General features: G+C 35.4%; 3 protein-coding genes, 2 long non-coding RNA genes and 1 pseudogene across 6 annotated transcripts; 5 read left to right on the top strand and 1 right to left on the bottom strand.

The window, feature by feature from the left end:
• Positions 1–30,352: 30,352 nt before the first annotated feature.
• Positions 30,353–49,154, bottom strand: LOC138330697 (protein downstream neighbor of son homolog). Its single transcript, XM_069278239.1, is given in 11 exon segments — positions 30,353–32,154; positions 32,671–32,866; positions 34,267–34,413; positions 34,631–34,715; positions 34,986–35,164; positions 35,575–35,628; positions 38,470–38,588; positions 39,226–39,414; positions 39,731–39,889; positions 48,854–48,886; positions 48,888–49,154. Coding segments are annotated over 11 exon segments (1,782 nt in total). The 3' UTR covers positions 30,353–31,800.
• Positions 44,403–45,529, top strand: LOC138330704 (uncharacterized). The gene is made up of 2 exons (XR_011209591.1): positions 44,403–44,514; positions 45,068–45,529. It is a non-coding gene; the product is annotated as an uncharacterized lncRNA (long non-coding RNA).
• A 691-nt stretch (positions 49,155–49,845) lies between the features above and the next one.
• LOC138330687 (glutathione S-transferase 3, mitochondrial-like) lies at positions 49,846–53,482 on the top strand (annotated as a pseudogene).
• An 8,515-nt stretch (positions 53,483–61,997) lies between these two features.
• On the top strand, positions 61,998–64,016 carry LOC138330682 (uncharacterized). Its single transcript, XR_011209590.1, has 2 exons — positions 61,998–62,935; positions 63,772–64,016. It is a non-coding gene; the product is annotated as an uncharacterized lncRNA (long non-coding RNA).
• Positions 64,017–72,678: 8,662 nt separating this feature from the next.
• On the top strand, positions 72,679–83,283 carry LOC138330673 (lipoyl synthase, mitochondrial-like). Its single transcript, XM_069278219.1, has 5 exons — positions 72,679–72,796; positions 74,369–74,544; positions 75,663–75,756; positions 77,455–77,535; positions 83,089–83,283. The coding sequence occupies exons 1-5, from the start codon at positions 72,731–72,733 to the stop codon at positions 83,266–83,268; spliced, it is 597 nt and encodes a 198-aa protein (XP_069134320.1). The 5' UTR covers positions 72,679–72,730; the 3' UTR covers positions 83,269–83,283.
• A 10,144-nt stretch (positions 83,284–93,427) lies between these two features.
• Positions 93,428–101,239, top strand: LOC138330661 (carbohydrate sulfotransferase 8-like). 2 transcript variants are annotated; one of them, XM_069278212.1, is made up of 2 exons: positions 93,428–93,811; positions 96,923–101,239. In XM_069278212.1, exons 1-2 carry the CDS (start codon positions 93,431–93,433, stop codon positions 97,856–97,858), a joined length of 1,317 nt encoding a protein of 438 aa, XP_069134313.1. In that variant the 5' UTR covers positions 93,428–93,430; the 3' UTR covers positions 97,859–101,239. The 2 variants fall into 2 exon arrangements, 1 of the variants encoding a protein (XP_069134313.1); XR_011209589.1 differs by lacking the exon at positions 93,428–93,811 and adding an exon at positions 96,080–96,186 and having other exon boundaries at positions 96,923–97,039.
• Positions 101,240–105,338: the final 4,099 nt, after the last annotated feature.

Genomic DNA, 105,338 nt, shown 5'->3' with positions numbered 1-105,338 from the left:
ATGTTTTATCTTTATATCTTACTTTTATATTTTATCTTTGTATATTTCTATCTGTGGTAGAGTACATCAGATGTGTTGATAAGTGTAGGTTTTTTTCTTCGCTACCAATTGCTTTCTGCAACTTTAATCAATGACTACTAAATAATTAGTTACACCTGTTTTCTTATGATATCAATTTCTTAAGCAATAAGTCCTCGTGATGTTCGGTATGTTTCTCTAGAGAAATCCTCTAAAAAGAGGTCAGCGACCAACGAAATTTCAAAAGAAAAAACATCACCTCGCAAAAATTATCTTTATTACAGTACATAGTTAATATTAAATAAGTGTCAATCTAGAAAGGAATCGAATTTTTATTAAATTAAAATTAAATTTAATTGAAGAATACGGAGTTGGTTTGTTATACTTTGATTTAGGTATATTGTTTTACTTGAAATCATTGATAATTACCAAATAATCTGCATTTAGACTGAGCGTACAGAGTATTATTTCTATTTTGTGAACGTCGTTAATGCACAGGATGAGAACACGAGAAAAGTATATAATTGACATCGGATAGAGAATCTGAAAACTCGTTTATTGTATGTTCTATCGTACTTTTTTTAAATTGCACCTTAAAAACGTAACTTAATTGCTTGTTTGATTATTTTAACGTCCTATTAATAGATAGGTCATATAAGGACGGCCTCCCATAAATGCAGTGTGTAGCGCGTGTGAAGTGCGAGTTTTGGGAGATTGCGGTATGTTCGTGTTGTGTCTTCTTATATAGTGGAACTGTTGCCCTTTTGATAGTGCTATATCACTCAAGCATGCCGTCGAAGACACCAAGCAACACACGCCACCCGGTCACATTATACTGACAATGGGCGAACCAGTCGTCCCACTTCCTGTTTGCTGAGCGGTAAGCAGGAGCAGAAATTACCGCTATTATAGACTTTGGTGTGTCTCGGCCAGGGGACAGAACCCAGAACATTCCTCACAGGAGCGAACGCTCAACTCAAGGCCAAAAGTGAGGCGGTGTCAAGAGAGGCATTAGGAAACATAAAGTCAGTTAGGAAGAAGAGAAAATATGAGATCCTAAATTTAGTCGCCTTTTACGATCATGCAATAGTGGCAGCAGGTACAATTCTAACGCCCTACCTGCAGGGCCTTAAAAACCATCTTAATTAAAAACAGAAAAACAGAAATAGGTAACTACATTCTGTTAATTATCATTATATGATACATGTTTTTGTTTTCTGTCAAATACATGTGCAAAGCTTTCACGTGATGATTTATCTTATATTCCATTATACATTTAGATAACGTTCAATATCTATGTATTGTGACGTTTTATGGAAAGAGGTGGATAATGCTACATATCGATTGTGTTTCTATCTAAAACAATAGGAATAATGTATAAGTTTCTTAACCCCTTACTGCACAGATACGCATTTCTACGTGGTTTAAAATGCATTTTATACATTTCCTTTATTATTTAATTTTTTTTGTAAAAATCCTGTGCAGTAAGGGGTTAAAGGATAAGTAAATAAAGGGCTATATAATCGTTCTCGATACGAAAAATTATGTTATTTTCTGTTGGTAGTACGACTTAAATAGCATCGTTCACATATTTCGTTTGCGCACAAAATGATACTAGTATGGAAAAGAAATAAAAAGATAATCAAAGAGAATAATGCATACCTATGGGAGAGAGACGAGTTAGATATATACAGAGAACGTAAAAGAACACTTGCTCGCCGCTTTCACACGAGGCTAACCCTTGTTCTGGTGGGTGGGCAGTGGGTTAATTGATTTGACTCAATGTCCTCTTTCCAGTCAGGGTCATTTAAGGCCTTATTACGATCTATGTAATGTGTTGTGTCTAAATGTCTCCTTATTTTTGTTATATATATATATATATGTTGTGCCTTCTTGCAATAGTGGAATTCTTGGCCCTTTCATACTGCATCCTGCAAAGACATTGAACAGCACACCTCAACCAGTCATATTATATTGACTACGGGCAAGCCAGTCGTTCCACTCCCTTCACCATCGGTGCTAAGCAGGACAGAATATATCTTCTACTTTTATAGACTATGGTACATCTCGACTATGTCACAGGTCCCATGCTTTTCATCACAGGGGCGAAAAACTACAGTATAATGGGTTATTTTCACGGATCATGTTTCAGGCTATAAGGATGGTATTGTCCTATTATTAACTTCATGTATTTCACAAATAACATTTTCACGACAACGCCAATATCTAGTTAAAACGTAAAATTTTCTTTCAAAAAGTGTCAGTATAAGGTATTACACAGTTTGTGCGAACACCTCATTCCATACATTTACCTAGAAGAATATATAAGATAGCTCTTTGATTAAAAAGTTATTACATCAAGAGCACTACGTAGGCCGAGAGCCAGTAAAAACTTTAAAATATGTAATAGTAAGTGTTACACATGTTATAACAGAGTGAAAAAATACCAGCTGTTTCAACCGATCAAATTTCAAATGCAATGATAAAACATACTAGAATAAAGCCACTTTAAACTTGAGTATCCTAAAATAGAGTATACATGATATTATAGAGAGTTCATCCTACTAGTACTCGCGAGTATTATACTTATTGTTATATGAAATTTATCATGCTTTACGGGGTCCAGAGATTAAGAAACATTTTTAATCAATAGAAACATCATTTTGTCATTCAAAAACTAAAACAAATGTCCACAACATTCAGCAAAGACAATTAAACAAGTCCAATGCAACAAAGAATTTTGTTATTGATCTTAAAATTATATATTAAAATTCAAATACATTTTATAAAGACTATATTTATAGGATTATTGCGCAATAAGCATAACACTTTGAGAGTTAAAACACAGTTAAACCCATTCTGTTGTATCAATATTCTTTATTTATATAACGTATTTTGACTGTTTTCATCAAGAAAATCACAATGTTTCCTCAGTACCGATAAAATAATTGTAAACTATAAAATGAAAGAGAATCAATGTCCACATGTCTCCATTGCCTGTATTCTATTGTTTCCCTCAGCTAATACCAAGTATATTTTACCCCAAGGACATCAATATATAGATAAAGATCATTTGTATAGATGTCTGGCTTATAACTCCATATATCAATCTTTGATTTAGTTATTTCAATGTTGAATTTAGATATATTGAGAAATGTATGTATTTATACTGAATGTTGAATGACTGAAGCGTCACAAGCCAGTTATGGCAAATGGGGACTTAACATTCCATTCGTAAGCTTTGTCTATCACTTTCTGACTCAGCGTAAAGTACAAACACACACAAAACTCTTAAACTAATAGTGTAAATAATATAACTTAGGTCAAATTTAACCATTTCATATAACAAAATCTATCAATTCTTCGTTATCGTGGAAACCGGAACTAAAGTTCAGAGGAAATAAATGTTATTTATTATTTTGTTAATTGTTTCTAAACATTGACAAAATGTTTGTAAATGATGTCCTATAGAAGTCCAAACAGAATGATATACCAGTTGTAGTTCGATTGTGTTCGGTAGACATACCTGCTGTTGCGTTTACCTGTCTCATCTTGTATAGAAATTGCTTTACAAGCAATGTTTTACAAATAAGATAATATTGAACACCTTCACAATTGCTCCTAACACGATCAATGGGTTACGCCACATTTTGTTTCCTGTTTCATCAACAAAATATATCGATTCCCAGTGTCTGTCTCGTGAAAGCTTGATTGAAATGTCACGCGAGTTTCGTAAAGTCACCGATCCCTTAAATCAAACTGGAAATAGATAGATTAATCAGTATCTTTAAGAAGGCTTGCTCAGAGGATATAACCAAAATTAGATAGGTTTAATTTGATAAGTAAATAGATAAGTCATCATAATCAATCTGATGATGATGTACTTATCGTACATCTCAACACCGCTTTCATTTTTCATTTAATATTTTCGCGACTCATTTGACCTGCTAAATAATGCAAAATATATATTCTTACTTCCGCATAAAAAGACCCAATTCGTTTTAATTTTAAAATTTGAAAATGAAAATCATGAAATTTTGATTTTGGTTTGATGGTTGTTAAGGTAGACTTAACATCCTATTAACAGCTAAGGTCACTTAATAACAGCCTTACCTGTATCTAAGGTCACTTAAGGACAGTCTTACCTGTATCTAAGGTCACTTAAAGACAGCCTTACCTGTATCTAAGGTCACTTAAGGACAGCCTTACCTGTATCTAAGGTCACTTAAGGACAGCCTTACCTGTATCTAAGGTCACTTAAAGACAGCCTAATCTGTATCTAAGGTCACTTAAAGACAGCCTTACCTGTATCTAAGGTCACTTAAGGACAGCCTTACCTGTATCTAAGGTCACTTAAGGACAGCCTTACCTGTATCTAAGGTCACTTAAGGACAGCCTTACCTGTATCTAAGGTCACTTAAGGACAGTCTTACCTGTATCTAAGGTCACTTAAGGACAGCCTTACCTGTATCTAAGGTCACTTAAGGACAGTCTTACCTGTATCTAAGGTCACTTAAGGACAGTCTTACCTGTATCTATAGGTCACTTAAGGACAGCCTTACTGTACAGGTCACTTAAGGACGCCTTACCTGTATATCTAAGGTCACTTAAGGACAGCCTTACCTGTATCTAAGGTCACTTAAGGACAGCTTACCTGTATCTAAGGTCACTTAAGGACACCTTACTGTATCTAAGGTCACTTAAGGACAGCCTTACCTGTATCTAAGGTCACTTAAGGACAGCCTTACCTGTATCTAAGGTCACTTAAGGACAGCCTTACCTGTATCTAAGGTCACTTAAGGACAGCCTTACCTGTATCTAAGGTCACTTAAGGACAGCCTTACCTGTATCTAAGGTCACTTAAGGACAGCCTTACCTGTATCTAAGGTCACTTAAGGACAGCCTTACCTGTATCTAAGGTCACTTAAGGACAGTCCTTACCTGTATCTAAGGTCACTTAAGGACAGCCTTACCTGTATCTAAGGTCACTTAAGGACAGCCTTACCTGTATCTAAGGTCACTTAAGGACAGTCTTACCTGTATCTAAGGTCACTTAAGGACAACCTTACCTGTATCTAAGGTCACTTAAGGACAGCCTTACCTGTATCTAAGGTCACTTAAGGACAGCCTTACCTGTATCTAAGGTCACTTAAGGACACCTTACCTGTATCTAAGGTCACTTAAGGACAGCCTTACCTGTATCTAAGGTCACTTAAGGACAGCCTTACCTGTATCTAAGGTCACTTAAGGACAGCTTACCTGTATCTAAGGTCACTTAAGGACAGCCTTACCTGTATCTAAGGTCACTTAAGGACAGCCTTACCTGTATCTAAGGTCACTTAAGGACAGCCTTACCTGTATCTAAGGTCACTTAAGGACAGCCTTACCTGTATCTAAGGTCACTTAAGGACAGTCTTACCTGTATCTAAGGTCACTTAAGGACAGCCTTACCTGTATCTAAGGTCACTTAAGGACAGCCTTACCTGTATCTAAGGTCACTTAAGGACAGCCTTACCTGTATCTAAGGTCACTTAAGGACAGCCTTACCTGTATCTAAGGTCACTTAAGGACAGTCTTACCTGTATCTAAGGTCACTTAAGGACAGTCTTACCTGTATCTAAGGTCACTTAAGGACACCTTACCTGTATCTAAGGTCACTTAAGACAGCCTTACCTGTATCTAAGGTCACTTAAGGACAGTCTTACCTGTATCTAAGGTCACTTAAGGACAGCTTACTGTATCTAAGGTCACTAGACACTTACCTGTATCTAAGGTCACTTAAGGACAGCCTTACCTGTATCTAAGGTCACTTAAGGACAGCTTACCTGTATCTAAGGTCACTTAAGGACAGCCTTACCTGTATCTAAGGTCACTTAAGGACAGCCTTACCTGTATCTAAGGTCACTTAAGGACAGCCTTACCTGTATCTAAGGTCACTTAAGGACAGCCTTACCTGTATCTAAGGTCACTTAAGGACAGTCTTACCTGTATCTAAGGTCACTTAAGGACAGCCTTACCTGTATCTAAGGTCACTTAAGGACAGCCTTACCTGTATCTAAGGTCACTTAAGGACAGCTCATCTTAGGACAGCCTTACCTGTATCTAAGGTCACTATTAAGGTCACTTAGGACAGCTTACCTGTATCTAAGGTCACTTAAGGACAGTCTTACCTGTATCTAAGGTCACTTAAGGACACCTTACCTGTATCTAAGGTCACTTAAGGACAGCCTTACCTGTATCTAAGGTCACTTAAGGACAGCCTTACCTGTATCTAAGGTCACTTAAGGACAGTCTTACCTGTATCTAAGGTCACTTAAGGACAGCCTTACCTGTATCTAAGGTCACTTAAGGACAGCCTTACCTGTATCTAAGGTCACTTAAGGACAGCCTTACCTGTATCTAAGGTCACTTAAGGACAGTCTTACCTGTATCTAAGGTCACTTAAGGACAGCATTACCTGTATCTAAGGTCACTTAAGGACAGCCTTACCTGTATCTAATGTCACTTAAGGACAGCCTTACCTGTATCTAAGGTCACTTAAGGACAGCCTTACCTGTATCTAATGTCACTTAAGGACAGGCTTACCTGTATCTAAGGTCACTTAAGGACAGCCTTACCTGTATCTAAGGTCACTTAAGGATAGCCTTACCAGAATGCATTCTGTTGTGTGTGTTAATGTTTTGCAAGGCTGCGGCATGTTCGTTTCTCTTTCAATTTCTGGAAACACTTTCTATAGTAGTGTTTCACTGAAGCATACCAGCCGGTCACAGTATAATGACACTGATACTAAACAGTCGTCCTTCTCTCTTTATGTTAAACAACAGAAACTACCGCTTTTATAGAATATGGTGAGTCTCTTCCAGGGGACAAAATCCAAAGCCTACCTCACAGGGGCTGTGTCAACGGAGACGTTCGGAAGGACAAAGACAGTTGATAAGAAGACACAAGATAAGATACTAAGTGTGATGCTATGTTAGAATTGTGATGTGTGGCGTTTGTCAAGTGAGTGTGTATTTTGGGAGACTGCAGTATGCTCGTGTTGTGTCCATTTTAATAGTGAAACATTATCGTTTTACAATTCTAACGCCCTACCTGAAGGGCGCAACAGTTAAAATAACCTACTTAAACGATACAGATTTATGACAAAAATGTCTCTGCTATGTAATATGAGTGTATGTCATAGACAGCCAGTGGGATTGTGTATTTTCTGTTGTATTGACTTACGTTCCATACTAAGAAAACGCGACGGCGAGATCACATAAACTCGAAAACAAGAGAACATAGTAAATCGTAAGGTTCAGCCGTCACGAACGAAAGATAATTTTCAAATATCCAATCTGACGACCAACGCATGTATGTAAGATGATTGTTTTCTGTTTAACCATGCGAAACATCAATCAGATTAATTAGTTCACTGTGGAACTGTGAACGTTATTACAGAAGAATTTACTTGGTCATAAAACTATTGTATGATGTACAGGCTACAAGACCCGGTGATGTTAATGACATAAATCTTCTGGGGATTACACCTTACGGAAGGGATAGATTTTCAGAGAGTCCATCGCGTAGAGTTTAGGGTGAATATCGTTTACGCTGGCCTAGTCAACGGTTTGCGCTGAAGGCTAAGTCTCAATGGTGGTTATTGTCTGCTAATAGAAAAATCGTTAATTTCTAGGATTTTTTAGGTTGTCACATGCGGGCACAAGCAATCCACACTTGAACATGCGGGCACAAGCAATCCACACTTGAACATAACGGTAAAGAACGTCACCTTTTATAAGCGGTTCCATACAGGAGGATGTAGTGGTCGTGCGATAATTCAAAAAACTGTATTACCATTGCAAATATATTCTTAAAATATTTGAATTAAGCAAACACATGTGTTGATGATATGGAAAATATTCGGTTTGTATATAGATATCAACTTACAAGTATAACCAGTTTACAAAATACATTCAGTCCTTTGGCTTGGCGAAAGAAGAAGGACGGGATTGCAAAATCAATAATTTCTTCAAAACAACAATTTACATTTCAGTGGGCAAAACCATTAAGCTTTCAGGTGATGCTTTGGGATTTCAATTGTTTAAAACAACGTTGTCAGTGATATCCAGTTTTAATGCACTAGAAATACATTTCAGCAATAATGTGTACGTATAAACATCACTGGTAGTGTTTAATGTATCATCAATGTATTTTCTTCTGTCTTATGACAAAGCATGCAGTAACCGAAATTTAAAACTGAATTTTCGATATGTTTGTTTTAATGACGACTTCATCCTTAAAAATGACAAAGATAACACCGTATGGTATTGGCTTCTGCTTTAGTTCCTGTTACGCAAGATATTCCATAGTGTATAAAGTAATTTTGATTCTCATTAACGTTCATCAAATATATATTATTATCTAGCTATTCAATATCCCGTTTTCACTTTAATTCTACACTGTTTGTATTTAGTTGTTTCCGCTTAAACGTCCTACCTTCTGATGAGGCTATTGTCATTATCTGTACCTATCACACGATGTATTGTGGAAACTATGGTATACCTGATATATAGCAGCTACATATAGGAATGTTGCTAATTTCGTCATTGGTATGTGCCACATGCAGTATAGCCGTCCTGCATATTGCTGAACACGAAGGTAAAACATTTAAAACTTAAACCGATAAGTATGAGACTTACAGGGAGACCAATATAGCAATAATATAAACATCCCAAGAGTTGTTCTTTCAAATTATTTGGATAGGATTTATGAATTCAATCTTCATGTTCATCATTTTACATCTACATAGGGATTGGATTTCGCTTTTATGTTAACCATGCTTGTATGGAGCGATTCCTCTAAGAATATTTTCGAAGGGGCGTGTAAGCGCCCCATATTGAATATATTCTTAGAGGAATTGCTCCATACAAGCATGGTTAACATAAAAGCGAAATCCAATCCCTATATTAACACCCAACCGACTTTTTATTTATGTTTTATGCAATAAAATCGTCATTTGAATGTGACGTAATTATTCAATAAAAGTCGGTTAAAAGTGGGAGGAGCTTACTCAATGGAACAGCGAATGATGACTTTTCACGTAAGATAGAATTATTCATTCATGACGACAAAAAAGTTCAATATTTTATAGTAAAATAAACATGACAAACAAAGTAAATTTCAGAGACAATTTTATTTAATCAGATCAGAACTTTAACCGTATATTCAATTTTGCTAAAAGTTAATATATAGCGTAATAACATAAAGAATTTGTACTCGGCCACATGTGTGAACTCGGTGACCGTTATTGTGCAGCGAGGCGAAGCTGACGCACGCTTACACACAGTTTGCCGAAATTGTCAAAACACCGGTGTTCAAGGAGCTCAATGTGTTTGAGATTGTCGTCTGACTTGACGATATTATATCCTTGGGAGCCATGTGATAATATAATCTACGCTTAGATCCATCGCCATCAATAGATGGAACAATTTCACTTGCGTTCGATGGAAACAATGTATTTGTGGTGACGCGTAACGTGGATTACTAGCGGGCCATGTTTTATAATACACTGTAACACATGATTAAAAAAACAAAAAGCACTGCACGTCGCCCCGGTCGGGATAATTTTTCCCGTTTCGTTATACAATTGTCAATTCAAAAAAACGTTTGTATCATATATAAATCTAGAAAATATATGTATTGTTTACATTTTTCTCAAATTCTATGAAAAACAGCAATATACACGTAATGTTGGGTCAAAATGTAAATAAAGCCATGTGTTTTCTTTTTAAAAAAGTAGCCGCTTTACGTTGCATAGGACATTTTCATACGCAAGTTCAAAGTTCAATGTTACCATTCAGTTATGGTAAACAAAATCGGCTAGTATTTACGAAATTTTGCGTACTAGTGAACAAGCCTAGTAAGTGTAAATATATGCGCGTAATAGCAAATTTGACATCATAATTAAAGTGTCAACTCAAAGATTCCCAATATGACGGGTTCATAATACCTGGTTACCATTGTCACTTTCACGTCATCAGTAAGGATATTGCGAATGATGGTCCTTTTCAGACGGACAAAAATATCAACCATGTCGCACTGTTGCAATGGCCAGCAACCCCGACAAAGCGACGGTGCGCCAAGCGACAGTGCCCGATGCGACAGTGCGACAATGATCCAATCGAAGAGCGATAATGTGACAACGCACCATGCGACCGTGCAACAATACGCCATGCGACAATGCGCCAAGCGAAGAGCGACCATGCAACATCGCACAATGCGACAATTTGTTTCTGTCCGTTGTTTCTGTTGCGCGTTGGACACCAAAGCGACAGTGCGACATGGCCTATATCTGCCACTATGAAAGCCTCTTCAAAACAAACGCGTAGAATAGAGAAAGATGTTCCACAAGGATAAGCGGTGTTTGCTTCACCAATTGTAATACTGTAATGGCACCATTTTATATAAAATATGAGTATAATCATAATCTTTTATGAACTACACCACTCACGATCACAACATTTTTAATATTTTATCAGAAGTCGATATCTGTCAGGAAAACCCTGATAAGAGAAACAATGCCTTGATTGTCGGATCACTGAGATAGGCCAACTTCCACTTTATCAGTGGGACGACGAAATTACAATTTCCATTCCACCCTGGGAATACATGCAATTATATGTCTGCATTTAATATGGAAATAAACTAAAAACGTAGGAGTTTAAGTAATTAAGTAAATTTCCACGTCATTCAAGTACTTTCCGATATGCAAGAATAAATATGTTAGCCTACGGAGACCTTAAATGAAATATATACCCCGTGTTGTGGAACATTCATCCAACGGAACGACGGCTTATACTGTTTGACGGGTTATCAATAATGCATATGTAATAGCGGGTGAGCAGGGTACACTCAAACTAATGTGGGAAAACGTAGAAGAACAATGGGTTAAAAACTTAATGCTTTTCTGATTAAATTTTGTATTAATTGACTGGTTTGTTTCAATAAGAAAAGCTGGCGTTTTGTTCAAAGGCACGTAGGCATGACAAACTGTACCAAATCGGGCGTGACGGCGTTCATCGTCTTCTCTGACATCAGCCGAGAACATTTCTATATATACTTCATTACGTCAACAAAGGTTAGGCAAGCTTATCATGTATTATTCATGTAGCAAAACACAAAACTGATTTCTTATTTAGGTAACATTATCATCAACAAAACAATAAAACATTGTCTGCCTCTTTCTACACAATCAATATTTTCGATGATTATAGTTTAAAAGCTCTACTGAATTACAGGGAGTATTATGTGTTTGCATGTAACTCAGAAATGACAAGCTTATTTTTGAAGTAAGTACCAAACATTGTCCAGTGGTTGTTCATTTCAAAAAAGTTAGGTTATGAGTTTTGGCCCCAACATCTGCGATTTGCAACGCTATCCATAGTACGCTTTAAAGATGTATTTATATCCGTAACTTTTTGTCCCGCCAAAAAATCCGCCGCCTTTAATTCATTTCCATCACATCCTCTCGGATTGGTACACAAAACGCAGGATAGCACCGCTTGCTCTGTCATCAGACACCGGTAACAAATATTGAATAGTCTTGACGCAACTTCTAAGGACCGACCTAAAATTGTCTTAGTTGTTCCCTTTCACTTAATGGGTATAGTAAAAGTTCTAAAATGTTTTAATTAAAGAACAATTTAAAGAAAAGAAAGCGACTTAATAAAATGTCAAGCATGATAACTGACAAAAATCGTTTGAATGTGTGACGTAACCCTGACTTGACCAAGATGGTTATGTACGGTGCCGGTGGTAAAGCCGCCAACGCTGCTTATTCTTTTGAAGTCCCTGGTTGGTTCTAATATAATATTTATAAATTCAAAACTCTCGTTGATAAAATTATTCATTCACACGTAACGCCATATATATATATATTGGTATGCGTTAATTTTTTTTCTATTTTCGAAAAAAACAACAGGTCATTTAATATTTTATCCATTTAATGAAGACTGACTTCAGCCACTTCACTGGTTAATCGATGTGTCCCGTAGTAAATGATACTGAAGCTGGACATCGACAGAGTTATCGTTAGCGGGGCTAACAATCAATTGTACAAACTAAGCACCCTATACATCAGTATCCCCCTGGGCCCTTTATTGGCTAGTTTGGCCGATTGTTTGGACGTGCCATACATCATTATGTTACCCCGGCTTGTTTACCTAAATTTTGAGATGATTTATTGGATTTATATTCCCCACGCCATGGTTAGATGATGGATTGCTGGGCACTTTATATAGGTCTTAAACCGCTGGTTAGTGATACTGCTATCATTAATTAGTGATATCAAGTGATTTCTACTTGTGTGTATCATTATATTATATGACCAAATATGGATATGTTGAAGATTGCAAGGTATTGATAGAATAGATAAAAAAAACTAGGTCACGGTCACCCATGTTGACCCGAATAAATATTTTTTTCTTGTAGAAAATATGCATTCATATCAACAGGGCAAAATATTTTAATTTCCACTTTTCAATTATTAAATTCGTTGTTGTGCATTTTGTTCTCAGGGAAATTATTATGCGATCAACATGTCTTATGTAAGGTATCGATATCCTTTACAAAAATTAGCTGCTGACATTATGAAAAATGAATGACACAGTTTTGTCTAAGCTTCATGGTAAATAATAAATACGGCTGGTGTCACAGTGACAATCAAAATCTGATATGAAAACACCCACTGACAGTCGCATCAGCATTCCGTTAATAGAAAGCAATTAGAAATTGTGTCGTCCCAGAAATATCTTCACCACACGGGTACACAAATACAAAAGTACAATCTAAAACAAGTACAGAGATACACCGGAACTGTGAGCTATTGTCGTAGAACCAAATGAAAATGGGCCAAGAGTATTTCTCAGAAACGGAAAGGATTGTATTAAGGAAACTGATCGTCAATTATATTAAATTAGGCTATCTACCGAAGAACGGCGACCTAACATAGCATACACACAACGAAGTTCCTCCGGTCAATAAGGCTATCATCAGCGTACCACAAGGGGACAGATAGGCAGGAGTACATTCAGCTCTTAAATACCTTATCTCCCCAAAGGCAGGGAAGTATTACTCTCCCTAAATCCAAATAGATGACGATGTTAATGAACACTTCATACAATGTCGCAAGTCATTGCACAGGTTACCTACAAAGATTTTTGTTTAAATTTACAATACATATAAAATTGTTCTTAAAACGACATACAAGAGATTTTGGTACTTTTTGGTGCCTCATTATCAGTGATAAGCAATTTGTTTTTGCATAAAGAATAAAAATACCTTAGGCTCAGCTGCATATGATATACTGATCAGCACATCTGTTTTTCTGGGTTCATGGTATTAATCAAAGGTCGAAATGTGAACATTGTAATTTCCATTGTTTAAGTCGTAACAAAATTAAGTATTTAAGTTAATTTAGTACAAAAAATTATTATATACAGTTTCTGCAATCGAATCATGATTAGATGAACTTCAGTTTTGAAAACAGCACAAAAAACGATAAGCAGATCAAAGTGACCTAATTAGGCAATAGTTAATTTTGACATTACAGTTTTACTGAAAACAGTGAGAAAGATTAACACTGTTCTAGAGCTTTCCTCCAAAGGTCTCAACTACATGTCAGAAGTGAGGGTGTCAAAGGTTTACCACGTAAGGAAGAAGAGAGAAGTCAAAATCCTAAAAGTAAACTTTTACGATCATGCAATTGGGGCAGTAGGTACAATTCAAATCCCATACATGCACGGCAGCCGAGTTTGTTGAAGACGTGATGCCTTGTAGGAAGATCTTTGCATCTCCTGCCCCTATGTCAGAAAATTCCTGTCATCTTCCTACGCCACTGTAGTTTGTACTCCTGCATCGATATATGACAGCAAAGGTCCTCAACATTTCGTAACACCACCTCCCCTCCCTTTGCGCGCCCCGCCCCCACAGGAGATACTTGATATACTTTTTTTCATATATCATTACATATAATCCTTGTACACATCTATAGACTAGTTTTACGTGAGCATGTAAACGTTTTACGTGCTCACGTAAAAGAAAAAAATATTTTTCACCCTACATAAAATCTTTTTTTTTGTCCTACATTAAAAAAAAAAAATTTTCGTGTCACTTCTGTGCCGCCGTAATAGACAGTGGCGTCGTTAACAGGAAATTAATGAATACGCAAATTAGCGTGTGAGTTTTTTTTTTTTTTTTTTTTTTTTTTTTTTTTTAAGGCGGGGGGCGTTCAGGGGTATCCCCTGGAAAAATTACGATTTAGAATGATTGAGACGAGTATTACGATGTATTTTGATGATTTTGTGAGCGCCGAAGGCGCGAATTTTTAGTGTTTGGGGAATCCGGGGATCTCCCCGGGAAAAAATTGTATGATTTAGAATGGCAGAGATGAGTTTTAAGATGCATTTTGTTAAAATTGGCGAGCGTCGAAGGCGCTAGCTTTTGGTGTTTGGGAGGTTCGGGGGTCCCCCGGGAAAATCTTTTATCATTTAGAATGGCTGAGATGAGTTTTACGAAGTATTTGATGAATTTGTGAGCACCGAAGGCGTGAGATTTTGTTGTTCATGGGGTCCTGGGTTCTCCCGCTAGAAAGAATTTAGGATTTAGAATGGCTGAGATGAGTTTTACGATGTATTTTGATGAATTTACGTGCGCCGAAGGCGCTAGATTTTGTTGTTTGGAGAGCCCTGGGGGTCTCCCCCGAGAAAAAATATTACGATTTGGAATGGCTGAGATGAGTTTTACAATGAATTTTGATGATTTTAAAGTGTTTTTAACACGATATTTTTTTTTTTCGTTTTAAAGTTACCTCTATTGAGAAATGATAATTGATGAGAGTCGTCATACCATTATGCAACCCAGCTCGATCTGAACATACCGGATTCACACCATCGACACTTTGTTATGTAACTCAAGATAATAATAAATTGATTGTCTTGCTAAGACATATAAACAAATTAATCTTTTAAGAAGCATTTTTTGAAATAATATAATCCCTTAATGGACATTTTTAGTTTAGTTCGTGTGTATTGAATTTTCATTATTAAAGGTTCGAACATTAAGTGCTTGAACGTTTTAGGGAACGCGTCGCGCAGCGGAAAATTTTCTAAAACGAAGAACAAAATTGTGCAGGAGGACCCTTTTTTCTTTCAAATGTGCATTTTTAGAACATTTCACTCGACGAAAATGTGGGGGCAAAAAAGACATGTTGGCCCCCGTCCCGTGGAGTTACAAGACGAATTTACCATATTCTCCCAAAACATAGACATTAACACACGGTATATTCCTAATGTTATTCCCTGACCTTGAAAACCTTCTGTGTAGTACACTCTCACTGAAGACAAACTTACGACGGGAAAATCAGTCTCCCCACTCAATTTAAACAAACTAAGCGGTAAGTTAACATTTTTATACATTGTTGTATGTTTCGGCCTGAGAAAAAACCCACAGAGCTCTCTTAACGAGCGAACGTGCAAAGCCAACAGTGAGGAAGTTCTGAAGAAAAAAAATAAAATCCTAAAGTAGCCTTTTTATGTAAGAGGGGCTGGAAATTCTAACGCCCTACATACAGGATACCATTAGCTATTATATATGCATTAATATGAAGTTAAGAACTTAAGACCAAGCAACTAACAAATATTCTTATCTGATTTTTACTCCAAATGCCTCCCATTCCACCGCCTCACTTTTGGCCTTAATTAAACTTTCGCCCATGTGAGGAATGTTCATTTATCCCATAACTATGCATGTTTCACAATGGAAAAACCTTGTGATAAATTCCATAGCAGTTGGGTATCATTTATGTTTACACACTCCAGTGTGTAAACACCTACGGCACCTCTGATTGGTCAATTCCAAGATCTCTTGATTCCGATTGGCTCTCAGCTTCGGGCTTCTTTTCATAGCGCATTTTTTTAAAGGTAGCATTGCATTCCCTGTTTAGCAGGTAGTTGCTTATTCAAAGTATCAAACAATAGAAAATTGGCTCTCTATTTAGGAACTATATTTTATGGCGGAAAGATATCACTACACAATGTATGGTGGTTAGTTTCCCTGAATGAAGACGAGAAAATAGTCACCAAGGTATAAATAGAGCTAAAGTTATGGGATAAATAAGTTCCCCAACGCGTGACTGTTGTTTATTATGTTTATCTAAGCTCTCGTTATATTTTTGAAAAGATATTCGCTAAAGCTCGTGTCTTTTCAAAATTTGAAAATTAACTAACTCGAGTTTGATAAACATGATAAACAACAGTCAGGCGTTGGGGAACCTCTATTTCCATAGATTAGGCACCATATAGACTATAAAACTGGTAGTTTCTACTCCTGCTTTACATTCAGCATAATGCAATGCAAGTGGGGCGTCTGACTGGCCTTCGTCAATACAATGTTAGCAAAGGTGGTTTGCTTTTGGGTATATTTGACATTACGTTAAGTGTATAATTTTATATATTTCCATTCTACTTTCAGTTTCCCGTTTGATCTATGTTAAACCAGATGGGCAATATCACGCTATGAACTCCAATCTGGTCAAGCGTATGAATATTTAACGTTTCCGCCGCGTCACGGATAGTGTATACAATATATACTTACGCCTATACATAACGGTCAAATAATTTAAAAAGTGATTTTAAAGTTGTGTGGTCTATGAAATCTAATAGTATTATCTTGTTTACAAAATAGCATGTTTTTAAAAATATCATCGCATAATTTTCATTTGTTCGCTTGTTTCAAACCGTTTTGTGTTGAACTATATTCAGAAGCTGATGATATGGCTGTTCCGTTTATTAAACTTAGTGACGTCAACACTAGCGCAAGCGGGAAAATTCAAAGGATATACATGTATAGTGTTGGATTTTAATAATCGTAATGGAAATATAAGTAATAAACTGTTACCAGATTGGACATACAGTTGATATGAAGCCCATCCGTCCGAAAGATAAATATTCATGGCGCCCTAACGGGCGCCATTCTATTTATCTTCCTTCCGGATGGGCTTCATATCAACTGTATGTCCAATCTGGTAACAGTTTATTGCTTAAGTATTGGCAGATTTGAGTTATTACCAATAGCAACAAGTTGCATACGAACGGTCGTTCCTAGATGACCTTATCTACAAATAGGACGTTTAGACAAATCAACCAGCCAACCAACCTAGAAGCGATCGGCGGTTTAGCGGCGTTCATCTTCTGAATCAGTATTCAGGACGATGACGGTGAGCCGCACACTTTGATACACTCCACAGAATACCCGCCGTCCGCCTTCATTAGGATTCTAAACGTCAACTGACAATTAACAGCGCCATCTGGTATTGTAACCTGATGGTCCACGCTCATTAGAGTTGGAGGGACCTGATGGTATCGTAATCGAACAGTCGATAGGTATATATTTACAGACAATCCAGTCATGCATGGTCATTAGTCGGAATTTATAGATTTTTCTGTTACGTTTATGTGATAAGTTAAATGGTATGGTCTGTTTTTATTTAAAACAAACCCTATTTGTTCTTTAAAAAGTTCTTTCACCTTTTTAATTGTGGTGAAATGCAGGTGTGTGTTTTGGGAGAATGCAGCATGTTCGTTTAGTGTCTCTGTACTTTTGTCCTATTATGGTACAGAACTTGATGACAACGAGCGAACCATTCGTTCCACTCCCTTTATGCTGAGCGTTAGACACGAGCAGAAACTGCCACATTTATAGACTATGGTGTTACTCGGCCAGAGGGAAGAACTTCCTCACAAGGCCAAGCTCTCAACACATGGACATTAGTGAATCAAGGTGGACGTTAGCAAAAAGATAACATCAACAATTTAGTCGCCTTTTACGACAATGGGGGTCGCAAGTACGATTCTGATGCCACTGTCAGTTTGTTTTATTAAATTATGTAACGACGGCGTCCTATGTATGCGATGTGTAGCGTGTATGAATTAAGTGTGTGGTGCGTGTTTTGGGAGACTGCAGTATGTTCGTGTTGTGTCTTCTTGTATATTGTAATTCTTGCCCTTTATAGTGTAATATTTACAGTTTGCACTGACGTGAACTCAATAAAAATGCTTTCTAGTATTATCATTATCAGTGTATAATGTTAGCACAACACGCGTGGTGATTCTATTGTTACGTGAATAGTCGATGGCGTAGCAACGTGAGGTCATGACCCCACTTTTGGCGGAAACATATGAATGACTCGATTCCAATTAGCTGTTCAATCGAATTCGTTGACGATGACGGGAGAGAAAAATATATGGGTATTTTAATACCAAAAATATGCAACTACCGCGGGAAAAATAATATTCATTTCTTTGAAAAACTGTAAATATAAGGAATAGATGTTTATTTTGTTGAGGTTACGAGGGTATAGAGATAATGGAGAACGTGTAAATTAGGTAACCCCGGCGGCGTCATCTATTCCTTAAATATAAGCATGCAGCCGAAGACACAAATGAACACACCCAACCCAATCACATTAATCTGACATTGGGCAAACCAGACGTCCCACTGTTTCGGCCAGGGGACAGAACCCAGACCCTACCTTACAGTGACGAGCGCTCAACCGAATGCCAAAAGCGAGGTGGTATCAAGAGAGACACCTGGAAGAAGAAAGTTAGTTGGAAAGAAGAGAAAAGGTAGGGTCCTAAATTTAGTCGCCTTTTACGATCATGCATTAGGGGCAGAAGGTGCAGGACAGCTGTAATATATGAATATGGCATGTGGAAGTTACTAGTATTTATGCAAGTATTATTATACCTACATAATCAATATCAAACGAAATTTCATATTTTCGTCGCGCCATGTTTATTGTACACTTTGTTTAAATGTACATAGTGCTATCTCAGAGATACTTTCTAAATAAGCTTTCATCTCTTTGTCTTTGTGTTGAGTGCTTAACGCTCAGCATGAAATGCGTGGAACGACTGGTTTGTTTGTTATCAGTATATTGTGACTGCTTAGTATGGTTCGGTGAGACAACACTATAATAAGAACAAGAGTCTTGCTATTTTAAGGACACACAACATGAATCTCAGCCTTCCAAAACACATAGATATTTTACACATATGGGAGGCAGTCCATTAATGGGCATGCATATTAAGTGTGATATTATGCATAATTAATTGTCTTTCAATATCTAAAGATGCCGCGATCACAAAATACTTTATTATCTTATAGCATTTCTCGCCGGACCGAACGCTCAATTCATGGTCAAAAATAATGCAATGCCAATTAGACAGAAAGTAGCAGGTAGCCATTTTGGAACAGGACATTCCAAATGTAAACGCTTTTAATGGCCATGTATTGGGCAGAAGGTACAATACTACCGTTCTACCTGCAGTTCAGTATTACAATCATGCCAGCTGTCTACATGGCATGATCGTTATCATATGTTCTCATATCATCTATAAACGAAGGTGATCACATGGATCTGTAGTTTAATTTGATGAATTCCATGTAATGATATGGATTTCTAATGTCATCTTTGTAGATAATTATGGTTATTTTGATAAATCAGTTTATAATAACTCATCAACTCCAAATTAGTTTTTACCATAAACTGATCATATTCGACATGTTTGAAGAATATTTTTATTTCTAGAAATTATTTTCTCATCAAATCTTTAAAATCCTATTTCAGCAAGTCGGTGGATATATTTCACCAAATAACTCCGATAAGGGCTGAGTGACCACAAAACTGGTGTCTTTATTGTATCATACACATTGGATTTAAGATATCCAAGACGCCTTATATCGAATTCCCTCGTAATCCGGGCGTTATAGGCTCCAATTATCGAATATCCAGGAAGTGGTGAGTGGCGTACAGAAATACAGCCCTCGAGGACAGTCGTCTGTTGGAGAAAAGCCAGCACACGTGCTTAGGTCTAGGGCCAAACTCAATCAAAAAGCGAATTATTGATAAGTATATTGTTATAAATCGGAGACCTTTAGCGTTGGCCGGTATCATTATTTTTCGGACCCCCCGGGAGAATTGAAGGAATATGACCATCTCAAAACATACAGGCTAGTTTGTTCCAAGGTGCGCCGATACACTTTAAGTATAATATTGTATAGATCTGTTTGGTTTTTAAGAGATTATCGTTGATATTGTTTCTTGCGCTTCTTAAATTTGCTTATCGAATGATATTCAAATACATTTGCTTTGATTGGCCACCATGGTACATTTCGGTTTATTTTGTAATTTTTCCCTTGGGTAATTTTGGCGAAAATATTAAAAAAGATATGTGTTCATACAAGTTAAGGCAATAGACGATAGATGAATGCTAATCAAATATATTTGTTTCCTGTGAGATTCATTTAGCATCGTCATCAATTTAATTTGATGTACGCCAAAGGTTTAATTTGATTTTGCTGCTTAATGCAGGGACGCCATACATTGGAAATTTCCTTTTTTGCATCTAGAATAAATCTTTGAGCGACGTTGCCAAATTCGGAAAGTAACAAACGCGCCGAAATCAACCTCTATGACAGCTTATTTAATTAGATATTAGAGTGGCATCATTCAATTTAATACTGCAGCCTTGACAACCCAGACATAAAAATATATCATCTACTGATATTAACGTTAGTGTATATATCGTCTGAGTTGCCTAGGATACGACTCGTCAGCGAAGCTTAAATACAAAATTTTGGGGGAAATCCAGACATTAATATTCGTCGACGATTTTTCGAAACGTAGCTCATAGCTAAGTGTTTACGAGTACATATGCCTAAACATAGAGTGACAAAATGTGGGAGTGGAATGTTGACGTTCGCTTTCTGTCATGTCTTCAGTTAGATTGATTAACACTGTCGAGGCGACTCTAATGAGACACACTGTCTCTTAACATCACACTGTGTCTTCATTTTGTCACTTTAGCCCGAACACGTTAGAGTTTATCGAATAATGTTCATTACTTACTAACATATCTACGGGAAAACTAGGTTTTTGGTTGATCTAATGCGTTGTGGTTTCTTTTGTCAAACTGTATTCATAATTCTGTTTACAATGTAACCCATCGTGTGAATATAATGACTTGTGTCTTTACATATGTAATATATATCCTGTTTATCAAAACACGAAACAAGATTTGTTTGATAAAAAAATAAAATTTAGAGCAACTGAGAAAGTTAAAAAAACGATTTTACCTTTACACCAATGGATGGTAGCTTGTTATCATTTTGGAATCAGCACCAAACCTATTTTCTCAATGATTTAGTGCTGGGAAATAGATTATACGATTTCACTTGTATTTTTTGGGCATCGTTGGTATATCTATTTATGTGAATGCGAGAGTTTATTATTTCGCTCATTGTTCAAAGACGATTTTGCGCTTATATTTGTTTGTGCCAAAATGAATAATTGGCTCCCATGTATGCGGTGTGTAGCGTGTATGAAATGCAAGGTGCATGCTTTGGGAGACTGCGGTATGTTCGTGTTGTGTCTTCTTGTATAGTGGAACTGTTTCCTTTTTATAGTGATATATCACTGAAGCATGCCGTCGAAGACACCAAGCAACACACCCCATCCGGTCACATTAAACTGACAATGACCCAACCAGTCGTCCCACTCCCTCTATGTTGAGCGCTAAGCAGGAGCAAGAACTACCACTTTTATAGACTATTGTGTGTCTCGGTCAGGGGACAGCGCCTTCCCCTTCCTCACAGGGGCGAACGCTCAACTGAAGACCAAAGTGAGGCGGTGTCAAGAGAGGCGTTAGGAAGACTAAAGTCAGTTAGGAAGAAGAGCAAAGATAAGATACTAAATTTAGTCGCCTTTTATTATCATGCAACAGGGCAGCAGGTAAGAATTTCGGTATACAGTTGAACATTGTAATAATTTGCGGTATACAGCTGAACATTGTCCTTCTATTCACAATTGATCTTCGTCCTGTCTAACTGACTGCAGAATGGGACCGGACATCTATCGGTATCAATTACGATATGTCCATCTTAATATCATCTGTTTCTCGTATCGTTAGGAACAGTGTATAACGTGTAGGTCGTACAATAGGCATAACGAATACTGTGCTGGCAGAGAGCATTTTCTTAAAGACTGAAAACTGCCTCCACTCAGATTCAAAGTAATTGAGATATCGGTGTTATCTCTAATAGAAAGGATAATTACAAACAATGAATTATTGAAGATAGAGAGAGAGAGAGCGAGTGCCAGAAAACCGCTACAGCTAGAACGTATGTACAGTCACAGCAATCAAGGAAGAAATCCGTCTCTAAAGGGAACTAATTATTCATAAATTAGAACTAATTCAGACATTAATTGTCTGCTTTCGGTGTTTTGTTTTAAGTTTCATCAAATTATTTGAAACGAAACTTATATATTTTAATAAAAAAATGACAGAATTCTAATGGTTTATTTGTCACTGTCCTTTTTTTTATCTGCTACGAATAACTGCGATATAATTACGTTCTACATTTCTATAAAACTGATAAGTCATATGTCTGTGATACACGACATTATAGTAGCAAAATACTTTAGTCTCAATAACTGGGTTAATGGATAATTAAATTTCGCTGATAGTGTGATAAAAAAGGTTATTTATAATTTTCTCAAAGTAGGATCATTATAAACGTAGGTGGAATAAGTATATTATGTCCAATTTGATGTTTATTCGTTTGTCGCTGCGAGTCTCAGACGCCACTATCACAAAGAGACAGTTTCCAGGAATTAGAGGCTTCGCCGCTTTGACCGCGCTTTTGACCTGGATCAACTGGCTGCCTTGAGCGACCCTAGATATCTTCATCGACTCCCTCTTACAGAAGATCGTGACTTGAACTAGCATTACAAAAGAGCGAAACTCAAACTGTTATCTCGAAACTCGACAAAAAGAATGCCTCCATTACCAATGTGACACTGTGTCACCCTCGAGCAAGAGCACGTAATATTAGAACGATTAAATACATTTCTGTATTTTATTTATTTTTCATTCTACTTTTGATATTGAATTGTGGTTTTATTCCTTCTTTATTGTGAAATACAAAAACAGATTCAATATTTTTTTTCTTGACAGTCTAATGGTGACAGATGAAACGCTTCAAGGTCGTGTTTAAAGTCAAATAAACCAGGTAAATTCTTCTCTTGTCAAGTAAATGTATTTACTACCGCAACAGTCAATGAAGTGCCGACATTATCTTTCCTATCATACAGGTTTTTTTTATCCAGGCTATAGGCTTTGCTTCCCTGTGGATGGAGAACCAAACTGATCGCTATGTCCTTGTATCTGTGGAGCCGGAAATGACACGTCGCGTATCACCATAGCAACTGTCCACTGGGTATTGATACAGTCACCGATAAAATGGCCCTAAAGTGTTCCCTACTCTTCTCAGTAGACCTATCCTCCTATTATTCCTTAACAATACCATATTGACATATCTACAACAGGGGATGACAAGAAGATATGTTACCATGGAAATTATTCTAGACACGATTTTGAAAATATCTCTTGACTTTTTAAAGAGGAAAAATGAAATGAAATTGTTCTGATTGTTTATTTTTTATTTACAGCTTTTGGTCTAATGTACTTGCCAATAATAAAATGTTCAATCATATTTGGATACCCAGTTTTGTCTCTATCAATATGCACCAATATTGAAATGAAAACGGGTCTATGATTAAAACTGAAAACACAAGTAAAAATGTAAGTATAGCCTCGGGGGAGTAACAGAATAAAGCATGGCGGTATAGGTATTGTTTGACTTCTGAGGCAGTATCAGGACACTATAACCAATGGACACGTGAGAGAAAGCGTTCACTACTATATCGACGACACCTGTAGGACGTATATAAATGTATCCTGGCGGTGGCGGAAAGCAAATTTAAAAGTTCCCAGAAAAAAAAATCCCCCAAGGCCCAGTTTTATGAACATTCCTTAACTTTATGGAATTCCTTAACTTAAAATTCTCCAAAGGAAAGCATATCAAGGAAAATCACTTAAGGAGCCTTCCTACATGTAAATAAACTTTAAGTGAAGAAATTCCTTAAAATTAAAGGATGTTCGTGAAAATGGGCCCAGTACCTGGCAACTCCTCATACTCGCGACCCAAAGGTAAGGTAGGATGCAGTATGCGAGTGAAAATTTTGCTGTATATATTGACATTTTTTAAATTGTTATTCCTTACCTCATTTTGTATTCAATTGTAACAAGATTTTGTATACTAAAAACGTTTTATGAGAAGCAATTGGAGATTGCCAGTGCGAGGACAACGGGAACCATTATATATGGAGATTATTGGTTAGAAAACTTAAACAGGGGGTAGGTGTGGTCCTGGGTCACACTAAAATGGTCGTAAGAGCCCTTCCCGCGTATGATACGTCCTACATATCATTGACCTAAGACCACGCCTAACCCCTGTGGATACTTAGTGTCATGATCGTGCATCCTCAATACTCCAAGGGTTATTATCACTGACGTTGTAACCTCCACTAGACTTTATTATAGTAAAACTGGAGGAACAAAGACACAGGTAAGTTGATCCATTTATAATCATCAAAGCAATTTATACAACGGTCATACTATGGTTGATTGTGTCTCTGTAATCTTCAAGAGTAGCCACTGCAGGCCTGTGATAAGTCATTTATTTCTCCTGAACGTCAGTGATAGTAACCCCTGGAGTATCAATGATGTAATTATAGCGTACACGAGGCTAAATCTGCACCACCAAAATGTAACCAATCAAGCTCCAACTCGATATATGTAGTCGTCGTAGTTCAGGGTGAGACAACAGGCGTTTACGAATTCACAGCTGGCGTAACGTGTGTGTACAGACTTGTAAAGGATACAATATGAAAATGATAGTATGGAGCCCGTTTGGCTTTTAAAAGGCATAAATAATTCAAGCCTTGCGTGTGGGCGTTGTAGTGTAGATTTACAGAAATGAAATTGTATTGGTATCGACTAACGAAAATGTCACGACAAATAAAAAAATCATTTGATCTTTGTGGTCAACTTAACTTTAGCAAAACATCTGACCACTACAGTTGCTGTGGGACCGAAAATTTTTATATACGAAATCATAAACAATGTATACTGCTATAATTATAAGACAACTGGAAGGTTGTGGTTAATGTGACAAACATTCTAACGCTACCATAACGGGTACTGACTGTTGGTCGGCGTTTTTTCTCTCCGAGAATTCTAGATTTTACAGCTATTATTGCGCGTGAAATATGGAAGATGATAACAGTATGCATAATAAGGTTGTGTTTGATATTTCTCCTTCGTACAACATTAATGACTTCCATCTTGTGGGTATCAACTATTTTACAAATACATATATATCATTACGGATATCAAGAAAGGTGATACTCTCTGGAAATACCAAATATTAACATTAAATATATTTAAACACATTGATCAAAGACAAATGTATACTAATATAGATTAGTACATCGACTACAAGAGTAGTGCAAGGAGATATGAACCAAATTAAGCGTCTTCTATTTTATTTCGACAGTTCAAAAATCAAATTCAGGTCAAGTTGACATCTTAAGTGAGAATGTACAAGCCATGACAAGCCCTGAGCAAGGCTTGTGATAAGAGTCAGTGTATAGACCATTTGTAAGCCCTGAACAAGCCTTTTGTGATGAGAGCTATGGTATAGATCATTTGTAAGCTCTAAACAAGCCTTTCGTGATGAGAGCTAGGGTATAGATCATTTGTAAGCTCTGAACAAGCCTTTCGTGATGAGCGCTAGAGTGTAGATCAAAAGGTAAACAATAGCAGTGGCACCGTTTTGTTATTCAATTGACTGATCGTTGATTGTTGTGGGTATCATTGTTATCGGTTGGGTAACTTGTTGAGTGTCATTAGCAGTATATGGTTCAGGAAGCCATCTCAAGGCTATCTCGTGTACCACATGCATACATAAAGACGAAGTCGTTAAATAATTCACAAGAATTCATAAGCCACGATCTTCAAAACTACAGATGTTCAAGCTTTGCAATGACGATAAATAGCTAAACATTATCTATTTCTGATGAACAAATACGTTTATCCACCAAGCATTACTTTGGTTCGTAGACTACCAACAGATAAACGCCTCTACTTGCTGTTATTCAATTTCTACACTATTGTATGATCTATAGGCCTTGAAGACTGAGGACACAATTATGACACGTAAACAAAAAGATAATTGAATTGAACATTGAATCAATTTCATCAACATTTTTTTAAAATTTCTTTTAAAATGATTTATTTCGATATCCTAGTTACTTCGTAATAGTGCATTAAGTGTCTCGAGCTTTAATATGTCTTATAGATATTCCTTACATTGGGTGTGTACACAGTGATGCCTTTTATACATCGTATAAAACGAACATGATTAATCACCAACATTCTTAAATGCTGACAAAATGCAACAATTATATGATTAGTGGTGTATTCTTCCTTATTTCTTTGTTTACCAAAACCAAACGTGCACTTGAAGGAAATTGTGATAAGTTATCGAAAAAAAGGAGTTTTACTTCGGAAATCATATTACTCACTAATAGATTTTTATCAAATGATTTTTTTCATTTAATATTACATTGTATATTCTTATAATCACTCTTAGCCACGTGGGTAAGGCGTTAAAATTGTTAAAGTTTGGTGGTAAAAAGTTAGTAAATTTAGGATATTATCTTTTCTCTTCTTCCTAACTTCTCCATTGGAACCGCCTCACTCAGTGTTGGCCTTCGGTTGAGCGCTCACTCCTGTGAGAAAGACTCGAGCTCTTGGTCCCCTGGCCGAGACACACCATAGTCTATAAAAGTGTTAGTTTCTGATCCTGCATACCGCTCAGAATACATGGAGTAGAACGACTGGTTCACCCATTGTCAGTAAATGTCCCCGTGTGGGTGTGCTTGTTCTTGGTCGTCGGAGGCATGTTTCAGTGAGATAGCACTATAAAAAGGGAAATAGTTCCACTATCACAGGGAGACACAACACGATAATACACCAGCCTCCCAAAACATATAGACATCCACACACCGCAACACAATTCACAAATGGGAGGACGTCCTTAAATCAACCTGACTGGTAATAGGACGTTTAATCTAATACACCAATGAATTACTCTCTCACTTTCAAGTGCGGCCGTGAACTGTTTTAGACATTTATTTGCACATGTGGCTAGTGCTACTGGTTTTAAATTATTAAAATGACACAATAATAAGCTTTCTTTGTGGCTTTAATGGAGCGCCAATTGTTTTTTTGTTAATTGGAATTTTTATCAGTGTCTTGGGAAAACTTCAATTATTCATCAGAACCACAATAAAACCCGTGAAATAGAAACACGGGCTTCCACCATAGATTCACACAAACAACTTGTTTAATATTGAAACAAAACAATCAAGGTAAATTCTGAAATTAACCAAGTGATAGCAACCAGTTTTCTATGGTTATTAATCTTTAAAAAATACTATTCTTTAAATGTTATTTAAATACCAGTTGATGGTTTTGAGATTACACAAGTAACACCTTGTGTTCACTAAGGCTATTGCTATCTACTGACATGACGGCTTTGTTGAAGGCAGGGATCAGGAGCTCCTAAAGAAGAACCGCTACGTAAAACACCAAAGACTAGAAATGTCTACAAATTCCATCACCTCCAAATGAAAAGAGACCGGGACGTGACGGAACACAGTGGCACCAGATTGGCCGGACATACGTTACTACTTTTGGTCATACTTTTAATTAACGAATGCTCATTAAATTTAAATGTAATTGCTATGCCTACAACGTATATTTTTGTTCAGTGTAAAAACCTTCTACGTGTTTAGTAAACTATTTTGATTTACGGCTAGTACAAATTCTGAAATGACTCCAATGACAATTTAAACCCGTTCGTCAGTCACTGTACACAGGAAAACCTGGGAAGTAAATGCTTTTGGTGCAAGCTTTTAATTCTTGTACGAATGTTTCCCCCTGTTGTTCCATAACACCGTACTTCTGAGTATTACTTTACTTAATAAATTTCTTCGATCATGTACACCAATGATTGACCTTAAATTGCATGTTACTGACAACGAACAGCAAGTTTGATTATTCGGAATACGCAGTCCTATATTTGTACTTTTCAATAGCTACTACAAGATTTATATAGTTCACTCTGAATTTTTAAAGATGCTCCACCGCCAACAGAGCATAAATGACATTCATCATTTGAACAATAATTGGTATTTAATCATTTATATACATCTGTCTAATTAACACAAAAAATATAATATTTTGCCTTTGGTGCAGTACTTCATTCCATAGAGGATATAGTGCCACGGATTTTTTTGGGATGCAATTAATTGATTTTTATATTTTTAATTTGAAGTAAAATTTGGAGCTCAAACTTTTCAATGGTGGTAATGGTGTAAAGTAAGTAACTTTTGTAACTGAAGAAAAATACTAAATCATCTGCTCCTGTTTTTGATAGCGAAAAAATACCATTTGTCAGCGGTGGAGCATCTACCTGGGTGTTTACGGTAAATATTTTAATGACATTACATTTTTGAGTACTGTGTTGGATTTTTTTTTATCTATCAGAGTTACTTCCTTAATAAATTAGTACTGACGGGTGAACGAACGGGATTGCATATACTACATGTAGATGCAAGTAGTACATGGATATGATGATTTGTTACAGTTTATATAGAGATTTGTACCTACCAGTGTCCAGAGACCATTTTTAGACGCTTTATATGTCTAGATAAAACATCGTGTTACTGTAAAACTAATTTTCTACATGTTAGTAATTCTCAGATCTGTGTGGGATGTTACATTCTATGTGTACATGTGTATCCTCGCGTATCAGTACTCACAAAAAATGTCATGTACCCTGCCTATATTCCACTATAGCCATAATTAATATGCTTCTATATGCGGTAGTCATCGACTTAGTCGTTTTTGTTTGAAAATCTAGGTATCTAAAACGTTAACTCAGTGGAACCACAAGAGCACAATGGCTCATTCTTGTGAAGGACAACGATCAGCCAGACTTGTATTCAACCAGGAATACCAAGGGAATTCTAATGAATTTTCACAAAAGACAGGATTCCACATCAATGCTCCGGGGTTTAACAGAAGCAGTCCGGCGATTCTGCCATGATATAAAATATACAGGTTTTCCTTTGAAATATAGGACGCAGTGCATTATATTTCCTCTTACGACTACAATCCTTTGTTATTCTGTGTGATGGCCTCTTACAATAAAACCTAATGTTAAACAAAGCGACGGTTTCATCTAGCCTATAGAACTTATATGGGATTGTGATCTGTTCGGGTCAAAGCTGAATTATTGATACATTGCTTTATATTTAGTATTCGTATCTATCTCTTCATTTTGTTTTTCGATGAACTTGACCATAATGGTGAAAATGCACTTCTTCAATTAAATAAAAGATCACCAATGTCGGACAATAGCGACAAAACATACTAACATATTTATGTCAGTTTTCAAGGGAGATGTATCGTCGTGTGGCTATACCCTACACAATATATTTCCCAAGGGTTTTTGAGTTTTAGTCAACTAATCTAATACATGTAAAGCGACCATAGAAATGGGTAACCAATGAAAAAAACTACAAATAAAAAAACAAAACAAAAAACCAACTAGATATCAGAATTCAAGAAGTCAATGACCAATGAGTCATAATTCCTAATCAAGTTGGCAAGAATACCAAAATTTTTGATAAATCTTTATTACCCTCTCCCACTTTCTGGTTCCATGAAAGAATGTCTTTCCAAATATCTGGTTGAATTTTCAACGTTTGTAATCTAGTTATAAACTTCATTTTAAGAAAATCATATGAAATATCACACTAGTCTCCTGAATGCTAAACAAGTTTGAGGTCATGGGTTGCAAGTTCAAAATGTAATTACAATTATTTGAAAAAAATGTGGTCAGCATTCTGCAAACTTCACTGCTTTATTAAGGAGATATGCACTTTTAAAGAAGATTGGCATCTTTGGATGAGTACATATTTGTTAAGTAGATATAGGCAACGTTAAATCACTAAGTGTTTATTTCTTAATAGATTTTAAAAAAACACATACTTCAATAAAATCAAAATATTTTGCAATATCAGAAGGTCAGGATAATTTAAGCTTGTTATTTTAGAAAGCAGTCTGGTTTATCAAATATTATTACATTACATTAATTCAAAAGTTAAAGAATATCATGGACTTGGATTTAGGGAATATAATTGACCTTGGAAAAACATTGTTATAAAAATAGTTTGTGGCAGGACTTTGATTGGAACTAATTATGTCAACATGACCTTAATACCAAATGAAATATCAAATAAACAAGTAACACATCAACATCATCGCTAATAAAAATGTATTTGATATTATTACATACTATTTACCGGTAATTACTCACAGTAGTCTTACATTAAAATCTGTTATAAATACATAATTAAATAATAAACTTGTATTGTTCTGATTTATTTAATAAATCATTTCATTTTATACATTGTAGCATTAATACACATTATCCATTTGCTTAAAGTTACAGCTCCGTAACTGGGGAAAAAATGACATGTTCTTTTTCTTCAGTAATCCATTAAAAACCATCTGGTTTCATCAATGAAGCTGTGAAAATCATTCAATGGACAGAAAAAACATATATGTTGCCCCATAGACGTTAGGAATCACTTAACAATTACTAGAAATACTGTAAAAATGTGAAATGAAATTGCAGACAACAATTTGGCTTCATGGTCTGACTGTATACTAAGTTCACTGCACTATAGACTTAATGTAATGATTTTTGGCAGTGCTGCCTAAAACTGTTTTCAGCTCTTATTTGCACTTACATGTATTAACAATGAAATTCTCTGTATTCTTGCTCTTTCTAAATTTGAATATCACCCCTTACAAAATATTTTAACAATCAAACATTTTGGATGGTAATAATATACAACCAACATAATTATGTATCAACAAATCAATCACATGAAAAACAACTTCCTTAAAATTCATGAAACAGATGTAATATGGGGAATTAAAAAGCTTTCAAACAGAATTGTTGTCGGCACATTTGTCAACCTATAACAGTAATAAACTTTACAAGTAATATTTACCTATCATTCCCTCCATTTATTCCATAGGTTTTAAGTACAGGAAATTACCTGTAACTTGACACTAGGTGGCAAATACCTCAGCAAATCAAAGCAACAATACAGTCTGTATTTGACCGAGAAGCCATGTTGTTACATCAAATAGCATTTACAGATCTGATCCTCACATCAGTTTCAGTACCTACAAATAGTTTATATAAATAGATATGTAACTACTCTCCTTCAGAATAACATACTGTGGAAAATAGGTTTAAAGAAAGGTTATTTTAAATAAAAATTATTTTTATCCAGACATATATATGACACAGTACAACTTGTATAAATTAACCAGCCCTTGTCTAAACCAGATACCTGTCTATTCCAGCATCCACAGGCATATAACATTTTCCTTCTTATTCTATAGTAATTAAAACTTGTGTAATCCAGAAACCTGGCTATACCAGCCAAATATGCTGGTCCTAGTAAAATCTGGTTTAGACAAGTTTCACTGTATGGTACAGTATTTACCATATATGTTTCTACTTTCATCTGCAGATCAAATATACGAGACACCAAAATGCTAATTGGTTGTGATACTGAATGTTTGTGACATACATATCTTTAGTTATAAGATTACAACACTAATCAAATAATCATCACCTCATTTTCTGTCACATTTAGCACACTTAATGGGGTCAAATCGAAATAAATCACACAAGGAAGGAAGAGTTGCCTGCCTTGCAGTGAATCTCTCTGATGCAAGTCAACCGTGTATCCAATTGTTTGTTGGAGAAGAATGCATCATATTTGTGATGTCCCATCAAATACTGTTCCCGGATAGTCCTATTATCTGATTGGTCATCTTCGCTGCCAATAACAGCATTGAATGAGACAGTGGGTTCGTGTGTGTTAAACGTGAGTGAGAAAGATCCGTCCTGAGTATCACTGAACAGTGATTTATAGCTAGCTACATGGTGGGGCAACACAGGGCCCAATATCTCCAGGATGTGGACCGACTTTATCTGTTTATTGTTGTCCATCTGTTTCACCAACGAATGCTTCACCTGTGAATGGAAGGAAAACTTAAATAATAAGTTTTAATAATAAACTTAGATAATTTAATGAAAGATTTCGACCACAATAGATATACATATATATTTACACAAGTCTATCAGAATGTTAATATCACAGTGCATGTGTTTCTCACATTTTTTTTTCATCTACAAATTTAATTATCATCCAAGATATTGATACCAACAATTATGTGAGTTTGAGTTTGATGTATGAACGGTGGCTTGAATGGTTTTTTATAGTGAAGTTTTTAGGACACCGCAATTTGTTCACACATTTTAGGCAATTATTTGGTGACTTATTCACACATGTTGCACTTTCAGTTCACAGATATAAATATTCAATGAGCAGATGAACTAAATTTCTTTTGAATAATTTAATACAGATATGATATAAATCAATATTTGTTATCTACAAAAAGAAAGTATACATTGTATATCTACATTTGTATATTTCAGGTACAAAGACACATAAGACATCTACAAATATAGATACCGGTATATACTGACCTTGTGAGATTTGAGATTGGCTCCTTTGAATGCTGTAGGGGCGAGGATGGTAGGGGGCAGACCAGCCTGGGGTCCCGAGGTAGCTACACAGCTACGACAGTTGAGAAGGTAATTGTAGAGCCCCTGAACGTCGGGACCAGACACACACACCGTAGACTCGGGCCTATTATCTATTACCTTGAATCCTTCTCTCTGACTTCATGGTGTTAAGGTATTTATTCTTTATTTACCAGCAGTGAAATCTGTTGGCTTTCTTATTTTTTCCATGCTTTTTAGTATAAGAGGACAGAACACATTAATATTATTTCAATGACTCCGCTAGAGATCAAACCTGGAACTTCTGGCTTTCTAATCTATTGTTCAACTGGTCAATTAAGTCATAATTTCCTGAACATCTTGAACTTCTAACTTCCATCGTTCTCTTTAGCTACATGTATTTACTTACTAATATATTTCTATCTACTCTGCAAAGCATAAAATAATCCCTTTTATTATCTCCAAAACTACTACGTCATAATACATTTGTACAGATTCTATTCATTAACAAATCCGGATTAAAAAAGATGTTACATGTATTAGTTAAGATTCTAGCATTCTTACAAGTGTTTCTTCTTCCTCCTACCACTAAATAGATGAGCTTTGGTTTGGTTGTTAAGTTTTTTGTCCTATTAGCAGCTAGGATCATTTAAGGTTATGCCAGGTTTGACGGTAGAGGAAAACCGGAGAGCCCAGAGAAAAACCACTGACTAGCGGTAAGTACCTAGTGTAAAGTTACAAACAGTAACAACTGTCAATAAACAATAATATTTACAATTGCCACTGTTTCTGTAATGATAACCTATGTTGAGGCAGATCTGTTTATTTCCCAATAACTTTAGTGCAGAATGTGACACGATTCGGTGCGTATGCAATTGTGCTCTGTCATAATCGTACAATAGGTGTTATTATTACATGTAGTTGATACCAAAACATGGCGGATGTTTTCAGTTGCCTTCAATTCAAGTGATGAATCGATTATGAAGCGATAACAAGAGACCAAATAATCGGATACAAAAATTACTAATCGTTTCAGCCCTTGTATGAATACCTGTAAATTTTTTGCGGACTTCCATTGACATTCCACAAAATCACGTGTCAATGTTTACAAATAACTTATGTATGAGACAATCGAAGACAGAATAAAACACATTTATTTTTTGAATGTATTATTGCTATTTGACACGAATAACTGAAATATGAGAATTTTTTTTTGTGACGTCATGGAAAAAAAGGGCGGGATTAAGTCAATGGCGCGCTTTTTTGAACGGCTATTCTGCATAGATAAACATGATGGCAGTATAATTTTAACAGCGAATATCACACGGTAAATGATTGTATGTGACGTTTTGGTTGATTTTATTGTTTAAAGAAAATATTGTAAATATAAGGATTAACCCCTTAATTTGTTTAGTTTATGAGATGATAAACCCAATGGAGCAGTCAGTAAATTTTATGTTTACACAATTTACCTCGTAATCGTAATTTACCTTATAATCCAATAAAAGTAATTATAACATCCAATAGGTACCTGTATACTTAGATGACTATAAAGGATACATTTTGACCTTGTTAGGATCAAGTGATGGGAACTGCTTTTTGTCCAGACCTATACTCTCTAGCCAGACAGAGGCTCCTTCATCTGTATCTATCATGTCATCTTCATCATCGTCCACATTTTGACAGGGTTGGGGTGGCCTCTGATCTCTGTGTATGTAAAATCTATTGCGAAATGCTGTGTATTTATTTCTGCTAATGACGGAGCACAAAACTAATGTACTAAACTTCTCCCCACATTACAATAACGAAAAAAAAATGAGGAGTATAGAGCAAAAAACACAAACAGAAAAACATAAGAATAAAGAACAGGGAGAAAATTTGAACAGAAAGTTTATATTATTGACAATACAATATGAACATGTACCCATTGTCCTCCGGTTTCTCTGATTCCATATCCTGGTGGACACTGCTCTTTCTTCGATCTAGCTGGGGCATTGTAAAAGATATGCCTATAAAAAAAGGAAATATCAGTAGTAATTGAAGAAGCTCATACGCAAAATGCATTATAAGCATTAAAGCAAAGGGCAATAGACTAAAAATTTATATAATAGCAACACTAATAATTCTATCCTTCAAATTAACTCAACAAGTTTAATTTTTCTGTTATGAAAGGTTTTGTCCCTGCATATTCATCCTCGATTGAGCATTTTTATGTTATCCGGTATATTTTCTTAATTGCTTTAAAGCTAACTAAAACATCAATATGTTTTATAACTTACCTTCCCCCTTCAGTGACTCTCTCATGCCCCTTGTTGTAGGGCTGAGTAGTGCGTTAAGAGTTGTCTGCCCTGATATCGTTGATGCTCGGAAAAGCACCGAGAACTGATGAGTACACACATAAAAGTATGGACAGTGCTGTGCCCGTAGCTGATGGAAAGCAGAGGTGAAACTCTCCGTCCTATAACACAAGTCATTTCTGATCATGTTCTCTTCCAAACATACTGGTGAAATTTATAATTGTGGGACCTGTTTTAACTTCATTACAATTAATTATTCCTAACCCTAGCTAATCCTATTAAACAAAAATGGAGTCTACGACGAGTCGAAGCTCTTTAACATTAGGATTCTCGGACACAACTGTGCACATTCAGTCATAACTTCTATAACATGTATATTCTTATTCTAAACTTATTTTCCCATTTTGAAAATACATTTATGTGCATTTGTATATTTATCTTTGATAAATTATTTTTGTATACATATATTCATAATTCACTTTCAATGAGTGAAACTTGAATCATTTTGTATACCAACATGTAATTACATTTTCAGAATAAGTTCTTACCAACAAGAGATGTGTCAACTTACCAGTCCGAGTGTAGGGCTGTTTGTACCACATTATCTAAGCCTATACTCGCAGTCCTGTGTCAGGTAGTGTATAAATTGGAGATAAATGAATTAAGATAAATACAATGACTTTTATAATTATCTTACCCATCTACAAAAAAGCTTGATATTATTTAACTTTTAACTCCAAATGAGGTTCAAATGTAGAGGAAAACTAGAAATGCTGGAGAATGATAAATAGCTGAAACATATATACATGTATATATATATATATATCTAGTACAACTCACCAGCTTTGTCATAAATAAATGAACAATTTACTGAGAATTTAGTGGATATGTGTATGAGTTTAAAGTGTACACGGAACGGAAAATAATATTTAGATACGATATTCTGTTTGATCTCCTGACAAGAATGTTGAAAACCGCATCAAAATCGGCCACTTCAGTACAGAGATACAGCCCTCCGAAGTGCTCGATTTTTACCTGTATATCGACTACTAATCAGGGAATCGGCCGCTCACGCTTATTTAGGGAATAACCGGATGTGACGTCACGAGGACAACGACAGTGAGGTGTTTGGTAGTGGGGTTATAGCACAAAGGTGGACATATATGTATTCCTGAAATGGGGTTACGAAAATTTTACAAATATATATACAGTATACAGTTATGTTGACGATTTAATTATATATATAATAGGAAATATTACAACTGAAATCAAGCTAAATACATATGTAGATTAGCGGAAACATGTATACGTTATTTATGTTTCTGGTACAATTAACTAGAGATCTTATCTCTGTTTTAACAACTTTCTAAATTATCAAACCTTGGGAATATTCCATTTTCATAATGTGATCTAAAAAGAGACGAATTAGGAAAATGATGGTTTTATAATTATTCATTTGAATATGTTTCTGTATGAATAAAAATTCTCTTTAGGCCTATGGATTTCAACAGAAATATATATGTATATATGTTTCTGATTTCATGAACCAACATAACGAAAAGAAAATGTTTTAAATGTAGGCCTATACACGTAGACATAAATTAGGAGGGGAGTAAAAAAAATGGATATCCGAAATCTAGCAACTATCAGAAATATCAAAATTCTGACATTGAGCATTATATTTGCATTGTTCTTTCTCGACATGCCATTTGTAAATAATTTTGTAGTTTTTGTTATAAAAATACATTTACGTGTAACCAGAACATATAAACAAGACAAATGTATAATGAGTCTTTCTGAAATATATACTGTACATCTAGTAATTGATACACTTGTTATATGTTATGTTGGAATGGTATATTTTACTGTAAACCAGGAATTTTTAAGTGTAAACAAATATTACATTATACAACAATTACATGATGGTCCATCGCTAACTTACCTGTGATCTTACTTTTGACACCTGATGCGAGCTTATCAACAAAGTGTGACAGCTAGGTCACTAAACACCTTTCTTACGTAATCTGGTTAGCCCCCTCATTAGTCTCGGTTGACCACGCGGTTTAGTTACTGCAGTATACAGGTATAGAGATTAACGCAGCACGACATTGGCTATTCGGAATGACAGTTCTGTTTTTATTCTGTACTTGATATCTGCTACTTGGATTAGACTTGTCACATAGACATCTTCAGTCTCATTGTTTTCGTCTGCATGATTTATTTTTCAATTAAAGACACTAATGAATGAACTTGAGCGAAATATCAACAAGTCGTCGAGTGTACTGTACTATATGTAAGCTGAATGTATTTTGTCAAAAAGCAAATAGATCGATTTCAGATGTAGAGGCATTTACATATGTGCAAAAAATTCTGTTTGGAATCATAACTTAATCGTATGGGCAGGTTTTATATAAAAAAAAAAAGTCAGAAATTTGTTCGGGTTTGACCAGTAGACATTCAAAGAATCAAGAATCCTTGATATAATATTCACATATATGTGGTTCCAACTACCGCAGATATACAACGTACGTGGATTATTATGAACATTTTATTGTGTATAATTATGCAGTAATTGCGTAGAGATCTTTCATTTATCTAAGACAGGTACATCAATATACATGTATGCATGGTATAAATCCCTGTTTTCTAGCATTTTTCAAACTCATATCTGTGATTAAGGATAATATTAAATAGGTATCGGACATGAACACAGGTATTTGTGTCTTCAAAATCGATATTTACAAACAGATAGTTTATATTAGATGGCAGACACCAAAAATCGCCTCTCTACCTTATGCGAGTAGAGTAGGTCCCGTTGTCCTCGTGACATCACAGGTCAGGGGTCCCGAATCGGGGTCAATGGCTTGATGCTTCAGGTGTGTTCTAAAGAATAGTCGCATTATCTCTAATACAATAATCGCTATGAAACTTGTACTTTCTCCATTCTAAATTTTATCCAAAGACGCATTTATCAAGCCTTATATACCAAACCATTCCGTGTACACTTTAATTTAGTGTTACATAAAGGTCATGATCAATTACCTTACCAGGTAGTTTAGCCTCTGGTACAATTCTCTTAGAGTTTTATCTGACAATTAAAATCAGTTACCTTAATTTAGCCTCTGGTACAATTCTCTTAGAGTTTTATCTGACAATTAAAATCAGTTACCTAATTCAGCCTCTGGTACAATGCTCTTAGTTTTATCTGACAATTAAAATCAGTTACCTTAATTTAGCCTCTGGTACAATTCTCTTAGAGTTTTATCTGACAATTAAAATCAGTTACCTTAATTTAGCCTCTGGTACAATTCTCTTAGAGTTTTATCTGACAATCAAAATCAGTTACCTTAATTTAGCCTCTGGTACAATTCTCTTAGAGTTTTATCTGACAATTAAAATCAGTTACCTTAATTTAGCCTCTGGTACAATTCTCTTAGAGTTTCATCTGACTATCAAAATCAGTTACCTCAATTTAGCATCTGGTACAATTCTCGGAAAGACTTTCATCCAAGGAAGGCTAGGATAAATCCAGTATAAACCAGCTTCCTGGAAATAGGCCTTTCTCTCGGATTCCTTCAGGGTGTCCTACATACGTATATATACAGTGTTAATGAATAAAATAATTGATCACTCAAAATGTTTACTACGTATATAAATACAAACTAAACTATACTAGAATTATCAACATTTCAATATTGGAAATTATGTTCTTCAGAAAATTAATTTACATTAAAGTTAATTTGAAATTTAAGAAATACCGCCCAATATCTACATTAAATAATTCACAGAATGTAGCCTAATACTTGATTTCAGACATCAAAGAAAGGTTAAGAGGTTTGTATCAGGGCGTGTTTTGATAAATATATGTCTTGTTTGATTACAGAGAGAAACAATGGTATCTTACCATGCATATTTTCTGATTCTATTCATTTTACTAACACCAATTGAAGAATCCTGGCAAAACTAATTTACTAACAATAGATGCCTGTTGGCTGGATATTCATCACAATGATATAGTAATAATAAATCCATTTTTAATACACAACATAATACTATATATATCACTGAATTTTAGAGATTGATTGCTAGACATTTATTTTTCATTACACCCAAACCTTTTTGAAAGGAAACCAAAAGGAATGCAAGTAATATTATCATTTGATAAACCTAAAAAATGAGACCAATTATACTGATTTGACCTGGAGGCGAACTGTAGTAATACCTGCGTAGTTGGTGTTCCTGTGAGAAACTGACTGATGCCCCTAGCTTCGTCTACAGTACGGAGCTGTGTACACCATAATAAAGGCTTTTCTGATATAACCCGGAGTTTCACTTTCAGACTCCAGTCGACAGGAACATTCACATCTTTTATATGATCCTCTTTAACTTCCTCTTTAACTTCAACATTTTTCTGAAAAACATCAACAACAAAATAACATAAACTATAAATAAGTTAAAGTTATACATAAGTTAACAATAAGTTTGTGGAGGAATCTCAGTGTTTTTCCTTGGTATTTTGGGAATATTTCAATATATTGATTGCAGAGTAATCAATGCATACACATGTATACATGTCATTAATTGTATCAATGACTGACAAATATGATAAATATAAACATATTTCTTAATTGTAATGACATATCTCTTTTATTTTGCACAAAGTAAGGTATGGGTAATAATACCTAGGCTCCACCGATATTATATGCAATAAATATATTCACACTCACCTGTACAGTCTGTGCTTTCTGTTTTTCTTTGAAAAATTTCTCTATAAAATCAAACTGGGACTTGCTGTCATCATCCTCTAGGGAGAAAGATTCTGTCTGTCTTGGATTAGGTGTGGATCTTTCTATTTCTAATGAACACCTTTCTTCATTTTCCTGTTCCTGTGAATAATAATTACACATTGTAAAGACCAAACATTTTGAGGTAGATGAGATACCAAAGGGAAGTGATTAAGAAAAACATGAGGTATATTATAATATACAATATTTTAAAGGCTAATTATCATGCGCAAGTTACTAGTTAGAGTAAATCTAGACATACCAGATATACATAACTATATATAATTGGCACAAAGTATTCAGAGTGTGATTTTGTAAACACGCGAAAGTGTGACTTTGGATACTGTCTTGCGCGATGCTTGATCTTAGGTTGACTTCCTGTTTCCGGTTTTTGAGAAAGTTCCCAACTCAACATATTTTGGATGATTTACATAGAATAACGTTACTGAGACACATATATCACAAGGGTTCACTACGCTCTCTAAAATTCAGGACAAAATGTAATTGTTAGATTAAGGTAAGAATAAATTGGAAGGTTTATCTTTCACTAATGTTTTCATCTTGAATTTTTCCAAGCGTTACTTGTTTGTAATCACGCCAGAGCGTGATTTTGTAATCACGCGAGAGTGTGACTTTGGATACTGTCTTGCGCGATGCTGGATCTTGTGTTGACTTCCTGTTTCTGGTTTTTGAGAAAGTTTTCCAACTCTACATATATTGGATGATTTACATAGAATAACGTTACCGAGACACCTCTATCACAAGAGTTTGCTTCGCGAACGGGCCTTCGGCTAATATTTTCATTTTGAAATTTTTCAAAGTATAATTTGTGTGTATAAATGTAATCATGTGAGATTGTGATTTTGCATACTGTCTTGCGCAACACTGGATCTTTTTGTGATTTCTGTTTCCTGTTTACGAGCAAGTTTTCCCACTCTACATATATATGGATAATTTACACAATTTAACGTTACCGAGAGGTTATCACAAGACTTTCCATTCGCTGCGCTCTCTGTAAAGAGCCATCAATCATAATCATGATGACAGAGCAGAAGCACTAGCAAGAAATTTTGTTATCCCCGCGAAATGTGTTTGCGGGGGATATTGTTTGGGCTCCGTCTGTCCGTCCGTCCAAGATTCTTTTCCAGGCTATAACTCAAAACCTGTTCATTGCAGCTCCTTGAAACTTTTTGCATACATCAGACAAGTGCCCTCATTGTGTCTTTTGCTATTGCGGACCTTCCATATGTTAGGTGTTTTCTGTTAACATGCAAACTTATAAAACAATACCAAATTATTGTTTCTTTTTGTTTCCGGGCTATAACTCCAAATCCGTTCAATGCAGCTCCATGAAACTTTCAGTCTATATCAGACAAGTGCCCTAGTTGTGCCATTTGCTATTGCGGACCTTCCAGGGATCAATAAAAATCTTACTTAACTAAATCTAAAAATAAAATTTGTTGTTTTACGGTACTTTTTGGTCAAAATGAATATAATTTTGAACCAAAATAAGAAGATTCAAATTCCCCTATATTTCTCCAAACTTTTCCCCTATTTTGAAAAAAGATATATAGTTTCCCCCAAAATCTAGATTGATCGATATCCCTGCCTTCAATTTTTAGGAAAAGCCTATCTGAGATCGCAGCGGTTATAATCCATTCTTTGGTTTGTTGGTTTTTGTAACTGTTACTAAATAGAAATATATAATTGTTATGAATGCAGTTTAGATGTTCTGTAAACAAATAAACGATTTATAAGTGTGAAAAAGTTATCTCCCCTGACCTATCTTATCAGTGTCATGCCGGGACTCATGTGTTTTGTTCAATTCTTATTGTATGCATTGACATATATACTGTATTGCTAGAGATCAATTACAGGCATTGAGTTTATAACAAGAAAATCAATATTAAGCATAAAATACTTCAACTTTCACTTTGTGCAAAAATATGTGACATGCGGATACAAAATACATCTCAATGTTATTCTCCTTTGCCAGGCAGAAAATTCCGAAGCAAATGTAAATGTTGGATTCAGTGATGGAATCAAATTGGAAGGTTTAATTTATCTTTCACTGATGTTTTATTTTGATTTTTTTAAAAAGTATATTGTTTGAAAGCACGCAAAATTGTGACTTTGAATACTGTCTTGCCCAACACTGGACTCTTGTTTTGACTTCGGGATTTAGGTTTACGAGAAAGTTTTCCAACTCAACATGAATGGATGATTTAAAGTGATTGATTGACGTTACCGAGACACCTCTAGCTATATATCACAAGATTTCGCCTCGCGAATTGACCAAATATTCGCTGCGCTATATACTACCAAATAGTTGTGTTATAAATGCAATTTATATGACAGATAAATATATGTAAGAGTTATAATTATCTCCCCTGTTCCGGCAACAATCATTTTCGTTGTTTCTTTTTGTAAATTGCTAATTGTTTGCATTGAATAACTGCTAGAAACCATTTTTATATTAAAATTCTAGTTTTGCTGAATTACTGACATTACTGACTGAATTATAAACACATAACCAGGAAAACTATTTATAGTGTGTAGAATACATGTATATATATTTCTACTTTCACTTTAAGCAAAAATATGTGACCAGGCGGAAATTTCCGAAACGATAGAGTCATATATGATATGAATATTTATACGTTAAGATTTAAAACAATATACAAAATTGTAAATGTAAGTTTATGTTTACAATCCCTTAATTAGGGTTTTAAAATTACCTTTTATGAATTTTTTCATTATAAATTTTTAAAATGATGGAGATTCAATACTGCCTGAACAATTGTACTTAAAATTTTGTCTTAGAGTTTTTTTGACAATGTTGTGTCTCTGAATACTTAATCTTAATCTAACTTAATCTAACAATTACATTTTGTCCTGAATTTTAACTTAAAAGCCGTTTTACGTGAGCAATTGTTTCGGAATTTTCCAATTTTCCGCCTGGCAACGGAGAATGAAGTTGAGATATAATTTGTAGCCGCAGTCACGTATTTTTGTAAAAAGTGAAAGTAGAAGACTATCCCATGTTCGATATTGTTTTTCTTGATATAAACTCAATGCCATTAATTCAGCAAAACTATGATTCTAATAATTGATAATTATAAAATGGTTTATATCCGTAGAGTTAGTCAGCGTAGACAATAAGCAATTAGAATAAAACACATGTCAATATCGATAAGACTGATCGGTCAGGGGATATAACTCTTTCGCCGTTAGAAATCCTTTATTTTCCTGGCATATGTCTATTTAGTTACACATTTAAAAAAACAAACAAAGGAAAGAATGGATTTACTGCTGCGCTCTCAAATAGACCTGCGCTCTCAAATAGACTTTGCCTAAAATTATATTAATGAATTTAGATAAGCCTTCGAATTTATTCTTACCTGAATCTAACTTTTGTCCTAAATCTTAACTTAAAAGCCATTTTACAGTTGGTAGTAGACTAAAGGTTACACATTGTGCACACTGTGTGAACTACCAGTGGACACGGAGTGCACGAGGTTTAGACTACAGGTAGACACAGAGTGCACGAGGTTTAGACTACAGGTAGACACGGAGTGTACAAGATTTAGACTACAGGTAGACACGGAGTGCACTACGTGTGAACACGGTGTCCACTACAGGTGGACATCGTGTCCAGGTAATATGTCCACTACATTATATTCAGACAACAGACAAAGTAGATGATGCGTTCCAGAGATATGAGAAAATATCTATTTATTCTGCAGTCTATATGGACTTTGACAGATAGAAATATTTATTGCGATTAGAAACATACATGTAATATTTATTGCAACATAAAACCGCCCTTAATTACTAGAAACCATTTGCACGGTAATGTTTATTTGAATTGATACATATAAAATAAAATGTATCAATACATCATCATACAATTTAATTTATAAATCAGGACGTTTAGTAGAAGTTATAAAAGCCAATTAACTGCGTAGCAAATAAAATGCGTACAGGTTGTTATGGTAAACCACATACTGGTTATGTCTCATCAATGGATCGTTCAAGTCCGCATTTTCCCAGTAAAAACTTTTTTTCTTGTTAGTGATCATGATATATAGTTTAAACATTGACTTTTTACCTTATAAATCTTATTTTGGATAGTTCGAACCAAGGACGTAGATGAAATTATTGTAAGAACACATAAAGTGATGGCATCTTATATTACGTGAAGTAAGATTTTCAGTGTTCCAAGAGATATTTTGATCAGAATTTTTTTTTTATTAAAATGGATATATTGATGGGCATAATAATAGCAAGGACATATATAATAAACATAAACAGATTAAGTCCTTCATAAAATGTTTAACTTTGTATGCATCGAATATTGTTTTCAAAACGGCAAGGTGTGCGAAATAGTTTTAAGCCCTGTCAAATGTGTATACGTGTCAGTGTTCCAGCTAGGTCGGGTTAGCAGGGCGCGGCGCCCTGCCCTTAATTCCCAGCGCCCTGCCCTTTTTCCTAACGCCCTGCCCCTTTTCCCATCGCCCTGTCCCTTTTTCGATTTCCCCATATACTGTCCCGATATCGTCGGCTCAAATTCGGGACAAGTCTAGCTAACACAACTTCCTGCTTCCTGTTTGCTCGCGCATATCATTGATGTCTTCAACTTCCGACTCCAAATATACAATGTTTTTATCTTGCCAAGAACTCAACAAATCGGCAAAGAAATGTCACGATCTTTTGTGGATATTCAGGTATGTAGTTATATGCAATTTTCGTAATGTATTTTGATGCATTTTTGCCTCGATTGCTTCAAAATCGGCGTCGCATTTTCGCGTGTCGGCTTTTCTTTGATGTGCAAAAAGTAAATAAATTCACAAAATAAGAAGCTTTATCGATCAAGAAGCGAGATCGTGAATTGGCAATTATTATTCTATGCCACCGATAACACTTTGGAATTGATATCTTGTGTAATTTGTTGTTTAATTATACATTTTCTGATAGTGAGAGCCGTGAGGCATGGCTTCGTTAAGTCCAGGCACAAATCATAAAAATAAACGGAGTTATTTCAGTCATCGAATTCCTCATTTAATCCTATACATCTATTCAAACTTATTTTGAACAAAAAGTATTACTATAAGTCGTATTTTTCGTTCACTGCGTATAAAATACTTATTTATTTCATGACCAGTAGGCCTATCTTAAACGTTAATTCAGAGACATACAATTTCAAATAATTAACATTGAGAATAAAACTTGAATAATGGTCCAATTGTTTAATATTTTTGTTTTCTTTTTAATTTGTAGAGTTTCCTTCTACTTCATAGATGACAAAGCTGATGCTGAGGACTAGTACTCCTGATGTCCAGCGCTAGCTTCACTTATGAACACCTCACAACCAGCCTTATTTTATTGTGTGTCATTGATTTAGTATATGTGTGACAAATTTCCTAGGTTATATATACACATACTTTTATCAAAGAACTCTTTTTGAAGTCAATTACAATTGTTGTCAACTACTTAATTTGGACATGCAACTTTGATACAATTTATATATATATATATATATTTTTTTTTTTAATTTCAATTTATTAACTTCTTGATTTCATGGATGAAAGTGTGTATTTTTTTTAATATTGATAACTTGTAATGTCTGAGAGATGTGTAGGTATGTCTACTGAGTGCATGGTGAGATTACAGGGAGCTGTATATGTGGATACATTGTTTTCAACATTTACTTGTTAAATAAATTTAATTTAATTGAAAGAATTTTGTTTCTTCTCTTTTCATTCTGTAAATCCATTCAAGCTCATGGATAGAACTAAATTCTGAAACAAAATGGTAAACACATGATCACTTAAAGACAAATTGTGGCAATTTATAATACTTATTTGGTAAATGTTACTTGATGCGAGACTGAATGGACTTTGTAAATGACAACACACATTGCAAAGACAAATATATGGAAGATGTTTCTTGAAGTAAGACTTAAGGAATCAGCAGAGAGTACAGAGACAAATACAGAACTGAAACAAAGCAGATATTGTGGCATCCTGTACATGTTAATCCAAATAAAAATTAAACGAATCATTATCAAAACAGTCAACATTTTCTTTCTATGTCTCAGACATTTTGGAGAATTCACAAAACACTCCCAAAGTCTACTTGATGCCATAATATAGGTAATGATATTAGAATCATTGATGATTATGATGCAATGATATACATATTATACAGTTGTTTCTGATATAAGCTGTATGTCGTTTATAAAATGCCCTAAAAAAATTATGTCGCGAAAAAAAATGCCCTTTTTTTTGCCCAGCGCCCTGCCCTTTTCAAATCCTAGCTGGAACACTGCGTGTGCATTTGCTTCATGGAACCTGGTGCGTTGCAAAGCATTGGAAATATGGAAAATCATCCATAGATGTTAAAAGACGACATTAAAAATTGCATTCTATTGTGTCAACCGACTGAGGAACCTGTAAGCACTGGCTTAAGAAAGTAATAATTTAGTATCGGGCATGTGCATGGCTGCTTGCTAGCATCAATACTGATCAAAGGACCGATCATTAAAATGTAGGTCACATGCCTGATGATAAATTAAACAGACAGAGTCAAAATAAAGTCAACTTCTGTCCATTTAAACTGTAAATACATATAGTTGTTGATTAGATTATGAATTTGGCACAATTGTTTTAATTTTGGAAACTGATAATTTGACAATATCCTATTATAACCTTCTTTTACAATTCACATGAGTTACGGTGTAACAAAATGTGTGATTCATACATGTACAGTATTTATTGTACACTGAAAATATGCCTGCTCGAAAGGTAGACCGCTAGTCTAGGACAGCAGTTGCCATGGTCACTTGGACTTCATACTGTTCCATCAACCACACGGGTATGATAATTTAAATTACCTAACATTGGTCAGACAGGGGCCTGGGGCCTTCATTGGCACCCTTCAATATGTTCAGTCAGGTGTATCACAGCTAACAACACCTGTATGTACCTTATCCCAACCCCAGAAGGTCCATTTATAGTATGCTGTACTTAGGTGGCATCCTCTTTACATATATACATTGTACTCATCATACAAATACGTAGTTTTACAAAGATGCTCGTCAATAGGGATATGTATTTTAACTGGTTGTTGCACTTTAATTAATTTTATAATGAAGCTTAATTTATATATTAAATTTAAAAAAAAAAAAAAAATCAAAATCATGTATTATTGGGAAATGCATGGTTGTGACTGACATGCTTGATTAACGCGTTGTACAGCTCCCGTCATCTCCACTACACGGCTGCCTGTCATGACAATAATTGAGGTGTATTCAGCATCACTTACTGTGTTTTCCCAACTAGTCTTTACCTCATCCCAATCTACCCCCCAGAATACGGTGTACCCAGGCTCTCCAACATGTATGTACATGTATCTAATAAGAATGGTATTTATGTGTTTCAGATTCATAAACCTATATGATTTTTAAACGATAAAGTATATTTGTTTGTCTTAGCAAACTTCCATTGTAACAATTTCTAAAAATTACATGTACAAAGATAATACTGCGCCATTCTCATGAAGCCGTGCAAACACAGAAGGCAACGATTCTGCCCTCTGGCTATATCTATCGATGGTCACCGTGAGGTACCTATATAGCTGGATACTGGCTTACCTGTATGTTTGACAAGTTATAATTATTGGACCATGACGCAATATACAGTCAAGATAACTTGCGGAGTTGGGCATGTTGGGTTTACCGGTAATTAAGAATCAAAATAAGCTGAATTGGGTACTTGTAGGTAGACTAGCCACCAATTAGTGGAGGACGTCACATAGTTTGAAGTGGATTTAATTCTGCATGGTCTTTTATAGACGTTCAGTTTTTAAAAAAGGATACATAATTAAACTATTTTTACGTACACTACGCTTAGAACTTAAATTTGCAAAGAAAAATAATATACAAGTGTATATATATTTTAATGAAAGACGATCTAGAAGGGTATCGCTAGATAACTGATTGATATGCATTAAATCTTTTTTATTTAAAAGCTATGTATTACCCGGTATATGATTGTATTACTTATAGTTTATTATAAAATAAAAAGTGTCTCAAAATCACAATAAGACTGGTTTATGCTGCAATTCACAGTTGTTTTTGACTTGTGAAAATGCTTGTATTTCATGTAAATGATATATATATATATATATATACTTAATGCAATCTACCTATAATACATTGACTTTTGAAAATGTGTATTTTAGATATGAAATGGAAACTACAGATATAAAATCAAATAGACATATACTTAATGAACATAAATTAATCTTTTTTACTTTTGCAGTGAAAAGGTTTTATTAATGTAGCAGAGATGTATTTATTTAAAAAAAAAATAAAGTATAGTTATATATACTGTACACTTCATTGTAGATGTTGTAATTAAAAAAATAAACTCTAAAACATTATAATTATGTATTCTTTTAAATATTGAAGAATGTATTCCCCGATCCCTAGCTATAACACATCAACTTGTCTGTCTAGGTCTGAATGTACCTGGACACCATGTCCACCCGTAGTGGACACTGTGTTCACATGTAGTGCACTCCGTGTCTACCTGTAGTCTAAATCTTGTGCACACTCCGTGTCTACCTGTAGTCTAAACCTCATGCACTCTGTGTCTACCTGTAGCCTATAAATGTAGTGCACTCCGTGTGCACAAGGGTGTAACCTTTAGTCTACTACCAACTGTATGTGACGAAATTGATACAATAGCAATCAAAAGTCCTTGTGTAAAGATCAGATTAAAGCATCTTCTTTCATACAGCTTTTCAACCATTATCATGTGTTTATTTTTCACATGTAATCTTACATGTACATGTGGGTAACTAAATGATTACTCAAAGTGGTAACCAGTAACTGTTCTAATGCATGAAGTACATGTTTATTACCCACATGCAGGATTCCAACTACATTTTTTGTATCTACTGTTGTAATAGAAAAATCAACACCTGCAGTCAGATGGTGATATCTTTTCCGTAGCGCTACAACAGTACGTTTAGCTAGATTCCAACCTGCTGATTTTTTACCTTTCTTTCTATTCCTCCAAGGAATGTAAACAACAACATTTTCGTTAAAACTTGACGACACTTCTGTATTCTCAGACTTTCGTCGCTTTGACGGAGAGTCAACAGGATTTTCTTGTGACTGTGAAAAAGGATTTCTTCTCTTAGAGTTTGTTTGCATAAACACATTTTTTGGACTAAGAATGTCATTTAAACTCGTTGTTTTTTCGTTAGTCTTTTGCAGAGAAATTCGTTTCTTCTTTCGATGTTTCTTCATGATATCTGAAGGCCTTTTCCATGTTGGTGAGCTTTTAGGATCATCCATTGCTAAATCATACTAGTAAACAGCTGATCATGATAAACGTTCCATAATCAGATTCACTTTTCCCGCTATGTTTTCCAAGCTCTTAATAAACGTCGATCGAATTGGATACAACGATCAAGGAACACCGATACAAACGTTTTTTAGATAAGGATGAGGATATTCTAAATCTAACTTCCGGGATACAGTCTTAAAATTCACGTTCCGGAGGAAGTACAACGAACACCATATGATGCAGATTGAGATTAACCCTAATTACGGTTATGTTGTCTTAATTTTGGCTTCAACATGGGTCCTTTTAAACTGGATGGCAATGAAGGTCTACGAGGCAGCACGGAGAATGTATTCGATACCGGTGAGAAGTCCATGCATGCTGAACATAACTTTGAGCGCTTTCACTTTTGCAGTCTAATCATTTTACTTATCTAATTGAGGTTTTCGTGGTCTAATTAGACTAGTTAGTGTAAATTAAAACATACATTATGTAAATATGTCTTTTCTCTATGCAACATATGTATACTCTTTGTCAAAATGTCAAAGGAGGAAATCTATGTCACAATAAACCTATGTGTGTGTACGTGTGTATAAGTACATGTAACTAGCAGGTCAAGCAACATAAAAGCAAACAACGCGTACTTTGTAATCTAATTTAGAAGCGACGCTATCCGTTCTATTTAATCACACCGCCAACACTCACACCTACAAGAAAATGGAAGCGTTTACGCTATCTCCCGATTTTGGATATGTTGTCCTAGTTGTCTTTGCAACAGTTATTTTGCTGCAATGGATTGGGTATTCAAGTTGTCATGGCAAGGAAGAAATATGAAGTTTCTGTAAGTTTTGACTTTTGTGAAGCTGACAGTAACAATATTTAGGTCAGTTCAGACACAGGGGCCCGTTACTACTGTTTATATTATAATATATATTTTCAGTCACTGGGTACGTTATATCCATAACGTACCCAGTGACTGAAAATATATATAATATAATATAAACAGTAGTAACGGGCCCCTGTGGTTCAGACATTGACCTATAGCTACACTGTTGTAATTTTGTTTACTAATAGATTTTTTTAATCTTGCATGACTCTTTACACATACATGTGTATGTTTCTGATATCTATGGTAAATAATATACATGTATGTCTCATAAACACATGTGTTAATTTTTATGCTTAGGTGAGATCAAGGATTTATAAATCCTTGGTTTTATTGTTAGAAATTTTTTTCTCTTTTGTAGTATATTATTTTTTATCGACAAAATATAGAATCCAACTTTTTTTCTGCATCAATGCCATCCAGATACATGTATATAGTTATTTAGTAGTACATTGTAACAGTTGACTTCACATGTGGTATTCTATGTGATTGTGCAATAACTGTTTTTAAAATATTTTGAGAAATGTGTATATACAATTTAAATTTCTACACTTACATGTACATGTATATATGCACATGAACTGTACTATCATCAATTACAATCATGTACTTTTTCAATTTTGATGTCAAATATGAGTTTATATTTTATTTAAAAATACCTGCGAATTGCAAATATATAGTGTAGGAATCTCAACCCTTATTACAGGTAAAACTTAATTACTTACCTGTTAGTGGTAAGTTAAAATGCTTATGGCCACATTATACTGGGATTGATCGAGCTACAAATGAAGATTGTATGAACATGCAGTTATAGATATCATTGATCTGTATACTGTATAATATTAATGACAGTTTTATAAACACTACTTCAGCAATGTATATACACAGAGTTTTACAACATATCATCTATTATTGGTAATTTAAAACCCTAGTATTTTTTATCATCTCTGTGATATTTCTGTTTGATATTTTTCAGTACCCGAGGATGTACAGTGATAATGATGACCGCTTCAACTGTGTACAAAGAGCACACAGAATACGTAAGTTTATGACAAATTTATGTCAAAAAAATTTCGTGCTTGAATTGGCATTATTTAAAAAGACTATTTCTACTTATTTTTATGTAAGAACAGCTTTGAATAAAAATTAATGTTCTGATAGTGGTGTGTTGAATTATGTTGAATATAATAACAAAGTTAATTATTTCCCCTTGATCATGATTACACATAGAATCATAAAAATACACAATAGGATCAACACATAGATACACAGAATTAATTAATTTTGTTAAAAGAGTTAGAATATAAAACTATAATTAATATAAATAGGGAAGAGAAATCTATATTTTACAAGAACCCCTACATGGGGACAGTATGTTTATAATACCAACATCTATAACACGCATTCTATTAAGCTTATAAAATATATAGTTTCAATACTTGTTTGATTTTCTTCAGACTTGAAGTCTATCCTACATACCTTGTACTGCAAAATTTCGGAGGCCTTTATGCACCAGTAAGTATACATTTGTACATATGCATTTGTGATATTTTTTTTTAAAGATTCTACAATGAATTGTAAATATCTGGCAGAAAAAAATCCAGAATTAATTAACAACAAAATGTTTAGTAAACTTGAGTGTCTATCATTACAGAATATTTATTTTTTACTGTTATAGAAACTAGGAGCACTTTGTGGACTGATTTGGATAGCTGGACGAGTGGCCTATGCATACGGATATTATACTGGTGGTATGTGTTTCTAGATCTGTATACCACATACAATGTACATTTACCACAAGTTACGTCTGTGATACTGTCACTACATATGTATTACAAGTGTTTCCCAAATCAGTTTGTATTATTATAAAGCTCTTCAGAGGTCAAGGGGAGCAAATAATTGAAGTGTCTGACAATTCTTCAAGCCTATCACAATCATAACCTACATAGTTGTTCCTTATTTAAAGTTATATGTGCCGTATTTTCCATACTCATGAATCAAGATGAGCTTTTAATATGTTATTCATCACCAAAAACTACCAACTTTTTGAAAATTACGGTACTTTCAATGCTTAGGTTTTAATTCTACATGTACAAATAAGAGCTGGAAATGATTTTTGGCAGTACTGCCAAAAATCATTTATTTACATCAATAGTGAAGTGAAATGAGTACATACGGTCAGACCATGAATTCAAATTGTGGTCTACAATTTCATTACACATTTTTACAATGTTATTAGTAATTGTAAAGTGATTCTGCAGGTTTGTTTCCATGTAAGCATATTTAAGGCATAAAAACAACAATTTTACAGTACAAAATTTCTGTGTTATAACTAACGTTTATAAGTCATCTGAAGCCATTTGAATGATTTTTTACAGATTTATTCATCAAACCTTATGGTTTTTAATAGATTAACGATGAAAAAATAGGATGTCAAAATTTTCGCCAAGTTACAGCACATATAACTTTAAAGTTTAAGTTGTCATTTCATTTTGATCAGATTTCAATACTAAGGGTTATCTCCCTTCCATGAAGATAAACTTTACTGGTCTGATACAGTTGTTTGCTTGGGATTCTTGGAGCAATTTAAAATTATTTTGTATACTAGTCAAATAATTATTGAATTGAATTCAGATATCAGATCTGTTAAAAAATGATGCTTAATTTGTACCATGGAACAAGCTGGTGCTTAGCTGGTGCTTGGAATCATTATTAAATATAAAAAATAATTTGTAGCAGTTCATAGTAAAATAATATTATAAATGATATGAAATATTTCTACAGGTTTGTAATGACACATGCTTTTGTTTTTGTAGACCCAGAGAAGAGAAACCGTGGAGCGTTTGGATACCTGGGTCTGTTGACTCTTCTGATATGTACTGTGATGTTCGGTCTGTCACTCATCGGCTTCATCTAAACAGCCATGGAACCAATTTAATTCTTCTCAAAATTTTATTTCAAGGTTATTGAGATCAAAGATATTATATGACGATTTCTGAAAACTTAAATATGTACATGTAACCGAGAGATATTTGTAATCCATGGGAATGTTATACACTACAATCTATCTACCTTAGTCGTCAATACTCTGTTTTGTTATATCACAAGTTAATGAATGAATGAAGTACATGTATGTGTGAATTTTAATGTCTAGATCAACATGTGTTTGTTAAGATTCTGCACATTTACATCATAAATTTATATTTTTTTCGAGAATGTTTTCATGCAGATAAAACAGCTGATGCCATAGACAGAATTCCTTTGTTCTTGTTTTGTAAAGTGATTTCATATTTTAATAACAAAGATTGTTTTATAAACCGTTTCATTACTACACAATATTATGTACATCATTATATTTATAGAACGTTTTCAGGGGATCTGCTAGAATGATATTCTGTATTCTAACAGATTTTCATTTTGTAGAATAATAAAATATGATATTTAATTCCCATGTTTTTGGCTTAATGGTGCAATTTTTTCTATCCTTTGCTGCAAATTGACCACTAAAAGTAAAGTCTGTTGACACTGATAGTGATATTAATGTTACAGAGATTTTATGGTCGATACAAATTGCCTTTCGTCTGTGTTCATCCCTCTGCCGCCCATCTGTATCTTAGCAATCAGCAATTCTTGATATGTTAATTCTCAGAAATCATACGTATTGAAAATGTAGGTTCCCTTTGATCTCTAGTTGTATGTACTTTGGGTACATTAACCATTTAAATTGGAGTCCCTTATAGTAAAACCCTTTTCACCATCCGGCTTTAGATAATGTGTAGTGAACATGCACCTGGAAATCCACATATTTGACTTAATTAGCCCAAATTTCTCAATAATTTGTTTTCAATACAACATGAAAATGAAAATAACTTTAAATCCTGATAGATGCTTTACAAATGAATCTTTAATGTCATTTATGAAGTAGAGGACGTTAACTCTTCATGATCACCTGGCTTTATTGTATTCAACAATTCTTACACTATTCAATATTTTATGTCTTTATTATCATGTCGGATTTTGTTGTGCCCAGTCAAACAACAAAATATATAAATATGTTGTACTATAGATAGTTAATACATAAATGTATGTCGATGTAAGTAACAAATACAAAAAAAAAAAATGAATCATTTGAAAAACAAATTTTATTATCATTTTGGTGTCAACATTGATAACTTTTTATATAATTTAAAATTATACGGGATTACTTGACAAATACACTACAGTGAGCTACTCTACTACCAATTCAACGAAGTAAAACTTATAACATTTTAGGTTGTTTTTCGTTTTTTCGAATTGGTGATAAAGAAACACGATCTTTTCCCAGGACGTTCAAAACCAAACAACTGGTTCTCGAAAATAATTTCTAACTCAAAGCAAAGACATTTGATCTACTTTGCGCTGATGAGAATGGTATTTTATCTGAAAAAAAACATGGTTCTAAACTATGCCATATGTAATTTTTAGCTGAAAAGCATTTGCGGAATCATACATGTTACTGGCATTTGGCACTTTAAACTGTTTGTTGAATTCTTGACGGGGCTTTCATTTCCCCAATACAATGAAAAAGGGTGAGTATTCAGTGGAACCGTAAAGATGTGGTCTTTACTTGTCTTAAACATACTGAACTAATTTACACACTTCATGAATAGTGATATATAATGATGTTCTTGCATGACGTCTGGTCACTAAGACTGGTACATCAGGTACAATGGATCTGACCACAGGCGTTCTCTGAAGACATTTCTCTTTATAATATATTTGTAGTACTACTGCTGTGACACAGTAATTACATATACACAGAGAGCGAAATGTCTACATAGCCTGTGATCTGATTGGGGAATCTCAAGAACGGCGGAGGATGTCTCTGAAAAAGATAAAAAAAGATAATTTGCTGAAGTACTACATATATAACGAGGCTCATTTATGTTGAAACACTTCCACAAACAGTTACTGTAAACGTGAATAGATTCGCGGAAATTTGAAAAGTTTAAACATTTTGTGGTATTTTCGCGGTAAATACAACCAAATTTGGTAATAACTCAAAAGGGGACATTGCAGAACTTATACTTTACTTAACTTTCCTTTATGTCAGGGTTCTGTGTACCAAATTTTATCAAATATTGTCAAGTAGTTTAGGAGGAGTTTGCTGGACAAAGTTGTGTCTACAGACAGACAGACGGACAACCCGATTTCAGTATGACCCCCTCACCCCTTAACTTTGTTGAAGGGGGTATAAAAATCATATAAATGTAAAACATGACCACTGACACAATTCCAAATTTAAATTCATATGACTGATGTAAATATAATGCAAACATGCATGTATACACGTAATTCTATATGGATCCAATGTGGGGGTGCGGTGAGGCAGTGAATATCAACCGAACATATACTGCTAATCGCCCGATTATCATACGATGTCCAGGTGATAACCAGCCTATTCGCCAGACATCGTACGAATATCGCCATAACAATAAAGGACAAGTGTACCAGGCCTGGCCAATGTCGGGTGATGTGATTGCCGCTCGATTCCCGTCCGGGTACGGACGATGCTTTAACAATATGTGAAGGATATGTTGCTGGTTATGAAAATCTATGGGACACTGGATAAATTTTAATTCAAAACATTTCAAGCACATCCTCGATGCTGTCTGAGAACCCTGGCCATCAGCTGGTCATGTCTGGTGTCTGGTCCGGAGACCAGGCAAAATGGCTGAAACTCATGCCTAGATTACCTCAAAAAAATAATCGGAAAGGGTTGTGACCAAATCATAAGTACAGATCTATACGGACTCCAATTATGAATACCGCATTCCTTGTTATCATCGTTGCATAGTTCTACAAGAAAATAGTCATCTTCTGCACTGACCAGAAACTTATATTATTCTCGTACAAAATTTAAGGACATTTCTCTCTCTCTCTACTAAAATTACATATATATACATGTAAAGAGAAAAAAAAATATGTACATGTATAGAGCTAAACACCTGTGAAATGAAATCTGCATCCTTGTCCTTTTAAAATTCTGAAGGAATATTTTGTCTTTAAAACAACGTAGCGTTGTTTGCATTTTAAGTTTCCGTACTCGTGGTATTTTTGCTACATGTATGTCAATGTATATAGGTATAATTTCAAATAATTTCAATGACTTTTTACGGCTTTGTTTTTTTATATTTCATTCTATATATGTTACGACATATTGTAAAATATTATTAACTTGTAAAAGAGCAAAGCCTGTGAAATTTCCAGAATATCCGTGGAGAAACAATATTCCTATATAAGATCAAAAACTGTTAAACTGTATCAAATCTATTTATAAATATTTTTGTCTGACCCATGACATGTGGCATATTGGAAGTTTAGTCGAATAACTGCATTAGCTTCTGATTGAGATAAATCAGGATTTGTTTCACTCTTACCTTTGATTGATTTCCATGAATATATTAATTGTCATCTCTACTAACGAAGAGAAAAACAATCTCAATATTTTTTCTAATGTGCTGTTTATAGCTATCTTTATTAATTTAATTATATTTCTGTTAGAAAGTACCTACATGTATATAATGACCAACCGATACTCACCAGTCTACTCTTCATATTATGTATTGATACTGTACAGGTAGTTTAATTTATACATAAAATGAACTGTAGTTTATTAAAAGTTTCCGCAAATACATGTGATGACGTTGGCTAAAAATGTGCGTTACTTTATAACGTCATTATTTCTGACATCATAATTGACGCATCTGGGCCCATTTTGTCAGTCATCGTCACATATTAGCACTTAGTTGTTAAAATTTGTGAGGAAAAAAATTACATCCTCATGGATATTAATTAGTGTGGAAATTTGCTTACAAATTGTCAATCCCTATACAAGTAACAATAGAATACAGGTCATCTGACTTCATAATTCCTTTATTGTTTCTCAGGAATTATGTTTGTGGAAATTACCTAGACCAAATCATAGAGAATTTTAAAGATGCTCCACCGCTTACAAATGGTAATTTTTTCACTATCAAAAACAGGAACAGACGATTTAGTATTTTTCTTCAGCTACAAAAGTTACTTACTTAATACCATTACCAACACTAAAAAGTTTGAGCTTCTAATTTTACTTCAAGTTAAAAATATTAAAAAATAATTAATTGCATCCCGAAAAAATTCTGAGTCACTATATCCTATATGGAATGAAGTACTGATTGCACATGCACCAAAGTCGAAATAAATTATTTTATATTATTTTTTGTGTTAATTTAAGACATATATACACGATTAACAAGAGGCCCATGGGCCTTAACGGTCATCTGACTATTAGTACAATACAACATAGTTGTTTAAAGATTTTAGCCTATTTGACCTCTGTGACCTTGATTGAAGGTCAAGGTAATTCATTTGAACAAACTTGGTAGCCCTTCATCCCAGCATGCTACCAGCATGCCACATGCTCAATATCAGTACCCTGGGCCTTCTGGTTCGTGAGAAGAAGTCATTTAAAAGATTTTAGCCTATTTGACCCCTGTGACCTTGAATGAAGGTCAAGGTCATTTATTTGAACAAACTTGGTAGCCCTTCATCCTAGCATGCTACATGCCCAATATCAGTACCCTGGGCCTTCTGGTTCTTAAGAAGAAGTCATTTAAAGATTTTAGCCTATTTGACCCCTGTGACCTTGAATGAAGATCAAGGTCATTCATTTGAACAAACTTGGTAGCCCTTTATCCCAGCATGCCACAGGCCTAATATCAGGTCTCTAGGCCGCTTAGTTATTCACAAGAATTTGTTTAAATGATTTTAGCCTATTTGACCCCTGTGACCTTGAATGAAGGTCAAGGTCATTTATTTGAACAAACTTGGTAGCCCTTCATCCCAGCATCCTACAGGCCAAATATCAGTACCCTGGGCATTCTGGTTCTTGAGAAGAAGTCATTTAAATATTTTAGCCTTTTTGACCCCCGTGACCTTGAATGAAGGTTAAGGTCATTCATTTGAACAAACTTGGTAGCCCTCATCCAAGCATGTCACAGGCCCAATATCAGTACCCTGGGCCTTCTGGTTTTTGAGAAGAAGTTGTTTAAAGATTTTAGCCTATTTGACCCTCGTGACCTTGAATGAAGGTCAAGGTCATTTATTTGAACAAACTTGGTAGCCCTTCATCCCAGCATTCTACAGGCCAAATATCAGTACCCTGGGCCTTCTGGTTCTTGAGAAGAAGTTGTTTAAAGATTTTAGCCCTTTTGACCCTCGTGACCTTGAATGAAGGTCAAGGTCATTTATTTGCACAAACTTGGTAGCCCTTCATCCCAGCATGCCACAGGCCTAATATCAGGTCTCTAGGCCTCTTAGTTATTCACAAGAAGTTGTTTAAAGGATTTTAGCCTATTTGACCCCTGTGACCTTGAATGAAGGTCAAGGTCATTTATTTGAACAAACTTGGTAGCCCTTCATCCCAGCATCCTACAGGGCAAATATCAGTACCCTGGGCCTTCTGGTTCTTGAGAAGAAGTTGTTTAAAGATTTTAGCCTTTTTGACCCCTGTGACCTTGAATGAAGGTCAAGGTCATTCATTTGAACAAACTTGGTAGCCCTCCATCCCATCAACCTACAGGCCAAATATGAGTACCCTGGGCCTTCCGGTTATTGAGAAGAAGTCGTTTGAATAAAAAGTTTACGCACGGCGCACGGCGCACGGCGCACGACGACGGACGGTGCATGATGACAATAGGTCATCCTGACCCTTCGGGTCAGATGACCTAAAAACCAGTTATTGTTCAAATGATGAACATCATTTATCCTCTGTCGGCAGTGGAGCATCTTTAATGTCCCAAAAAAATAAGCGTGCAGCTTATACTAATACTGTATGGAATTGCAGGTCACCAACCTAGTCTGCTAAACCTAAAAAAATGTCTAAGAATATACTGTATTCGCTGTAATGAGCGCCCCTCCCGTTTTTTGGAGAAGAGTTGAAGTTGCATAAACACCCCCATCCCATGGATTTAATAATGTTTTATAACATGTGTTGCCTCTGACATCAGCATTGTCTCCCATATAACATGAACTTGTGAGTCTTTTACATGAGAATCAGGACATAATAATTTGTCTCAAAGGCTAAAAGGCATATACATGTTAACTGTAACAGATAATATGTTATATTTACATTCTAAGTGTTTCGTCACTATATGAATCAACCAACTGACGAAAACAAACATTGCCTATAGCCATATGAAAACACTATGAATACAACGATTCTCGTGCATCGATCAGCTGATTTCAAACATCACGCCAGTTTCATATCAATAAAAAAAAAGGTCCCTCACAATATTTTAATGTATAATCTTTAATATGTTGTTTTTGATATAGAATCAACTAAGGTTACTGTAGTAAGTCAATCAAATCTTATTTTAACTATATTTCTTGTTTATAGTTTGTCAGTTGCAAAAATGGTCAACCTGAAGGCGGAAGCTTGAAAACGAGACGCTCTACGGGATAAGTAGATTCTGCTTCTGCTATACATACTAAGCCGCTATGAAAATTAGAAAAATACCTTCAATCCCTATATGAATACAGAAAGAGTTGAAATATGGTTGACATTTTTCATCCACAATCTACATTTTGGTTCACTAATAAGCATCCCACTTCTTACAATTCTTAAGTGCCCTGGGTGCTAATTTCTGCAAATATGGTAGGCGTTTTTGGCGTACTAGGCAATAATATATTGCATGTACAACCCTGACCCGATAATGAGTACTGGCCGTTTTTTTCAAAAACAGAATAATTAAGATCATAATCTCCTAATGACATAAATATCAATCAAGATGGTAACAGCTTTAACTTCTATTGATGACTCTTTGTCTGGACAATCTTATATATACCGTATTTGACCCAATACGTGCCCATGTCCCTAAAAGCACCCTTCCCCCTTTTTTAGGCCTCTATTTCAATTGCCCAGGCATAAATAAAGACCAAAACTACACAAAACTGTATAGATTTGCAATTAAAATTCGTCTTATTGGCACCTTTTCATTTTTTTCCATTTTTTTTTAATGCCCTGGGCGCTTATTGGGTCGAATACGGTAGGTGACCCCGGAAAAAATTGCATGGTCGTTATGTTATTCCGTCCTGCGAACACTTACTAGAAACAGCTGTGTGGTCAGATATAGGAGCAAGGGTCACATGACATGTTCACGGATTATCCGAATAAATGACCGCTCATCCAGCACATAATGGACACATCAATGTTATGCCCTTCTAATCCTTAGTTATTGGCTTGTCGTTTTAATTATGATGCACGTCAATGATGTCCTTGTCGTTTATAGATAATCAATGTCGCCTTCTGACACGACTTCACTTCAGTATAAATGGACGTACATAAATAGATCAAACGCCACATACACAAAATCCCCACACCTAAACACCATTATTCCTCCCGGTGGCGTACCATCTGGCCCTTTCACAGAAAGATAGTCTTTGTTCACCAAATCAAGTAAATGAAGATCAGTTATAGTTCTCAAGGACTAAGTTATAGGTACTGCTTTATAATACTTTTTTATACTAAGGTTAAACTTCTTATATATTTTATTTACCGTGTTGAACCAAATAACCCCTAACCAACCTATACCTTACTTGTTGTAATTAGCACCCAGGGTGCTTAATTAAATATTATACAAAAGGGGGAGAGGTTGGTGCCTTTTATTAGTGAACCAAAATATAAGTTGGCAGAAAAAAGCCTAACATATTTTAACTATTTTTGTACTCATGGCACTTTAATCTGTTACAGTAAACATGATGCATATTCTTTTCACCATTGCGACACATTATATGTATAATCATTATGTCGTGATTCACACTTAAAAGAAAAAAAAGGGCCACGGTGGCCGAGTGGTTAAGATGTCTCGACATATTACCACAAGCACTCCACCTCTGGGTCGCGAGTTTGAATCCCATGTGGGCAATTGCCAGGTAGTGACCACTAGTCGGTGGTTTTTCTCTGGGTACTCCGGCTTTCCTCAACCAACAAACCTGGCACGTCGTTACATGACCCTGGCCGTTAAAAGGAAATTAAGCTAATAAACCTCATATGTAGAAAATTTGCAAATTCATGTAATATGGGATACAATTCTGATATGAGAGGCATCACATGTTGTAAAACGTTATTAAATCCATGAGATTGGGGTTTTCATACATTTTCAAATCCTTTTCCAGAAAAAGAGAAGGGTGCTTATAGCAGGATGGGTGCTAATTACGGTGAATATGGTATGCATTATTGGAAAAATGGTCTTGATTGATGTAGTTGTCAAATTATGTTGGATTAGCAATTTGGGACCTCAAGGAATCTATAAAGGTCTTAGAACAGGTTGTCTTTATAAAGAGGTGACTGATAAGGCAGGTTTTTTTTTTATGTCCTCATCGACAAGATTTCTAGCATCAGTATACCCACAGGGATTTGACTGTATCCTATGACCCAAAATTAAACAAACAAACAAATAAACTGGCCTAATTAGCTATATAATAACCTTATAATATTACTGGTAATTTAAGCTACAATGTAGATGTATGAGGGTCAGACCGATATTATAAGTATTTTATAAGGTGTTCAAATGTCAGGCTAATTGCAATTTTTCTTTTTTTCAATTCTGAGTCGTATGAACTGGCAAGTCCATGTGAACCTTCCATATGGAAAAAAACATTGTTAAACCTGAGGCTTTTTATCTGTGATATCATCTTCAACATCATCCTTTTGATGTTTAATAACCGACCCTGTAGCAAAATGCTTTCTATCACACAATTAACATCATCACAATATCAGCCAGTGATTATAAGCTGTTTCTCACCTTAATATTGATACCAACATAACATATCCCAAGATTTAATCTCCGCAAGCCCTGTCGGACATATTGACCAGTAATGCGTGCTGAAAACACCATTCACAATACCGAACTCTGATCTTAATTAACACCCATTGGCAAAAACAATCTCGAATCTCCCAAATATCGGTTTGTATGACTCCATACACTGATAGAAGTGTATTTATTGACTTGGTTATGGAATATATCAATAATCGCATGCTGGGGATTGTGATAGACGTCATTACTGACATTTAGTTCACGGTATGTTGTTATATTGATGAAACTAAATCAGGTATATGTAGGTGTAGGTTGGATCAAATTTGTTTGAATTTAGACAGACCTCCGAACAGGATTAAAGATAGCATCGATTTGTTTTTAATCTTATAATTCACCCCTAAAGACACATTTGAACTCTTCTGATTCTATAGCTAGAACAGTTCATTATGAAATTTCAGGGATGACTGGATAATAGAGAGATAACCTTTACCATTTTTTTTTTTACTTTTTTTTTTATTTATGGATAACTCCTTACAGAAAATGGGCTTATATGTGACAGAATCACTCACTAGACCTGCTAGTAATTAGTTTAAAGCGAATAGTCGGGCAAGTGACTGTAAAATCGGTAAAAATGGTATTAATATATCCGGTATAATTTCTTATGAATTAGAAAAATAAAACTTTCCGTCAAAATCGCTGTACATGCGAAGAAAATAATAATATCTATGGGAATCCTAAAAGTCCTCCCGACCGGCTATGAGTGCAGGTCAATCTTAACGCATGCGCAACATCCACCACTCTCCGTAGTAAACAAAACATGGCTACCGTAGTTTTGAACCAAAAGGTTTCCGCCAAAACAACCAACTGACTCACCTAAAATGCGAAAGGAAAGGCAATGGAGCAGCGACAATCCCAACAACTGACTCGGTAAACATTACGACGCATGGAGAGTGTTAATACAACTTGTTATAGCGAAGAGAACAGTTCAAAACGAGCACGCGGCTCCGGACCGCTACTGTACGTACCTAGGCCTACTACCCGGTACTCCCTGCTCAGCTGATAGTGAGCGAGTCTTCGTATTTTGATCATTATGTAAATAGTCCCTAGCAGTATTTTTTCATAAATGAGTGGTCACATACGGTCACATGTTTCATACCTGTTCCCCAATCGCGTAAAACGTAACACTGGGGTAAATAGCGGTTCTTTCGTGGGGCCTCTTTAGGGGTAATGAATGCCCTGTATGTTTATAAAATGTACCGTTGTAATGCATGTACAGTTAGAATGTAACCGCTAGTGCATTATCAAGCTAAGATTTGTTTCAATTAATCTATAATATTATGCTACCGGTCAATTCATACAGTTCTGATGTATATATTTATAGATTTTTAATTTGTAAATTTTTGTTCTGTACATGTTCTGGTAGTGTTATACACATACATTGTATATAGGATTTACATTGTAGGTTAATTGGTAAAATTGTATTGTATATGTTCTGATATACACATATACATATGTACATGTAGGTTTTAGCTTGTTCTTTAGATATATTTGGAGGACACATACAGTATTATTTCTGGTCATAATATAATAATAAATAGTGTTTGTATATTTATTACAACTGTACCTGGTTCATGTGTATGTACTGCAGCCATGTATCATTTATAATTATTCTGAGTTTTTGTTGGACTATAGATAATGAATTTTGTATCTTTTTTGAAACAATATTTGATTCTATCAAATGCATCAGTGACACATTCACAACTTATAAAATGTTTTCTCTAAAATAAAAAAAACACCTGTAGAATGAACCTACATTTATTCATTTATATATATTTGAAATTGATCATTTCAATTTTTGTCATATTCAACAGATATAAAAAATTGTTGGTTCTTTTTTTTCAGGCACCATGCATGCATAGTGACATGAATACAGAAAGTTCATCCCTTGGACCTGTATACAAGTGTATGTATACATATACATACAATTAGCATCATATGAAGACTGAAGAATGTTGATATGAGTGCTCTTGAAAGTAAACTTTTCCAATATGGACCTAGAAGATCATGAACAGAACATTTAAACAGTATTAATTTATTAAATGTTCCTTTCAACTGTAATCATTAAATAAAATTATGATGCAATACTTTTTCATTGTTTAACTTTGTAGAAATATTTGTTTATATTAGTCCTCTAGATCCAGTGATTATAATTCTTGCATCCATATGCCGGCCCATTTGTTTGTCAGGGCTTGTGAGATAGCTTTTCAATTACTTTTAAAATATAAGGATTTTTTTTACATATAGCAATATAGATACCATCGTCTTAGCATTTCTAAATTCTACTTTACAAGAGAGTAGACTCAACATATAAATAAAACCATAAAACTAGCAAGTTATCTGAAATGTTAAAAATCTTTTTGTCTGAACCAAATTTCACATTTATTGTCTATGTGTAACTTGTACATAGACCATTTATGTATTAATACTGTAGTAACAGTGATTACAAACACATAGACTAAAATGTAGTATGTAGTACTATGTACATCTGTCTTTGATTTGAGTTCTAAACAAAAAAGTGGTACCTATTGGGAAGTTGTTACTTGGGCGGAGGGTGAAATACAGAAGAAATAGCTACACATGGAAAAAAGAAAGATATACAGTACCATATGGATTCAAAGTTGCTCCAAAATCAATGAGACTAAATAACCAAAAAAAAGCCATGTAAACCCCAAATATGCAATGACCAGATCAATGATAAAGCACCCTTCCACTTCCAGTTATCTGTAGCTATTTCTTCTATATTTTCAACCCCCCACTCAAGTTACAACTTCCCAACCTCATGATTCTTCTGTCTTTTAGGCCCCCTCCCCCACCCCCAACCCCCAACACACACATACCTGATTGATTGTCATGTTATTTCAGGTTCCTATTCAGGTATTATTCCTAAAAACCAAAAAGGTATACACACTGTGTACTCTCAAAGGAGGGGGAACCACTCCATTCAAAAATGGAATTTACAATTTCATCTTAATTTTGAAATTTTCAATTTAATTATTAATTACTGGACTATTAAAACAGTATAGAACCCCTCGGCTACAGACAAAGTACTGTGGTACACATTTCTCTTAATTAATTACTTTTCTTCAACTCAGTCATCTTTTTCTCCAGAGCACAAAAAAGAACAGGAAACAACAGAAAGGAAAGTAACATACATGTAGGCCTATATGTTTTCTGGAAATATATATGATGTGTTAATTCTCACAGCATAGGCCTACATGAATGTGAAGAATTAAATATTATCAATGTTTGAGAGAATTTCCCAGTTGTAATTCTATAGCAGCTACATGGAATGTACGTTTACATATATACATTGTACGATACATATACATCATAAAAGTTTCTTTCCTTCCAGCTGGACATTCATGTCATCTCTCTCCAGAACTCAAATATTGTTTACAAAAAAAAAAAAAAAAAAAAAAAAACAGAGACATAGATAATTTAATTAAATCTCTGCAAAAAACTACATGAATAATTGAACACATATATTGTACTTGTAAAATATCTATGTATGAGCTAATCTATTTTCACATCTTTGACAGCTACATGCATGGACGTTCTATGGAACGTTTTCGTGTGGTTTTAAATGGGAAATTATGTTACGATTATTTGTACTTAACCTTCATGATTCGGTTGATGTAAAATACGACGAATGCGATGCTGCAAATAATTGCCCCTTGCCGGGGCCCCATCTCTGCATCGGCCGAATATTTGTGTCGATTTCCATGTACAAGATGCTTTTATCGAAAAATTATTACAGAGCATTGTCATTAATGTAAGAATACTTCATTTGCATCAAATGTATCATCTCAAAACAACAATTTGCATACCGCATTAGTGGTTTATCACACGAAATGAAACCGACACGACTGAGAAACACATGTCCATGTTGACATTTCCACGCAGCCTCGTTTTCAAAGAGTTTGGCGAATTTATATTTAGAACTGTGCTAAATTTACACGGGGCTTCCCCAAAATTTCAATGGTCAAAACTGGACACCGTAAGCAGAACTTGACCATCATTATGGTATACAATGACTTTTGGAAGGCCAAAGAACGCATTTAGACTGGTTTCCTTTGCCCGACTATTCACTTTAATATACTATTGACTATATATATAACTCCTGTGACCTCTAATGAAGGTCATGCAAGGTCATTTATTTGAACAAACTTTGCAACTCTAGCTGTTTATTTATCCATGCACGTAACGTTGTAGGCCCAATTTTTAGTTACTCTTTAGTGCTATACATTGCATTAAGAAGACTTATTATCAGATGCTAGATCAGCAAACGTATAAATTTATGTGAATGTTTACAATTTTATTACCATTTTTTAGGTGTATACAGGATGCACAGCTCAGTAAGGTATCATATATGCTATGTCTAAGAAGTAAATACGTAAACTGCTTAGTTTGATTAGTTCAATGTTTTATCAAAAGTCATTGCAGGGTCATTTAAGGATATGTAAGGTTTAGGAGGTGGAGAAAAACCAGAGTATCCAGAGTAAAAAAATATGCACCAGCAGTCAGTACCTGGCAATTTCCCAACACATGGGAGTCAAACATGCAATCCAGAAATGGACGGCCTGTGGTAATGTGTCGATACATCTTAAGCTGTGTACAACATGAATACATATATATATATATAGTGCACATTTAGCTTAAGCAAACGTTCTGAAGTGCTGTCTTTATACAACAAAAGTCCCTTGTAAAATTCTTTTATTTACATAATGTATTCACCAGTATTTTATAGACATTGATATCAATTCTGATGCACGACTTCTCCGGAAAGGTAAACATTCTCCAGTAATTATTTTATCAAACTTAAATCATATCATTAATGTACTTATAATATATAAATGTATTAATTGCTTTGGTATCCATAATTTACACTTATAAGTACATTTTCTATATTAAATATGCTTTTCACGAATTCAAATCAATTTGTATGTTATCAACAAAAACATCTATCATATGAAATTAAATAATGGTTTCAAGCTAGAAAATAAATATTTACAAGCAATTAAAACGTCATAATTCACCACAAATGGCCATAATTTTCATACTGAACTGATATTGATCAATAACGACTTCGTTATGTATGGCAAGCACAAGAGTTTTGTGTAAAGACAGCAATTAGCTATCATGTGGTGGAAAACACATTTGTCACAGACTTGAAAACACAAGTCTTGACATGTAATAAGCCTGGATCTTCATCGTGATAATTTGTCTGCGTTCTGTTCCAGAAGCTGTCATAGGAATATATTTTTGCAGCTACAATTTCAGTTCATCTCTGAGTGACTATATCTATCGAGATTACCCCTCCCATGTATCCTGTTAAACTGAGTGTCTGAGTGACTAGATCTCCCCTCCCATGAAACTGAGTGTTTGAGTGACTAGATCTCCCCTCCCATGTAAATGAGTGTCTGAGTGACTAGATCTCCCCTCCCATGTATCCTGTTAAACTGAGTGTCTGAGTGACTAGATCTCCCCTCCCATGTAACTGAGTGTCTGAGTGACTAGATCTCCCCCCATCCCATGTAACTGAGTGTCTGAGTGACTGTATCTCCCCTCCCATGTAACTGAGTGTCTGAGTGACTAGATCTCCCCTCCCATGTAACTGAGTGTCTGAGTGACTAGATCTCCCCTCCCATGTAACTGAGTGTCTGAGTGACTAGATCTCCCCTCCCATGTAACTGAGTGTCTGAGTGACTAGATCTCCCCTCCCATGTAACTGAGTGTCTGAGTGACTAGATCTCCCCTCCCATGTAACTGAGTGTCTGAGTGACTAGATCTCCCCTCCCATGTAACTGAGTGTCTGAGTGACTAGATCTCCCCTCCCATGTAACTGAGTGTCTGAGTGACTAGATCTCCCCTCCCATGTAACTGAGTGTCTGAGTGACTAGATCTCCCCTCCCATGTAACTGAGTGTCTGAGTGACTAGATCTCCCCTCCCATGTAACTGAGTGTCTGAGTGACTAGATCTCCCCTCCCATGTAACTGAGTGTCTGAGTGACTAGATCTCCACTCCCATGTAACTGAGTGTCTGAGTGACTAGATCTCCCTCCCATGTAACTGAGTGTTTGAGTGACTAGATCTCCTCGCATGTGACTGAGTGTCTGAGTAACTAGATCTCCCCTCCCATGTATCCTGTTAAACTGAGTGACCAGATCTCCCCTCCCATGTATCCTGTTAAACTGAGTGACTAGATCTCCCCTCCCATGTAACTGAGTGTCTGAGTGACTAGATCTCCCCTCCCATGTAACTGAGTGTCTGAGTGACTAGATCTCCCCTCCCATGTAACTGAGTGTCTAACTTACTAGATCTCCCCCTCCCATGTAAACTGAGTGTCTGAGTGACTAGATCTCCCCTCCCATGTAACTGAGTGTCTGAGTGACTAGATCTCCCCTCCCATGTAACTGAGTGTCTGAGTGACTAGATCTCCCTCCCATGTAACTGAGTGTCTGAGTGACTAGATCTCCCCTCCCATGTAACTGAGTGTCTGAGTGACTAGATCTCCCCTCCCATGTAACTGAGTGTCTGAGTGACTAGATCTCCCTCCCATGTAACTGAGTGTCTGAGTGACTAGATCTCCCCTCCCATGTAACTGAGTGTCTGAGTGACTAAATCTCCCCTCCCATGTATCCTGTTAAACAGAGTGACTGAGTGACTAGATCTTTGCTCCCATGTAACTGAGTGCCTGAGTGACTAGATCTCCCCTCCCATGTAACTGAGTGTCTGACTGACTAGATCTCCCTTCCCATGTATCCTGTTAAACTGAGTGTCTGAGTGACTAGATTTCCCCTCCCATGTATCCTGTTAACTGAATGTCTGAGTGACTTTACCTCCACCTTCCATGTAACTGAGTGTCTGAGTGACTAGATCTCCCCTCCCATGTATCCTGTTAAACCGAGTGTCTGGGTGACTGTATCTCCCCTCCCATGTATCCTGTTAAACTGAGTGACTGAGTGACAAGATCTCCTCGCATGTGACTGAGTGTTTGAGTGACTAGATCTCCCCTCCCATGTAAATGAGTGTCTGAGTGACTAGATCTCCCCTCCCATGTATCCTGTTAAACTGAGTGACTAGATCTCCCTCCAATGTAACTGAGTGAATAGATCTCCCCTCCAATGTAACTGAGTGTCTGCGTGACTAGATCTCCCCTCCAATTTAACTGAGTGTCTGAGTGACTAGATCTCCCCTCCCATATAACTGAGTGTCTGAGTGACTAGATCTCCCCTCCCATGTAACGGAGCGTCTGAGTGACTAGATCTCCCCTCACATGTAACTGAGTGTCTGAGTGACTAGATCTCCCTCTCATGTAAATGAGTGTCTGAGTGACTAGATCTCCCTCTCATGTAACTGAGTGTCTGAGTGACTAGATCTCGCCTCCCATGTATCCTGTTAAACTGAGTGTCTGAGTGACTAGATCTCCCCTCCTATGTAACTGAGTGTCTGAGTGACTAGATCTCCCCTCCCATGTAACTGAGTGTCTGAGTGACTAGATCTCCCCTCCCATGTAACTGAGTGTCTGAGTGACTAGATCTCCCTCCCATGTAACTGAGTGTCTGAGTGACTAGATCTCCCCTCCCATGTAAATGAGCATCTGAGTGACTAGATCTCCCCTCCCATATAACTGGTGTCTGAGTGACTAGATCACCCCTCCAATGTAAATGAGCGTCTGAGTGACTAGATCTCCCTCTCATGTAACTGAGTGTCTGAGTGACTAGATCTCCCTCTCATGTAACTGAGTGTCTGAGTGACTAGATCTCCCTCTCATGTAACTGAGTGTCTGAGTGTCTGAGTGATTAGATCTCCCTCTCATGTAACTGAATGACTGAGTGACTAGATCTCCCTCTCATGTAACTGAGTGCCTGGGTGACTAGATCTCCCCTCCCATGTAACTGAGTGTCTGAGTGACTAGATCCCCCCTCCCATATAACTGAGCGTCTGAGTGACTTTATCTCCCCTCCAATGTAACTGAGTGTCTGAGTGACGAGATCTCCACTCCCATGTAACTGAGTGTCTGACTTACTAGATCTCCCTCCCATGTAACTGAGTGTCTGAGTGACTAGATCTCCCCTCCCATGTAACTGAGTGTCTGAGTGACTAGATCTCCACTCCCAAGTAACTGAGTGTCTGAGTGAATAGATCTCCCCTCCCATGTAACTGAGTGACTAGATCTCCCCTCCCATGTAACTGAGTGTCTGAGTGACTAGATCTCCCCTCCTATGTAACTGAGTGTCTGAGTGACTAGATCTCCCCTCCCATATAACTGAGTGTCTGAGTGACTAGATCTCCCTCTCATGTAACTGCATGAGTGTCTGAGTGAATAAATCTCCCCTCCTATGTGACTGAGTGACAATATCTCCCCTCCCATGAATCCTGTTAAAGTGAGTGTCTGAGTGACTAGATCTCCCCTCCCATATAACTGAGTGTCTGAGTGACTAGATCTCCCTCTCATGTAACTGCATGAGTGTCTGAGTGAATAGATCTCCCCTCCTATGTGACTGAGTGTCTAAGTGACAATATCTCCCCTCCCATGTATCCTGTTAAACTGAGTGTCTGAGTGACTAGATCTCCCCTCCCATATAACTGAGTGTCTGAGTGACTAGATCTCCCTCTCATGTAACTGAGTGTCTGAGTGACAATATCTCCCCTCCCATGTATCCTGTTAAACTGAGTGTCTGAGTGACTAGATCTCCCCTCCTATGTGACTGAGTGTCTGAGTGACAATATCTCCCCTCCCATGTATCCTGTTAAACTGAGTGTCTGAGTGACTAGATCTCCCCTCCCATGTATCCTGTTAAACTGAGTGTCTGAGTGACTAGATCTCCCCTCCTATGTGACTGAGTGTCTGAGTGACAATATCTCCCCTCCCATGTATCCTGTTAAACTGAGTGTCTGAGTGACTAGATCTCCCCTCCTATGTGACTGAGTGTCTGAGTGACAATATCTCCCCTCCCATGTATCCTGTTAAACTGAGTGTCTGAGTGACTAGATCTCCCCTCTCATGTATCCTGTTAAACTGAGTGTCTGAGTGACTAGATCTCCCCTCCTATGTGACTGAGTGTCTGAGTGACAATATCTCCCCTCCCATGTATCCTGTTAAACTGAGTGTCTGAGTGACAATATCTCCCCTCCCATGTATCCTGTTAAACTGAGTGTCTGAGTGACAATATCTCCCCTCCCATGTATCCTGTTAAACTGAGTGTCTGAGTGACTAGATCTCCCCTCTCATGTATCCTGTTAAACTGAGTGTCTGAGTGACAATATCTCCCCTCCCATGAATCCTGTTAAAGTGAGTGTCTGAGTGACAATATCTCCCCTCCCATGTATCCTGTTAAACTGAGTGTCTGAGTGACTAGATCTCATTCCCTTGTATTCAGTTAAATTGAATGTCAGTGACTTAATCCTTTCAATCTGATTTTGCCTTCATTTTACGAACATCTGTGAAATTTTCTACATGTTTATTGTTTTAGATAAATCTAAGTTATCATCATACCATCTGGTCTGAAGCCAAGATATCTGTTTTGAATGTTTAAAAAGTTATCAACATATGTTACCTTGTTATGTAATCTTGGAGAATATTGATTTAAATTTAAATTATCAGCAAAGGTAATAGACTATACATTCGATCTTTCTTGAATATGAGATTTTATTTATATAATTAGGTCACAGCTAGCATATGCAGGCATCATTGACCCACATTTGAATTGAGATGGTGAATATATTCATGCACATAAAACTTTGTCAGTGAATGCAATATACTCACTCACAGCACAGCCATTAGCCAGTAACACATGTATAAATGGTCTGATATGGTATAACTGCAAGTATTTCCATAATATTGCAGTGTTCAATTGCATGAAGTTAAATTTCAATGCATAGCCAAGTTACTATTATTAGTTTACCTGTTGTTTAATGTAGTGCACTAGGATCAGTAAGATGTCAAAATTTAAAGCTTGCATAAACCATGCAATTTTCAAAATGATCGAGCAGACAGCTTTTTCTAACATGCTTCAAATGCTGGTTTATCTTGTCTAAGAAATTACATTATGTAAATTTGTATAAGCACGCAGGACTGTTGCATAAATTGCAAAAAAAAACACTTTTCTCTTTTCCTTTTTACAAATATACATATAATTATTTTTATTGAGTAAAAATTAATTAGGCCAAAGAAAACTGACAACTCTTAAATTCTTGCAATTGTCTGCACCAGTCGAATATTATTTGTAATTGAAACTTACGGTGTTTGCCGTCATCGGCAAAATTTATCGATGCACAGATATTGAGATAACAAAGAAGAGACAAATTGAATATGATTCACACGCATTGCAGCAGAGAAAACAATGAAAATCGATTTTAAAACAAACGAAAAAAAGCAAATTATTTGCGTGTATAAAGCATTACCTTACGGAATCAGTCTTCGTCAGTCAGGGGACAAAATAGAAACATGCACATCTAAATAGACCGTGATTACGGCAGATCCTTTCAACAAAGCCGCCGGCTACTTTGACATAACGTAAACACAGCTGTGTGACCTCTTATACATGTAACCCGGAAGCAAACCGAAATATATCATTTTTCCGGAAGTGCAACAGACAAAAAATAGTTCATGACTAAAATGTAATATAAAGGTAAATTATGTCCAAAGCGGTACCCATCAATGAATAAATCATATAAAAAGTTTTATTTCTATTGTCAATTAGGTTCTAAAATAAATGTTATTCGAAAAATATATTCCATGGGTATATTCATACACGATATTCGGGACTAGCTTTCGTGTGACCTGTGACCGAAGAAAATGGCTTCCAAGAGTCTCCTATCGCAATTACGTTCTAGTTCGGTTCGTAGTGTCAAGGATTACACAGTGAGTATAAAGAGTTTATAGCGGTGACTTTGAATAAAAACAATTTATTGACTTTTTCAGAATGATTGAAGAAACCAAGTTTATTCGATAAAGTCGATAAAATACGTTATTTTTGTCAAGGACGTCCATATTTCATCACCATTTTAAGCTAACAATGCTTACATTAGCCTACATAAAAAAAATTTTATTTTCATTTTTTTTTTCAATTTACATTTACGAACAATAAACAGGGCCAGTCACACTTAATTTTAACAACACAAAAAACGACAACAAGTGATAAGAAACGATAACAAACGACAGCACGTTAATACGCAGAAAAGTTTAGTGACAACTCGGGAAATGTTGTTTCAGTATATCCAAATAAATATGTCTACCAAGTTTTATGAAGATTGGTGCAAAAATAAAGTAAATAGAGCAATTTAAATATTCCGAAATTAGCTGCTGGCCAACAATAGTTCAGGTGTGCCATGATGGTATACCGACAACACATGGTAACATTGTAAACAGATTTTAAAATCCTAATGACAACAGAAGATATGGTATTTGTCATATTGTAATGCATATATGAACCAAATTTTATTAAGATTGGAGTAACAATGAAGACAGGGCCACGGAAAAACTTTGAAATTTATATACTCTTCTGTTGGAATGCTTCATCAAAATATACTCATCCGAATGATGTACATTTTCATTTGGCAGCACTATTCAGATATACAATGTAAATAAGTACATGTATATGCATGTGACTTTATATTAGCATACAGTTGTTTTAGACATATCCAGTTTATCGTCAGAATTGTATAGATACTGTTTTCGGATAACATGACTAACCAAATGTTTTACAAAAAGACCGACATAAAATTAATTAGACCATACAAAAATATGTTTCTGGTAATCCTACCGACCCTATAAAATCAGTGCCTACTCCAAAACTTTAAATCAGTTTTGTCCTCAAGCAAACAAATAACAACCTTATCTCCTGGGAATCAAATCCATGGTTTAAATATAAGGTTAAAGTCTACTTCAGTTTTTCACTGCAAGAAAATGGGATGAAGATAAAAAAATATTTAGGGAAAAAAACTGGAAACAACTATATTTTTTCATTTGGCCTTACAATATAATTTTGTATGGAAGTGTTGTAAAAAATACATTTGTTAAAAGGTCAATAATTTAACTTACTTTCCAATGTAGTGGGTATTTCATTTTTAACTCCATTCATTATTTTCTTGTAAGCTTATTTTTAGGCAAACATCGACGCAAAAACTGAAGCAGATTTGCTGGGACATCTTGTTATTTGATACACCTCTAGCCTCTTCATTATGATATCAAGAGACCCTTGGAGTTATTTATGTTACCATATATGCTGTACATGTCCATGTATGTGCTTTGAAATCTTCAGGGATTTACAAGAATAATGCAGAAAGCGATAGCTTATCAATGCTACGTTGAATTTCTAAGAAATCGTTACCGAGAAACGAGACACACATTATATAATATAATTAAGGCCACAGTCGGTGTCAGAATTTTTTACTCATCCAAATTATTTGATTCAATTAAATTTCCATGTTTCAGATCCATTCAGACATTTTAAGAATATCATGCTGTGAAAAATTTCGACAATATGCAACTTTATCAGTAAAACAGAAAGAAAAGATTGCCTCGGGACCAGACTTTGAAGACTTTGTAACAGGGAATGTGGATGATTCACAGGAAATCTCTCCAAATATCAAAAGGAAAAAGGGAGAAAGGTACATGGTATATATATATATATTGCATGAATATGTTAGCAAGCTTATAATTATAGTTGCAGTATATATTTTTAACATATGAAATTATGTATTGATGGCCTAAAATGAGGTTACAACTTCAAACAAATGCAGTTTAATTGGGGTTTTTTGACATCAACCTGCATTATTAAAATCAACATTTGATTTATTTTAACACAAATGTCAATTTTGTTTTTTGATTTACATTAATTTTCATTTTAAAAACAAAGAATTTTGGAAACCATTTTCAGAATAAAATCAGTTTCTGCTATTAGTTTTACATGTTAGAGAATCTACGTTTTGCAGGTCTCAAATTTTACATATTATATCATTTGCTAAAAACAGCAAGTGCCCTAACTTTGACCTTGCTAAAATAGTTTTTACTTGTATATGAAATCCCCTTATTCAATTTATAGTTTTGCTATAAAAAATATAATTTATTTATGCATGATGATATGATATGCACAGGTATTTCAATATTACAGTAAGAACTGTGTCCCCATATTTTCCCTTGGAAGCAATTTATTCACAATTATTATGTCATTGTTATAGTTGTACCCACTTACTAAAAAAAACAAGTGCATATTTTTTCCACTTGTTATTAAAATTTATCTTCTTGTACTTGAAAAACAGGGGGGTTTTCAGCATGGTTTGGGGCAGGGTCTGATTTTCAGCCCCATTTCCCATTCAATTCAAAGCCTCTAAATTTTTCCCAATTCAAACTTTAAATTTCCCAAAATCAAAGTTTCTTGAAAAATGTCCAAAAATATTTTATGAACTTAGTTGATTAAGGTTTTGAATATTTGCTATATTGGCTTCAGAAAAGTACATAAACTACACTTAAAATAAAACAAATCTTATTTATTATGCTTAAATAAAAGGGTTCATCTCATATTTCATAATTTTTGAAAGTCTCAATGGTTTTGTCGGACATTTTCCCAAATTCAAAGCCATGAGCCCCATTCCCAAATCAGCTAAAAAAGCTCTGAAAAAAGGCAAGAAAAAAACTCTCAAATTTGAGCCCTGTTTTTGCAATTGATGATTCCTATAGTCTTCATTTCTGCAGTGAGATAGTATAATACTGAGTCATTCTTTATCAGACTACGTCTGCCTTCCTGGTTGAAGACAAAGATTCCAATAGGAAAGAATTACCATGGACTAAAGACAGATCTCAGGGACCTGAAACTTCACACGGTCTGTAAATAGTACAAGTTAATTTATAATCATCTATATATATTGTGATTTCAGATAAGGCTATAGTTGTGGTTTTTTTTCTGTTTTGCGTCCACATGCTGGTAGGTTTTAGGTCTCTTTAGTGTAAAAACAAACACAAACATTTTTTTCCGAACTTTGTAGAAAAAGAGGTGTGAAACAGGGTAAGTAATGTTTCATACATTTTCCATAGATATAAAATTTATAAAAAGAAAACTCTTTTCTGAGTTTGATCAGTTGAAATGAAATAACTTGTTTTTGTAGAAAATGTACAAAATCAGTATCAATTTGAACCCCCAAAAAACTTTAATTCCTTAGCAAAACATTGTGTTTATTTTCTTATGTATGTTTTCTCGCCTTGCTGGCTGGTATACATATGTACGTAGGTTTAAGAAAATAAAAATGAGGCAAATCAGAAAAAAACACAACTATGGCCTAATCCGCCATTAATGGTCATTACCAATGAATTAATCTGAAAACTTTGGTACATCTTAATGATTTAAATTTTAAATGAAGAATTTGAATGTTACCAGGTATATAATATCCACATATAAAGTTATCAAATAGTAGAATAATATTTAAGTACACATACAACAGCAAACATTTCCAAAATAAGGCGATCAGGTAATGCCACGTCCTTCCTTGATACTCCAGGAGTTCAGATCACTTACGATCTCTACACCCCTGGACTATCTCTCATGGTAAAACTGAAGGCAGCCCAGAGGAAAAAATCTAAACCAATCACAGCCCAACTTCAAAGCCACAAAGTCAACCACAGTATATTGTTCTACCTCTCTTTTGATGTGAATCAAAGGACTAAACTACCTGTTCTGTTCTGTTGCCTCCCGTTTTACTATGAGATAGTCGAGGGGTGTAGGAAACATAAGTGATCAGAACCCTTTATTATCGAGGATGTGCCAGATCTGATGGTTTAAAAAGTTAAATAAATTAAATCAATACCTTTACATGTATCATTGCTCATTCTTTATCAAAATGATGCAGAAATTCTAGACTAACTGTAAATGTTATAAAAACAGGAGGATTATCATGTACAGTGGAACTCGGTAAATACGAACTCGAAAGAACCGAGATCAAACTTCGAGTTATCCGAGTGTTCGAATTAAGCGAGTTCTCAATTAAGTTTACTGACAAGAGCACCTGTTTTTTATCATTTCACCATTTCAGTCGAGGTAATGGTTATGTAAGTAATGAACATGTACTGCAGCTTTACAATTGATTATCGCTGATGATTGTTGATACAATATAACTTAGGTTCATCGCTAAACATTAAGCAGTTTTTCCACTTTTTAAAAGTTGTATGCAGCTTTTGAAATGCTATTAAACGACATATTTATGAAAAAGAAATCGGCATTTACGGTGATCTCGGTGTTCAAAAAAATCTCAATTCAAGTTATATGAACATTTTATGTATGATTTAGGTCATTTGGACCAAAGAATTACTTTGTATTATCCGAGTTTTTCGAGTTTTCCGCATTTTAATTTTCCGAGTTTGTTCAACAAAGATAAAGAAGGAATTCAGCTGGGACCGGCAAATTACTTCGTACTAAGCTTAAGCCGGGTTGTCAAATTTTCCGAGTTCGTATCAAGCAAGTTCCACTGTATATGTAATTACTGAATCTCTCCTGATGTACAGCTGATACAATTTGTCTATGTACACAGGTGTGTGAGGAGGCCAAATGTCCTAACATTGGGGAGTGCTGGGGAGGAGGGGAAAGTGGAACAGCCACCGCCACAATAATGGTAAGTACGGATGTCCTAACATTGGGGAGGAGGGGAAAGTGGAACAGCCACAGCCACAATAATGGTAAGAACGGATGTCCTAACATTGGGGAGGAGGGGAAAGTGGAACAGCCACAGCCACAAAAATGGTAAGTACGGATGTCCTAGCATTGGGGAGGAGGGGAAAGTGGAACAGCCACAATAATGGTAAGTACGGATGTCCTAACATTGGGGAGGAGGGGAAAGTGGAACAGCCACCACCACAATAATGGTAAGTACGGATGTCCTAACATTGGGGAGGAGGGGAAAGTGGAACAGCCACCACCACAATAATGGTAAGTACGGATGTCCTAACATTGGGGAGGAGGGGAAAGTGGAACAGCCACAGCCACAATAATGGTAAGTACGGATGTCCTAACATTGGGGAGGAGGGCAAAATGGAACAGCCACTGCGACAATAATGGTAAGTACAGATGTCCTAACATTGGGGAGGAGGGGAAAGTGGAACAGCCACCACGACAATAATGGTAAGTACGGATGTCCTAACATTGGGTGGGAGGGGAAAGTGGAACAGCCACAGCCACAATAATGGTAAGTACAGATGTCCTAACATTGGGTGGGAGGGGAAAGTGGAACAGCCACAGCCACAATAATGGTAAGTACGGATGTCCTAACATTGGGGAGGAGGGGAAAGTGGAACAGCCACAGCCACAATAATGGTAAGTACGGATGTCCTAACATTGGGTGGAAGGGGAAAGTGGAATAGCCACAGCCACAATAATGGTAAGTACGGATGTCCTAACATTGGGTGGAAGGGGAAAGTGGAATAGAGTGGAATAGCCACAGCCACAATAATGGTAAGTACGGATGTCCTAACATTGGGGAGGAGGGGAAAGTGGAACAACCACCACGACAATAATGGTAAGTACGGATGTCCTAACATTGGGTGGAAGGGGAAAGTGGAATAGCCACAGCCACAATAATGGTAAGTACGGATGTCCTAACATTGGGGAGGAGGGGAAAGTGGAACAACCACCACAACAAGAATGGTAACTACAGATGTCCTAACATTGGGAGGAGGGAAAGTGGAACAGCCACAGCCACAATAATGGTAAGTACAGATATCCTAACATTGGGAGGAGGGAAAGTGGCACAGCCACAGCCACAATATGGTAAGTACAGATATCCTTACATTGGGGAGGAGGGGAAAGTGGCACAGCCACCACCACAATAATGGTAAGTACGGATGTCCTAACATTGGGGAGGAGGGGAAAGTGGAACAGCCATAGCCACAATAATGGTAAGAACGGATGTCCTAACATTTGGGAGGAGGGGAAACTGGCACAGCCACAGTCACAAAAATGGTAAGTACGGATGTCCTAACATTGGGGAGGAGGGGAAAGTGGAACAGCCACAATAATGGTAAGTACAGATGTCCTAACATTGGGGAGGAGGGGAAAGTGGAACAGCCACAGCCACAATAATGGTAAGAATGGATGTCCTAACATTGGGGAGGAGGAAAAAGTGGAACAGCCACCGCGACGATAATGGTAAGTACGGATGTCCTAACATTGGGGAGGAGGGGAAATTGGAACAGCAACCGCCACAATAATGGTAAGAATTGATGTCCTAACATTGGGGAGGAGGGGAAATTTAAAGTGGAACAGCCACAGCCACAAAAATGGTAAGTACAGATATCCTAACATTGGGGAGGAGGGGAAAGTGGAACAGTTACCACCACAATAATGGTAACTACGGATGTCCTAACATTGGGTGGGAGGGGAAAGTGGAACAGCCACCACCACAATAATGGTAAGTACGGATGTCCTAACATTGGGGAGGAGGGGAAAGTGGAACAGCCACCACCACAATAATGGTAAGTACGGATGTCCTAACATTGGGGAGGAGGGGAAAGTGGAACAGCCACCACCACAATAATGGTAAGTACGGATGTCCTAACATTGGGGAGGAGGGGAAAGTGGAACAGCCACCACCACAATAATGGTAAGTACGGATGTCCTAACATTGGGGAGGAGGGGAAAGTGGAACAGCCACCACCACAATAATGGTAAGTACGGATGTCCTAACATTGGGGAGGAGGGGAAAGTGGAACAGCCACCACCACAATAATGGTAAGTACGGATGTCCTAACATTGGGGAGGAGGGGAAAGTGGAACAGCCACAGCCACAATAATGGTAAGTACAGATATCCTAACATTGGGGAGGAGGGGAAAGCGGAACAGCCACAGCCACAATAATGGTAAGTACAGATATCCTAACATTTGGGAGGAGGGGAAAGTGGAACAGCCACCGCGACAATAATGGTAAGTGCGATGTCCCCATGCATAAACTTTTCATTCAAACGACTTCTTCTCAATAACCGAAAGGCCCAGGGCACTGATATATGGCCTGTAGCATGCTGGGATGAAGGGCTACCAAGTTTGTTAAAATTAATTACCTTTACCTTCATTCAAGGTCACGGGTCAAAAAGGCTAAAATCTTTAAACGACTTCTTCTTAAAGATGCTCCACCGCAGACAGAGCATTAATGATATTCATTATTTGAACAATAATTGGTTATTATCGTGTATATATATGCCTAATTAACACAAAAAATAATATAAAATAATTCATTTTGTCTTTGGTGCATGCGCAATCAGTACTTCATTCCATATAGGATATAGTGCCACGGAATTTTTTCGGGATGCAATTAATTATTTTTCATATCTTTAACTTGAGGTAAAATTAGAAGCTCAAACTTTTCAATGTTGGTAATGGTGTAAAGTAAGTAATTTTTGTAACTAAAGAAAATACTAAATCTTCTGCTCCTAATTTTGATAGTGAAAAAATACCATTTGTCAGCGGTGGAGCATCTTTAAGAATTAGAAGGCTCATGATCAGGGTACTGATAAAGGGCCTGTGACATGCTTGGATGAAGGACTATCAAGTTTGTATAAATGAATGACTTTGATCTTCATTCAAGGTCACAGGGGTCAAAAAGGCTTAAATCTTTAAATGACTTCTTCTCATGAACCAGAAGGCCCAGGGTACATATATTTGGCATGTAGCATGCTGGGATGAAGGGCTACCAAGTGTGTTCAAATGAATGACCTTGACCTTCACACAGGTCAAATAGGCTAAAATTTTTAAACAACTTCTTCTCAAGAACCCAAAGGCTCAGCGTACTCATATTAGGCCTGCAGCATGCTTGGATGAAGGGCTACCAAGTTTGTTCAAATGAATGACCTTGACCTTCATCCAAGGTCACAGCGGTCAAAATGGCTAAAATCTGTGAATAACTAAGAGGCCTAGAAACCTGATATTGGGCCTATTACATGCTGGGATGAAGGGCTATCAAGTTTATTCAAATAGATGACCTTGACCTTCATTCAAGGTCACGGGGATCAAATTAAATAAGCTAAAATCCTTAAACGACTTCTTCTCAGGGACCGAAAGGCCAAGGATACTCATATTGGGCCTGCAGTATGCTGGGATGAAGAGCTTCCAACTTTTTTTTTAATGATTGACCTTGACCTTCATTCAAGGTCACATAGGTCAAATAGGCTAAAATCTTTAAACGACTTCTTCTGAAGAACTGAAAGGCCCAGGATACTCATATTGGGCCTACAGCATGCTGGGATGAAGGGCTACCAAGTTTGTTGAAATGAAAGACCTTGACCTTCATGAAAAGTCACAGAGGTCAAATAGGCTAAAATCTTCAAATAATTTTTGTGAATAGCTAAAAGGCCTAAAGACCTGATTTAGGGCCTATGCCATGCTGGGATGAAGGGCTTCGTTACAAGAGCTGGTCGTTGCAAAATATTTAAATGACTACTTGTGAATAACTAAGAGGCCTAGAGACCTGATAATTGGCCTGTGACATGCTGGGATGAAGGGCTACCAGGTTTGTTCTTGATCTTCATTCAAGGTCACAAGAATTAAATAGGCTAAAATCTTTAAATGACTGTGTTGTATTGTGCCAATACTCAGATGACTGTTAAGGCACATGGGCCTCTTGTTATCCCCCGCGAAACGCGTTTGCGGGGGATATTGATTTGGGCTCTGTCCGTCCGTGCGTCCGTCCGTCCGTCCGTCCGTCCGTCCGTCCGTCCGTCCGTCCGTCCGTCCGAGTATCGTTTCAGGGCTATAACTCCTAAACCGTTCAACTTGGCTACACGAAACTTTCTGTACATGTTAGGCTAGTGCTCTAGTTGTGCCTTTTGCTAATGGGAACCTTTCATTTTCGATACTTTTTCTGTTACCATGGAAACTTATTCAAAAATACCATATTATTAAAGTTTCCTTTCTATTCCGGGCTATAACTCGAAAACCGTTCAACTTGGCTACATGAAACTTTCTGTACATGTTAGGCTAGTGCTCTAGTTGTGCCTTTTGCTAATGGGAACCTTTCATTTTCGATACTTTTTCTGTTACCATGGAAACTTATTCAAAAATACCATATTATTAAAGTTTCCTTTCTATTCCGGGCTATAAATCGAAAAACCGTTCAATTTGGCTACACGAAACTTTCTGTACATGTTAGGCTAGTGCTCTAGTTGTGCCTTTTTCTAATGGGAACCTTCCATTTTCAATACTTTTTCTGTTACCATGGAAATTTATTAAAAAATACCATATTATTAAAGTTTCCTTTCTATTCCGGGCTATAATCGAAAACCATTCAACTTGGCTACACGAAACTTTCTGTACATGTTAGGCTAGTGCTCTAGTTGTGCCTTTTGCTAATGGGAACCTTTCATTTTCGATACTTTTTCTTTTACTATGGAAACTTATTAAAAAATACCATATTATTAAAGTTTCCTTTCTATTTCAGGCTATAACTCAAAAACCGTTCAACTTGGCTACACGAAACTTTCTGTACATGATCTTTTAAATTATTCTTTTAAATGTCATGTTACTGGAGAGCGGATATATTGTTGTATGAATTTATTCAAGGACAATACTAAGCTCTGTTCAAATAGTTAAACCAACATGGATGACAATATCAAGATTTAAACTCTTAGTTACAATGAGCTTCATTTATTTTATGTTTGAGCTTTCATACACAACTGGGCGCGGGGGATAATGCCAAGCTTTGGGGCTCCTTGTTTCTCAAATGTTTGTAATTCGAAAAGATATATGTCGTGAATAAAAGCATTCATTTTAGAACTTTATAAGATGCAAGGTGATTCCAGTCAGACAATACCATATCGTGTTTGGCTCACCTAAAAATGTAGAAGAAAATGTGGAGGAAAAGCCTCAAAACAATGTAGAGGAAAATGTGGAGGAAAAGCCTCAACGCATACACAAAAGCTTTTATAATTTCCAAGAAATGCTTTATATACATTACCACATAGACTCAAAGTAGTTGTTGCAGGTTTTTGAATTTTGTTTATTTGCATACAGATACATGTATATATCAAATCAACTTTTGATAAATTATGAAAATATCAATACTTCATACTACCAGTAATCGTTTTTGTGATTATCTTAGATATTAAAGAGTTGTCTTTCTTTGGTCATTGACATGTTCATGTACCAAATAAAAAATTAGTTTATATCCATTGTTTATACGCAGGTATTGGGGGACACGTGTACCAGGGGATGTCGTTTCTGTTCCGTGAAGACAGCTAGGAATCCCCCACCCCCTGACCCAGAGGAGCCTCGTAATACCGCCAGGGCGATCACCTCCTGGGGACTGGATTACGTAGTCCTCACCTCTGTAGACCGAGATGGTACGTCAGAATGTAGCCTGTAGTTTGGAGATAAGTCTCAAAATGTGCCATAGACAGACAAACACATCAACAAACTAAATAACATAGTATGCTCTTCATATTTAAATATGTTGAAATTTTTTAAGTTATATATGTATCAACTTTCCAGGAATCTATGTTTTCTCCTAACTCTTTGTCCCTGATATATGTTACATGAACGAATGACAGAAAGGAGAAACCAGCAGCTAAATTCAAAACACAATTTAATTATATATACAATATTATACAGAGATGGTTTACAATATCTAAAGTAATTGGTGGTGGTACAAGACTAGTACGATGATTTAAAGTGTTACTTATCTGTATGCGAATGTCCTGGTATAATCCTTGATCCTTCCAGGTTTCAAATTAACAATAATCACAAATCCACAAGGAAATTGAATGTCCACCGATGATTTGTAAAGTTCCAGGCAATATGAAAAAATCCACACAAAGTGTTGTAATAATCCACAGATAAAGTCACAATAGCTCTCCCAATAGAATCTTATATGGCGCTGTACAATTCTTGATATGTCTTATTACAGGTCTCATTACAGTTCTGATTAGCCTTGGACAGCTGGAGTATATATAGCTAAACCGTAATTCAAGAATATTGGAGAACCTTCTACTTCTAGAAATATCTAACTAAAAACAGTAAACAAGTAAACACACATAACTTTCTGGAAATAGATCATTCTAGATCTCTACTTAAAATCAACATGTTTACAAACATATTTGTTTATACATGATTAAATTCTAGAAAGTTCTATAACCTAAATCAATGATATGACCTTCATAGGATGTATTGATAAAAAAAGCTATAGGAGTTATCTCCCTTATCTCATAACTACATGTATTTAGTGTCATACATAACACACCCCTCCTTAAAGAAAAGAAAGTTTTCTTGAAAAGGAAACTTTCTTGACATATCAAGTAATATTTAAATCCTTGATAAAGCATCAGCTAGAATATTGTCTTTCCCTTTGATATGTTTGATGTCAAGATTGTACTCTTGCAAAGTCAAACTCCACCTGAGAATTCTTTGATTTTTGTTTTTCATTTTCCCAATGAATGTCAAAGGGTTGTGGTCGGTGAAGACCAACACAGGCACAACTGTAGTGCATAGATACACATCAAATTGGTTTAAGGCCAAAATCAATGCTAAACATTCTTTCTCAATGGTGGAATAATTTCTCTGGTGTTTGTCAAACTTTTTCGAGAAATAACAAATTGGATGGTCAATTTGTTCAGTACCTTCTTGCATCAAAACAGCACCAACACCTACATCGCTGGCGTCAACAAACAGTTTAAACTGTTTATTAAAATCTGGAGCAGTCAGAACTGGTGAGTTTGATAGTATGGCTTTCAATTTCTCAAAGGCAGACTTACATTCGTCTGACCAGACAAATTTGACATTTTTCTTTAACAAAGCAGTAAGTGGAGCTGCTATAACAGAGAAATTTTGACAAAATTTTCTGTAGTATCCAGCCATACCAAGAAACCTCATCAGCTCTCTCTTGCCTCCAGGAGCTGGAAAATCTATAATTGATTCTACTTTGGCCTGAACAGGTTTAACCTGCCCCTGTCCTACAACATGACCTAAAAATTCAACAGTTGCATGACAAAATTCACATTTCAATAAGTTTACAGTCAATTTCATGGTAGTGAGTCTTTCGAAGAATTCACGAATCCCGCGTAGATGGTCTTCCCACGTGTCGTGGTAGTTGATGACGTCATCAATGTATCCATCACAGCCTTCCAGGTCTGATATCACGCTGTTAAGAAGACGTTGAAATGTTGCCGGGGCATTCTTCATACCAAATGGCATAACTTTGTACTGGTACAAACCTTGCGAGGTTACAAATGCCGATACTTCTTTAGCTCTTTCTGTTAATGGCACCTGCCAATATCCTTTCAACAGGTCAAACTTGCTTACGTACTTGGCTTTGCCAACTTTGTCAATACATGAGTCAATCCTTGGAATTGGATAAGAGTCTGTTTTACTGACAGAGTTTACTTTTCTGAAGTCAGTACAGAACCGGTATGTCTTGTCTGGCTTTGGCACCAGAACACATGGAGAGCTCCATTCACTTTTGCTTGGTTCAATAATATCATTGTCCAACATGTATTGAATTTCTTTCTTTAAGTGTTCTTCTTTCAAAGGATTGACACGGTAAGGATGTTGCTTGACAGGTGGCGCATCGCCTACATCCACGTCGTGATAGATAGCATCTGTTTTGCCTGGTGTATCCGGAAACAAATGTTTATACTCAAGTATCAAATCTTTAAGTTCATTGCGTTCTTTTTCCGATAGATGACATAGTTTCTTGTCCAAGTTCGCGAGCACATCTGAATTCCGTAACTTAACACCACAGTCTAAACCTACATCTTGTACACCACCATCTAAGTCTAATTTACAAATATCAGCTGTACTTTCACTTTGTGATGGTACAGAGGCCAAAGTAGCAATAGGTTGAGAGGTCTTGCTCTCTTCTCTATCTACATATTTCTTAAGCATATTAACATGACATAATTGAGTTTTCTTGCGCCTCCCTGGAGTTTGTACAATGTAGTTAACATCATCGACCTTTTTCTCAACAACATAAGGTCCAAAATATCTAGCTTGCAAAGGCTGACCCGGTATTGGTAATAGAGCCAAAATTTTGTCACCTGGATCAAAACTTCTTGCACGGGCATCTTTATCATACCATGTTTTCATTTTGGTTTGAGTAACGGCCAAATTTTCTTTTGCCAGTTCACATGCCCTTGTCAACCTTTGCTTAAAGTTAGACACATACTCTAAGAGATTAACTTTAGAATCTTCGTCCAAAATTTTGTCTTTCAAAATTTTCAAAGGACCACGTACAGTATGTCCAAACACAAGTTCAAAGGGACTGAAGCCAAGAGATTCTTGTACAGATTCTCTAACGCCAAACAACAACATGTGTATACCTTCGTCCCAATCTCTTTTGTTTTCAAAACAATAAGATCTCATCATATTCTTCAATGTCTGATGAAAACGTTCTAAAGCACCCTGAGACTCTGGATGATAAGCACTAGACTTATACTGCTTGATCTGGAGCTGGTACATGACTTGTTGAAAAATACCAGACATGAAATTCGAACCTTGGTCCGATTGGACAGCTTTTGGAAGACCAACCAATGTAAAGAATTTAACCAAAGCCTTGACTATGTTAGGGGCTTTAATATTCCTGAGTGGAATGGCTTCAGGAAAGCGTGTGGAAGCACACATAATAGTTAAAAGATACTCATTCCCAGACTTAGTTTTGGGTAGAGGACCTACACAGTCTATAATGACTCTACTAAATGGTTCCTCAAATGCTGGAATGGGGTGCAAAGGTGCAACAGGGATTTTCTGATTAGGTTTCCCTACCACCTGACAAGTATGACAAGACCTACAAAAATCAGCCACATCCCGTTTCAACTTGGGCCAAAAGAAGTGATCTAAGATCCTGTTATAAGTCTTGGTCACACCTAGATGCCCTGCCATAGGTACATCATGAGACAAACTCAGAATATCTTGCCTATACCTCGGTGGGACAACTATTTGATTGACAACCTTCCAGTCTTCCTCGGGAGACACATCAGGGGGCGCCACTTGCGCATCAACACACCTGACCTACGGAAGTAACAAACCGGGACTTTCTCCGCCTCTTCCTCACTCAAAGCCCGATCACACAGTAAGGAGATTTCAGGATCTTTTTCCTGTTCTACTATAAGCTCCTCTCTAGACAAAGATGATTTGCTCATCATGTCAGACAAAGAAGTACCCTTGTTAGGAACAACTCTATCACTATCAAAGTCTACAGGATTGCTCAAAAGATCACACTTGCTCCCGACATCCTCTATATCATGAGCTAAGAAAGTGTCACCTAACCCTGGACTATAATGATCCTCAACTACTGCAACATCAGAAACCTTCTTACTCATTGAACGAGTTACAGCACAAGAAGGGAAAATACCAGGAAATTCCTGTTGAATAGACTCAGCATCATCTGTTTTATCTGGAATACTGGACACTAAGGGATCTACCCTGACTTTCTCTCCAGCAAAGTCATTGCCTAAAATGAGCGACACGCCCTCTATGGGAAGTTCCGGTCTAACACCAATGGTGACAGGCCCAGTAACCAAGTCTGACTTTAAATAAACAGAATGGAGAGGCACATTAACAAAACCTAACTCTACACCTTGAAGCAAAACACTACTACCACATGAGGTCTCCTCAGACAAAGGCACTACGCCATCTAATATCAAAGAATGAGAAGCCCCAGTATCTCGCAAAATCTTCACAGGTTTCAAGTTGGTAATATCACTAGTAAGTGAAACAAAACCTTCAGAAATGAAGGGAGAGTACTTCTCCAAGACACTATCAGACTCTGAGCTCTTAATTTCAACAGACACTTTAGAATCTTCCACAATATCACTAAGTTTCTGACTAGGCTTTGACATAGCTAACACAGAAGGAACTGACTGTTTACGCCTTTGCTCCTTACGCTGGAGAGAATAACATTCAGACATAGTATGCCCTACTTTCTTGCAGTAATTACAAACAGGACCAGAAGGAGACCCCACACCTGCCCTATGATCTGTTTTAGAATCAGACTTAGTTTTATCACCTAATTTAGGTTTGTCGTTAGAAGGGCCACTAAAGGTTGGGTTCCTAGGCTGACCAAATTTACTAGTACCTGTGGTACTGTTTTTGTCTTGAGAACTGTTTTTAACAAATGAGCCTTTGTGGGTGAGAGCGTAATCATCAGCCATTGTAGCTGCTTCACTAAGTGTTTCAACTTTTCTCTCATCTAAATGAGTTTTTATGTTTGTGTGGACACAACGTTTAAACTCCTCTATCAACAATAATTGCCTCAATTTACCGAAATCCTCATCAATTTCTTTAGAATCACACCACCTATTAAATAATTGTTCTTTTTCTCTGGCAAATTCTACATGAGTTTGTTCATCTCTCTTTCTCGAGTTTCGAAATTTCTGGCGGTAAGCCTCAGGAACTAACTCATAAGCTTTCAAAATAGCTTTCTTGACTACTTGGTAATTTGAAATCTCATCTACAGATAAAGAAGAATAAATGTCTCTAGCTTTACCAATCAAGACACTTTGAAGAAGCATTGTAAGCTTATCTTCAGGCCATTTCATACTATCAGCTATTTTCTCAAAATGCAGAAAATACTTGTCAACTTCTTTCTCTTGAAAAGGAGGAACTAACCTAATGTTTCTACTGACATCAAAACCTCTGTTTCCTTGTAAACCCCTAAAAGTTAGATTACTTGAACTGTCTTGAGAAGCTAGCTCTAATTCTTTCATTCTAAGTTCTGTTTCAGCTTGAATTTTCTGCTTCTCTAGCTCTAACATCTGATCTCTCTCAATCTCTTTTTCTTTTAATTCTCTTTCAATTTCTTTTTCTCTTAACTCTTTTTCTATTTCCATTTGTCTTAGTTTCATTTCATGTTCAAGTTCCATTTGTCTAATTTGAATTTCTGAGCTAACTGTTTCCTCTATACTATCTAATGCACTAGAGTCAAATTTGTCATTGTCAACAAAATATCTTATAATTACATTCCTAATTTCAGCTTTCCTCAAATCAGTTTTGATAGTAAGGCCTAAATGTTTACCCAATAACAGTAAATCCTTCTTACTAACTTGCAAAAGAACTTCCAGGGATGGCGCTTTAACAAACTGTTCTACCTGCATAGTAGTCATATTTATCTAGCTGTTGGTTTCAAATGTAAACTCAAAGTTTGTACACAAATTTTGAAAATTTCTTAATTAATTTTTCAAAGTTAGATTTCACAAATTGAATATCGATCCCGGACAAGAGCCCCCAATTCTGTTACATGAACGAATGACAGAAAGGAGAAACCAGCAGCTAAATTCAAAACACAATTTAATTATATATACAATATTATACAGAGATGGTTTACAATATCTAAAGTAATTGGTGGTGGTACAAGACTAGTACGATGATTTAAAGTGTTACTTATCTGTATGCGAATGTCCTGGTATAATCCTTGATCCTTCCAGGTTTCAAATTAACAATAATCACAAATCCACAAGGAAAATTGAATGTCCACAGATGATTTGTAAAGTTCCAGGCAATATGAAAAAATCCACACAAAGTGTTGTAATAATCCACAGATAAAGTCACAATAGCTCTCCCAATAGAATCTTATATGGCGCTGTACAATTCTTGATATGTCTTATTACAGGTCTCATTACAGTTCTGATTAGCCTTGGACAGCTGGAGTATATATAGCTAAACCGTAATTCAAGAATATTGGAGAACCTTCTACTTCTAGAAATATCTAACTAAAAACAGTAAACAAGTAAACACACATAACTTTCTGGAAATAGATCATTCTAGATCTCTACTTAAAATCAACATGTTTACAAACATATTTGTTTATACATGATTAAATTCTAGAAAGTTCTATAACCTAAATCAATGATATGACCTTCATAGGATGTATTGATAAAAAAAGCTATAGGAGTTATCTCCCTTATCTCATAACTACATGTATTTAGTGTCATACATAACATATATTGACTCCACGTCATACCAGTCTGTAAATGAATTCGTATCTAACAAACTGTGCCTTCAGGGACTATTTTGCTTTAATTCCAGTGAAGCTACAGAACTCTAAAAGTTGACAATTATTGTAACTAATTAGTCAAGAGTCGATTTCACAGTCATGACGCCTCTTGCATATATTTGCAGTGACCTCAGGTGGACAATGAAGCTTGATTTAGTATTTTTAATGTTTATATTATCATAATATATGTATGACAGAATTTATTACCTATCGAGATAGTTACGAAACAGTCATGTATATATATATATATCAATATATATAATACCTGGGGGTGTTGGAAATCAAACAAGACATGTTTGCTAAAATGTGTCATTAAAGGTGAACCAATTATCAAATGAAATTTACCCAGAGGGTCCTGCAATCTAGATTATGTGTTGTATACCTTTTTATTTTCTACCTATCCACTTTCCGACATACATGACCATCTTACCTGTAAATGCATGTCCACCATAGCATTAACACCGACCACCCATCTCTGGGGCTATAATTGATAAGTAATTTTCATTATGATAGCTGATGACCGCTTGTTTGATTTTATCTCTTATTGTATTGTTGAGAACCATGTTCGATCTAAATGGATCAGTCTTAGAACTCTTGGGGCATTTTTAATGCATATATTGTATAACTTCCGGACGTCTATGTTAGTCTATACGTATATTAATAAGTGATTGAAACAGGGATAGGGATTTCGTTTATTTCCACTCATGATGTTTTGAAATTCATGGTCGTGAATATTTGAAACATTACTTAGATCTTACTATTTCTGTGAAAGTGAGGGTGGGGGGGAGGGGAGTAAATGTTACATCCTTGTGGTATCGAAGTTAAAACTCGTGATAAACTTAGGTTGTGGATACGAACGGATCTATCGAGCAACAGACCTGTCTTGTTGTTTCTATACAAATCATGCCGGATTTCTGTGCACAAGGGTACTACTGTTGCTGGTGACTCTACGCTTTCTTGCGCTGGCCTTATCTTGTAAAAAAACGGGTATTATAGGAAACATAATCGAAGGTTATGCGCTTGTTTTTCCCCATGTCCTCTTTATAATGTACGTTAACTTCCATGTTTTAAAAGTGTGATGAAATTTATGTTGTTCCTGCTGTTTTCAAGCGCATTTTTACAATTATGTTCTCTGATACCATAAGAACATTAGTAATGGCCTTTTTTGATATTTTTGACGCGTTATATCTTTCCGACTCTGTTTAGATATACACAAGATAAACGATGACAATAATTGAAGCAGAGTTTTCGATGTAACATAATGCATTATGTGTTTCTAAAATAAATGAATGACTCGAACATTACATCATCCTACATTGTCGTCCAAGTGCTATTTTGCTTAATATGATCTGGTTTATCAATATTTGATCGTGCTATTCCAGATATTACTAAGAAGAGACAAGTTGTGACAGATAATAAAAAGGAGGAAACAGAGGTAAGATGTTGTAAAATAAACATCACAATTAATAATCATAAGAAATCAAATTAATTACAAAATGTCAATTTATTGGACAGAAGACATTTCAGTAACAGGTATGTATACCGTATAGCTGGTTATTTTCGCGGGCCAGAATTTTTGCGATTGGATTTTAAAAGGAGAAAATCCAATTTTCGGCTTTTTAAATTTTCGCGATATGTTGGATTTAAGGATGTATTCTTCTGTGGTTTTAGTCCTGTTGAAGTCTCGTTTCGACATAGATCAAAAACGTTATGAGATTTTCAAATACGATTTATCAATATCTATAGCATGTGGTCTGTAGCAAATGTTGTGAAAAATACATTTCTATTTTTAGTAGATTTTTTTACACAGCGATTTTAAGAAATGGCCCATTTGGCGGCCATTTTGAAATTGTGTCTTTTTTGGCTTTGAGTAGAGCCACCGTTTTCCGATTTTTTACTTAAATTGTTTTTACTTAAATTATCACCGCGTCAACATTTTCAGCTGTATCGAGTTAATTTTTGCTGTCAATCTTCACTGGGTTCATTTTAATTAAAATATTGAACATTAATGTGTGAAATGATACACTTTTGTCACTTTATTTCTACATTTAATGGTAATTTGAGCACTTTTATTTTTTAGTCAAAAATGTTGAAAAATAAATATTTAAATGGAGCAAAAAAGTAAGCACACGGACCCCCCCATTTTTCTGCCTGATTTAGAAAGAACAACCCTTTCCCTATTGATATGCAAACTACTGAGAAAAGTTTAATACCAGAACTTTTTCCATAAAGGGTTAAATTTGACAAAAATGGCTGAAAATGGTGCATTTTTGAGCTCAAAATGAAGGGGTAGGGGTAGCATATGTTGTTATTTCGAAAAAAAATATGACTCTTATTAATCATAACTGGTATATTTTCAATGAATACTACTTGAAAATAAATTCTACAAACATCCATACATATCAAAAACCTCATTAGGGAATTATGGCTTTAAACATCCTAGTGTATGTGGTTAAAACGGCTAAATTCCAATAAAATCCACTATTTTGTCATTTTGGTATCTTTTAGTTACAAAAGCTCAAAAACGAGCACACGGACATATGTTTTTTCTTCCATTTTCTTTCATGGTATGAACTCCTATTTCCAAAAATCTATATGAGAAAAAAAGTTTAATACAAGAAAATTTTGACTTCTCAGAGGAGTACATCCTTAAGGGTAGATATCGTTCAACCATATCTCAATATTTCGCGGATCAAACTTCACAGCCATGTCCCGCGAAATCGTGAACATATATGATACCCGCGAAAATATCCGGCTATACGGTATAGACTTGGTAAGTGTTGGAATGAGTGGACGTGGATATTTTTTTTCAATAACAGAATCTAGCTCTCATCATATAATTCTCGTGCTGGATGAACAGAGAATCGCGTGAAATAGTGAGCAGACAATCTCCCTTCAACTCGTAGATTAACCAATGTCGATCCGATTACTGCACATCTTTATTTTAAGATAACACACTTCCAACACACAATCAAGAAACCAACCCTAGTATATACTTACAGTAAGTTTTGTTTGTTAATCCAGATTTTTATCAATTTCATCTGTGCCACATCTAGCCCCATACGCATATCTATAAAACCTAGTAACAGTTTTTATTGTGAATCCGTACCTTTCTATCATGTTATTCATGAATGATTCACACCAACCTGCTAAAATACAATATGAACACGTATCACACAACTTTTCTCATCTAATTAAAATTAATTTAAAATTGTGGATGTAGGCTGATAGGCTTTATATCCATCATACATAGACATATTACATATCTGTTCAGTTAGGAAGAAACATCCCCGTATAGATCATCTATAAATATAAGGATCTATTTGAGAAGTTCTGAGAAAATGTCTGTGACTAACTTTTTCTTTCAATAAATATTTGGAAACATAATTTCTTGATGTGCTCGACTTTGAACTATTGTCAATAAAAATACCTCTTTGACAGAATGTAACATTACTGGAATGTCTTTTAACTAATGTTACTATTGTCAACATACAAACGGCAAACTTATTCATGCAATCTTCGCTGATTATTTCAGGTCAAATATATGAGAGTAACGACGTCTGTGAAAGCTGTAGAGCATATCAGACAAGATAGCGGAAAGCCAGATTTGGAGAATGTTACTACGGCTGTGGAAGCTGTAGAGCATATCAAACATGATAGCGAAAAGCCAGATTTGGAGAATGTTACTACGGCTGTGGAAGCTGTAGAGCATATAAAACATGATAGCGAAAAGCTAGATTTGGAGGATGTTTATAAGACGAGAAGAGATCGAATCACAAAGATGTGTGCAGCGAACAAGTCAAAGTATATTGGCCGCAACAACAAAAAAGATACCTTATCACGTATATTAATCGATAAGAGACAACGCTTAGCCTATTGCGCTATACAGAAGTCAGCGTCGACGTTCTGGAAAAGGGTCTTCAGGGTACGTCTTATTGATCAGTCTTTAAGTATAATTTTACATTTTATTTCATAAGACAGTTACTGTTTATTGTGAGGACCTGGATACGCATGGTAATATTCCATGAGAGCAAGGGAAATTAAATAGAATACTGTTTATTGTGAGGACCTGGATACGCATGGTAATATTCCATGAGAGCAAGGGAAGTTAAATAGAAGACAGGAGCTAAGCGTATATTTCGGTGACTGATTTGCTTCGAAAAGTCGTATGCAGCTTATTCTTTTAGTTCCGCCATTAAACTTATCGTCTTTTCGCACCAAATATAATATTTCATTTCAACAAATTTTATTTCGAACAACGAAAAAGGATTAAACAACAGGTATTGCCTATATTAGTTTTCTCCTAGTAACAATGAGTATATACATATGATTCAACAAAATTCTAATTTTAAACATATCCATGAACATATACTGTAGCAATTGTATTGATGAATAATGTTGGGATAAGGATAGTATTTAAGATATCATCTCCAATATACTTATGTGCGAAATTACGATGGCCCGTTTGAGCCTGTCAAATTACAACTACGTTATTGAATAAGTTGTACATTTATAAATTGACAAAGTGTACATGACCATTTACTCTTTAGAAGTTGTACATTTATAAATTGACAAAGTGTACATGACCATTTACGGTGGGCAGGGCAAGGTATCGGCGTGAGTTATTGAGAGACTGGTGAATGGGAATTTTAGATTCCAGTTTTGACCTTTGGTTCAGCCTTGATTCAAATTGCAGCGATAACGTGACAAACAATAAAACGCAGGCTATCATCAGTTCGACATTCCCTGTAAATGCAGTCAGTTATATAGGATTTGGTCTTCAAATTCTATCTATAAACATACAAATGCAACTTAGATGTTGTCTTGAAAACATGACTTCAGCAGATATAATTGTCTGTATACGGAAAGCAACGAGGGGATGTGGTCTGCGCTTAATTGTTTGTCACGTTATCGCTCAATATTAATGAAAGCTGAACCAAAGGTCAAGACTGGAATCCAACATTCCCCATTCACCAGTCACCCAATAACTCACGCCGATACCTTGCCCTGCCCACCGTAAATGGTCATGTACACTTTGTCAATTTATAAATGTACAACTACTTAAGAGTAAATGGTCATGTACACTTTGTCAATTTATAAATGTACAACTTATTTAATCAGGTAGTTGTAATTTGACAGGCTCAAATGGGCCATCGTACGAAATTTATTGTTTTTCAAAATATATATAATCATAATTTAGAGATTAGAATATAATATAAATGACTGGATCTATCCACACATAGGATACAGACCTAAATGTCCATAATGGCTTATTTGCCAGTGGTCATCTACCTATGTATTTTTGGATCCAGTCAGGGATATTATATTCAAATTTTAGTAATAAAATAACTGTACTATCATTGAAGATGGAATATATCATTAATATCAATGGATTTGAATGAGATGAAATTAATTTAGATTCAAGATATACATAATCTTGATATTGTCCTTATTTCATAAACAAACCTTACTTATTACATAAACAAACAGTTATGTTTTCTTTCATATGTGATAATTTGAATATATCATTATAATATGTTAAACAGTATAAATTAGGTGCCATAAATTACATGCCAATCAGAAAAAAGGGGGAGGGGGGAGAAGGGGGAGTAGAGTAGGTGACCATATTTAAAATAAAGTGTGCTATCTATCAATGCTATTTTTAGTAAGGAAACATATAAATATAATATAATAAGAGATATTTGGTATCATGAGGCTTAGAACACTGTGAAGACAAATACAGACAAGTAGTCGGTACCCTGAGGCTTAAAACATTGTTTATTAAACATATGTACCTATTTATCACTTCTTCCCAGTCAGAACAAAAACCATTTCAGCGACTTTGACATATGTTTATGAAAACGAAACAATTTCATAAGTAAAGTTGATTGATAATGATATGTAATATTTTGTACCAAGTACATCATCCGACTATACTGTGTAATAAGACTTTCGAAGCTGGAATTATACTATTATCAGTAGAAGTTTTTATCTTGTCAAACCGCAAACATTAAAGGGACGTGAACCTAAATAAACCATATAGATTTTATAAGTAATATATTTCAGTTATTGTGGAAATAATGGAAATTCTACCTTTCTGTATTTTGAACCGGCCCGGTCGAATTTTGTAGCGATAGTATAGTAGTGTTGAATTTTACTGACCTCCCACAATGCACTGCACAAATTAAATGCATGTAAACAAAATGGTGGGTCAAAAACGTGGGTGAAGCGAACACAAACTAATTCCGATAGTAAGCAGTGTACGTCAAGAGTCAATAACGTGCGCGATTGGGAGAGTAGGTAAATATAAATGGATCGCTGAAATGCAAGAGACGGGAACAACTCCTCAATTTATACTTGCGTGATGTACATATGTGCAATATGTCAGGAACCTCCCTTCACGGTGCCCTGTCATGATCGAATGAAAAGTCTCGTTTGACTTTTGAATTATCATTCTTACGCTAAATACAAATTGTTTTATAACAAATATGGCTTAAACTTATTTTGTCAACCATCGTTAATTAGAAAATAATCTTAAAATGTGGAAAACTAATATTGACTTGTCACGTCAGCAAGTTTGTTGTTCATTATCACCTCGCTTTCGGCCAGCTTTCATTTTGTGTTCCAAAAATAGAATATGACGGTCTAATTTTATCATTTTTGAGGAAGGTATTCCCCACGTTTTCCTGTCGTTTTAGATAACCAATCATTGTAATGAAATATTCAATAAACATCTCAAAACCACATCTAAGCATACAGAACAAATTATTTAAGGTTCATGTCCCTTTAATGCATTTTATAAGGGTAAATGCGTTGAGAATAATGAACAAATATAGTTAGAAACAATCGAGGAGATTGCTGATTTATCGATACTTACTGCTTTTATCTAAGTATGACTATCAAAATGATTAAATGGAATGATGTTGTATATATACGTTACCTAATAAACCGTTTCAAAATTCCGTTAGGCCTAATTTGAATGAAATTGGGACAATATCGTTCATTTCCAATAACATAATTTCTCTTTTTTTCCCAGATTGTAAAAGGAGAATCATCAGCTAACTCACCGTTTGATCGTTCTGTGATGGCATCCTTATCAAGATCTGATTCATTTCTTCATATGCCTGCTTACCAGCGAATTCCATTTGCCGAGAATGCATTATCATTTTTGTTTGTTCGAGAACCATATGGAAGGTTGTTCTCTGGTTATGTTGACAAAATATTCTCTCCCAATGTGATGTTTTGGACCTCTTATACTCCGTTTGGCGTGAAATATGTTAGAAAGAACCCTTCAAGGAAAGATTTACATTGTGCCCATGACCTTACCTTCAAAGAATTCGTTAAGTTGGTTCTGCATGATGATAAGAGCGATTATAAACGGAACGGCCATTTTACACCTCAGTATGAACATTGTGATATATGCCTATACAAATATGATATAATAGGCAAACTGGAAACTCTTTCGAATGACACGATTTACCTTTTAAATCGAATGGGCAAAACAAGGCTAAGAAAGTCACTTGAAACGGATTTCCATGGGCAGACTGTAGATGATACCATACGTGACCAAGCAGGCATGTTGGTTGGATTTCGGGAGCGCTACAAATCTTGTGGGGTATCTTTCTACAAGGCGCAAAAACTAATGTGGAAAAAATTTCAGATTAGGGGTATTATAAGTAAAAACTCTAAATATCCGATATCGAGAGAGAAAAGTGAAACGGTAACAAAAGAAATGTTCGAAGAATTGTTATACAGAGGAATCGGAGATGCGAAAGACAGAAGCGTGTCAAAAAAGAACAAAGAAGAGGCTATGCTAGAAGCATTTTCCACTGTTGACAAGGAAGACATGGAAGCTTTAAGTAAGATATTTGAACAGGACTGTGAGTTATTTGGTTATGACTGTAGACCTTCCAAGCTGTTCAATATAGAACGTCACATTGAGCCGTGGTATTTTGATGTTAATACAGCGTAAAACAAGAAACACCGGACCACAATGACAGAGTAGTTTATGTGTCTTAGGCTATAGCACTTGAACTTGGCCCATGCGATGGTCGTGTTGGTCGTATACCATTCCTGGGTCACACTATATATATAGCTAACCGTATGATAGGGTGCTGACGTTAGATTCACTGCAGGGAAACTCGGCGGAACAGGAATGTGTATTACCATTTTTTCTACTTTGGCGTCAAGAAAATAGCGATTGAAGGCGGTGTGAGAGTATTGGGGTGATATCGCAAGGAAAGCAAGTTAACGAATCGGGTCAACGTGGCTTGTATGTAATAGTAAACTTAGTTTGTCACTCAGCTAACGGAGCATGTTTTTTGGCTCATAGACGTTAGTTCAGGGTTCGATTCCTGGTCGGGGCACTCGACAGGGATGTGTATTGACTCTGATCATGTAAATTAAAAATAAATAAGAGAACAAAGTTCCTCTTTCTTTTGTTACAGATAAACACGATTGAAGGAAGACAATGGAAGATAAAGAATCAGGCCTTAACACGTATAAAAGTTTACTATTCATAAACCTGTCACTCTTGGTTATCTATATTTTATATATGTCTTTCCCCTTTTCAAATGTTTACCAAACTTTTAATATCGTTTTTCAAATAAAGTAGCATTCGTATACAAAATTAAAAATGTCAGCTCTTCAAAACTAAGAAAGTCTCATATGTTCTATTCTTGAACAAGTGTGAATGCCAGAGTTTTGAATTTCGATCTAGCTGATCTAACGTTAGTTAAAAAAGAAAGTGTTCAATGAAAATACAGTTTTAATGGTCACTTAAGTCATGAAAAATGTAATCCTAGTGTAATTGAATTATTTCAATAAAATATTGACAAATATAGCACATAGTCTTCCTTTTCTGAAAAAGAGTATCGTTTCTTCTGAGTGGCAGATGTTGTTAATTGGGTGTAGATATGCACGACACTTGTTTAATGCTAAAATTAAAGTGCCAAATACAATACAACAAGTAACTACAGTGATTTGAATAATCAAAGCACTATTTTGCTTCACAGTGTGTCACCTGTCACACATTTAACACCGTGTAAAGGGAGGATAGCCATATCAGACTTATCACAGTGATGGAAGCTTTCTATGTTATTCGATTCAAGTAGTCACTTAAAAACCAACTTATTTCCGTGCCCCCGGAACAAATCGCAGCGGCAATGCTTCAAATAAAGATGTACATGTAGTAGGAGACTATAATTATTTAGAGTAACGAGATTAAATAACATGGAAAGAGTCGTTATTGTATGAACTCGTGGTATCGAGGTAGTTACCAATTTTACCATTCCCGAGTTATTACGTTACGATAAATGCATTTGTCTGATAGAAACACTTTAATCTAGAAAATAAAACTATTCTCTTATTTAGGTTGCAACCATTTATTTATTGACATTTCCGTTTTTGTTCAGTTTAGTTAAAGCAGAAATTGAAAACATCGTCCATCGCATGCTTCCTGTATTACTATTCTCCTTTTACGATAAACAACGTTTTTGGTCTTGAACAAAATATTATTCAAGCTGAAATGTATTCTTTTTGTCAATGTGATGACCACATGCCTACTGCTGATTTGTATGTCACAAATATTAATGTTTATTTGACAAGATATCTTTACAGGGAACAACAAAATAAATGAACAAATATACCTTCTAAATGGTCCCTGTGTATAATGAGCCCAGGATTATGAATTTAAAAAGTAAAAATTGGTAATTATTCCTAAGTAAGAATTATATTGCTTGGGGAATCAAGATTGAAATTTAGGTTCAATATATCAATTTTGATAATGGATCGGTAAAAAATATTTGAATTTCAATATTTTTTAGTGCAAAATCCACGTTGTTTTAAAATGCCTGCCCTGTTTAAGCCTTGGAGTTTAAGCTGAAGGGCACAATATTTTTATATCTAGTGCAGTGTTACATGAGAACCTAGACTTATTTAATGATATACTTTCTATGTGTTCATGCTGCCAACTTTTAAGAGTTGCGTCCCTTCAAACATATATGTTCCAACACAAAAGAACTGTTTCAAAAGAAAAGTAATTGATTAAGAATGTTTTTCATCGATTACATATTTAATTAAAATGTAGTAAAATCATCTTTAAAACTTTTTTTAATCCCATTTATTATTGCTATCTAAATAATATAAAAATAATTTATTTTTATAAATATTTTTGTAGTCTGTTGGTATGGACTCAACTTGATTTGTAAGGTAGTTTTTGCTATAAAGAATAATGTTTCTTCCTCCTGTGAATACCTAGTGTTGTTATACGCTGGATCCTTGAAATATCGGTTTTCTTTCATTGGTGTCGTGATAATGTAACCATTTCCTTTGATCGTTTTAACGATTAGGAGAATATACTGTATAACTGTGTTCATAGTACTGTGTGTACTATTAATGATAATATGAGGCTTCAAACTCTTTGGTGATATTGCTGGAATTACTGTCAAATGTAGACTCATCCTCTGCGTTCTGCCTTTTAAGCCATCAATCTTGATTTAAATATGTTATGATGCATGTTTTTCTTTGCTTTTTGTCGGTAAAGCTCTTTAAGGATGAGGTTAACATAAAAGAAAAGACTGTTTGAGATTGACGAAGGTTAAGAAATCCAAAGGTTGTCTTTCTGTTCCATCCCCAAAAGACACTTAGTGGGTCGGTCGAATAGGCACACGTACTGAAATTCTAAATCACAGTTGTTTTTCCGTCAGAGCTGAATATAGCTAAAATATTTAAGGATTCGTAACAAGCAAAAATGAATTATATAAGTGTATGTAGAACAATGTAATTGTATATACCAAGGATTTATAAGTGAGACTCATATACGTCCTTGTATATACAATGTCAAAGATGTGTGCGTAATGCCGTACTCTTTCAGTCCCATGACTCTGTTCTGTCACTTTTTCATGACAAAAATCTTATCAGAATTTTTTTTAAGTTCATACAACTAACTTTATTATTATTATTTTAACTGCTTCGATCAGTTGTGTTGCCTATATACCTTTGGCCCTTACAGTGTAGATAGCGGAAACAGCAGCATGATGCATATAATTATATGCTTCCTCATTTTTGTCAGTGGTCAATGTTGCGCCAAAGAAATTATTTATCATTGTTTATTCCAAATTGTGCTCATATTAAAAAGAGCAGAGTGCATGATTTATTGTTAAAATGCAATACTTCACTACTTTCATGTACTTTTTCATTTTCTTTATCGTTTTCCTCAAGTTTTCTTCGAGTTACTTCCCCTCAACTATCAAGTTGTCAAGGGTATAATTCCATAGCAAACGAAAAATTTGTACGAAGTGTTTTGAAATAATTTAACAAAATTCAACTCATTGAATTAAAAAAGTATTTTATTTGTTTGTTTGTTTGATTTTTATTCATTTTGTTTCTCATTTTCCTTCGAGGTGTTGGTTCTGAATATTTGAACATTTTCCGTATGAATATCGTAGTATTCATATAGTAAAGTTTTTCGGAAATGTTTAGAAAAAAAAGTAATGAAAATTTCGCTTAATGCCCGATTTACAGCATGCTTTTTTACCAAAAGCTTTTTAGGCCATAGGATAAGTAAAATATGTTTTCTGAAATATTCTTTAGCCCATGTTCAACAAAACAAATAACCACATGCAAATTAATCACTCAAATGCTAATAAATTCCTGAAATAAATCCTATACATAACTCAAAAGTGATTGAAAGAGTATAATGTTATGCGAATGTTAATACATGTGTTATCTTATAGTATTATCATTTAAAATTTAGCCATTTTGAAACCGTCTTTGTAGTTGTTTTGTTGACATTCTACTAATGAACTTGCACAGGATATAAGCATCAACAGGACAAGACTGTTCTATACAGGTGGTTCGTCTTAGGATTCATCAGTAATGCTCCCATAGTACTACGTGTTGTTTGTAATGGGAGATTATCAACTCCGGAATCTAAGAAAAGGGCATTATTCTTTCAGATCAATAGTTTATGAATGCTGACATTTCCCTTTTCCGTTTATTTTGTAATTTCCACTACACTACAAAAACCCTATTAGCCCAAAATATCGCTTATGTTTGATTAAACATTCATAAATTTACATTGGAAGATAATTGCTTAATGTTCGTTTTTCTTGGAAATTTTGGAATTATGTGTAATTTTTAATGAATTTTTTCCTGTACAAACATAAGGTTAGTATTATCATATCATTATAATGTCCTCGAAGGTCAATCAGCTTATGATGCAACTCATTTCATCTGTGTACTGCTCTCATATTCAAATGTGTCTATAATGTCTATAATGGCGCCTTTACAGAAACACTACGACGATTTTAAACATTGAATATGTAATCATTCAAATGTTGGCTCAACATACGATGACAAATATTTCAAACAGTCATCAAATACGTTAGCGTATTTATATAAGGCTATGTAAAATATTGTAAATGGGATTGTACGCTATATTTATTACATGATGTTAACCTATTGAAAAAGGATTTAAACGTTTAAATCACTCATATATATAAGATATGCATTTCATTATTAGGATAGGCTATAGAAATGTGACATCCGATATCTACAACGAATTATATTTCGATAACTCACTGTTTCACATCCATTTCTGTTAGTTATTTTGTAAGTATTTATTGCAAAAATACTTCCTTAACACATTCTAAAACGGAATCGAATTTATTCTCAATTGTATCACATTTATATGATATTCACACTATTTTTCTCTTTTTTATTTTCAAATGAAAAATTAAAAAGGAAATATAATTACTACACGATACATTTTATCATGATGACATTTCCAAATATGGTTATCAGGATAAAAGAAAAAAAATAATAAAAATGACACTTTCCTTTTTAAATGTTTTGGCTTATTTATGTACGTCCTACTTAATTGATAAATACTTATAAACTGTTCCTACGACCGTGGCACCGCGGCGCACAGCCACATCACCTCGTCATCCCCGAGGAAGCGATGTGATACAATGTATATTTAGACACGTTTTGATATTGATTTGTTATCATTAAATTGTACGCGCGTTCTTACACGACCTGGAGCCTACTGATCAACAGATTACACGGAGACTCGGCGCTCTCTGTCTCTACACAGTTGGAACAGCAATATAATTAGCAGCGACATCTACAGCTGAAACATATATTCAATGTACATCGTGTATAACCAGGCCAATATGAGCTGGCATTCCCAAAAAAGAGGAATGACTTGAAACTATACAGAACTCAAGTGTGTGACTGGCTTGTGTTAGGGAAATACAAAAATACAATCTCTGATTTGATGTCAAATTCTTCGATAGTGACATGCAATAAATTTTAATTTCATATTTTTGCTCCATATTTTTCTGTGTTGAATCCCCAAGAAAAATCCCTCCTGGTATCATCGTTATTTGAAATTTACAAATGTGTCAATGATAACCGTACATAAATTTCAATATATAATTGAAATTGCATTTGGAATATAATTTCCTAGGTTCGCCTGTGTGATGATAATGATTATCAATCTGTTAAGATATCAAATTTGTGTAATCATTAACATATTCGTTCTGTACGATATTCGAGTGTCATTGTACTCAAAAACCGTTCAATCGAGGATATGTGGCTCAGACTTAATGCATGTAGTATCAGTTTAGGTATGAAGCAATAATAATTTACAAACTATGATATAACTGTAATGAATATGATATCAAATACAGTATGCATAATATCAAATGTAGCATTTAATTACGTAATATTTATATGTGTTTCGATACATTATCTACGAATAGTAACAGCTTATGGTTCATGTATAATTATATGATTATGAAATTTCTATAAAAAGAATGTTATTGTTTCGTCAAAAAATAATGATCGAGAAAACATTAGGAACAAAATAAAATCAAACTATATGATATTGACATTATAAATACATAATGCTTCGTCAAAATATATTGATGGAGAAAGAATCCTATTAGGAACATAAACTGATACTAATGTTTAACGAGCTAAGGAGCCGAAACGGTTACATTTGTAAATCGAATGCGGATAAAACTGTTGTAGAACATAAACAATCTCTAGCTAAGTATCTCAATACAGATTTATAATTTTTTTAAATGGAATTCATATTTAAGTTTGGCAAGCAATTGGACATAAAACATAATTAGAACTAAATCTCAAAAACTGTAAACAAAAATATACGTTGTATTGTTTTGTTTGTGTTAGGTATTTAATTATGCGGGAAGACTACTTTGCATTCGACTTATTTACAATGGACTAACAAACAATAAATACCCACTCCCCCAGCGTCCACCCATTCAACTGGCTCGATATAAATTTTTCAAACAATCGTAGATTAGCTCTGGGGAGATGAAACAGTGGATCACCTTAAACCTTCTCCTTTCTAATTCCATCAGCACGAGAAATAGCTATAAACAGCTTCTTCACGTCAGGTGTGTGCTACAGAAAGTAGGGCCGGTCGTGTTCAGGGATGAAACTTTAAAATGTGCGAATATCTTTGCTAATCACTAGATCACATGCAAGCGCAGCATAGAATACTCTGTCTGACTTTGTGATATTATATGGACAGGTCTATTTACAGCCGGGACTACAGTTTTTTCTCTTAGAGGTTTTTAAAAGAATGGAAACAGTGCACCGTGTAATGAGATTTAAAATAATCAAGAAACGAAAAATGATAGTTATGCTCTACATATCTGTTGAAGGAAACATCACAGTGTGACGTGTCAATTTTACAGTCATCTTTGCATGACTAATTGCTTTGTCATAATAAAACATGGATTGTTAAGCAACTATTCAGGAGTGTCTGAACAATATTATTTTTTGGTGCATATTCATTAATAAAATGTATCTTTATTATTCGTTTAACTTTCCATTAGCTGATATTCACTTTTCTTTATGCTTTATACAAAATTAAAGTCAGTGTTTGTAATTATTTCGAGAATAATACATTATGCTGAATCGTTTTTGCAAACGATTGCATTTAACCTCATGTTTTCATGACTTTATTCAATTATCCCTTTGTTCAATTTTGATGATACGCTTCAATCTATGTTTCCAAAATAGTCCTAAATTGTTAAATTATCGTGTATGCAATTATCAGTTTTTTGATTGCACAGTAAATAATATAATATACTTTTGTTTTAAATTTTATACCCAAATTATAGTGAAATCTAGCCAAATATGTTTGGAGAAAATAAGTTTTAACATCGTGAACAGCCTGAACATCTTTTCATTACTCTTATTTTTGTTTCAGTGACATATATGATATGGAAAGCTATCAACCTTACAAGTGTATTTCTACTATACTTGATAACATTTTATATATATTTAAAAACGTAACAATAACTCCTCGATAGCATCTGAATGTTCAGGTAGTATACATGTATTTAATGCTGGTGTTATTTAGGTTAATTAGTTTCATCGTTGTGGAAATATGATAGAATTCACGACACCATTGT

Source organism: Argopecten irradians, chromosome 1 (genome assembly GCF_041381155.1).
Source record: "Argopecten irradians isolate NY chromosome 1, Ai_NY, whole genome shotgun sequence".
Classification (NCBI taxonomy): domain Eukaryota; kingdom Metazoa; phylum Mollusca; class Bivalvia; order Pectinida; family Pectinidae; genus Argopecten; species Argopecten irradians.
Note: the sequence above shows the minus strand (reverse complement) of the source record. Positions and strands in the feature narration are given on the sequence as shown.

Bases quoted from the DNA above. Each gene is read 5' to 3' on its own strand.
- LOC138330673 (XM_069278219.1), top strand. From the start codon at position 72,731: ATGGCTTCCAAGAGTCTCCTATCGCAATTACGTTCTAGTTCGGTTCGT. The intron at 75,757-77,454 runs GTCTGTAAATAG...CTATGTACACAG, and splicing joins GGGACCTGAAACTTCACACG to GTGTGTGAGGAGGCCAAATG. The intron at 77,536-83,088 runs GTAAGTACGGAT...GTTTATACGCAG, and splicing joins CAGCCACCGCCACAATAATG to GTATTGGGGGACACGTGTAC.
- LOC138330661 (XM_069278212.1), top strand. From the start codon at position 93,431: ATGAGAGTAACGACGTCTGTGAAAGCTGTAGAGCATATCAGACAAGAT. The intron at 93,812-96,922 runs GTACGTCTTATT...TTTTTTTCCCAG, and splicing joins TCTGGAAAAGGGTCTTCAGG to ATTGTAAAAGGAGAATCATC.